General features: G+C 43.4%; 2 protein-coding genes across 4 annotated transcripts; both read right to left on the bottom strand.

Annotated features, from left to right (window-relative positions):
• Nucleotides 1–1798: 1798 nt before the first annotated feature.
• Nucleotides 1799–62141, bottom strand: ERCC6L (ERCC excision repair 6 like, spindle assembly checkpoint helicase). The gene is made up of 2 exons (XM_081080869.1): nt 62007–62141; nt 1799–5815 (listed from the first exon to the last, which is right to left on the bottom strand). The coding sequence occupies exons 1-2, from the start codon at nt 62072–62074 to the stop codon at nt 2137–2139; spliced, it is 3747 nt and encodes a 1248-aa protein (XP_080936995.1). The 5' UTR covers nt 62075–62141; the 3' UTR covers nt 1799–2136.
• A 13289-nt stretch (nt 62142–75430) lies between these two features.
• RPS4X (ribosomal protein S4 X-linked) lies at nt 75431–107658 on the bottom strand. Of its 3 annotated transcripts, none has more exons than XM_081080872.1 (8): nt 107603–107658; nt 106827–106904; nt 106213–106393; nt 105945–106042; nt 104565–104736; nt 103663–103820; nt 103097–103210; nt 75431–75449 (listed from the first exon to the last, which is right to left on the bottom strand). In XM_081080872.1, the coding sequence occupies exons 1-7, from the start codon at nt 107603–107605 to the stop codon at nt 103109–103111; spliced, it is 792 nt and encodes a 263-aa protein (XP_080936998.1). In that variant the 5' UTR covers nt 107606–107658; the 3' UTR covers nt 75431–75449; nt 103097–103108. The 3 variants fall into 3 exon arrangements, with proteins under 3 accessions (XP_080936998.1, XP_080936997.1, XP_080936996.1); XM_081080871.1 differs by lacking the exon at nt 75431–75449 and adding an exon at nt 102680–102912; XM_081080870.1 differs by lacking the exon at nt 75431–75449 and having other exon boundaries at nt 103046–103210; nt 107603–107657.
• Nucleotides 107659–121491: the final 13833 nt, after the last annotated feature.

The raw sequence follows: 121491 nt of genomic DNA on the forward strand, positions 1-121491 counted from the left end.
TAGGCCCGAGGCATCCCAAATTGGAGAGGGTGCAGGCTGGGCTGAGCGACACCACCACTCCCCCCCCCCCCCAGTGCACGAATTTTATGCACCAGGCCTCTAGTCTATAATAAAACCCTTTTCCTTCCCCTTCCCCCCAAAATGATGATGTCCTGACCTAAAAATCCATTTTTTCCCTTTTGCTAATACCCCTGCCCCTCCCTTCTTATAAAAATATTTTTTTTTGTACACCCCCTGAGTGCCCTACTTGCTGTATACGTACAATTTATAAGTAACTTTTATATATGTGTGTATGTGACATAAAAAATAAGTGTTCACCTAGCCGGTGTGGCTCACTGGTTGAGTGCCAACCTAAGAATGAGGAGGTCACGATTCAATTCCAGGTCAGGGCACATGCCCGGGTTGCAGGCTCAATCCTCAGTAGGGGATGTGCAGGAGGCAGCCAATCAATGATTCTCTCTCATCATTTATGTTTCTCTCTCTCTCTCCCTTCCTCACCGAAATCAATAAACGTATTTTTAAAAAAATAAGTGGTCTTCGTCCCTGGTTCCTGCCTGGAACACAGCTCCTAAACCCTTTGAATCTAGGTTATCTTTGGTATGCTAATGAGATGACTAGTGGCTGGGGGGCCCTAAATAGCTTCAGATATGGACTGGTTACTAAAAAGACCAAAACAAAATTAGAGGTTTGGATGTTGTAGCCCCTTCTCCTGGCCTCTGGGATGGGGAGAGGAGCTAGAGATTGAGTTACTCACCAATGGCCAATCATTTAAATAATCCTATGTAATGAAGCCTCCATAAAAAACCCTAAAGCTTAGGATTGGTGAACACATCAAAGTGCTGGGAGTGTGGCAGTGCCTGGAGGGCATGGACACTTCACTTACCCTTTCCAACCCCCATACCTTGCCCCATACATGTCTTCTGGAGTTGTATTCTTTATAAAAACAAGTAATAATAAGTAAAATGTTTTTCTGAGTTCTGTGAGCAAATTATTGAACCTAAAGGAGCAGTCATGGAAACCCTCAGTTTTTAGCCAAGTTGAACAGAAATGTGAATAACATGAAGACCCAATACTAGCAACATGCATCTGAAATGAGGGCAGTTTTATGGGAATGTGCCCTTAAACCTGTAGAGTCTGATCCTAATTCCAAGTAGTGTCAGAATTAAGTTGAATGGTAGGACACCCAATTGGTGTCTGCAGAGAATTGGAGAACTGCTTGGTGTGAAAATTCCTAAACATTCGGTGTCAGAAGTGTGACTATGATATACAGTATATTATATGGCTTTTCACTAGGTAACACACAGTTAAAAATCCATTTCACCCCTTACTATGTGATCTTGGGCAGGTCACAACCTCGCAGCATCTTAAGTTTCCTCAATTAAAAAATGGAAATGCCACCCTTGACCTCAAAGATTATGGTAGAGATTAAACAAGAAACCTATGAAGAGTACCCAATATACAGTAGGTACTTGATAAATTTGAGTTTTCCTGCCCCAGTGACCAAGTGCAGAGTATGCTACACTGCATTTGTTCCTGAGAAGGAACCAAACTTCTTTTCAGTACTAGTATATGTCAGAACACAGCTGGTGGTGAGGGAAGAATGATAAGTGGTTGGCAAAGTGACTCTAGGGTAGGGTACCAGTGACAAAGAAGCCTACTATAGTAAGCTGAGAGCATAAAATAGCAGATCTTAGGTTTGGGATACTAATGACAACCTCCTGCCTAAACTAAGGAGTTTGTATATGCATTTGCCAGAATCATAGCAGGGAAAGAAAGTGAATGGAAAACACTTGAGAAAAGTAACTTTAATAATCTTATCTGTATTGTGATACACAAAAGTGATCATTTTCAGAATAAAATTTAAAATGGCCAGAATAATTTCACAAAAATATTTCTAGAAATAATATAGTTCTATGAAGTTTATAGAGTATGCCTAAAAGAATACCAGAATATATGTACTGGGAGGGCAGGAGAAGGGGGTAAAGGCAGAATTTGTAAAAAAGCTAGAAACAAAAACTTGCCTTTTGAGATCTTTCTCACCTGAAGCCTGAATGTTCCATAATTCCAAAGAACCCAATCATAACATATTATCTCATATTTAGTTTTGCTTTAAAATACAATAAACAGGTTATATTCTCAAGTTGTATTAAGTTGCTTATATAAACTTAAAGTCATGAGCATGACTTCAGGATCTGCACTTTTTATGTCAAGTGCTTTAACTAAACAGTTTAAGGCCTCCTGTATTTTCCCACATTCTTTCAATTCTTTTCCACGCATTACAAGAGTCTCATAGTCATTCACAGCCTCCACTGCGTTATCTTGAGGAGAATCAACCAACTGTCCACTAGACAAAGGCCCAGGGTCACCAGGAGAGGTCTCCTGAGCTTCAGCACCAGACTTAGGTGTACTTAACCAACTGGACTTACTTTCTGAAGACAATGTCTCTCTGAAAGGTTCCTCTTCTGTACCCTCTGAGGCTTCACCACTGCTTTCATCGGCTCTTTCCTCCAGAGAATCTTCAGCTACCTTTGCTTCACTGCTGTATTCAAGTTTTTCCTCCATATCCTCCACATGGTCCAAAACCACATTAATAAGAGACCTCCTAGAAGCCAAGGATCTTCTAGAGTTTACAGACTTATTTATACTATCAGGTATTTTAGGTGAAAAGAACCTTCCAGGTGGACTGATGTCATTTTTGGGAGTTGAAGCATCAAACTGTTTTACAGATAAGAACTGAAAGGGAGATGTGCTGAATGGATTTGTGCTTGAAGTATCTTTAACAGTATCATGTTCATCTTCACCATCTGAAACGATCCTTCTAGTTTTACTTCTGACTCTCAAATTAACTACTACTTCTGACTCATCATCTTTCTCAGAAAGATCCATACTGAGACCTGTTTTGCTATGCACAAACTCTGCTCCAGAATTAGTTGCAGAGCCACACAAGCTATTTTCTTTCTCAACATGCTCCAAAGACTGACTGGAAGGATTTTGTCCATTGTCTGCAGAGTCTTCCAAGAAAAGATTGAAATCACACACATACTGTGGTGAAGATTCTAAAGGTTCCTCTTCTAACGTCGCCTCATTTGCATGAGCATCCAGCAGTGCACTGTGGGATGCTGACAAGACATCATCAGCTATTTTAATAACAGATCCATCTGATTCTGTATTTTTATTTTCATCTGTTATAGGATTAGTGGGCCAGGGATTACACTGGTGTAAAATCTCATCATCCTTTAGTTCATCTATATTTGGCCCATGATCAGCTCTGACAGATTTGCTAAGTAAATAATTAAAACTTTGCAGAGGGTTCTCTTGCAGTGCCTCCTGTGTAGTCCCCTCTTGTGGTGCCTCTTTTTGTAGAGCCATTCCCAATAAAGAGTCTGTCCAAATTTCTTCTACACTTCCACACCCCTTGGGTAACATAGCTATAAAGTCAGCATCAAATGTGCTTTCATGTGGGTGCCTACCATCTTGTACAATGGTAACGTTCGTCTTTACACTGGAAAGACAGTATTTCTCACTCTCTTCAGGCAGATCATCAATGATTACACTTGCCATTTGGGAACTGATTTCTTCTTCCTGGGTATAACGAGTAGTTAGAAAAGATGAGGGCTGAGGCTGTGGTTTATTCACTTCCGGGCATTTCTCCTTTGTTTGAGAAGGAAATACAGGTTCTCTCAGCCAGATCCTCTCATTTCTACTTCTTTGTCTTTCCATTAAGAGCTCTGTATTTTGAGACTCAGATTCAACAAGGAATTGAGCTTTCTGAACCCTTTGTTGAATATAGTGAGATTCTTCTATCACATCAAGCTCTTCTTTAACAGATAGATCATGTGTGTACATCAAATCATGGTCTGAGATTCCAGCTATCCCCAAAGTGTGCAGGTAGGCAATATGTTCATCTAGTTTCTTATCAGATCTCCTCTGAGCAGCATGCAAAGACTGAAGCTGCAACTGGGTTACAGAGTTCTGAAAATCCTCGATTGTGAAGAGCTCTCTTAATTCCTGTTTACTAAAGTATCGGAAAGGGTTCTTCTTATCACCAGTAGTTTGTCTTACTAATGACTCCTTGAAAACCTGTCTTCTGTATATTTTTTCCTCTACAGTTCCACAAGTGATTAACCTATAAACCACAACATTTTCTTTTTGTCCAATTCTGTGAACTCTATCCACAGCTTGAGCATCAGTTGCAGGATTCCAGCTAGGGTCATAAATGACCACTCTGGTTGCTGCAGTTAATGTTAAGCCAACACCACCTACTTGAGTGGTAAGCAGAAAGACAGAGTAATCTTTATTCTGCTGGAATAAGTTAATTCTTTTTTCTCGTTCCACAAGATGAGTAATTGTTCCATCGATTCGCAATATCTTAAAGTGCTTATTCTTTAGAAGGCGTTCAATGATGTTTAGAATTTGTCTTGACTGGGAAAACACCAGAGTCTGATGCCCCTCATCTCGCAGTCTGTTAAGAAGGTCCATTAGAAATATCATTTTTCCAGATTCTTTCATCAGTGTATCATCAGTTATTTGGTCAATATGAATATGGTCCATATCTGAGGAATCTTCCCCTTCATTTTCATCTTGAGCAGAAAATCTGACAGCCCCTAGATTCAGCAAATGACAAGCCCTTGCAGAGAGCAGCCTAGGATGATCACACAGCTTCTTTAAGACACCTAGCTCAGCCAAAGGTGAGCGTGTCTCCATTAACAACTCCTTGATATGATCTAGAGACACGAATTTCCTGTATATTTCTTCTTGTAAAGGTACAAGGCGTATCCAAATAATTAAATCATTTTTCCTGGAAAGGGAAGGCATTTCATAACTGGCATTAACATCTAGATTCTTTTCACTAAGTCTGACCTCTGAGTTGCTTGACTTTTTCTTCTGTACCTCTTCTTTAGTCCTCCTGAGAAAATAGGGTTTTATGATTGCCATTAGGTTTTCAGATATTTTCAGTCCCAAGGCTTTTTCCCCTGCAGTAGCATCCTTCTCTCTTGCTCTAGTAATAGGATTTTCATACTCTATTTTAAAAGTTTTTAATGTTCCTAGCAGGGACCCTTGACAAGCAAAATCAAACAGGGACCACAGTTCTTGCAAATTATTCTGGATTGGGGTCCCTGTGAGGAGAATGCGATTACTGGCAGGGACAGCACGAGCACATATTGCTGACTTAGTAGATGAAGATTTTATTTTATGTGCTTCATCAAGTATGACATAGTCCCACACAAACTCTTGGCCATTCAAGGTTGAAAGTTGCTGCCAATTATTTATTAACATTTGGTATGTAGTGATAATTACACCATTCCTTTGCTGAATCCGACTGAGGTTTCTGGCACGTTCATCCTTACTAGGACCATGAAAGGTTTTGACTCTCATTCCTGGAGTCCACTTGACAAATTCTTTTACCCATGTGCTAATAAGACTTGTTGGCATGATCAGCAGCACATGATTGACAAGTGAAGCATCAAACATACCAGAAAGGAAAGCAATGATTTGAACAGTCTTCCCTAATCCCATATCATCTGCCAAGATACCACCTTTTCTTCCATCCCTATATAGGCTATATAGGAAAGCTACACCTTCCTTCTGGTGCTCAAATAGTTGGTTGTGCAGTTCTCGATACAGCAGCAGGCCAGAGTTGCACACATCTGTGAATTCATCATCTCCATCTGCCAACTCCTCCAAGGCTTCCTGTAGTTTTTGGATTCTGCTCATCACTTTTTCATTGGGAAAAATGTCCTTTGCTAAATTGAAAAGTTTAAATGCTTCTTCCAGATCTCCATTCTTAGTTGCTTCTTTGGCCTCTTTCACATATCTATTTAAAAAATTAAAGATATATATTAACATTAGAAAGAAAGGAAACAGTTTGAACATTCAGTCTAAGAATAATTTAGAGTCCATTTTGGAATCGAAACTGCACTTGGGCTTTTAATATCCTCAATTCAGGATGGGAAAGATTAGCACAGAAGACGCCAATGAAAGCTGGCATTAGTTAAGATGCAAATATCCACCAGACACTGCCAGCAACACCTTCAGGCACTAGTTGTGGGAAATGTATGTGCAAAGGTTATTGGTTCCACAGTATTAAAAAAAATTTGCCACCCATAAGAAGTACGGAGTGATATTTTTTGTAAAATCAACCAACCAACCTATATTTTGGGAGCATGGAAAAATACATGGGCACTTCTCAGGCCTTATTTTTCTAGACCTCTATGATGCATTTGACACTAATGATCATTCCCCTCCTTAAACTTCCCTTCTGAGAGATTCCTTCTGGTTCACCCCCACAAGCACCACCAATCACTGGTCATTTCTTCTGTATCCTTGCGCTCTTATTCTTCCTCCAAGATGGTTCAGTCCTGGGCCCTCTTCTCACTCCTTTTACTTTCCTCAGGCTCTCCTAGAGCTTCCACTCCCACCTTTGTGCTCATGATTGCCCAATCACTCTCCAACCCAGGTCTTGCCCCCAAGCTCTAATCTAGATCCATATTCCAACTGTCTTCTGGACATCTCCACTTGAAAGTCACATAGGCACCTGAAATTCAATTAACCTCAAATTAAAATCATTATGTCCTCTCTAAAAACATGCTTCTTCATTTGTGTGATAGTAAATGATGCTACCTACTATCCACTTAGTTATACAAGCTAGAAATCTGAAAATCGTTCTTGACTCCAACCCAAATATAAATCATCCTTGACCTCTCCCCTCTTTTAACCTCCCTAGACAGACAGTCCCTAGTCCAATTAACTTTATTTCCCATATATAAATTGTGTATTTCTCTACGTCTCCATTACCACTACTGTTGTTTAAGTCAAAATTATCTCTGGCCTGGATAACTGCAGCTTCTTGCTATTGGTCTCCCTACATCCACTCTTGACTCCTCCAATACATTCTCAACATAGCATACAGTGATATTGTCTTAAAATATAAAAGAAATCATGTCACTCCTCTGATTAAAATTTTTCAGTGGTTTATGGTCACTTGCTTTCAAAAAGATGCCAAAACAATGCACAGAGGAAAGAACAGTCATTTAAACTGGATATCCATGCCCTGGCCAGTGTTTCACAATGGAAAGAGCAATAGCCCATGCACCAAAGGGTCATGGGTTCAATTCCCAGTCAAGAACAGGTACCTAGGTTGCAAGTTCAATAACTGGCCTGGTAGGGACACATGTGGAAGGCAACCAATCTATGTGTCTCTCTCACATTGATGTTTCTCTCTCCCTCCCTCCCTCTCTCCCATCCTCTTCCATCTTCCCTTCCACTCTAAGTATTAATGGAATATCCTACAGCAGTGGTCGGCAAACTGCAGTTCACGAGCCACATGCGGCTCTTTGGCCCCTTGAGTGTGGCTCTTCCACAAAATACCGACTTCTGCGCATGGGCCACGAAGTTTCAATCGCATTGTACATGCATGCCCACATGTGGTATTTTGTGGAAGAGCCACCCACACTCAAGGGGCCAAAGAGCCGCATGTGGCTCGCGAGCCGCAGTTTGCCAACCACTGTCCTAGAGTAAGGATTAACAACAAAAAGATAACAAAAATAAATGAACTTGATATCCGTGTGAAAACGAATGGAATAGGTCCCCTACCTCACACTATACAAATAATTAATTAGAAATGACTCAAAGACCTAAATATAAGAACTTAGCCTACAAAACTATTAGAAGAAAATACAGGCACAGAAAAGACAACCCACTGAATGGAAGAACATATTCACCGATACATCTGATAAGGGGTTAATATCCAAAATTTATAAAGAACTTATAAAACTCAATACCAAAAAAAACCAATTTAAAAAATGGGCAAAGAACCTTAGACACTTCTCCAAAGAGGACATACAGATGGCCAATGACATATGAAAAGATGCTGAGTCACTAATCATCAGAAAAATGCAAATTAAAACCACAATGAGATATCAACTCACACCACAATGAGATACCAACTCACACCTGTCAGAATAACTATCATAAACAAATCAATAAACAAGTGTTGGCCAGGATGTGGAGAAAAGGGAACCCTTGTGCACTGATGGTGGGAATGCAGATTGGTGTAGAAAGCAGTATGGAGTTACCTCAAAAAATTAAAAATGGCCCAGCGATGTGGCTCAGTGGTTGAGCGTTGACCCATGTACCAGAAGGTCGCCAGTTGGATTCCCCGTCCAGGCACAAGCCCAGGTTGTGGGTTCAATCCCCAGTAGGGGGTGTGCATGAGGCAGTTGATCGATGTTTCTGTCTCTCTCTCCCTCTCCCTTCCTCTGTCTAAAATCAATTAAAAAACATTAAATTTTTTTAAAATTAAAAATGGAACTGCCTTATGTCCCAGCAATTCCACTTCTGGGAATTTATCCAAAGAAACCTGAAACACTAATTATAAATAACATATGCACCCCTATGTTTATTTATTTATTTATTTATTTATAATATATTTTATTGATTTTTTTACAGAGAGTAAGGGAGAGGGATAGAGAGTTAGAAACATCGATGAGAGAGAAACATCGATCAGCTGCCTCCTGCACACTCCCCACTGGGGATGTGCCCACAACTAAGGTACATGCCCTTGACCGGAATCGAACCTGGGACCCTTGAGTCCGCAGGCTGACGCTGTATCTGCCGAGCCAAACAGGTTAGGGAACCCCTATGTTTATTGCAGCATTATTTACAACAGCCAAGATTTGGAAACAGCCCAAGTGTCCATCAGTAGATGAATGGATAAAACAGCTATGGCACATTTACATAATGGAATACTACTCAGCAGTAAAAAAAGAAGAAAATATTACCCTTTGAGACAGTATGGATGGACCTGGAGAACATTATGCTAAGTGAAATAAGCCAGTCAGAGAAAGATAAGAGCCATATGTTTTTATTCATATGTGGAATTTAATGATCAAACTGAACTACCAAGCAAAATAGAGACAACTTTATAAATAGAGAGCAGGCAGACAGCTCTGGTGGGGAGTTTTGGGGTGATGGTGGAGGATTGAGAAAAAAAAAAGAAGGCAGGGAAGGGAAAGGGAAGGGGAAGGGAGGGGAGGGGCGGGAAGGAAAAGGAAAAAATAAAGTGGGCTTAATTACATTAAAAACTTTTGTGCTTCAAAGGGTACCAACATGAAAGTAGAAAAACAGCTGGCCGGCGTGGCTCAGTGGTTGAGTGTCGACCTATGAACCAGGAGGAGGTCACGTTCAATTCCTAGTCAGAGCACATGCAGAAGTTGTAGGCTCGATCCCCACTGTGGGGCATGCAGGAGGCAGCTGATCAATGATTCTCTCTTACCACTGATGTTTCTATCTCTCTTCCTCTCTGAAACCAATAAAAATATATTTTAATTTAAAATATTTTTTAAAAAGAAAGTAAAAAAACAACCCAAGGAATGGGAGAGAATCGTATATCTGATAAAGGATTTGTACCTAGAATATATATAGAACTCTTACAACTCAATAATTAAAAAATAACCAATTAAAAATGAGCAAAGAATCTGAATAGACATTTCTCTAAAGAAGATATCCAGATGGCCAATAAATACACAAAAAGAAGCTCAACATCATTAGTCATCAGGTAAATGACACGATACCAAAACCACAATGAGATACCATGTCATACCCATTAGGATGCTATAATCAAAAAGTGAAGAAAAAAAAATACCAGGTGTGGAAAAATTGGAATTCTCATAACTTTGTTGGTGGGAATGTAAAAAGGTGCAGTTGCTTTAGAACTCAGCCTGTCAGTTCCTCAGTGGCTTCTTGTGGCCTACAGAATGAAGTTTAAGCTTATTAGCTTGGCATTCCAAACCCTTCCTGGTAGAGCCAGAAACTGCTGACCTCTCCTGTTACTTCCTGCTTCAAACATTTTATTTTAACCCTTTATGATCATCATGCTGCTTTGTGTTCGCTAAGCTTAGGCTCACAGCAACTTCCTCTTCCTGGAATGCAATCCTCTCCTTTCACCAAGCTAATCTCACTGAACTCATTCTTTAAGAGCAATTTCTCAATGTTCTGCAGAATCTCTTGGTGGAGTTGTTAAAAAAAAAAAACAGATTGCTGAGGAACCAAGATGGCGGCGTAAAGTAAAGACCTGTGCGTGCTGCCTCCCACAACAACATCAAGACTACCAACTATAAGACAAACAGCTATCATTCAGAACCATGGGAAAACTGGCCCAATGGACGCTCTACAGCTGGAAGGAAAGAAAGAAGAGCATTGAGACTGAGTAGGTTATACAGAGGCTCCAAAAATGGAGGTACGGAGTCGCACGCCAGGCAGGCTGCAACTGGATGCGCATTTTTTTTCAATCGGAAGGGGCTGCAGACTCTCGAGTCCACTGAACTTGTTTGGGGCAGGATTCTGAGGTCCCAGACCCTTACGGGGAGGGGCGGGATGGCCTTGCAACAGGCTGGAGAGCGAGAGTGGCTGTCTCGCGGAGCTGCTTGCCAGCAGAGAGGCAAGGAGTCGCGGAGACGCCACTGCCCCTTGCTCTGCCCTGGTGATTCCCAGGGACCCCGCCCTACTCAATTTACATCCCCACCCAAGCTGTGCCAGTGGCACAAAGGGAACCACCAGCGTTTTTTGCAGCCCAGCCCAGCAGACTGCAGATTACAACTCCTCGCATACTTAAGGGACACACTCAAGAAGTAGAATCAGGTTCGGAGGAAGCCGGAGCCGGACCCGGCTGGGCCGGCAATGTGGAACCGCTGTACCAGTAAATGCACAGGCAGGTCCACCAGATCCAGTCTCACATGGGACAATGGGAGACGGCAGATAGGCAGTCTGTGCACTTGGTAGGAAACGAAATCCAAGCAAGCATACCAGATATTCAGCCACCAGGAACGCCTGGAGATTTTGTCCAGCAAGGAGCTGCCAAACAAAGGACAGAATGCCAAATTTCGTGTTCCTGAGACGGCCCCCGTGAGGCCGGGACGGCCCGGTGAGGTTGCGTAGGCCCCGGTGAGGTTGAGACGGACCCAGTGAGGTTGAAACGGCCCCTGTGAAGCTGAGACGGCCCCTGTGAGGCTGAGACAGCCCCTGGGAATCCAAGAAAAATACCACATGATATCACTCATTTATGGATAATAAGGACCATTATAGACTGATGAACAAAAATGGATACAGAGGCAGAGCAGCATTGAGCAGACTGTCAAACTACAGTGGGAAGGCTGAGGGGGGGGGTAAGAAATCAACCGAAGGACTTGAATGCATGCATATAAAAATAACCAATGGACACAATACACTGGGGGGTGGGGGAGGCCGAGGGAATGTCAAGGGGGTGAAAAAAGGAGACATGTGTACTACTCTTTGTAATACTTTAAGAAATAAAAAAATTAAATAAAAATAATAAAAAAAAACAAATTGCTGAGCCCCAATATTTATTCTGTAGTGAAGCCCAAAAATTTATATTTAAGTTTCCCAGATGATGCTAATACTTGTGGTCAACAGATCATACTTTAAGAGCTGCTTTAAGATATATAACAGGCCACAGTGAGGTTCCTCTAAGACAGAAGTTGCCAACCGGTGTCCCGCAGACCACTGTTGGTCTGTGAGGTCCAAAAGTTTGGTGACCACTGGTTTAAGGAAACCTTTGGAGCTGCAGTCACCAACCGGTGGTCCGCAGACCACTGGTGGTCGGTGAGGTCCAAAAGGTTGATAACTGCTGCTCTAAGACACTTTCCTTCCCTACTCTATCCTCCAACTGGATTGGTTGTTCCACCTCAGTATTCCCCAGTGTTAATCTCTCTCAAAGCATTTAATGTATTGTATTAAAACAACCTAGCTATATATTACAAATGTATGAAACAACCTCACTGAAGGAAAGAAATGAAGCCTATAAGACTAAAAGCAAAGGAAATGACATAAGGATTGCACTCTGGTGGATGAAGTTGTTTCCCATGGGGGTATGGACTAACAATTTTGATACTGCAATGCATGTACACTAGCATTGAAGAACTAAGTAAATGGATGGCAGATAGTGGGAGCCAAATTTCTCACTGTTGGAGTAGATGTTTATAGATAAGCAGTATTATGTGAGAATGATTCATGTGGTAATGGATTGGTTGGAGACATTAGTACAAAACCATGTTTAACTCAGACACATATGGTTATACATTGAAATATTTACAGACATGTGTATACACATAGTTTAGTATACACACATATTTCCTTACTCTTTCAGCTGAGAAGGCCAAGAAGCAAGGAATCCCCCGTATCAATGAGCACACCTAACATCCAAATCTTGGTTTCTAATACCACTCTCCAATAAAAGGAACCAAGGCTCCTTGGGGAAATGACTGATTCTAGTACTGGGGCAGGAAATCCATATGATGAGCCTGGAATATCTTGTAGTATCAGAAAATGAGGAAGTGCTAAAAACAAAACAAAACAAAAAAAAACCAACCTCCTACAATTATGGGAGTATGTCGAACAGACACAGAAGTTAAATGAAAGAGCTCCCAATGGTCAAAGCGGAATTATAACTGAAAGTATGAAATATGTGAGTCCATAGCGATGTAAACGAGTGAATAAATATAGGAGAAGAGACAAATCTCCTTTGAAGAAGAATCCTATATAATAAAAGCCTAATATGCTAAGTGTCTGGTCATCCATTCAACCAATTAAAGTTTAATATGCTAATGATATGCTAAGTCTGCTCAACTTCTCACTATGATGTGTACCAACCACCAGGGGGTAGACAGTTGACCAGTCGATTAGTCGCTATGACGTGCACTGACCACCAGGGGGCAGATGCTCCGACCAGTAGGTTAGCTTGCTGCTGGGGTCTGGCCAATCAGGACCGAGCGGGATGAGCCAGACACACCCTGGAGCCCTCCTGTGGTCCCTCCCCGGCTGGCCAACCTCCCGTGTCTCTCCCTGGCCCCGATCGTACATTGGTGGGGTCCCTCAGCCTGGCCTGTGCCCTTTCACAATCCAGGACCCCTCAGGGGATGTCAGAGAGCCAGTTTCAGCCCAATCCTGGAGGCCAGGCCAAGGGACCCCACTGGTGCACAAATTCATGCACTGGGCCTCTAGTTTTAAATAATTTATGTAAATATTCTGCTCTCAAGGAGATAGAGCATAACTCCTACTCCTTAAATGTGGAGTGCACATAGCAACATTCTTCCAAAGAGCATAGTATACTATACAATGGTGCGATCCAGGGTCGGAGGGAGGGGGGACATTAAGGTGGAGAAATCTGGCAAACAGTAGCACAGCTACGTGATTATGGTCAACATCATGAGAGATAAGTCATGTTGACAGTACATACCCTTGATATGATTTAATGAGAAAAGTACTTTACTTCTGTGGTCTTCCTCCCACAGAATGTCTAACCAGTACTCCTCAAAACTGTCTAAGTTATCAAAAACAAGGAAAATCTAACAAATTGTCATAGACAAGAAGAAACTTAAGAGAAAGACGACTAAATGTAATGGTACCCAAGACAGGATGTCAGAACAGAAAAAGGACATTAGGTAAAAACTAGGGAAATCAAAATAAATTACAGATTTAGTTGATAATGATGTATCTGTGATGGTCCATGAACAGTAATGAATGTACCATGCTAATGTAAGATGTTAACAATAGGGGAAACTAGGTGTAGGGTCTATGGGGCGTCTCTGTACTATCTTTGCAATATTTCTGTAAATCTAAAAGTATTCTAAAATTAAAAGTTTATTTTAAAAGAAAAAAACATCTGTGTGAACTCCTTGAGAACAGGGATAGAAATCAGGTTTTAGGACCAGATACTTAGTAAAAGTCAACTGAATGAAAAGATGAAGGGGAAGAAAGAGGAAGAAAAGAGCCTACTGGTTATAAAACTCTGTAATCTGCCCTGGCCAGGTGGCTCAGTTGGTCAGAGTGTCATGTGGAGAGCTGATACAGCATTTAGAGAGGTTCAAGCCTCGGACTGATGAGAGGGCACCATCCTCTTGTGGCAAAGTTACATACAAGTCCCAGCTTGGAGGGCAAAGCCCTCCCAGCACAATTTTAGCCAAAGGCTATGGTTGTAAGCTTGACCTTATAGTCCAACCCTGTAAGTCCTAGGTAGCTGAGGGATGTGGGCTGGAAGAGGTGCAGCAAGTGCTGCTAAAACAAAGCTTGATAGAGTTCTCAGGTGCATGTAATTAAGTAGATTTGAAAGTCACAAGAACATTGTAAACATCTTGACCACTCCCTTGTTTTGCTTTGTGTGATCTGACTATAAAATAAAGACTTGGCTTACAGGCTGTGTCACTGTTTGCTCACCTAGGCATAGTGAGCCACTTGGCCCCAACTATATTCTCTTGTCTGTTTTCTTTAATCTTTCACCGCCTCTCCTCAAGTTCACCACTGGTCATGCTGGATGCACTTCAGTGTCATCCATATACCAAAAGGTTGTGGATTCGATTCTGGTCATGGCACATACAGGAGGCAGCTAACCAATAATTCTTTCTCACATCAATGTTTCTCTTTCTTTCCTTTCCTCTCTCTCTTAGAATCAATAGGAGGCATATCCTCAGGTGAGGATAAAAAACAAACTACTCTGTAATCCTATCCTGGCAGATCAGCTGCCCACCTCCCCTATTCTGGTGGACTTTAGAATTAAGCTACATTCTCTGTCATTCCAAACTTGAACATGAGGCCATAGCGGCAACAACTGTACTCCTCCACCTATGTGCCAGACCCTGAACCTATTCTCTGTTCTCCCTTTCCTCCTGGCCCTTCCCATCCCATCAACTGGATAACTAGTCATTTGCTTTGGTCTATGTTCCAGAGCTTGAAGGAGATATGTCATTTTAAAATTATTACTAGACTAGAGGCCCAGTGCACGAAATTCATGCAGGGGTGTGTGTGTGTGTGTGTGTGTGTGTGTGTGTGTGTGTGTCCTTCAGCCTGACCTGCACCCTCTCCAATCTGGGAGCCCTCAGGGGATGTCCTACTGATGGCTTAGGCCCGCTCCCTGTGGTTCTCTGCTCTCTGCAGGGCCTGCATACTCCACACCGCAGCGACTGCCAAGCAGGCCGTGCTGGGTGCTGCCTGCGGGCCGGGCTTGCCTGCTCCCCGGTCACCCTGGCGACGGCCAAGCAGGCCGTGCTGGGAGCTGCCTTCCTGGGAGCTGCCTGTGGGGCGCTTACCTGCTCCCGGGTCGCCATGGCGATGGCCAAGCAGGCCGTGCTGGGAGCTGCCTGTGGGCGTGTTTGCCTGCTCCCGGGTCACCGTGGAGATGGCCAAGCAGGCTGTGCAGTGCTGGGAGCTGCCTCCTTCCTGCTGTCAGTCTCCATGGAGGCAATGAGGTTAATTTACATACTCACTCCTGATTGGCTGGTGGGCATCGTGAAGGTATGGTCAATTTGCATCTTTCTCTTTTATTAGTGTAGATTCTTTCCAAGTTCCTGAACTGGTAACCTAAACTCCTGTGAAGCCTGAGCTTCTAACTCCAGCTAGGCCTCCATCCGAGAGAGTCAAGTACTGCCCCCGGAACCCTATCTCTGGGCCAGAGTTCCCATAATCATACACCAACATTTTAAATGGCAACTAGTACCAGCCTAAGACTCATATTGCTGGGTTCTACCTATTCTCTGAAACTTGCACATTTGTCAACCTTCTGCCTGAACAACAACCAGAGTTTACACCAGTGATGGCGAACTTTTTGAGCTCGGCGTTTTCAGCATTTTGAAAAAGCCTAACTTTGGTGCCATGTCACATATAGAAATTTTTTGATATTTGCAACCATAGTAAAACAAAGACTTACATTTTTGATATTTATTTAATATATTTAAATGCCATTTAACAAAGAAAAATCAACCAAAAAAATGAGTTTGCTTGTCACCTCTGACACGTTTGTCATAGGTTCACCATCACCGCTTTACACTATTCCTTGGACACCACCACTTTCTGGTTGGGTTGAAGCCCTGCTGTCAACCAAGTTGCCTCCCCAGTCCCTGGTCCACCTAGTTAAAAGGTCTAATACTGCATCTCAACTGTCCCCCTCCACCCTTATCTACTCCACCAATGAATTTGGACCTAGGACAGTATTATCCTATATGATAAAAGGCTAATATGCAAATCGACCAAACGGTGGAAAGACCAGTCACTATGATGTGCACTGACCATCAGGGGGCAGATGCTCAATGCAGGAGCTGCCCCCTGGTGGTCAGTGCGCTCCCACAGGGGGAGCACCGCTCAGCCAGAAGCTGGGCTCACTGCTGGTGAGTGCAGCGGCGGTGGCTGGAGCCTCTCCCACCTCCGCGGCAGCAGTAAGGACCACTCGGGACTAAGCCAACAGTTGGACAAATGTTGTGCACCAGGCCTCTAGTTTCCCTATAATGGAGCAAGGGAAAAATGAAGTCTGCTGTTTATAGCACTGCTGTGAATATCTGGTTATTTACAAGATTACGGTGCTTTTTGTAATACAGTTTGATTCAGGAAGTTGCTGTTTTCTATCCTGGCCACAAGGCACTAGGTCTCTGGTTGGGGTGCAGGGGCTGCTAATCTCAGTGTAGGTGAGTAGTTATTAATGTCCTTCCCACACTCAGTTCTCCCATCTTGATCCTACATTATCCGGGGCTTGGAAAGAAAACATGTCATTTTTACTACTAATGCAATAATGTGACAATGATGTGGAGAACTCAGCTAACACTTCATGGACTCAATTTTTTTCCCCCCAAAATTGCTCCCTTATTTTCCTTGAGCATGGCTGGGGAGAAGCCAGGACTGCTTAGGAACCAAGAGGACAAGGGGAGAATAACTAGCTAGGAAAAATAACCTCCTCCTCAAGCAAGAGAACAAGGAGAAAGACAATGCTAAAATATGGGGAAGAATGTCAGTTTTTATTTTCATTTACCAATTTAATAATTTTTTTAAAGGCACTTATATGTGAAACTCTAATATGTTAAATAACTATTCAGATGCAAAACTGTCAAGCCAAAAGAGAGATTTTTAATGCCACAGCAAGGGACAAAAGTATTTCCATTTAAATGAGTATACCTGAAATTACATGCCTAGAACATAGTTCCCTTAAACTAAAGGATCATTTTTAAGGACATATAGCAAGATTATATACAAACAACTCCTGGGGGAAGACACAACCACTAAACATGGGCTACAAGTCCTGTACCTACAAAGCTACCCTTTCATTGGCAGAACTGCCCACTTGCTAACTCCCTGGGTCCTAAACCTACTTAAAGGTTTTCGCCATAAGAAACCCTACCCAAGTGGCCATTTAAAACCATCTCTGCCCAAAAACTCTTTCTGTTGCGTGGATGCAAACATCTTCCTCAACCATAGCCAATGTCTCAGCAATCCCATCCCACCCCATCTATCACTCTTTGGAACTGGCTGATAACTTCAGAAGGCTTCTTTTTCCATAGAGGGACTGCCAGGATTAGATGCTGAAAAGCTTTCCTACCTTGAGAAACAAATTAGCCATACTATATCTATACCCCAAAATGCTAATGCCAGCAAAACAGTGTTTACAAATAAGCAGCTGAAAAGACACAAACTTAAATCTCAGAGAAAAGCATTAGGTTTTCCTCAATCTGGAGGGGCCCTCTGCAACATTCTCTGTGATGTTCTTATGGAATACTTCAGGATAGAGAACTAAATGTAAAGAAAGAGCCCAATCCAATAAAACTTTCCTTCACATGCCAAACAACAGAAAGTTGCTGTTTTCTATCCTGGCCACAAGGCACTAGGTCTCTGGTTGGGGTGCAGGGGCTGCTAATCTCGGTGCAGGTGAGTAGTTATTAATGTCCTTCCCACACTCAGTTCCCCCATCCTGATCCTCCTCTTTTATAAGGATCTCACTGACATATCTCTATATGGATACATCAAACACAATTAGTAAGTCTTTTGATTCTGAATCAGAATCAATAGAATGTGTGTGGCTGATAAAAAAAAATGCAGGTGATCTGAATGCCAGTACTGGAAAGGAACCCATCAAAAGCCCAGGTTATGGAAGAACTAGCTGGGGAAGATGGTAGCCTTTTGTCCTTACTTCCAGGGATGACGATTATCAAGTGAAAAACAATTTATTATAATCACTTATGAATAAAAACTTAAGTAGCAACTTCTAGGATAAACTAGAGAATATGGTTAAGATTCCAGTCCAACAGCAAGTACTACTGATTATTTTATAAGTAGCTTTTCTCAGCCTTGCCAAATTTGTGAGATGGATGTGGTTTTTTGTTTGTTTGTTTGTTTGTTTTTAATGCTTAAAGTAATACAAAGGGTATTACATATGTGTCCATTTCCCCCCCCCCCCGCCCTAGACAGTGCCCTAGCCTTCCCTATTCCCCAGTGTCTTATGTCCATTGGTTATGCTTATATGCATGCATACGAGTCCTTTGGTTGATCTCTTACCCCGCTACCTCCTGTCCCCCAAACCTCCCCGGCCTTCCCGCTGCAGTTTGACAATCTGTTTGAGGCAGCTCTGCCTCTGTATCTATTATTGTTCAAAAGTTTATAATGGTCTCTATTATCCATGAATGAGTGAGATCATGTGGTATTTTTCCTTCATTGACTGGCTTATTTCACTTAGGATAATGCTCTCCAGTTCCATCCATGCTGTTGCAAATGGTAAGAGTTCCTTCCTTTTTAGAGCAGCAAAGTATTCCATCGTGTAGATGTACCACAGCTTTCTAATCCATTCATCTACTGATGGGCACTTAGGCTGTTTCCAGATCTTAGCTATGGTGAATTGTGCTGCTATGAACATAGGGGTGCATATATCCTTTCTGATTGGTGTTTCTGGTTTCTTGGGATATATTCCTGTAAGTGGGATCACAGGGTCAAATGGGAGTTCCATTTTCAGTTTTTTGAGGAAACTCCATACTGTCTTCCATAGTGGCTGCACCAGTCTGCATTCCCACCAGCAGTGCACAAGTGTTCCTTTTTCTCCACATCCTCTCCAGCACCTGTCGTTTGTTGATTTGTTGATGATAGCCAGTCTGACAGGTGTGAGATGGTACCTCATTGTTGTTTTGATTTGCATCTCTCGGATGATTAGTGACTTTGAGCATGTTTTCATATGTCTCTTGGCTTTCTGAATGTCCTCTTTTGAAAGGTGTCTATTTAGGTCCTTTGCCCATTTTTTGATTGGATTGTTTATCTTCCTTTTGTTAAGTTGTATGAGTTCCCTATAAATTTTGGAGATTAGGCCCTTATCAGATATGACATTGGCAAATATGTTTTCCCACACAGTGGGTTTTCTCGTTGTTTTGTTGATGGTTTCTTTTGCTGTGCAGAAGCTTTTTATTTTGATGTAGTCCCATTTGTTCATTTTCTCTTTAGTTTCAAGTGCCCTAGGAGCTGTATCAGTGAAGAAACTGCTTCGGCATATGTCTGAGATTTTGTTGCCTTTGGATTCTTCTAGAATTTTTATAGTTTCCTGTCGTACATTTAAGTCCTTTATCCATTTTGAGTTTATTTCTGTGTATGGTGTAAGTAGCTGGTCTAGTTTCATTTTCTTGCATATATCTGTCCAATTTTCCCAACACCATTTATTGACGAGACTATCTTGGCTCCATTGTATGTTCTTGCCTCCTTTGTCAAATATTAATTGAGCATATTGGTTCGGGTCGATTTCTGGGCTCTCTATTCTATTCCATGGATCTATATGCCTGTTCTTGTGCCAATACTAGGCAGTTTTGAGAACAGTAGATTTGTAATACATCTTGATATCTGGTATTGAGATCCCACCTACTTTGTTCTTTTTCAGGATTGCTGCAGCTATTCGGGGTTGTTTTTTATTCCAGATGAATTTTTGGAGAGTTCGTTCTAGATCTATGAAGTATGCCGTTGGTATTTTAATGGGAAGTGCATTGAATTTATGGATTGCTTTGTGTAGTATGGACATTTTAATGATGTTGATTCTACCAATCCATGAACACGGTATGTTCTTCCATCTGTTTATGTCTTCCTCTATATCTTTTTTCAACGTCCTGTAGTTTTCTGAGTAGAGGTCTTTTACCTCTTTAGTTAAGTATATTCCTAGGTAGCTTAATTTTTTTGGTGCGAGGGTAAATGGGATTGTTTTCATAATCTCTCTTTCTGAAAGTTCACTATTGGTGTATAGAAATGCCTCAGATTTCTTGGGGTTAATTTTGTATCCTGCTACATTGCCAAATTCATGTATTAAGTCTAGTAGCTGTTTGATGGAGTCTCTAGGGTTTTGTATGTATAATATCATGTCGTCTGCAAATAAGGACAGTTTTACTTCCTCTTTTCCAATTTGGATGCCTTTTATTTCTTCTTCTTCTCTAATTGCAATGGCTAATACTTCCAGTACTATGTTGAACAGGAGTGGTGAGAGGGAGCATCCCTGTCTTGTTCCTGTTCTTAGGGGAAATGGTGTTAGTTTTTGTCCATTGAGTATGATGTTGGCTGTGGGCCTGTCATATATGGCTTTTATTATGTTGAGGTATGATCCTTCTACTCCCGCCTTACTGAGAGTTTTTATCAAAAATGGGTGTTGAATTTTGTCAAATGCTTTTTCTGCATCAATTGATATGACCATGTGGTTTTTTTCTTTCAATTTGTTTATGTGATGTATCACTTTTATTGATTTGCGGATATTGTACCATCCTTGCATTCCTGGGATAAATCCTCCTTGGTCATGGTGTATGATCTTTCTGATGTACTGCTGGATCCGATTTGCTAGGATTTTGTTGAGGATTTTGGCATCTATGTTCATGAGGGATATTGGCCTGTAATTCTCTTTCATTGTGTTGTCTTTACCTGGTTTTGGTATTAGGATGATGCTGGCTTCATAGAATGAGCTGGGAAGGGTTCCATCCTCTTGGATTTTTTTGTAGTAGTCTGAGGAGGATAGGTTTTAGTTCTTCCTTGAATGTTTGGTAAAACTCCCCTGTGAAGCCGTCTGTTCCTGGGCTTTTGTTTGCTGGAAGCTTTTTGATGACTGCTTCAATTTCTTCCAGAGTTATTGGCCTGTTGAGATTTTTAGATTCTTCCTGATTGAGTTTTGGAATGTTGTATTTTTCTAGGAATTTGTCCATTTCCTCCATGTTGTCTAGTTAGTTGGAGTAGAGCTGTCCATAGTATTTTTTAACAATCATTTGTATTTCTGTGGGGTCTGTTGTTATTTCGCCTCTATCATTTCTGATTTTGTTTATTTGGGTCCGCTCTCTTTGCTTCTTGGCGAGTCTAGCTAGAGGTTTGTCAATCTTGTTTATCCTTTCCAAGAACCAGCTCTTGGTTTCATTGATTTTCTGTATTGTTTTTTTGGTCTCTATGTCATTTATTTCTGCTCTAATCTTTATTATCTCCTTCCTTCTGCTCACTCAAAGCTTTTCTTGTTGCTCTCTTTCTTATTCCTTGAGTTGTAGAGTTAGATCTTTTACTACCATTTTTTCTTGTTTTTTGAGATAGGCCTGTAGAGCTATAAACTTCCCTCTCAGGAATGCTTTCATTGTGTCCCATAGGTTTTGGATTCTTGTGTTTTCATTGTCATTAGTTTCCAGGATGTTTTTAATTTCTTCTTTGATCTCATTGGTAACCTGATCAATATTTAATAGCATGCTATTCAGCTTCTAGGTGTTTGAGTATTTGGGGTTGTTTTTATTGTAGTTTATTTCTAATATTATGCCATCGTGGTCTGTGAAGATGCTTTTTATGATTTCAATCTTCTTGAATTTGGGGATACTTTGCTTGTGACCCAATATATGGTCTATTTTTGAGTATGACTTATGAGCACATGAGTAGAATGTATATTCCCTGGCTTTGGGGTGAAGTGTTCTGAAGATGACAGTTAAGTCCATCTGATCTAGTGAGTCTTTTAGGATTGCTGTATCTTTACTGATTGTTTGTCTAGAGGACTTATCCAGTGCAGTCAGTGGTGTATTAAAGTCCCCTACTATGATTTTATTGTTGTCGATCTCTCCTTTGATATCTTCCAGGAGTTTTTTTATGAATTTGGGTGCTCCTGCATTGGGTGCATATATGTTTACCAGGGTTATATCTTCTTGTTGTATTGATCCCTTTAGTATTATGAAGTGGCCTTCCTTATCTCTTGTTATGGCCTTCACTTTGAGGTCTATTTTGTCTGATATAAGTATTGCTACCCCAGCTTTCTTTTCCTTTCCATTTGCCTGAAAGATATTTTTCCATCCTTTCACTTTCAGTCTGTGTGAGTCCCTTCTAATGAGGTGGGTTTCTTGTAGACAGCAGATGTATGGGTCATGTTTTTTTTATCCATTCAGCCACTTGATGTCTTTTGGTTGGAGCATTTAGTCCGTTTACGTTTAAAGTTATTATTGAAAGGTACTTGTTTGTAGCCATTTCTTTTTTTGTATGGCTGTTTTCTTTCTGAGCTTTTTATTTGTTCTTTTTATACCAGACCCTTTAGCATTCCTTGCATTGCTGGCTTGGTCGTGATAAACTCCCTTAGCCTTTTTTTTTTTCTGTGAAGGTTCTTATTTCCCCTTCAAGTTTGAATGATAGCCTTGCTGGATAGAGTATTCTTGGATTCAGTCCTTTGCTTTGCATCACTTTGTAAATTTCCTTCCATTCTTTTCTGGCCTGATGTGTTTCTGTTGAGAAATCATTTGACAATCTAATGGGAGATCCCTTGTATGTAACTTTCCGTCTCTCTCTTGCAGCCTGTAAGATTCTCTCTTTGTCCTGAACATTGGCCATGGTAATTATGATGTGTCTTGGTGTGGGTCTTTTCGGGTTCACCTTGTTTGGGACTCTCTGGGCTTGTGTGACTTTTTTCTTCCCCACCTCAGGGAAGTTTTCTGATATTATTTCTTCAAATAGGTTTTCTAATCCTTTTTCATCTTTCTGTTGTTCTGGCACCCCTATTATTCGTATGTTGTTTTGTTTCATGTTGTCCCAAAGCTCCCTTAGGCTCTCCTCCTGTCTTTTAATTTTTTTCTCCAATTGCAGAACATTTTGGGTGTGTTTTGCTTCCTTGTCTTCTAATTCACTAATTTGGTTCTCCACTTCTCCTAGTCTACTGTTGATACTTTCAATGGTGTTTTTTATCGTAGCTATATCATTCTTCATTTCTTCTTGGGTCTTACTTAAGTTGTTGATTTTTTCATCTGTTTCTTCTAGTTTCTTCCATATGTTATTGATTTTTTCATCTGTTTCTCTTGCTTCTTACATAGGTGGTTGACTTTTTCATCTGTTTCTTGAGATAGATGTATAAGAATTTTTAAAAAGGCACCAAAAAAATCAAACAACTGGGGAGAAACCAAGATGGCGACATAGGTAAACACCAGAGTTTGCTGCCTCGCACAACAACTTCAAAAATACAACTAAAAGATGGAACAGACATCATCCAGAACCACAGGAAAGCTGGCTGAGTGGAAATTCTACAACTAGAAGGAAAGAGAAAAGCATACAGAGACTCAGAGGAGGCGCAGTGCGGAAGTAAAATACTAAGGTACAGAGGCACACGTGGAGCGGGTTGCTGGCTGAGGGCGCAGTTTTCTTTTGCAATCGGGAGGGCATCTCAGGCTATGAGCTCCAGTTCCGGGCAAGTCTTTGGGGACCCATACTTATACGGGAGAAGTGTGACTATCTGGCATCGGTCGGAACTCGAGGGCAGCTCTCTCTTGGAGGTGCTTGCAGCGATTAATGGAACATTGAGAAGCAGAGGCTCTGAGGGCAGGACTGAGAAGAGCCATAACTGCTAGCCCCTCCCTGTTGATCCCGTGAGACCCGCCCTGCCCAAGCCCTGCATGGAGGCTTTTGCTGGGTAGCCTCAGGCAAAGGCTAGATTAGCACCTCCCTAGAGAACCAGGAGTGAGTGTGCCCAGTGGTCAGAGTGGGACCATCCAGTTTGCACCTCTTCGGACACTGAAAGGACACACTCAGGGGGCAGACTCAGTGAGCACCAAAGCCCCATTAAAGCAAATCTTGCCCCGGAGGGGTGTCTCCTGCACAGTTCTCCCACTGCAGACACAGCTGATTCTCACACCCAATTGGCCTGGAGGTCAATTCCTCCCAGTGATACCTACAACAATCAAGGCTTAACTACTACAAGACTGTGCACAAAGACCACAAGGGGGTGCACCAAGAGTGTCCTCCTCAGGTAATTGGGGAGGCTGAACCACTGGGCCCTGGAGGACACTTAGCACAGAAAACCACTTTATCAACACAGAGAAGCATAAAAAATGTGGAGACAAAGAAACAGGACACAAATGACAGAAATGGAGGAAAGCAATCTACTGGATATAGAGTTCAAAACAATACTATTAAGGTTTTTGAAGAACTTTCTAGAAGCCGCTGATAAATTTAGTAAGACCCTTGAAAAGACTGGTGAGACCGCCGATAAATGTAGTGAGATTCTCAAGAAATCTAGTCAGACACTTGAGGTTATGATAAAGGACCAACTGGAAATTAAACATACACTGACTGAAATAGAGGATATTATACAGACTTCCAACAGCAGACTAGAGGATCACAAGAGTCAAGTCAAAGATTTGAAATATGAAGAAGCAAAAAACACCCAACCAGAAAAGCAAAATGAAAAAATAATCCAAAAATACGAAGATAGTGTAAGGAGCCTCTCTGACAGCTTCAAGCGTACCAACATCAGAATTATAGGTGTGCCAAAAGAAGAGAGAGAGCAAGATATTGAAAACCTATTTGAAGAAATAATAACAGGAAACCTCCCCTACCTGGTCAAAGAAATAGACTTACAAGTCCAGAAAGCGCAGAGAACCCCAAACAAAAGGAACCAAAAGAGGACCACACCAAGACACATCATAATTAAAATGCCAAGAGCAAAAGACACAAAGAGAGAATCCTAAAAGCAGCAAGAGAGAGAAAATCAGTTACCTACAAGGGAGTACCCATACGACTGTCAGCTGATTTCTCAACAGAAACTTTGCAGGCCAGAACGGAGTAGCAATAAATATTCAAAGTGATGAATGCCAAGAACCTACAACCAAGATTACGTTATCCAGCAAAGCTATCATTCAGAATTGAAGGTCAGATAAAGAGCTTCACAGATAAGGAAAAGCTAAAGGGGTTCATCAACACTAAACCAGTATTATATAAAATGCTGAAAGGTATTCTTTAAGAAGAGGAAGAAGAAGAAAAAGGTAAAGATACAAATTATGAACAACAGATACACATCTATCAACAAGTGAATCTAAAAATCAAGTGAATAAATAATCTGATGAACAGAATGAACTGGTGATTATAATAGAATCAGGGGCATAGAAAGGGAATGGACTGACTATTCTTAAGGGGAAAAGGTGTGGGGGGATGTGGGTAGAGACTGGACAAAAATTGTGCATCTATGGAGGAGGACAGTGGGTGGGGAGTGAGGGTAGAGGGTGGAGTGGGAACTGAGGGGAGGGGAGTTATGGGGGGAAAAAAGAGGAACAAATGTGATAATCTGAACAATAAAGATTTAATTTTAAAAAAAATCAAACAACTACACTGCTTTACTCTTAATATCCCAATACTGGAAACAGCCCAAGTGTCCAGCTTGGATTAACACTCTGTGGTATATTCATACAATCGGAGACTACTCAATAAGAGAAAAGAATGAACTATTAGATTAATTCATACATGAATTCATACAGGTATGAATCTCAAAAACTTGCTGAGCCAAAGCAGATAGGCATAAGAGTAGAAGCAGTGTGGTTTTCCTTACATGAAGTTCTGGAATAGGCAAGACTACTCTATGGTGGAAAACATCACAGCAGTGGTTGCTTCTGGAAAGTGGGAGTGGGGTTGCCTGGGAAGGGGCATAAGGGAACTTTCCGGGGAAATCATAATATTCTACATCTTGACAAGGGTTTCGGTTACATAGGTGGATACATTTATCAAAACTCACCAAATGTACACTTAAAATTTGTGCATTTCTTTGTATGTAGATTTTATTTCAAAAGAAAAAAAGCTGAACTATTAAAATCTAGTTAATGAGGCTATTATTGACTGGCGAAGATGGCTACCAGCAGGAAGGGAGGGAGGAAGAGATTGTGAGAGAGCGAGGGAGTGATAGAAGAGTGTGTGGATGTGTGTAGTGTGTGTGTGTGTATGTATGAGCTAGGGACAGTTAGATTCTGCAGGTCTCCCCAACCGGGCAGTCTTAGATGGCGGAGCCCCACTCCCAGCGTGGACCCTCCTGGGTGGCCAGCACTGGCACAGAGACCACGCCATCTTGAGAAACAGAGCTGCTTGAGACTAGGATCCTGGCCTCAGCACCACCCAGTCTGGTCTCAGACACAAATCAGGATCCTGCAGCCACTGGGGACAGAGACCTGCGACCATAGCTACAGACCCACAGACACCAAGAATCCAGACATCCCGGCAGCAGATTCCTGTGAGTAACAGGGCCCATTCCCCTCCCCACAGGTAGCGGGCAGAGCCATAATAACTGATAGACCTGCCCCTCCCATGGCGCACAGAGCCCTACCTGAATTTGAGCCTGAGAGCTTACAGACACTGGGAATCTGTTCCTTGCAAGGCAATTGGGCGACTAAACCCGAAGCTCATGCAAGGCGGCAGTGCCACCTGACTTTGATTCTGGGCAAGCGCTCACAGAAGTCCCCCAAGATGACCGGGACCCCAATTCTCCAGGTGGGAGGCATCACTAAGCATCAGTGACTTGACTCTGTTTCTTATCACATACTCCTGGGATCCCTGATTCGCATTCACACTAAGAGCCAGTGACTCCAATTCTGGGGGCATGTGCACACAGGGACCCTGAATCTCAACGAGAGGTTGAGATACTGGATTCTTGGGGAACAGTGACTCCTGGCACACGCTAGGGGGGTCTGACTTTCAACACACGTCAGGGGGGGGGTCTCTGTTTCAGTGCAGTGCAGGCGGGGTCCCTGATTCTAGGTGCACACACTAGGCCACACTGAGCACTGGTAACGCTGCCTCAGGCAAGCCTGGTTCCCACCAACCCACGACATTCACACATCTTAGTGTTGAAGCCTTCAGTGACACTAGGGTGGTGCGAAGCTCCCACTGCACACAGCCCGAGGCCCACGCAACTCGACGTTTGAACCTTCTGGTGATAGTCAAAATGGGGAGACAACACAATCCCCAGCGGAAATAAAATGAGGAGTGGCCAAGAAAGGAAATTAGTGAAATTGAAGGATGCAACATGACAGAAAAAGAATTCAGAGGAATGGTTGTACAATTCATTCACTGGATGGATGAAAAAATCAACAACCTATGCAAGAATCAGGAAGAAATGAAAAGTGATATAGCTACAATCAAAAACACCATAGAAGATTTCAACAGTAGATTAGACGAAGCAGAGGGCCGAATAAGCAAGTTAGCAGATAAGGTAGAGAAACAAGCTCAATCTGAACATCACCTGGAGAAAAAAATTAAAAAGCAGGAGGAGAGCCTAAGTGAGCATTGGGACAACATGAAACAAAGTAACATATGCATAATAGGGCTGCGAGGAGGACAAGAAGAGCAGCAAGGATTAGAAAATCCATTTGAAGAAATAATGACAGAAAACTTCCCAGATATAGGGAAGAAAAAAGTTACACCAAATACAGAGAGTCCCAAGCAAGATTAATCTCAAAAGACCCACACCAAGAAACGTCATAATAACAATGGCAAATCGTCATGGCAAAAAGAGAATCTTAAAGGCTGCAAGAGAGAGACAGAGAGTTACCTAAAAAGGATCCTCCATCAAATGATTTCAATTATCAAATGATTTCTCATCAGAAACACATTAAGCTCGAAGGGTATGGAAGGAGGTATACAAAGTGTTGCAAAACAAAGGACTGAATCCAAGCATACTCTATCCAGCAAGACTATCAATCAAAATTGAAGGGGAAATCAGGAGCTTCACCGAAAAAAAAGGCTAAGGGAGTTTATCACTACCAAGCCAGCAATGCAAGAAATGCTAAAGGGAATGCTGTAAAAAGGAGAAATAAAAAGGTAAGAAAGAACAAAAATAGAAATGACTACTAACAAGTACCTTTCAATGATAACTTTAAACGTAAACGGACTAAATGCTCCAATCAAAAGACATCGAGTGGCTGAATAGATAAAAAGACATGACACATGACACATATATATGCTGTCTACAAGAGATGGACCTCAGAACAAGGGACTGACACACACTGAAAGTGAAGGGATGGAAAAATATCTTTCAGGCAAATGGAAATAAAAAAAAAGCTGGAGTAGCAATACTTACATCTGACAAAATAGACCTCAAAGTGAAGGCCATAACAAGAGATAAGGAAGGCCACTTCATAATACTAAAGGGATTGAAACAACAAGAGGATATAACCCTGATAAACATATATGCACCCAATGCAGGAGCACCCAAATACATAAAAAATCTCCTGGAATCTATCTAAGGAGAGATCGACAACAATACAATCATAGTAGGGACTTAAACACAACACTGACATCACAGAATAAATCCTCTAGACAAAAAAAATCAGCAAAGAAACAGCAATCCTAAATGACTCACTAGATCAGATGGACTTAACTGACATCTTCAGAACATTTCATCCCCAAGCCACAGAATATACGTTCTTCTCAAGAGCACATGGGACATTTTCAAAAATAGACCACATACTGGGTCACAAGAAAAGTCTTCCCAAATTCAAGAAGATTGAAATCATACCAAGCATCTTCTCAGACCACAATGGCATAATATTAGAAATAAACTACAATAAAAAACAATCCAAAAGACTCAAACAATTGGAAGCTGAATAGCATGCTATTAAATATTGATTGGGTTACCAATGAGATCAAAGAAGAAATTTAAAAAATCCTAGAAACTAACCACAATAAAAACACAACAATCCAAAATGTAAGGGACACAATGAAAGCAGTCCTGAGAGGGAAGTTTATAGCTCTACAGGCCTATATCAAAAAATAAAAAAAAGGATAGTAAACGATCTAACTCTACAACTCAAAGAATTAGAGAGCAACAAGAAAAGCTTTGAGTGAGCAGAAGGAAGGAGATAATAAAGATTAGAGCAGAAATAAATGACATAGAGACCAAAAAAACAATACATAAAATCTATGAAACCAAGAGCTGGTTCTTTGAAAGGATAAATAAGATTGGTGAACCTCTAGCCAGGCTCACCAAGAAGCAAAGAGGGAGAACTCAAATAGACAAAATCAGAAATGAAAGAGGTGAAATAACAACAGACCCCACAGAAATTCAAAAGATTGTTAAAAAATACTATGAACAACTCTACTCCAACAAATTAGACAACCTGGAGGAAATGGACATATTCCTAGAAAAATACAACCTTCTAAAACTCAATCAGGAAGATACTAAAAATCTGAATAGGGCAAAAACTATGGAAGAAATTGTAGCACTCATCAAAAAGCTCCCAGCAAACAAAAGCCCAGGACCACACGGCTTCATAGGGGAGTTTTACCAAACATTCCAGGAAGAACTAAAACCTATCCTCCTCAGACTATTCCAAAAAAATTCAAGAGGAAGGAACACTTCCAAGCTCATTCTATGAAGCCAGCATTACCTTAATACCAAAACCAGATAAAGACAACACAATGAAAGAGAATTACAGGCAAATATCCCTCATGAACATAGAGGCCAAAATCCTCAACAAAATTCTAGCAAATCAGATCCAGCAGTACATCAGAAAGATCATACACCATGACCAAGTAGGATTTATCCTGAGGGTGCAAGGATGGTACAATATCCGAAAATCAATAAACGTGATACATCACATGAACAAATTGAGACATAAAAATCACAGTCATATCAATTGATGCAGAAAAAGCATTTGACAAAATCCAACACCCTTTCTTAATAAAAACTCTCAGCAAGGGGGGAATACAAGGATCATACCTCAACATAATAAAACCCATATATGACAAAACCACAGCCAACATCATACTCAATGGGCAAAAACTAAAACCATTTCCCTTAAGAACAGGAACAAGACAGGGATGCCAACTCTCACTACTCCTGTTCGACACAGTACTGGAAATACTAGCCATTGCGATCAGACAAGAAGAAGAAATATAAGGCATCCAAACTGGAAAAGAAGAACTAAAACTGTCCTTATTTGAAGATGGCATGATACTGTACATAGAAAGCCCTAAAGACTCCATCAAAAAACTAGACTTAATAAACAAATTCGTCAATGTATCAGGATACAAAATTAATGCTAAGAAACCCATGGCATTTCTTTACACCAATAGTAAACTTACAGAAAGAGAAACTAAAAAAGCAATCCCATTTACCATTGCATCAAAAATATTAAGATACCTAGGAATAAACTTAACTAAGGAGGTAAAAGATCTATACTCAGAAAACTACAGGACACTGAACAAAGAGATAGAGGAAGACCTAAACAGACGGAAGAACATACCGTGTTCATGGATTGGTAGAATCAGCATCATCAAAATGTCCATACTACCCAAGCAATCTATAGATTCAATGCACTCCCCATTAAAATACCAATGGCATATTTCAAAGATCTAGAACAAACTCTACAAAAATTCATCTGAAACAAAAAAAAGATGCCAAGTATCTGCAGCAATCCTGAGAAAGAAGAACAAAGTAGGTGGGATCTCCATACCAGATAGCAAGCTATATTACAAAGCCACTGTTCTTAAAACAGTTTGGTACTGGCACCAGAACAGACATATAGATCAATGGAATAGAATAGAGAACGCAGAAATCGACTGAAACCACTATGCCCAATTAGTATTCGACAAAGGAGGCAAGAGCATACAATGGAGTCAAGGAAGTCTCTTCAATAAATGGAGTTGGGAAAATTGGACAGATACATGCAAAAAAATAAAACTAGACCACCAACTTACACCATACACAAAAATAAACTCAAAATGGATAAAGGACTTAAACATAAGATGGGAAACCATAAAAATACTAGAGGAATCCACAGGCACTGAAATCGCAGACATATGCCAAAGGAATTTCTTCACTGATACTGCTCCTAGGGCATTGGAAACTAAAGAGAAAATAAACAAATGGGACTACATCAAAATAAAAAGCTTCTGCACAGCAAAAACAAAACAAAACAAAACAAAAAAATCAACAATCAACAAGAAAGCCCACTGCATGGGAGAACATATTTGCTGATGTTATCACTGATAAGGGTTTAATCCCAACATTTGGTGGGAACTCATACAACTTAACAAAAGGAAGATAAACAATCCAATCAAAAAATGGGCAATGAACCTAAATAGACAGTTTTCAAAAGAGGACATACAGAAGGCCGAAAGACATATGAAAACATGCTCAAAGTCACTAATTATACGAGAGATGCAAATCAAAACGACAATGCGGTATCATCTCACACCTGTCAGAATGGCTATCATCAACAAATCAACAAACAAGTGTTGGAGAGGATGTGGAGAAAAAGGAGCCCTTTGGCACTGCTGGTGGGAATGCAGACTGGTGCAGCCACTGTGGAGAACAGTATGGAGTTTCCTCAAAAAAACTAAAAATGGAGCTCCCATTTGACCCAGTGATCCCACTTCTAGGAATATATCCCAAGAAATTAGAAACACCAATCAGAAAGAATATATGCACCCCTATGTTCATAGCAGCACAATTTACAATAGCTAAGATTTGGAAACAGCCTAAGTGCCCATCAGCAGATGAGTGGATTAAAAAACTATGGTACATCTACACAATGGAATACTACGCTGCGGTAAAAAAGAAGAAATTCTTGGCATTTGTAACAGCAAGGATGGCACTAGAGAGCATTATACTAAGTGAAATAAGCCAGTCAGAGAAAGATAAATATCACATGATCTCAATCATTTGTGGAATACAGTGAACAACATAGCTTGATGAACAGGGACAGATCCAGAGACAGAGACGCATCGATCAGACTGTCAAACCTTAGAGGGAAGGGGAGGGTGGGGGTAAGGGAGAGAGACTAGCCAAAGGACTTGTATGCATGCATATAAGCCCAACCAACGGACACAGACAACAGGGGGATGGGAGCATGAGTTGGGGGGTGGGGGAGTTGTTTATGGGGGGATGAGGTCACATATGTAATACCTTAATCAATAAAGAAATTTTAAAAAATAAATTATAAAAAATAAAATCTAGTTAATGATATGTATGGTCAAGTGAGAGGAAGTATCCTGATGTCTGCAATTCACTTTGAAATATGTCCAAAAATAAGATGGATCACAATGGATGTAATAAAACAAGTACATCGAAATGTTAGTAACATATGTGGATGGTGGATTAAAAAAAAAAAAAAAAAAAAAAAGAGTAAAAGGCTGCTTTGCCCATAGATTGTTGCCTCCGTTTGGAGGCACAAATAACTGGGAATCATACTGCAATTGGGCTCCTTACCCAAGAACTCTAATGCAACTATTTTCAACAACAGCACCAATGTCCTTTGCCGGGAGCCAGTCCATCCTTGCTGTTTCAAGGGACCTGGCATATATGGCATACTGTTCTTAATATGTTTGTTCACCTTCTTGGCACTATGTGTTTTAACCAAGGTCACCTCTCTGAGAAAGGTTGTTTCCCCAGGTAGGGATTTTCCCCTGAAGTTAGGGAGGAAATAAAACCCCTCAGCTAAGTGCCAGGCGGGTAATTAATCACTTTAACTACGAACAATCATGCTTAAGCTACATAATCTTTACTCCCTGGAATGGAGATAAGAAACGCCCTAACCTCTGGAATAGAGATTGATAGGATTGGAATCAACTGGTATAAATACAGATGTAACAAGACAATAGACACACAGAACCTAGACACAGAACCTACACAGAACCTAGAGACAGAACTTCGCTGGAGAGAACATGGCAAAAGATCCTGGACATAAACTGGCCACAGAACCTAGAGACAGAACCTAGCTAGAGAACATGGCAAAAGATCCTGGACAGAAACTGGCCACAGAACCTAGCGAGAGAACCTGGCTGAAGAACCTAGAGACAGAACCTGGCTACAGAACCTGGATAGAACATGGCAAGAGAACCTGACTAGAACCTGGTGACTGAACCTGGCTGGAGAACCTAGCGAGGGAACATGGCTACAGAACCTGGCTGGAGATCCTAACCAGAACTTCGCTGGAGATCCTGAACAAAACTTGGCTGGAGATCCAGACCAGAACTTGTCTGGAGATCCTGGCTAGAGATCCTGGCTAGGCTGCTGATCAACTGAACACTGTCTCCGTTTCACTCCTTCTTCGCCGACTCCGTCTACACCTTTGGGAACCCCTGGACCAGCTGGGGTCCTTCATATAGCCAAATCCAATGGCCTCTTCTTCTATTATTATTTTTTTAAAAATATATTTTATTGATTTTCTTACAGAGAGGAAGGGAGAGGGATAGAGAGCTATAAACATTGATGAAAGAGAAACATCGATCAACTGCCTCCTGCAACCAAGGTACATGCCCTTGACCGTAATCGAACCTGGGACCCTTTAGTCCACAGGCCGACACTCTATCCACTGAGCCAAACCGGTTAGGGCCCAATGGCCTCTCCTTGGTGTTTATCTTCCTTGACCTTTCTGATGCATTAAAAACCACTGACCATCTTCCTCATAAAGTTTTTCCTCCTTAGGAACAGTGGTGCACAACACTCTCTTGGATTTCTTCCTACTTCTCTAACCATTCCTTCTCAGACTGCACCTTGAATTCCTCTCCCTCTGCCTATCCCCATATAAACGTTAGTATTTCTGAGGACCTTTCTGTTGTCATTGCCCTTCTGAATCTATGTACTTCCCCCCAGATTTTGTCGATGGTAGTGGCTTTGTACTAGGTTGAATAGCATTCCCCTGTGAATGTGACCTTATTGGAATTAGGGTCTTGGCAGATGTAATCAAGTTAAGACGAGTTAATACTGGATTAGGGTGGGCCCTAATCCAACATGACTGGTGTCCTAATAAGAGGTACAGTTGTATACAGAGAGCCAGAGTAGAGAATGGAAGACAGAGGCAGATATTAGAAAGATGCACCTACAAGCCAAGGAACTCCAAGGATGATTGCTGACACCACCAGAAGACCTAGGAGAGGCTTGAACAGATTCTCACAGTCTCCAAAGAGAAACTAATGCTGATAACAACCTTGATTCAGAGTTCTGGCCTCCAAACTAAAAGAATAAATTTATGGTGAGTGTGTGTGTGTGTGTGTGTGTGTGTGTGTGTGTGTTGAAATCTATAGAAAAGTTGCCATTTTAAATTGTACTGAAAATAGATTAATTACATCAATAATGTTGTAGCCCTAACCTGTTTGGTTCAGTGGATAGAGCGTTAGCCTGCGGACTGAGGGGTCCCGGATTCGATGCCGGTCAAGGGCATGTACCTTGGTTGCGAGCACATCCCCAGTAGGGGGTGTGGAGGAGGCAGCTGATCGATGTTTCTCTCTCATTGATGTTTCTGGCTCTCTACCCCTCTCCTTTCCTCTCTGTAAAAAATCAATAAAATATATTTTAAAAATAAATAAATAAAATAATGTTGTATAACCATCACTACCATTTCTAAAATGTTTTAATCACCCCAAACAGAAACTCTTCCCCATTCTTCTCTGCCCCCAGCCTCTGGTGACCTCTATCCTACTTTGTTTCTATGTTAATTTGCCTATTCTCAGGATCTTATACAAGTTGAATCATACAATATTCGTCCTTTTGTGTCTACCTTTTTTCACTTAGCATAATGTTTTCAAGGTTCATCCATATATTGCAGCATGTGTCACAACTGCACTCCTTTTTAAGTGTGAAAAATATTCCATTGCATTTAAGCACTTTTTTTTCGTTATTGATTAAGGTATTACATGTGTCCTTATCGCCCCATTGCACCCCTACCCCCCCCCCCCACTCATGCCCTCACCTCCGTTGTCTGTGTCCATTGGTTAGGCTTATATGAATGCATACAAGTCCTTTGGTTGATCTCTCACCCTCACCCCCACCCTCCCCTACTTTCACTCTGAGGTTTGACAGTCTGATTGATGCTTCTCTGTCTCTGGATCTGCTTTTGTTCATTAGTTTATGTTGTTCATTACATTCCATAAATGAGTGAGATCATATAGTATTTATCTTTCTCTGACTGGCTTATTTCGCTTAGCATAATGCTCTCCAGTTCCATCCACGCTGTTGCAAATGGTAAGAACTTCTTTTTTACCGCAGATTGTATTCCATTGTGTAGATTTACCAGTTTTCTAATCCACTCATCTGCTGATCGGCACTCAGGCTGTTTCAAAATCGTAGCTATTGTAAATTGTGCCGCTATGAGCATAGGGGTGCATATATGCTTTCTGATTGGTGTTTCTAGTTTCTTGGGATATATTCCTAGAAGTGAGATTACTGGGTCAAATGGGAGTTCCATTTTTAGTTTTTTGAGGAAACTCTATACTGTTTTCCCCAGTGGCTGCACCAGTCTGCATTTCAACCAGCAGTGCACGAGGGTTCCTTCACTCCTCATCCTTGCCATCACTTGGCGTTTGTTGATTTGTTGATGATAGCCATTCTGACAGGTGTGAGATGGTACCGCAATGTCATTTTGATTTGGATCTCTCGGATGATTAGTGACTTTGAGCGTTTTCATATGTCTCTTGGCCTTCCTTATGTCTTCTTTCGAAAAGTATCTAATCAGGTCCGTTGCCCATTTTTTGATTGGGTTGTTCATCTTCCTTTTGTTAAGGTGTATGAGTTCCCTGTAAATGTTGGAGATTAAACCCTTATCAGAAATAACATTGGCAAATATGTTCTCCCGCGCAGTGGGCTTCTTGTGGTTTTGTTGATGGTTTCTTTTGCTGTGCAAAGATTTTTTGTTGTTGTTGTAGTCCCAATTTTTTTTTTCCCTTTAGTTTCCATTGCCCTAGGAGCTGTATCTGTGAAGAAATTGCGTCAGCATATGTCTGAGATTTTGCTGCCTATGGATTCCTCTATTATTTTTATGATTTCCCATCTTATGTTTAAGTCCTTTATCCATTTTGAGTTTATTTTTGTGTATGGTGTAAGTTAGTGGTCTAGTTTCATTTTCTTGCATGTATCTGTCCAATTTTCCCAACTCCATTTATTGAAGAGACTGTCATGACTTCATTGTATGTTCTTGCCTCCTTTGTCAAATATTACTTGAGCATAGTGGTTTGGGTCGATTTCTGGGCTCTCTATTCTATTCCATTGATCTATATGTCTGTTCTTGTGCCAGTACCAGGCAGTTTTAAGAACAGTGGCTTTGTAATATAGCTTGATATCTGGTATTGAGATCCCACTTACTTTGTTCTTTTTTCTCAGGATTGCTGCAGATACTTGGCATCTTTTTTTTGTTCCAGATGAATTTTTGTAGAGTTTGTTCTAGATCTTTGAAATATGCCGTTGGTATTTTAATGGGGAGTGAATTGAATCTATAGATTGCTTTGGGTAGTACGGACATTTTAATAATGTTTTTTCTACCAATCCATTAGCACAGTATGTTCTTCCATCTGTTTATGTCTTCCTCTATCTCTTTTTTCAGTGTCCTGTAATTCTCCAAGTATAGGTCTTTTATCTCCTTAATTAAGTTTATTCCTAGGTATCTTAATTTTTTTGGTGCAATGGTAAATGAAATTGTTTTTTTTTTTAGTCTCTTTTTCTGTAAGTTCACTATTTTGTATAGAAATGCCATATATTTCTTGGTGTTAATTCTGTATCCTTCTACATTGCTGAATTCATTTATTGTCTAATAATTTTTTGATGGAGTCTCTAGGGTTTTTTAAGTATAATATCATGTCACCTGCAAATAAGGACAATTTTACTTCTTTTCCAATTTGGGTGCCTTTTATTTCTTCTTTTTGTCTGATCTCAATGGCTAGTACTTCCAGTACTATGTCAAACATGTGTTGTGAGAGTGGGCATCCCTGTCTTGTTCCTGTTCTTAGGGGAGATGGTTTTTAGTTTTTGCTCATTGAGTATGATGTTGGCTGTGGTTTTGTCATATATGGGTTTTATTATGTTGAGGTATGATCCTTGTATTCCCCCCTTGCTGAGAATTTTTATCAAGAAAGGGTGTTGGATTTTGTCAAATGCTTTTTCTGCATCAATTGATATGACTATGTGGTTTTTATCTCTCAATTTGTTTATGTGATGTATCACGTTTATTGATTTGCAGATATTGTACCATCTTTGCATCCCCGCGATAAATCCTACTTGGCCATGGTGTATGAGTAAGCACATTTTCTTTATCCATTTCTCTGCTAATGGACAGATGGATTGTTTCCACCTTTTGGATCTTACAAATAATGTTGCAATAAACACTGGTGCACAAGTATCTGTTTGGGTCCCTGTTTTCAATTCTTTTGTGTGTATACCTAAATTTGGAATTGCTGTGTCACATGATAATTCTGTATTTAACCTTTTGAGGAACTTCCATTTGTTTAAGGAGACTGTGGAGATGGATGTGGCAGAGGTAGAATTTTATCTGACACCTGAAAAATCCAAAGCCATTGTTTTATTGACCATTCTATCTTGCATCCATATCATATTTTTCCCAGGCTTACCATCAATGTCCAAAGATCTGCTTCCATACCTCCCACATACTAAACATATACATGTTCCAGCAATACTAAATTGATACACTGCTCTTAAAGAGGCCATGCTTCTCCTTGCTTCTGACCCTTTATACATAAAACTGTGTAGTATGCCATGTGCATCAGCTTCTTCCCCACTTAGTTAACTCTAACTCATCCTTTAAAAGTCAATAATGGGCCTTGGCCAGTGTGGCTCAGTTGTTAGGAGCATCGTGTCATACACAAAAAGGTGGCAGGTTCAATTCCAGTCAGGGCACGTGCCAGAGACAACTGGTTGATGTTTTTCTCTTTCTCCCTCCCTCTCTCTAAAAATCAATAAATTAAAAAATAAATAAATAAAAGTCAGAAAAGGGGGAAGATGGCGGCGATATAGGCAGACGCGTCCCAGGTCGTGTCCCGGAGCAAATGGAGTGAGCAGCTGAAACTAGTAACACCCACACCGAATTGGCAAAATTGCTCAGCTGGTGAGACGGTTTGCAGCCGGGAAAAGCAGAACTCCCCTGGAAAGGTAAAAAAACCAGGGATTTGGGCAGGAAAGTTCACCAGACCTCTGAGTCCAGAGAGTCGGAGGGAGACCGCGTGGCAGACAGCCGTGTTCCTTGGGACAGGCACAGCCCCTGACTGGGGAAAGGAGAACCGCGGGATTCCTGGCGCCGCCGGGGGAGTTGAGAGCTGGGTTCTGTGATCACAGATGACTGAGCCTAAAGGGGGCAGCCTGAACAGCTGACCAGACCATGCAGTCCCGGTAAGAGAAGAAGCTTACAGAAACCAAGCCTTCCCCGAATCCGCGGTGGGCGTTTGTTCGTTTGTTTTCACTGAATCCTGTTCATGGGACATTTCGGATACAGACACTCACCTGTGCTGAAGAGAGGGAGAGTGTGCGGAGGAGTGGAATCTGGGGAGAGACTGAGGAGAGAGGGGGAACCGGGAGAGGTGGCAGTGAATTGAGTGCTGAGACACCCCTGAGCCCAGGACTGGGGCAGCCATTCTCTCCAGAGAGACTCCTCCCCCCAGCCCCCAGGCAAGGAGCACAGCCACACCCAGATTCCACCCTGTAGGAGATCAAGGATTAAAATAACCTGATCAGTCCCTGGGAGTTAACAGGGTCTGGCCTATAGAGGGATTTTCAATCCCAGCAACAACATAGCACCGGTAACTAACTATTATGCAGCCAGCTCTGGGCAGTGAACTTTCACTGGACAGAGAGGCCCTATAGCCTCAGAGGCCAACCCCAGAACATTGCCACCCAGAGGCTGACCCACAAACTGACTCTTTGCTAAACACAAAATAAGGCAGTCTGGGAAACAAATGCGGCCTACTTTAAAATAAGGACTGTGGTTTACACACAGAGGAACAGTGTATCGCAGGGAAACTCAACACTCTCCTGAATACCTGGCAGGTCTAAGGCGAGCCACACTGAAGAATAGAAGAACCGAGGGAACTTCACTACAGCAATTTTTTTTTTTCACCTTTTAACTAAGAAACCAATTTTTTTCTTTTCTTTTTTTGTCTTTTTATTTCTTTTCTTTTTTTTTTATTCTTTTTCCATCACCTGATTTTACCCTTTTAATTACTACCTTCTTATTTTTAACCAGTATTATTACTGCTACCATTTTACCATTTTTTAAAGTGCCATTTTATTTTCTCTATATTTTATTCCGGGATTAGTGTTCTCCATTCTACTTTCATCGTTATATTATTGGTTGTTTCTAGTTTGCATTCATCTCCAGGGAGCTGTTGCTGGAATTTGTTGGGATTAATGGCTGTTCTACAGGAGTATTCTCCTCATATAAAAAGTCTCTTCCCCTCTTCCACTTCATTCTCCCTTTTCGCTCTTTTTTCTTTTCTTTTCTTTTCTCGCTTTTCTTTTTCCCCCTCCTTTTTCCCAATTTCATTTTTGCACTCCTTTTTTTTTGGTCCCTACTTTTCTTTTCTTTTTTCTCTTTTATCTTTTTCTCTTCCTTCTTCCTTGTCCCCTAATTCTCTTAATTCAGGTGGTCACCTTTATTTGGGGTTATTAATATCGTGAATATATTTGTGTATAGTGCCTGGTACGTGGTGCCTTGTTGTGTTGTATTTTGTGCCTTTAAATCAACGCAGCAGATCCAAGAAACAGCAGCCTCCTGAGCACCACACCCTCTGCTGAGGAACAGCAACTATACGTGAAACCTCGCCCCACCAGCCAGAAGAGCCACCACAGCTGTGAACAGCACCCACCAGAGGAGTTGCTGCCAACTGAAGAGCAGCTGCTACCACAACCGCCCGAAGAGCAACCACAGACCAAGGAGTCACTGCCACCAAGGAGCAACCACTGAACGACTCAACGTCTAGATATGTCAGTGAGATCAAACATGGGTAGACAAAGAAACCCCCAAAGGAAAGAGAAGGAGGACTCTCCAGAAAAGCAGCTAAGTAATACAGAGGCATGCAACATACCAGAAAAAGAATTCAGAATAAGGGTCCTAGAGTGCATAAACCGGATGGAGGAAAAAATCGACAACCTCTGCAAGAAGCAAGAAGAAACAGATGAAAAAATCGATAACATATGGAAGAAACTAGAAGAAACAGATGAAAAAATCAACAACTTAAGTAAAACCCAAGAAGAAATGAAGAGTGATATAGCTGCAATGAAAAACTCCATTGAAAGTATCAACAGTAGACTAGGAGAAATGGAGGACTGAATTAGTGAATTAGAAGACAAGGAAACAAAACACACCCAAAATGTACTGCAATTGGAGAAAAAAATTAAAAGACAGGAGGAGAGCCTAAGGGAGCTTTGGGACAACATGAAACGAAACAACATACGAATAATAGGGGTGCCAGAACAACAGAAAGATGAAAAAGGATTAGAAAACCTATTTGAAGAAATAATATCAGAAAACTTCCCTGAGGTGGGGAAGAAAAAAGTCACACAAGCCCAGAGAGTCCCAAACAAGGTGAACCCGAAAAGACCCACACCAAGACACATCATAATTACCATGGCCAATGTTCAGGACAAAGAGAGAATCTTACAGGCTGCAAGAGAGAGACGGAAAGTTACATACAAGGGATCTCCCATTAGATTGTCAAATGATTTCTCAACAGAAACACATCAGGCCAGAAAAGAATGGAAGGAAATTTACAAAGTGATGCAAAGCAAAGGACTGAATCCAAGAATACTCTATCCAGCAAGGCTATCATTCAAACTTGAAGGGGAAATAAGAACCTTCACAGAAAAAAAAAGGCTAAGGGAGTTGATCACCACCAAGCCAGCAATGCAAGGAATGCTAAAGGGATTGGCATAAAAAGAAGAAATAAAAAGCTCAGAAAGAAAGCAGCCATACAAAAAAAAAATGGCTACAAACAAGTACCTTTGAATAATAACTTTAAACGTAAACGGACTAAATGCTCCAAACAAAAGACATCGAGTGGCTGAATGGATAAAAAAAACATGACCCATACATCTGCTGTCTACAAGAAACCCACCTCATTAGAAGGGACTCACACAGACTGAAAGTGAAAGGATGGAAAAATATCTTTCAGGCAAATGGAAAGGAAAAGAAAGCTGGGGTAGCAATACTTATATCGGACAAAATAGACCTCAAAATGAAGGCCATAACAAGAGATAAGGAAGGCCACTTCATAATACTAAAGGGATCAATACAACAAGACGATATAACCCTGGTAAACATATATGCACCCAATGCAGGAGCACCCAAATTCATAAAAAAACTCCTGGAAGATATCAAAGGAGAGATCGACAACAACAAAATCATAGTAGGGGACTTTAATACACCACTGACAGCACTGGATAAGCTCTCTAGACAAACAATCAGCAAAGATACAGCAATCCTAAATGACTCACTAGATCAGATGGACTTAATAGACATCTTCAGAACACTCCACCCCAAAGCCAGGGAATATACATTCTACTCATGTGCTCATAAGTCATACTCAAAAATAGACCATATATTGGGTCACAAGCAAAGTATCCCCAAATTCAAGAAGACTGAAATCATAAAAAGCATCTTCGCAGAACACGATAGCATAATATTAGAAATAAACTACAATAAAAACAACCCAAACTCACTAGATCAGATGGACTTAATAGACATCTTCAGAACACTTCACCCCAAAGCCAGGGAATATACATTCTACTCAAATGCTCATAAGACATATTCAAAAATAGACCATATATTGGGTCACAAGCAAAGTATCCCCAAATTCAAGAAGACTGAAATCATAAAAAGCATCTTCGCAGACCACGATAGCATAATATTAGAAATAAACTACAATAAAAACAACCCAAAATACTCAAACACCTAGAAGCTGAATAGCATGCTATTGAATATTGATTGGGTTACCAATGAGATCAAAGAAGAAATTAAAAACATCCTGGAAACTAATGACAATAAAAACACAATAATCCAAAACCTATGGGACACAATGAAAGCAGTCCTGAGAGGGAAGTTTATAGCTCTACAGGCCTATCTCAAAAAACAAGAAAAAATGGTAGTAAATCAGCTAACTCTACAACTCAAAGAATAAGAAAGAGAGCAACAAGAAAACCCCAGAGTGAGAAGAAGGAAGGAGATAATAAAGATGAGAGCAGAAATAAATGACATAGAGACCAAAAAAACATTACATAAAATCAATGAAACCAAGAGCTGATTCTTTGAAAGGATAAACAAGATTGACAAACCTCTAGCCAGACTCACCAAGAAGCAAAGAGAGAGGACCCAAATAAACAAAGTCAGAACGATATAGGCGAAATAACAACAGACCCCACAGATATACAAATGATCGTTAAAAAATACTATGGACAGCTCTACTCCAACAAACTAGACAACCTGGAGGAAATGGACAAATTCCTAGAAAAATACAACATTCCAAAACTCAATCAGGAAGAATCTAAAAATCTCAACAGGCCAATAACTCTGGAAGAAATTGAAGCAGTCATCAAAAAGCTTCCAGCAAACAAAAGCTCAGGACCAGACGGCTTCACAGGGGAGTTTTACCAAACATTCCAGGAAGAACTAAAACCTATCCTCCTCAGACTACTACAAAAAATTCAAGAGGAAGGAACACTTCCAAGGTCATTCTATGAAGCCAGCATCACCCTAATACCAAAACCAGGTAAAGACAACACAATGAATGAGAATTACAGGCCAATATCCCTCATGAACATAGATGCCAAAATCCTAAACAAAATCTTAGCAAATCGGATCCAGCAGTACATCAGAAAGATCATACACCATGACCAAGTAGGATTTATCCCAGGAATGCAAGGATGGTACAATATCCGCAAATCAATAAAAGTGATACATCACATAAACAAATTGAAAGAAAAAAAACCACATGGTCATATCAATTGATGCAGAAAAAGCGTCTGAAAAAATTCAACACCAATTTTTGATAAAAACTCTCAGCAAGGTGGGAGTAGAAGGATCATACCTCAACATAATAAAAGCCATATATGACAGGCCCACAGCCAACATCATACTCAATGGACAAAAACTAACACCATTTCCCCTAAGAACAGGAACAAGACAAGGATGCCCCCTCTCACCACTCCTGGTCAACATAGTACTGGAAGTGTTAGCCATTGCAATTAGGCAAGAAGAAGAAATAAAAGACATCCAAATTGGAAAAGAGGAAGTAAAACTGTCCTTATTTGCAGACGACATGATATTATACATACAAAACCCTAGAGACTCCATCAAAAAGCTACTAGACTTAATACATGAATTTGGCAATGTAGCAGGATACAAAATTAACCCCAAGAAATCTGAGGCATTTCTATACACCAATAGTGAACTTTCAGAAAGAGAGATTATAAAAACAATCCCGTTTACCACTGCATCAAAATAATTAAGCTACCTAGGAATATACTTAACTAAAGAGGTAAAAGACCTCTACTCAGAAAACTACAGGACATTGAAAAAAGTTATAGAGGAAGACATAAACAGATGGAAGAACATACCGTGTTCATGGATTGGTAGAATCAACATCATTAAAATGTCCCTACTACCCAAAGCAATCTATAAATTCAACGCACTTCCTATTAAAATACCAATGGAATACTTCAGAGATCTAGAACGAACTCTCCAAAAATTCATCTGGAATAAAAAAGACCCCGAATAGCTGCAGCAATCCTGAAAAAGAACAAAGTAGGTGGGATCTCAATACCAGATATCAAGTTGTATTACAAAGCCACTGTTCTCAAAACTGCCTGGTACTGGCACAAGAATAGGCATATAGATCAATGGAATAGAATAGAAAGCCCAGAAATCGACCCGAACCAATATGCTCAATTAATATTTGACAAAGGAGGCAAGAACATACAATGGAGCCAAGATAGTCTCTTCAATAAATGGTGTTGGGAAAATTGGACAGATATATGCAAGAAAATGAAACTAGACCACCAACTTATACCATACACAAAAATAAACTCAAAATGGATAAAGGATTTAAATGTACGACAGGAAACCATAAAAATTCTAGAAGAATCCAAAGGCAACAAAATCTCAGACATATGCCGAAGCAATTTCTTCACTGATACAGCTTCTAGGGCACTTGAAACTAAAGAGAAAATGAACAAATGGGACTACATCAAAATAAAAAGCTTCTGCACAGCAAAAGAAACCATCAACAAAACAACGAGAAAACCCACTGTGTGGGAAAACATATTTGCCAATGTCATATCTGATAAGGGCCTAATCTCCAAAATTTATAGGGAACTCATACAACTTAACAAAAGGAAGATAAACAATCCAATCAAAAAATGGGCAAAGGACCTAAATAGACACCTTTCAAAAGAGGACATTCAGAAAGCCAAGAGACATATGAAAACATGCTCAAAGTCACTAATCATCCGAGAGATGCAAATCAAAACAACAATGAGGTACCATCTCACACCTGTCAGACTGGCTATCATCAACAAATCAACAAACGACAGGTGCTGGAGAGGATGTGGAGAAAAAGGAACACTTGTGCACTGCTGGTGGGAATGCAGACTGGTGCAGCCACTATGGAAGACAGTATGGAGTTTCCTTAAAAAACTGAAAATGGAACTCCCATTTGACCCTGTGATCCCACTTACAGGAATATATCCCAAGAAACCAGAAACACCAATCAGAAAGGATATATGCACCCCTATGTTCATAGCAGCACAATTCACCATAGCTAAGATCTGGAAACAGCCTAAGTGCCCATCAGTAGATGAATGGATTAGAAAACTGTGGTACATCTACACGATGGAATACTATGCTGCTCTAAAAAAGAAGGAACTCTTACCATTTGCAACGTCATGGATGGAACTGGAGAGCATTATCCTAAGTCAAATAAGCCAGTCAATGAAGGAAAAATACCACATGATCTCACTCATTCATGGATAATAGAGACCATTATTAACTTTTGAACAAAAATAGATACAGAGGCAGAGCTGCCTCAAACAGATTGTCAAACTGCAGCGGGAAGGCCGGGGAGGGTTGGGGGGCAGGAGGTAGGGGGGTAAGAGATCAACTAAAGGACTTGTATGCATTCATATAAGCATAACCAATGGACATTAGACACTGGGGGATAGGGGAGGCTAGGGAACTGTCTAGGGCAAGGGGATAAAATGGACACATATGTAATACCCTTTGTAATACTTTAAGCAATAAATAAAAAGAAAAAAAAAAGTCAGAAAAGGTACTATTTTTTCCAAGAAGTCATCCTCTGACAATTCCTCCCCTTCTCTCTCTCTCTCTCTCTCTCTCTCTCTCTCTCTCTCTCTCTCACACACACACACACACACACACACACACACACACCAAATCTCAGACTTCTGGATTAGGGATATATCCTCTGTATTTATATCTATCATATGATATTTTTCATTTGTCTTTCTTCCCCACCAGACTATAAGAACATGTGTCTTTTCTACCGCTGCATCCTCAGCAGCTAGCAGTGTAGACTGGTCCACAGGAGACATTTACTAAATGTTTGCTGAAGGCATCAAAGTGAGGTCAGGATACTCTAAAGTTAACAGAAAGAAAGCAACTTTCAGATACAATGGGCAATCTTTTGTCCTTCCAGAGGTTTGCAACCTTCCATCGAACTATTACAAGTTCTTCACTTACCGTACACAGACTATAACATGTGCAACTACCTAAGATCTGGTGTGCAAAATACTGCCTTGAACACAGCACATTAAGCCTGGCTTCTGTGGCTCAGTGGTTAAGCACTGATCCAGGAACCAAGAGATCACAGTTAGATTCCCAGGCAGGGTTTCAGGCTTGATCCCTAGAAGGGGGCGTGCAGGAGGCAGCCAATTGATGATGTTTCTCATCGATGTTTCTATATCTCTCTCTCCCTTTCTCTCTCTCTCTAAAAATCAATAAAAACATATTTTTAAAAGACAGCACATTAAGCAGAATTCATACGAGGTCACTTCAAACATTAATACAATTTAAGTGCTTTTATAAGCAGCCAAATTTAAAACAAATCCAAAAAACTGGGCATGTAGAGATCTCAATGGAAAAACTTAAGCTTAGCTATAAGATTCAGCAGAAGCTTAGATACTGAGTCATAACTACTCCTGAATTAGCTCTGATCAAGATAGCATGGAGGCACCAATGCCCAGTGATTCATATTCTCTCTTTCTCTCTCTCTCTCTCTCTCTCTCTCTCTCTCTCTCTCTCTCTCTCTCTCTCTCTCTCTCTCCATTCTCCTGTCATAATCACCCAATGTTTATAGGTCCTCCACTGGTGAAATTGTGACCACTGTGGTTGAAGGACATTAGACTAACCAGTTCATCAAACATGTATTAAGCACTTCCCATGTGTCAAACACTGTGCTAAAACACTGGAGATACAGCCCAGAGCAAAGCAAGTGTCTGCGTTCATGTAGCTTACAGTACCGGGGATTTATATTTATCAAAGAATCACATAAATAATTAATTACAAACTGTAATAACAGCTATGAAAGAAAAGTATACAGGGCTATTAGAGCATACAACAGGGAAACCCAGGAATGAAGCACAATGGGCCTCAAGCCTCATAGAATTCTATTTTAACTCCTCAGGTTTAGTACTTGCTGAATACACCCAAAGTATAGTGGTCACAAAGCAAAGACCTATAAGAACACAGCAAGTGACAGAACCAAGTGAAGCTGCTGTATGAAAAGCAACACTGAGACCCATATGTCCCATCTAAAGGGGGCAACCTGATAGTCATTCCTAGATGAAACCTGCAATACAGGAATAAGAGCCCAAGGTTACCATGATCTTCTGATGGTTGAAAAAAAGTAAGAAATTCTGATTTTTATGTGAATTCTCCTGATTTTTAGATGGTAACTAATGCACATGTTTTTAAAAAATACTGGGCAGGGCAAACAAAACTTATCAGTGAACCTGGGTCATGAGCTGCCAGTTTGTGACATCTGGTTTATCTCAGCTTAAAAAGGTACCACTGACTTTGCCTGGATCTCCCCTCCAAATGATTTCTTTAAAAAAAAAAAGTAGCTCTAAGACTCTCAGGATTGAAGCCTACACAAGGTTTGGTTCGGGGCTGAACACCATCCACTTGTAAGACCAATCATTTAACGTGGTGTAAGGCTTTCTGTAGTATGTAGTATTTATTACTGGCTTTGGAGTCCAGAGACAAGAACTATATGGATCACACCATATGGCCCCAAAGATATTCAAGGTTCTTAGTGCTCTTGCAGGTCCTTTATATCCTGTCACAAAGAGAATACAAGCCAGTAGGAAGATCAAGGCCTGTTTCAAAGTGGGTAAAGGCAGGCAGGGATCTGGTCCACCTCCTTTGTAACTTTGGTTAAACTAGGCAAACACTCTTCTGCCAGAATAAACAGGAAGACAGCATCCTCTTACATGTTAACAACATGCCCTCAGAAAGCAGCTGAACCTGCTGACTGGCCATTCTGGAAAAAAACCCCAGTTAATTAATAATTATGCCAAAACCAAACTTATCCTTTTTTCTGGCACAGATGTGCTTTGGCATCCAGATAGAGCAGCGGTCGCCAACCGGTGGTCCATGGACCACTGGTGGTCCGTAATGTCTGAAAGGTTGGCAACCGTTGGTTTAAGGAAACCTTTGGGGCAGTGGTTGCCAACTGGTGGTCCAGGGACCAATGCTGAGATAAAGCATACCAGGCAATGTCCTCAGCAGGTAAGTTTCATTATTTTGGGAACCATTTGGTGGCAAACATCCTGATTGGCTCTCTGAGATAAAGTCTAACTAAAAATGAAGAATTATCTAAGAACAATATTAACTTTTTAAAAACATTTTTATTGATTTCAGAGATGGGGGGGGGGGGAGAGAGAGAGAGAGAGAGAGAGAGAGAGAGAGAGAGAGAGAGAGAGAGAGAAACATCAATGATGAGAGAGAATCATTGATCAGCTGTCTTCTCACACCCCCACTGGGGATTGAGCCCGAAACCCGGGCACGTGCCGACCTGGAATTGAACCTCGACCTCCTGGGTTCATGGATCAATGCTCAACCACTGAACAACACTGGCTGGGTTGTTAATTTAATTATAAGCAAATTTTGGTTAAAAGCATTTTAAAATTAACAAGGTGTTAATTTTCACATATGACATATGAACTGGAAATTTTGTCTGTGAAATCCGAAGTTCATTAAGTCAAGGTCCTTGAGATCAAGGTTTTACTGCACTATGAAACTCAACTTCCAGGAAAAGACAGGCAAGCTGCATCAGTGTCTCTTCCTTACCTGGCTTTACAACAAAAAAGCATAGCCAGAGGATCACTCCGGAGGTATTTCATTAGGGGCAGTTCTCTCTTGGCCTAGTTGGATATTGGTCATACAGGTATCCCCTACTTTTCAGAAGTTCACTTTACACCCCATCCCCTTCATAAGAGCCTTGCAATAATACCTGCTTTCACCAACTGAAATAAATCTGAAGAGAATTTTCACTTTTACAAAGATAAAAAAGCAAAAATGTTCTGTCTTTGTTTTGCAGTGGGCCACTGTAGAGGCCTTGCACACTGTTAAGTAAAACATCACTGTGCAAACATTATTTCTACTTTATGTAAGCTATGTTAATTATCATATCATTCCTGATTTCATTATATGTTAGTGTTATTTTAGGTTTTAGTGTTATTTGGTACAATTTTGTAGGTTATTTTTTGGGTCTGGGAACAACCAAAACATTTTTTCCATATAAATAACTGTAATTGCTTCTTCATATTATGCCGTTTCATTTTCCGAAATGTTTCTATTGAGGAGCACTCTACTTTCAGGTAGCAGGGGAAACCTATTTTGGTAGAGACCCTACCTCTACAATGTCTTTGTGTTTTTTTGTGCCAAGAAGTCTAGTGGTGGTGTGGTTTCCCATGGGAGGATATTAATGGTTTATTTCAAGTAAGAATTTCATCTTGTGTACCTGATAAAATAGAAGTTTTGTTTTTAAGAACTTGTGTACCTCAAGTCTCTAAGCTGATGCTTTTAACTTTATTTTTTGTGTTTTTTTTTTTAAATAAGTCTTTATTGTTCAGATTATTATAGTTGTTACTCTTTTTTCTCCACATAGCTCCCCTCCACCAGGTTCCCACCCCACCCCATGCCCTTACCCCCACCCATTTTCCTCGTCCATAGGTGTTTTTTTGTCCAGTCTCTTCCCCGACCCCCCACATCCCTTTGCCACTGAGAATTGTCAGCCCACTCCCTTTCTATGCCCCTGATTCTATTATATTCACCAGTTTATTCTGTTCATCAGATTTTTATTCACTTGATTTTTAGATTCACTTGTTGATACGTATTTGTTGTCACTTTGTTATTCATAATTTTATCTTTACCTTTTTCTTCTTCTTCCTCTTAAAGAATACCCTTCAGCATTTCATATAATACTGATTTGGTGGTGATGAACTCCTTTAGCTTTTTCTTGTCTGTGAAGCTCTTTATCTCACCTTCAATTCTAAACGATAGCTTTGCTGGGTAGAGTCTTTGCTATTCATCACTTTGAATATTTCTTGCCACTCCCTTCTGGCCTGCATAGTTTCTGTTGAGAAATCAACTGACAGTCATACGGGTACTCCCTTGTAGGTAACTGAGTTTCTTTCTCTTGCTGCTTTTAAGATTCTCTCTTTGTCTTTTGCTCTTGGCATTTTAATTATGATGTGTCTTGGTTTGGTCCTCTTTGGATTCCTTTTGTTTGGGGTTCTCTGCGCTTCCTGGACTTGTACATCTATTTCTTTCACCAGGTAGGGGAAGTTTTCTGTCATTATTTCTTCAAATAGGTTTTCAATACCTTGCTCTCCCTATTCTTCTGGCACCCCCATAATTTGGATGTTGTTCACTTGAAGTTGTCCCAGAGGCTTCTTACACTATCTTCATATTTTTGGATTCTTTTTGCTTTTTGCTTTTCCGGTTGGGTGTTTTTTGCTTCTTTGTATTTCAAATCTTTGACTTGATTCTTGGGATCCTCTAGTCTGCTGTTGGATCTCTGTATATTATTCTTTATTTCAGTCAGTGTATGCTTAACTTCTAATTAGTCCTTTTTCATAACCTTGAGGGTCTCACTAAATTTCTCAGAGGTTTCTAGAAGATTCTTGAGTAACCTTATAACCGTGGTTTTGAACGCTATATCCAGTAGTTTGCTTTCCTCCATTTCTTTCATTTGTGACATGTTTCTTTGTCTCCACATTTTGACTGCTTCTCTGCGTGGACAGAGTGGCCTTGTGTGCTAGGTGTCCTATCGGGCCCAGTGGCTCAGCCTCCCCAGTCACCTGAGGTGGACGCTCTTGGTGCACCCCTTTTGGGCTGTGTGCACAGTCTTGTTGTAGTTAAGCCTTGATTGCTGCTGGTATCACTGGGAGAAATTGACTTCCAGACCAACTGGCTGTGAGGACCAGTTGTGTCTACAATGGGAGAACTGCTATGTTGGAAACACCCTTATGGGACAGGACTTCCTTCAGTGGGGCTTTGGTGCTCACTGAGTCTGTCCTCTAAGTGTGTCTCTTATGAATCTGCAGAGTTGTAATCTGGTGTGGTCTCACTCTGACCACTGAGTACACTGGCTCTTGAATATCCAAGGAAGTGCAAAGTCAGCCACTTCCTGAGGCCACCCGGCAGAGCTACAAAGAGATCTGCAGATTCCTTCTTTTTGCTTGGGGTTTGGAGGTGCCCAGATGAGGCACAGCTGTGAAGCAATGCAGGATGCTGACGAGCCTTAGGCCTTCTTTTGGAAGCTCTGGGGTTCTTTGACCCACCTGTAATTTGTTAGGTTTTAGATTGCAAAAGGCCAGGCCATTCATATACAAAAGCATCTGCGGGAGAAAATGGCAACCAGCAGGAAGCTAGGGAGGGAGAGAGTGTGAGAGAGCAAGGAAGTGATAGAGGAGTGTGTGGACGTGTGTGGTGTGTGTGTATGAGCTAGGGACAGTTAGATTCTGCAGGTCTTCTAAGGGGCTGCTAAACCGGGCAGTCTTAGGCGGCGGAGTCCCGCTCCCTGCGCAGACACTCCTGGGCGGCCAGCACAGGCACGGCGACCACGACATCTTGGGAAACAGAGCTGCTTGAGACTAGGATCCTGGCCTCAGCACCACCCAGTCTGATCTCAGACGCATACCAGGACCCTGCAGCCACTGGGGACAGAGACCTGTGACCACAGCTACAGACCTGTGGACACCAAAAGTTCAGAAATCCCCGTGGCAGATCCGTGAGTAACGGAGCCCATCCCCCCTTCCCGCAGGCTTGTGGGCAGCGCCAGAGTAACTAACTGATAGATCCACCCCTTGCCGGGGCCTCAGCGCTCCAGGAACTTTAGCCTGGAAGTGCGCGAGCACCTAGGAACTGATCCCGCGTAGGGCCGGGTTCAGGAGTCCTGGGCTGGGAGCAATCATGCAAACACCGGGAACTGGTCCTACGTGCACTGCCGGCTATGGAGCCCTGGGCTGGGAGCAATCGGGCGAACACCAGGATCTGGTCCTGCTCACACTGCCTGCCCCAGGATCCCTGGGCTGGGAGCAAATGCGCGAACCCCAGGAACTGATCCTACGCGCACTGCCAGCTTCGGAGCCCTGGGCTGGGAGCAATCGCGCAAACACCGGGATCTGGTCCTGCTCACACTGGCTGCTCCAGGAGCCCTGGGCTGGGAGCAAACACACGAACCCCAGGAACTGATCCTACACGCACTGCCGGCTTCGGAGCCCTGGGCTGGGAGCAATCGCGCGAACACCGCGAATTTGTCCCGCGTATCACAAGCCCAGGGACCCCAATTCTATGGGCAGGAGGCAGCACCAAGCACCAGTGACTTGACTGTGTATCTTATCACCTGCACCTGAGATCCTGATTCCCTGTGCATTCATACTAAGAGCCAGTGACTCCAATTCCTGGTGCAAGGGCACACAGGGAACCTGATTCTCAAGGCAAGGTCGCACGAAGCAACAGAGACTCTGATACTGGATTCTTGGGGAACTCTGACTCCTGGCGCACGCTAGGGGGCTCTGGTTTTCAACACGCTTCAGGGGGGTCTCTGTTTCAGCATGGTGCAGGCAGGGTCCCTGATTCTAAGGGCGCGTACAAGGCCACATTGAGCGCTGACAACACTGACTCTGAGCGAGCCTGGTTCCCACCAACCCACAACAACCACACATCTTAGTGTCAGAGCTCTTCAGTGACACTAGCGTGGCGGGAGGCTCCCACTGCACACGGCCCAGGCCCACACAACTCGACATTTCAACCATCGGGAGATAATCAGAATGAAGAGATGACACAACACCCAGAGGAAAGACAATGAGGAGTCGCCAAGAAAGGAAATTAATGAAGTTGAAGCATGCAACATGACAGAAAAAGAATTCAGAATAATGGTTGTACAATTCATTCACCGGATGGATGAGAAAATCAACAACCTATGCAAGAATCAGGAAGAAATGAAAAGTGATAGAGCTACAATCAAAAACACCATGGAAAGTTTCAACAGCAGACTAGAAGAAGCAGAGGACCGAATTAGTGAATTAGAAGATAAGGCAGAGAAACAAGCTCAATCTGAACAGCAACTGAAAAAAAAATTAAAAAGCAGGAGGAGAGCCTAAGGGAGCTTCGGGACTACATGAAACGAAGAAACATACGCATAATAGGGCTGCAAGAAGGACAAGAAGAGCAGCAAGGATTAGAAAATCTATTTGAAGAAATAATGTCAGAAAACTTCCCAGATATCGGGAAGAAAAAAGGTACACAAGTACAGAGAGTCCCAGGCAAGATGAACCCCAAAAGACCCACACCAAGACACGTCATAAGAACGATGGCAAATGTACAAGACAAAGAGAGAATCTTAAAGGCTGAAAGAGAGAAACAGAGTTCCCTACAAAGGATCTCCCATCAGATTATCAAATGATTTCTCAATAGAAACACATGAGACCAGAAAAGAATGGACAGAAATTTACATAGTGATGCAAAGGACTGAATCCAAGAATACTCTATCCAGCAAGGCTATCATTCAAAATTGAAGAGGAAATAAGAAGCTTCACAGACAAAAAAAGGCTAAGGGAGGTTATCACCAACAAGCCAGCAATTCAAGAAATGCTAAAGGGACTGGTGTAAAAAGAAGAACTAAAAAGCCCAGAAAGAAAACAGCCACACACACAAAAAAAAATAGAAATGGCTACAAACAAGAACCTTTCAATAATAACTTTAAACGTAAATGGACTAAATGGTCCAATCAAAAGACATCAAGTGGCTGAATGGATAAAAAGACATGACCCATATATTTGCTGTCTACAAGAGACCCACCTCATTAGAAGGGACTCACACAGACTGAAAGTGAAAGGATGGAAAAATATCTTTCAGGCAAATAGAAAGGAAAAGAAAGCTGGGGTAGCAATACTTATATGAGACAAAATAGACCTCAAAGTGAAGGCCATACCAAGAGATAAGGAAGGCCACTTCATAATACTAAAGGGATAAATACAACAAGAAGATATAACCCTGATAAACATATATGCACCCAATGCAGGAGCACCCACATACATAAGAAAACTCCTGGAAGATAGCAGGGGAGAGATCGACAACAATAAAATCATCGTAGGGGACTTTAATACACCACTGACAGCACTGGATAAATCCTCTAGACAAAAACTCAGCAAAGAAACAGCAATCCTAAATGACTCACTAGATCAGATGGACTTAACTGTCATCTTCAGAACACTTCACCCCAAATCCACAAAATATACATTCTTCTCAAGTGCTCATGGGACATCTTCAAAAATAGACCACATATTGGGTCACAAACAAAGTCTCCCCAAATTCAAGAAGATTGAAATCATAAAAAGCATCTTCTCAGACCAAAAGGCCATAATATTAGAAATAAACTACAATAAAAACAACTCAAACACTTGGAAGCTGAATAGCACGTTATTAAATATTGACTGGGTTACCAATGGGATCAAAGAAGAAATTAAAAACATCCTGGAAACTAATGACAATGAAAACACACAATCCAAAACCTTTGGGAAGCAATGAAAGCAGTCCTGAGAGGGAAGTTTATAGCTCTACAGGCCTATCTCTACAAACAGGAAAAAATGGTAGTAAATCATCTAAATCTACAGCTCAAAGAATTGGAAAGAGAGCAACAAGAAAAGCCCAGAGTGAGCAGAAGGAAGGAGATAATAAAGATTAGAGCAGAAATAAATGACATAGAGACCAAAAAAACAATACATAAAATCAATGAAACGAAGAGCTGGTTCTTTGAAAGGATAAACAGGATTGACAAACCTCTAGCCAGGCTCACCAAGAAGCAACGAGAAAGGACCCAAATCAACAAAATCAGAAATGATAGAGGCGAAATAACAACAAATCCCACAGAAATACAAATGATTGTTAAAAAATACTATGGACAACTCTACTGCAACAAACTAGACAACCTGGAGGAAATGGACATATTCCTAGAAAAATACAACATTCCAAAACTTAATCAGGAAGAATCTAAAAATCTCAATAGGCCAATAACTATGGAAGAAATTGAAGCAGTCATCAAAAAGCTTCCAGCAAACAAAAGCTCAGGACCAGACGGCTTCACAGGGGAGTTTTACCAAACATTCAAGGAAGAACTAAAACCTATCCTCCTCAGACTACGACAAAAAATCCAAGAGGAAGGAACACTTCCAAACTCATTCTATGAAGCCAGCATCACCCTAATACCAAAACCAGGTAAAGACAACAAAATGAAAGAGAATTACAGGCCAATATCCCTCATGAACATAGATGCCAAAATCCTCAACAAAATCTTAGCAAATGGGATCCAGCAGTACATCAGAAAGATCATACACCACGACCACGTAGGATTTATCCCAGGGATGCAAGGATGGTACAATATCCGCAAATCAATAACCGTGATACATCACGTAAACAAATTGAAAGAAAAAAACCACATGGTCATATCAATTGATGCAGAAAAAGCGTCTGACAAAATTCAACACCCATTTTTGATAAAAACTCTCAGCAAGGTGGGAATAGAAGGATCATACCTCAACATAATAAAAGCCGTATATGACAAACCCACAGCCAACATCATAATCAATGGACAAAAACTAAAACCATTTCCCCTAAGAACAGGAACAAGACAGGGATGCCCCCTCTCACCACTCCTGGTCAACATAGTACTGCAATTAGCCATTGCAATTAGATAAGAAGAAGAAATAAGAGGCATCAAAATTGGAAAAGAAGAAGTAAAACTGTCCTTATTTGCAGATGACATGATATTATACTTAAAAAACCCTAAAGACTCCATCAATAAACTATTAGACTTAATAAAAGAATTCGGCAATGTAGCAGGATACAAAATTAACGCCAAGAAATCTATGGCATTTCTATACACCAATAGTGAATGTGCAGAAAGAGAGACTAAAAAAGCAATCCCATTTACCATAGCACCAAAAACATTAAGCTACCTAGGAATAAACTTAACTAAAGAAGTAAAAGACCTCAACTCAGAAAACTACAAGGCGTTGAAAAAAGAGATAGAGGAAGACATAAAGACATGGAAGAACATACCATGTTCTTGGATTGGTAGAATCAACATCATTAAAATGTCCATACTGCACAAAGCAATCTATAAATTCAACGCACTTCCCATTAAAATACCAATGGCATATATCACAGACCTAGAACGAACTCTCCAAAAATTCATCTGGAATAAAAAACGACCCCGAATAGCTGCAACGATCCTGAGACAGAACAAAGTAGGTGGGATCTCAATACCAGATATCAAGCTGTATTACAAAGCCACTGTTCTCAAAACTGCCTGGTACTGGCACAAGAACAGACATATAGATCAATGGAATAGAATAGAGAGCCCAGAAATCAGCCCCAACCAATGTGCTCAATTAATATTCGACAAAGGAGACAAGAGCATACAATGGAGTCAAGACAGTCTCTTCAATAAATGGAGTTGGGAAAATTGGACAAATACATGCAAGAAAATGAAACTAGACCACCAACTTACACCATACACAAAAATAAACTCAAAATGGATAAAGGACTTAAATATACGACAGGAAACCATAAAAATACTAGAAGAATCCAAAGGCAACAAAATCTCAGACATATGCCGAAGCAATTTCTTCACTTATACAGCTCTTATGGCACTTGAAACTAAAGAGAAAATGAACAAATGGGACTACATCAAAATAAAAAGCTTCTGCACAGCAAAAGAAACCATCAACAAAACAACGAGAAAACCCACTACATGGGAGAACATATTTGCCAATGCTATCACTGATAAGGGTTTAACCTCCAACATTCACAGGGAACTCATACAACTCAACAAAAGGAAGATAAACAATCCAATCAAAAAATGGGCAAAGGACCTAAATAGACACCTTTCAAAAGAGGACATTCAGAAAGCCAAGAGACATATGAAAACATGCTCAAAGTCGCTAATCATCCGAGAGATGCAAATCAAAACAACAATGAGGTACCATCTCACACCTGTCAGACTGGCTATCATCAACAAATCAACAAACGACAGGTGCTGGAGAGGATGTGGAGAAAAAGGAACACTTGTGCACTGCTGGTGGGAATGCAGACTGGTGCAGCCACTATGGAAGACAGTATGGAGTTTCCTCAAAAAACTGAAAATGGAACTCCCATTTGACCCTGTGATCCCACTTCTAGGAATATATCCCAAGAAACCAGAAACATCAATCAGAAAGGATATATGCATCTCTATGTTCATAGCAGCACAATTCACCATAGCTAAGATCTGGAAACAGCCTAAGTGCCCATCAGTAGATGAATGGATTAGAAAACTGTGGTACATCTACACGATGGAATACTATGCTGCTCTAAAAAGGAAGGAACTCTTACCATTTGCAACAGCATGGATGGAACTGGAGAGCATTATCCTAAGTGAAATAAGCCAGTCAATGAAGGAAAAATACCACATGATCTCACTCATTCATGGATAATAGAGACCATTATAAACTTTTGAACAATAATAGAAACAGAAGCAGAGCTGCCTCAAACAGATTGTCAAACTGCAGCGGGAAGGCCAGGGAGGGTTGGGGGGCAGGAGGTAGGGGGGAAAGAGATCAACCAAAGGACTTGTATGCATGCATATAAGCATAACCAATGGACATAAGACACTGGGGGATAGGGGAGGCTAGGGGACTGTCTAGGGCGGGGGGGAAAAATGGACACATATGTAATACCCTTTGTAATACTTTAAGCAATAAAATAAAAAAATAAAATAAAAATAAAAAAGAAAATGAAATGCCATGATGCCTGAGAATTTAACTGAAAGTACATTAGAAGGAAAATGCAATTGAGGGCATGAGGAAGAATCAGCAGAATCTGAGAAGCAGCAACCAGTGAGGTAGGAAGAAAATCAGAAGAATGAGGGGTCCTAGAAGCCAAATGAATCAAGTGTTTCATGGAGAAATGATAAACTGTCAAATACTGCTGGTAGGTCAAGGTGGATGAGGATTAAAAATTGCCCATTATTTACTTATATGAAAGTGATTGGTGACCTTGACAAAAGCAGTCTGGATAAAGTAATAAGAGATGTGGGTGATAGGAAAACAGAGAAAAAGAGCAGATGGGTGACAGAAGAGAGAGTGGACAACAATCAAGTGGGTGACAGAGAGAGAGGATGACACAAACAGTGAGTGACAGAGAAAAAGGTGGGCAACATAGGAAAGAATGTGCGTGACAGAGATAGAGGATGGGTGACTGTGCCAGTCATCATTTATTGCCTCTCAGTTCCAAATTCACTCCTCAGTACCTGTTCTGTGATAATGGACAGAATTCCTTTAAGCATCTCTCCTTTACAGCCAGGACAATGTTAAGTTTTCCCAGTAGAGGGCGCCTGAGGGACACTGCAGGAGAAAGGAACTCTCCTGAAGTTGCCAGCTGCTGCAGCACAGTAGGTCAGCCACACACTAACAACATCCAGTCCCTCAATGACCTTGAAGCATCCACCTTGCCAAGAAATGATTTTCTTGCAGCCCTCTCTGAATGAAAACTAGTTCCCTCAGCGGCTCACCTATGCTCCAAGCCCCACCCCTTTCGCTTGTCTAAGCCAGTGGTCGGCAAACTCATTAGTCAACAGAGCCAAATATCAATAGTACAACGATTGACATTTCTTTTGAGAGTCAAAATTTTTTAAACTTAAACTATATAGGTAGGTACACTGTTATTCACTTAATTAGGGTACTCCTAAGGCTTAGGAAGAGCCACACTCAAGGGGCCAAAGAGCCGCAGTTTGCCGACCACGGCTCTCGGGTACCATAATAGAGTGTCCTTATTTCGTATAGCCCATTCAATTCATAGTTTAATAATTATTTATATTAAAATCCATGCTTTAACATACTGTATGACTTCTATTCTTGATTGGACCCAGAAAGATACAGTGACAGAGAAAAAAGGTAAGTGACAGAATGAGAGAGTGACAGAAAAAAGTAGGTGACAGGGAAATAGTGGATAACAGAGAGAATGGGTCATGGAGAAACAGAGCTAGAGAGTGGGTAATAGAGATCATGGGTGACAGAGAAAGGGAGAAGGGGTAATAGAGGTACAGAGTGGGGAGGATGACAGAGAAAAAGAAGGTGGGTTGACAGAAACAGTAAGTGTGAGCAGGTAGATGACAGTGTGGAACAGGTGGGTGACAGAAAGAGAGAGGGGTGAGCAACATAGAGAAGGGGGTAGTGGGTGACAGAGCAAGACAATGAGAGCGCGAGAATGAGTGCCAGAGAGAGACAATGGGTGACAGAGGTGGGTGACACAGAGGGAGAAATAATGGGTGACAGAAAGACAAAGAGACAGAAGCGGGGAGAAGAGAGAAAGAATGCCAGAAAATGAAGGGGCAAGGGTGAGGGGAGCAACAGAGAATGGAAGCATGGGTGTACAGAGAGCACAGACAGTGGGCATCAGAGTGAGAGGGTGGGTAATAGAGGAGCTACTGGGCTGGCATCACCAAGGGAGAGCAGGACTGACACAGAGAATGTGTGACAGTTATCATATGTGACTGAAAATGAAGGTGTGAAAAAAGAAAGGTGTGCAGAGAGTGTGTGACAGCAAGTTTCAAAGTTTTCTTTCATCTTTTAGGCAGGGGAGGAAGAGACAGGGAAGGAGAGGGACAGAAAAGGGAGGGAGAGGAGGAGGGAGAAATAGAGACAGAGAAATTGTGTGAGAATAGGATTATGCCAATGAGCAGAATTATGAGTAAGAAAGAAGGTAAAGAAGGCTGTGTGTGGGATTTGGGAGAGGATGGAAAACACTGAGAAAGATTAGGAGTAAAAGAAGAATTATAAGACTTGAGGAGTCATGAGAGATGGGATGTCTTGAGAGACAAGGAAACTGTGAAAGAAAGGTATGGATTGTGACAGCAGAAAATGACTGTGAGATAAGGGGGTGACTGTTGAGGGGAGTAGGAGAGAGACAATTTGAGAATGTTCTGAAGAAAGCACTTAGGAACAAGTGAGAAACAGGTGCCAGCTTGAGAGACAGTGTTAAGGAACCAGTGCACAGTGCAAGCTGAGAGGCCCACTTGCTTGCTCACAGAAAGGAGGGAAGGAAACTAAATACCTTAAGCCTCACCACCATTTTCCAGATGAGAAAATTGAGGGTCAGAAAAGTCAAGTGACTTGTTTGAGGTCTCCCCGCTAGCAGGTGACAAAGCCATAATGTGAAACCATATGACCCAACTGTAAAGCCAGCACTCACACTGGCTGGTTTTGCTCAGTGGTTAGCAAAAGTCCGCGGGCCTTAGGGTTGAGGGTTCGATTCCCCATCAAGAGTCAAGGGGACTACCTTGGTTGCTAGTTCCCCAGCCCCAGTAGGGGCACACGCGGGAGGGCAACCAATCTATGTGTCTCTTTCACACCCATGTTTTTCTCTCTCCTCCCCCTCCCCCCTCCCTTCCACTCCCTCTAGAAATCAATGGAAATAAATAAATAAATAAATAAAGCCATCACTCTACCACACCACACTGCCTCCCTCTGTTCCCAAGTCTTCCTTAAGGAAGTCATGTAACTTAGTCCAAAAATGTACTTTTACTCCTCTGTAAGGTCTTTTGGCTTTTAACAGCTTTAAAACATTGTTTTTCTGAAAAGGGAGACAGAACTGTTCACTGCCCCAATTTATTTCTTTGGACTACATCAAAATATAAAACTTCTTTAAAAAGTCCTCATAGACACAGACAACCGTGTGGTGATTACCAGAGGGAAAGCGGGGTGGGGTTGGTACCGGAATAAGGTAAAGCAGGGATAAATGGTGATGGAAGGAGACTTTGCTTGGGGTGGTGAACATATAATACAATATATAGATGATTAGCATAGAACTGTACACCTGAAACCTATATAATTTTATTAACCAATGTCATCCCAATAAGTTCAATAAAAAAGTATATTGAAAAAATTAAATTAAAATTAGACTAAATTTAAAAAAAATAAAACTGTACATCAAAGGACACAATCAACAGGATGAAACGGCAACCTACAAAATGGGAGAAAATATCTGCAAATTATATATCAGATAAGGGGTTAATATCCAGAATATATAAAGAACTACAACTCAACAACAACAACAAAAGCTACCCAACTAAAAAAGGACTTGAATAGACATTTCTCCAAAGAAAACATACAGATGACCAACAGGTATATGAAAAGATTCTCAACATCAGTAATCACTAGAGAAATGCAAATCAAAACCAGAATGAGATACTACTTCACTATCATTAAGATGGGTACTAACAAGAACAAAACAGAAAATAAGTGTTAGCTAGGATGTGGAGAAACTGGAACCCTTGTGCACTGTTGGTGGGAATGTAAAATGATGTAGCTACTCTAGAGGACAGTATGGCAATTCCCCAAGAAATTAAAAGTAGAACTGCTATACGATCCAGCAATCCCACCTTGGATATATATCCAAAAGAATGGAAAGTAGGATCTTGAAGAGATATTTGCAAACCCATGTTTACAGCAGCACTATCACAATAGTTAAGAGATGGAAGTAACCCAAGTGCCCATCAATAGATAAAGAAAATGTGAATAATGCAGACAATGGAATATTATTGCATGTTAAAAAGGAAGGAAATCCTGTCACACAACACTATATGGATCAGTGGTTCTCAACCTTCCTAATGCCGCGACCCTTTAATACAGTTCCTCATGTTGTGGTGACCCCCAATTTCATTGTTACAAATTGAACATAATTAAAGCATAGTGATTAATCACCAAAACAATATGTAATTATATATGTGTTTTCCGATGGTTGAGAACCGCTGACATGGATGAACCTTGAGGACATCATACTATGTAAAATAACCCAATCACAGAAAGACAAATACTGTATGATTCCTCTTATGTGAAGTCCCTAGAGGAATCAGATTCACAGAGACAGAAAGTAGAATGATGGTTGCCAGGAGCTGGAGAATGAGCAGCTGGTGTTTAATAAGTACAGAGTTTTAGTTTTACAAGATGAAAAGAGTTCCGGAGATGGATGTTGGTGATGGTTGAACAACAATTAATATATTTAATACCACTAAAGAATGGTTAAGACAAATTAGGTTAATACAAATTTTATGTTGTGTGTATTTTACCACAATTTAAAAATACTTTAAATGCTTACTCCCACATCACCAAGCCCTCTCCACCTTCAGCCATCTGCTGAATGTTTCCTCATTTTTCAACACAAATGTCTCTTCCTTTTATGAGGTCTTCCTAGGCTCACCGACCCTGTAGTTGGCCATTCCCTCCTTGAATGCCCATACTATGCCTTACACATTCTACCTCTTACAGCACTTATTAAACATTATAAATTTACCTATCCCTTTCCACTATTCGATTATAAGCAATTTGGGGAGGAGGCCAATATTTTAGGCCTGGGGCTTGGTAAGCTGAAAAGACTCAAGGAAAGCTGCTTGATCAATTGAAATTCTGGCTCTTAAGGAGTTCATAAAAGTGAGTCATTTGATTCTCAAAGGGGGCATTGGGGAGCTCCCGGGCTTTGGAAAGCTGAGCAAATTCCCGCGCCCTAATCGCAAAAGGCTCCGCCTCAGCAGTTTTAGGCCCCTGGGAGGGTCAGAGGGCCCTCCCCCCGACTCCTCACCCCCACTCCCGGCCAGAACCTGCGAGCTAGACCCGCCCAGCGGCCCAGACATACCTCAGGTAAAGAGCAGCCAGCTCTGGGCTTAAAGCCTCGGCGTCTACAAACCCTTGGGACGCCTCCATGACCGTCACTTTGGGTCCTAGTTATCTCCGCCAGGGATTGAATTTCTCGCGCTCCCGCCCTGCGCATGCGCTGTGCACGTGGAAGGGCGGGGCGAGGAGCAGGGCCAACCATTGGCCACCGAGCTGGTCAATCCCCCCAAGTTCCGGCATCAGCACCTGAGTCCAGCCCACAAAAGTCGCGCGCCTGCGCCTAGGCTTGCTGGAGCTAAGAGGCGGTGCCCCTCCCCCCCTCACCCCCGCCCCCCCCGGGGCAGCGCGGGGTGGGCGTGTCCTCTTTTTTTTCCTACCATTTTCAGTCCAATCCAAACCCTGCTGAGGCTAATCGTCTGTTTGCGTGTACGCGTGCGTGTGCTATCCTCGCGTAGACTGAATGAGGTGATGTCAGTCATAGCCACTAGAGACCTCCTCCCCAGCCTGCGACCCAAATATCATTCCTTCCACTGCCTGGCGCTGGAGCATGCTTTGAATTCAAACACCCAAGGAGGCATAATCCCATGAGTCACACTGAAGAAGGGTTTCAAGAACGGAGCCAAAGCCCTTATTTAAGAAATAAGTAATGCTGTCCTTATGGTCACCATTTCTTCAGAAGCTCCAACTGAGATGCATATTTTCAAAGGCAGAGCTTAGGGCTTCCAGAAACATGGTGATTGAGTTAATGGCTTGTTTTGGCGATGCAAATAGGTTATGAGACAACAAAAAATGCCCTTGCTCATAAACTGGTAAGAACATGGACAATGATTCCTCGAGGCACAATTAACATTCAGTATTTGAAAACTCACCTATTGGCCCAGTCATATGTCTACTATATGTCCAGGGAATTTTAGCTTTTTGTAAATTTCATAGACCATTAGGCGTTTGTTTATTTTTAAGGTTTTTTTCTTTCTTTCTTTCTTGTTTTGCTAATCCTCACCAGAGGATATTTTCCCATTGATTTTTAAAGAAATTGGGAGGGAAGGGGAGACACACACAGAGAGAACCATTGATGTGAGAGAGACATCGATTGGTTGCCTCCTGCACACACCCCTACCAGGACCCAGGTACAACCAAGGTATGTGCCTGTGATCAGAATCAAACCAGTTGCCGAAATCGGTTTGGCTCAGTGGATAGAGCGTTGGCCTGCGGACTGAAAGGTCCCGGGTTTGATTCTGGTCAAGGGCATGTACCTGGGTTGCAGGCACATCCCCAGTAGGAGATGTGCAGGAGGCAGCTGATCGATGTTTCTAACTCTCTATCTCTCTCCCTTCCTCTCTGTAAAAAATCAATAAAATATATTAAAAACAAACAAACAAAAAAAGTGACTCTTTAGTCCATGGGCCAATGCTCGATCCACTGAGTCAAACCGGCTTGAGCTTGTTAGGCATTTGCAAAGGATTTTAGAGAAGATGGTTTATATATTTAAACTCATCTAAAAAAGAGGGAATATGCGCATTGACCATCACACCATAATGGTCAAGATGGCTGCGCCCACAGCTGAGGCCAAGTTCCCGTAAGGAGCCTTAACGAGCAATCAGCAGGGACCTGAGGCTGCATGGCGCTGGGCCAGGGCAGGGGACCTGAGGCTGTGCCCCCTGCCAGATGGGGCTTGACAGGGAACCTCAGGCCATGCCCCCCGCCTGGCAGGGCTTGACAGGGGACCTGAGGCTGTGCCCCCCACCCTGATACTGGGCCAGGGTACCTGAGGCCACACCTTATGCCCCAGTGCTGGGCTGTGGGACCTGAGGCCATGACCCTCGCCCAGCGGGGCTTGACAAGGACCTCAGGGCGCACCCCCAGCCCAGAGGGGCTTGATGGGGGACCTCAGGCCATGCCCCCGCCCCAGCACTAGGCCAGGTGACCTGAGGCCACGCCTCCCAACCCAGCGGGGCTTGACAGTGGTGGGGCCAGCCAGGCCTGGATCTAGCCCAATGGGGGTGGGGCTGGCCAGGTCTGGGTCTTGCACAATTTCGAGGTGCATGAGGGTGGGCAGGGACTTGACTTTGGTTCCCGTGGTGCACCCCAGACTCTGACAGGAGGAAGATTTTCATATATATCTTACTAATTTTCTTTCATCTCTGACACTTCTATTATAGAGAAAGGGCAAATAGCAATATTAAAATATTTCCTCTAATTAATTCCCTTTTAATGTGCATGAATTTCCTGCACTGTGTCACTAGTATGTTCATATGGCTTTAGGCCCTCTCTCAAGAGGGCTTTTAATATACTACTACTACCCCCTTTTTCCGACATGAAAACTGAGGCTCAGAAAAAAAGGTGGCTTTGCCTAAGTTCCCAGAGCTGGGAAATGGCAGAGCCAGAATTAAATACCAGCTCTATGTGGACATAGGTCTGTGCTCCTTTACTGTAACCCGCTACCTAATGGAAAGAAAAGGGAAGTGATAGGAAATGAGATGGATGAGATCGTTGGAGACCAGTTTGGAAAGAGTTTGTTTACTCTGCTAAAGTGTTTGAATCAAGCCTACAATGGAGGCAAGACAGTCTCTTCAATAAATGGTGTTGGGAAAATTGAACAGATACATGTAAAAAATGAAACTAGGCCACCAACTTACACCATGCACAAGAATAAACTCAAAATGGATAAAAGACCTAAATGTAAATCAGGAAACCATAAAAATCCTAGAAGAAACCATAGGCAGCTAAATCTCAGACATCTCGCATAGCAATATGTTTATAGATACATCTTCTATGGCAAAGGAAACTAAGAAGAAAATAAACAAATGGGACTACATCAAAATAAAAAAAACTTCTGCACTAAAAGAAACCATCAACAAAACGAAAAGGGAGCCCACTGTGTGGGAGAATATATTTGGCAATGATACATCTGATAAAGGGTTAATATCCAAAATATATAAGGAACTTATGCAACTTAACAAAAGGAAGACAATCTGATTTAAAAATGGGCAAAGGACCTAATTATACACTTCTCCAAAGTGGGCATACAGATGGCCAAGAGACATATGAAACAATGCTCAGGGGGAGAACCAAGATGGCGGCATAGGTTAACGCCGGAGTTTGCTGCCTTGAACAACTACTTCAAAAGTGAAACTAAAAGATGGAATGGACATCACCCAGAACCACAGGAACGCTGGCTGAGTGGAAGTCCTACAACGAGGAGGAAAGAGAAACGCATACGGACACTCAGAGGAGGCGCAGTGCTGAAGTCAAATTCTGAGGTGCGGAGTGTGCGGAGCGGGCTGGCGGCGGAGGGCGCGGTTGGCGTTTTCAATCGGGAGGGAGTCACAGACTCTGAGCTCCAGATCCCGGCGAGTCTTTAGGGACCCAGACTCAAACGGGAGAAGCGGGACTGTCTGGATTTGGTCAGAGCAAGTGCAGCTTTCTCTCCGAGGTTTGCAGCGGTTGCTGGGACTCAGAGAGGCAGAGCCCCTGGGGACAGGACTGAGAGCCACCATAACTGCTCTCTCCAGCCCATCCTGTTGATCCTGTGCGACCTGCCCCGCCCAAGCCCTGCACAGAGGCATTTGCCGGATAGCCTCAGGCAAAGGCTAGATTAGCACCTCCCTAGAGGACAGAAGTTCTCTCACTGCAGACACAGCTGATTCTCACAGCCACTTGGCCTGGAGGTCAAACCCTCCCTGGTATTAGCTACAACAATCAAGGCTTAACTACAAGACTGCGCACAAAGACCACTAGGGGGTGCACCAAGGAAGCATAACAAAATGCGGAGACAAAGAAACAGGACAAAATTGTCAATGGAAGATATAGAGTTCAGAACCACACTTTTAAGGTCTCTCAAGAACTGTTTAGAAGCCGCTGATAAACTTAATGAGATCTACAAGAAAACTAATGAGACCCTCGATGTTATGATGGGGAACCAACTAGAAATTAAGCATACACGGACTGAAATAACGAATATTATACTGACTCCCGACAGCAGACCAGAGGAGCGCAAGAATCAAGTCAATGATTTCAAATGCGAGGAAGCAAAAAACACCCAAGCAGAGGGGCGGAATGAAAAAAGAATCCAAAAATGCGAGGATAGCGTAAGGAGCCTCTGGGACAGCTTCAAGTGTACCAACACCAGAATTATAGGGGTGCCAGAAGATGAGAGAGAGCAAGATATTGAAAACCTATTTGAAGAAATAATGACAGAAAACTTCCCCCACCTGGTGAAAGAAATGGACTTACAGGTCCAAGAAGCTCAGAGAACCCCAAACAAAAGGAATCCAAAGAAGACCACACCAAGACACATCATAATTAAAATGCCAAGAGCAAAAGATAAAGAGAGAATCTTAAAAGCAGCAAGAGCAAAAAAGTCAGTTACCTACAAGGGAATACCCATACGACTGTCAGCTGATTTCTCAACAGAAACCATGCAGGCCAGAAGGGAGTGGCAAGAAATATTCAAAGTGATGAATACCAAGAACCTACATCCAAGATTACTTTATCCAGCAAAGCTATCATTCAGAATTGAAGGTCAGATAAAGAGCTTCACAGATAAGGAAAAGCTAAAGGAGTTCATCACCACCAAACCAGGATTATATGAAATGCTGAAAGGTATCCTTTAAGAAGAGGAAGAGGAAGAAAAAGGTAAAGATACAAATTACAAACAACAAATATGCATCTATCAACAAGTGAATCTAAGAATCAAGTGAATAAATAATCTGATGAACAGAATGAACTGGTGATTATAATAGAATCAGGGACATAGAAAGGGAATGGACTGACTATTCTTGTGTGGGGGGGAAAGGGGTGTGGGAGATGCGGGAAGAGACTGGACAAAAATCGTGCACCTATGGATGAGGACAGTGGGTGGGGAGTGAGGGCGGAGGGTGGGGCAGGAACTGAGAGGAGGGGACTTATGGGGGGAAAAAAGAGGAACAAATGTAATAATCTGAACAATAAAGATTTAATTAAAAAAAACAATGCTCAAAGTCACTGATCATTAGAGAGATGCAAATTAAAACGACAATGTGGTATCACTTCACACCTGTCAGCATGGCTACTATTAACAAATCAAGAAATGACACGTGCGAGGGAGGATGTGAAGGGGAACCCTAGTTCACTACTGGAGGGAATGCAGACTGGTGCAGCCATTATGGACAACAGTATGGAGTTTCCTCAAAAAAAGTAAATATGGAACTGCCATTTGACACAGGGATCCCACTTCTGGAAATATATCCTAAGAGACCTGAAACACCAATCAAAAAGAATGTATGCACCCCTATGTTCATAGCAGCACAATTTACAATAGCTAAGATCTGAATACAGCCCAAGTGCCCATCAGTAGATGAATGGATAAGAAAGCTGTGGTGCATTTATACCATGGAATACTATGCAGCAGTAAAGAAGAAGAAGCTCTTACCATTTCAGACAGCATGGAGGGACCTGGAGAGTATCGTGCTAAGTGAAATAACTCAGTTCAGAGAAAGTCAAGTATCGCATGATCTCACTCACATGTGAAATTAACAAAATAAACTGGTGAACGGAGTGGATCCAGAGACATGGAAGCATGGACCAGAGTGAGGAATCTCAGAGGGAAGGCGGGTGAGGGTGGATGGGTAGGAGGTAATCAACCAAAGATCTTGTATGCATATATGCATAACCCATGGACACAGACAGTGGGGTGGTGAGGGCCTGGGGTGGGGGAGGGCTGTAGGGGGCCGATGGGGGAAAAAGGGGACATATGTAATACTTTCAACAACAAAGATTTTTAAAAATAAAGTGTTTGAATCACTTCTTTTCTGGAGGCAATTTTGGACTGCCGTAGGTCAAGAGTGCAGGTGCCCTGGGTACCCAAAGGATGAGTGAGGTGAGAAGGGATGGTGGGGAGAATTCCACGGAAAGGAAAAGAGAGATGGGAGCACAATAATCTTTATCGTAAGTCTGAGGAAGGCCATCTCTAGTTGTGCTTTTAGCTCAGTGTCTGCCATCATCACTTATATCCTTGGAACTGTTGAGAACTCAAGATGAAGCAAAACAGAACCCCAATTGCTCTCTTAGGCAGCTGCCCTTCTGTGGTCTGTGGAGAAAAGCTAAAAGGAATTCTCTCGGGAATTCCTGCTTTCCTACTGGCAGTGATCCCCAAAGGCCCTAATCAGTGGGAAGAAAAGACCAACCCTTGGCTTGCCTGCCCTTAGGTTATTGGATTTTTCTCAGGTGCCATTTTCACACGGCCACAGTACTCCCCTCTTCTTTAAATCCACTAAATCCTCCAGCTCTCTTTCCCTCCACCTCAGTCCTTAAGTAGCTGCCCTTTTCGGTACATTCTGGTGTCCCAGCTCCCACCCCAGGGTGCCAATGACCCAGAAAAATCACCACCTAGTCCTCCTTTGTAAATGGTCACACACATTCACAGACCCAAAATAAGAGAAAAGTTGGGGAGGATTTAGAGTAGGTAAATGGGGGAAATAAAAGAGAATCAAAATAATAGTTACTACTATATCCCATTTATGTTGTCAATCCCTGTATAAAGCACTTTTTCTTATAGTAACTCTCCTGGCTGTTCCTCATTTCACATCTACCCTGAAGTGAGGACTCTCATTCCCCCAGCTTTTCTCAAGGGAATGGGGTTTTAAAAGCCTTCCCTAATTATTGTTAATTTTTAAGTGTTTTAATGGTATTGTTGTATTTTTTAAAGTCCTTATCTGCTAGACATACATAATGGAGTATTTTCAGATAAAATGATATGACACCTGAGATTCACATTAAAATACTCCAGTAGGAAGAAAAATGAGAGAGGAGCAGATGAACATAGTTTGGCAAAATATTGATAATTGTTGAAGCTTGTTACAGAGGTTCATTATCCTGGACTCTCTACTTCTCTGCATGTTTAAAAATTTCCATTATAATTTAAAAAAACAACAACACCTTTTCTATCTGTTCTGCAAATTACACTGAGTCACCCACTCACAGACCAGAAATAAGATAATGAGGTCTGAAAAAAAAAAAGATAATGAGGTCTGGTGGGAGAGTTCAGAATGGGTAAGTGGAGGGATGGATGAGGCAAAATAAGAACAATAGGTATTACTAATATAGCACTTGAATGCCAGGCTTTGTTCTACACACTTTATAGATATTAAATCTTTTAATCCTCACAACAACCTTGTTAGGCAGTATATACTACTATTATCCTCCCTTTAAAGATAAGGAAACTGAGGCACAGAAAGATTGAATAAATTGCACAAATTTACACAGCTTGTGAGTCATAAAGCTGGAGTCCAAACCCAGGCAGTCTGGATTTGACTTTTTGCTCCTAAATACTATGCTAGTTAGATATATAAAGCAGCTGATAGATGAAGGAGGGATTCACTTATCCATTTACTTTTTCATTTATTTAATAAATACGTGTTGAGCTTTACAAGATGGTCAGGCAAGGATCTGGATGCTGTGATACAGTGGTGAGCAAAACAGACAGGTCTTTGCTATCAAGGAGTTTATGGTGGGGAGAGAGTTCATGTGAAACAATAATCCCACAACATGTGAAAAATTGCAAACCATGATGAGGGCTCACAAAGAAAACTCCAGGGAGTTCTGAGAACATATGATGAAGTACCTGACACAGTCTGGCAGGCCTGGGAAAGGTTTCTCTGAGGAAGTAACATATGAGCTGAGGGCTGAAGGATAAGGAGGAGTTAACTAAACAAAAAAGGGAAGGGAAGAACATTTCAGACAGAGGGAAGAGCATGACCAAAGGCCCCGAGGTAGAAGAGAACTTGATGCATGTGAAGAACTGAAAAGGCTAAGGTAGTTGGAGTAAAGCCTAGAAAGCTAGAGTTGGAAGTTTTTTGGAGTCCAATCAATGTCACAAGTGAGAGAACTGCCACTGGGAAAGAAGGAAGTGACTGGCCCAAGGTGACACTCTGAATCAGTGGCAGAAACAGGACTTAAACCCAGCTCAGTGCTCTTATCATCACAGACCATTGCTTTCCTGTATATGAGGAGGAAGGCCAACTGGTGTCAGTAAAATGTTACTCCGGGAGAATGAGATATGGAGAGAGTGTTTTTGGAGATAGGTATAAATAACCAAATTAAGTCTTCATGGGCAAGGCAATCAAGAGTGGGTTTAGGCCTTAGCCGGTTGCTCAGTGGTTAGAACGTCAGCCCAAGGCTCATGGGTTTGATTCCACTCAAGGGCATGTACCTAAATTGCAAGCTCAATCCCCAGCTCCAGTCAGGGCACGTGAGGGAGGCAACCAATTGATATGTATCTCTCACATCGATGTTTCTCTCTCTGTCACTCTCCCCCTCCCTTCCACTTTCTCTCAAAAAAAAAAAAAATCAATGGAAAAAAATCCCTGCGTGAGAATTAACAACAACAAAAAAGAGTGAGTTTGGGGCAAAAAACAAAAGAAAGTGATTTGGAAATAGGAAAACTTTAATTTGCTTCCCAGTACCTAATTAGTCTTTTATCTCTCTATTTCTAGCTAGAGTTCTAAAGTGGGTGAAGTGTTGGGGAAAAGAGGAAAAGGGGACTGGAATGAGGTCTTAATCCCCTCCTTTGGGCCGAGAAGGGTCTACCCCAAGGGAAGCAGGACATAGGGGTGCTCTCTCAAGCTCTGCACCCAGCCTTGAGTCATCTTCAGCTCTGCCAGCAGGGGGAGTTGGAAACCAAATTTCCTAAGAATGGCAGCTGGCCTGGCATCTGCCATTCTTTTTTTTTTTTTTAATATTTTTTTTTATTGATTAAGATATTACATATGTGTACCCTCTACCCCCCCCCCCCCCGCTCATCCCCTCACCCCCCCCCCCCTGTTGTCCGTGTCCATTGGTTAGGCCTATATGCTTGCATATAAGTCCTTTGGTTGATCCTTCCCCCTTGCCCCCACCCTCCCCTACTTTCCCTCCAAGGCCCAACAGTCCAATCAAAGCCTCTCCGTCTCTGGATCAGTCCTTGTTCATCAGTTTATGTTGTTCATTATAATCCACAAGTAAGTGAGATCTTGTGGTATTTATCCGCTCTCCAGTTCCATCGATGCTGTGGCAAATGGTAAGAGTTCCTTTTTCTTCTTCCTCTTCTTAAAGAATACCTTTCAGCATTTCATATAATGCTGGTTTGGTGGTGATGAACTCCTTTAGCTTTTTCTTATCCGTGAAGCTCTTTATCTGACCTTCCATTCTGAATGATAGCTTTGCTGGATAAAGTAATCTTGGTTGCAGGTTCTTGCTATTCATCTCTTTGAATATTTCTTGCCACTCTCTTCTGGCCTGCATGGTTTCTGTTGAGAAATCAGCTGACAGCCGTATGGGTATCTGCCATTCTTATTGGAAACTAGTCAAGTCAGCCCAAGATGCCGTGGAAATTACAGGAACTGGGAGGGAAAAGGGAGCCAAGAGTTAGGACTATCTGCAGGGCCTTTGCACTAAATTGCAAAGTCTTTGATAACTGCCTTCTAAAACTGCCTCCCAGGGCTTAGGCTGAAGCAAGAACAAAATTTTTTAAAATATATTTTTATTGATTTCTGAGAGGAAGGGAGAGGGAGAGAGAGATAGAAAGATCAAAAATGAGAAAATGAGAGAGAATCATTGATTGGCTGCCTCCCGCATGCCCAGCACTGGGGATCAAGCCCTCAACCAGGGCATGTGCCCTTGACTGAATCGAACCTGGGACCCTTCAGTCCACAGGCCGATGCTCTATCCACTGAGCCAAACCGACTAGAACCCAAAGCTTTTTTTTTTTGACAGGACAGTGCTGCTGCACAAAACATAGCATTCTCCACTCCTCATCACTTCCAAAACTTCACAATTCTATCTCTAGCCTCATTCTCTCTCCTGAGTTTCAGACCTAGATGACCAACCGGCTACAGGACATGTCTTACTGGAAGCTCTCACCATGGCACTGAATTCATTTCCCACTCTCCCCTAGATCTGTTCCCTCAATATTCCCCATCTCACGAATAGCACTACCAATCCGTCAATTGTTCAAGTCAGACACTCAGAGGCATCTTTTCAATCCACCAGTAAGTCCTGTTGACTCAACCTCCAAAATACATCCCAAACCCAAACACTTCTTTCTGTCCCCACCGCTACCTTTCTGGTCAACATCAATATCATCTCTCCCCTGGCCTACTGCAATAGCCTCTTGACTTTCTTCCTATGTTTATTTGTGCCTGCTCCCCACTGTCTCTGCACCCAGAAATCAAAGTGATCTTTGAAAAACACAAAAATGATCATGTCATGGCCCTGTCTAAACCCTTCAAAGCTTCCTCCTTTCCCTCAAAATCAAGTCTTGACTCCTTGCCATGGCATACGAGGCCTTCCTGATCTAGTCCCTGACTGCTTCTTCCACCTTATGTTTCACTTCTTTACTGCTCCTACACACACACACACACACACACACACACACACACACACACACACCACTCTTCTCAAAGGGAACCATTTTCTTACTCAGATCTTGCCTCCAGGCCCTCTCACATGCTGTTTCCACTGCCTGGATTTTATTCCCTTCCTTTTTGTCTCACTATCCCTCCTATTGACTCCCCCTGCACCCCTCCACCCAGCTCTCAGCTCTGGTCCCTCTTGTTCTAGGGTCCTTCCATGATTCTTCCCAACAGTGTCCTCTGTGACACAATGTGACATACTTTGCTTTTATCCTTGGACTTAGTCCATAGAATGTGGCTTCCTGATAACCTCTCTGACTCCCCCATGATCATGTGAACTCTGTGAAGGACAGATGTCTTTTTCACAGTTACAGATTCACAGAACTTAGCTTAGTACCTACACATAGGAGTTGATAAGTAAATATTTGTTGGATGGATGGATGGATTTGTCAGTGTACTAATCTCTAAAAGGGAGCAATGGTCAACATGTTGGAGAGCTAGAATGAGGCCGGCCCTGGGTAGGATTGATATATCCAAAACACTAATGGGGACCAGAAACCAGGAAAGGGGAGTATACCCATCCCAGTCACTCCTCTTGCCAGCATTCCCCCTGTCTCCCTCTTGAACCTGCCCTCAAGACAGACCTGGAAATAGCTTAGAGAAATCTGAGTTACACTCAGGAATGTGGCATTCCTTTTCTATTCCCTACTCACATCTTGTGCTAGGACAAAACCACCCATGCTTGGCTGGGAAATGGATGGGATCCAGCCAGTGCCTAGTGTTGGTGGATTCTCCAGATGCCCTATACCCATTTGTTCCCCAGGTCAAGGACATTTCTGGGAGCTTCCCATGAATTCCCCCTCAGCTTCCTCATCCTCCTCCTGGAGCAGCAGAGAAACCCTTCCTTTACTGCATGGGCGCCTCTCCACCAGATGGAGTCAAGGCTCTTCTCCGGTGCCTGCCCAGGAGGACACTCCCAGGGAGCACCTAATCTTAACCTTTGTGGTCCTCTTCCCTTCCTCTTTGGCACTAAAAGAGACAGACAGTAAAAACTATGAGCTCTTAAAGAGGGGAGTGAGGGTTACATTTTTCTACAGCCCTTCAAAGGCCTTGACTCCCTGCCCAGATCTGAGTCAGGAACTGTATGTCCCAAAGAATTGGCTTCCAAGTCATCTTCTCTGAGCTTAAAGACCCTAGGTGCCCTCTTGGGATGCTCTGTTCAAATTAGCCAAGAAGGGCAGGTGAGGATGACACAGCAGGAGGGACATTGGCCAATATAGGCTTCAGAAGGTACGGAGGAAAGGGGCAGATAAATAACACCAGAGCATATTGAGGGCAAGGTAAATCCCCAAGCATAGGGCTCAGCTGCACTGCTCCCAGAGCCAAAACTTCACAGCTCCCATTTCAAGGGAACTAATGGCTTGTGAACACTTACCTTATGCCATGCACTTCCTCCACAAGTGAGAAGTTACTGTTCTCCTTTACCAGTCACAGGAACCAAGACTCAGAGAGAGGTTAAGTGTGTTATGCAATGTCATGTAGCAAATACACAGCAAATTCCAAGAGATCAGGACCAGGCTGTCAATTCCAAGCCTCATCTGAATGGTTGCTGAGGCTGCTAGAAAATGATTCTTCTTTTCAGTGAGCATGTAGGCAGCCTGAGGACAATGGCAGGGAGGAGAAACAGAAAATCACACTCCTATACCTAGGACATAGCTTGCTCCATACAGGAGAAACATATCTTTGTCCCTTTGATACAACCATCTCCAGGTGGTGGGAATGGGTCAGACAATAAGAGCCGTTTCAACTCTGGCAGGTGTTTCTCAGTGGTTAGAGGGTCGGCTCACACACCAAAAGGTCGCAGATTTGATTCCTGGTGAAGGGCATGTATCTGGGTTGCAGGTTCGCTCCTCACTTTCCCTCACCCCCACCCCACCCCCACCCCCCATCGGGGCATGTGCATGAGGCAACCATCAATGTGTCTCTCTCACATTGATGTTTCTCTCTCCACTCCCTTCCATTCTCTCTGAAAAGCAATGGGAAAAATAGCCTCAGGTGAGGATTAACAACAACAACAAAAAGATCAAGTTTCAGACATGGAAAATTTTACAGTGGAGACAAGAATAGAATTATCTATGGTCTCACATCAGAGGATAAGAGAACATTTCAGATTAATGGAACTGTCCAAAGCCAGACAGATCCAGCCCTCACTCCTAAAATCCCTCCAGCCATGGATATTCATGTGGATTGAAGAGCCAACCCTCAGGCACAGTTGCCAGGGGGGCAGATTTGGGGACACATAAAAGTAAAGAGCTTCTAGGACTGATCTTTAGTGAGCCAGGGGTTCATGTTAGAATCACTGGGGATCTTTTAAACAATAGTTATATTTACAATACATGTTTTTCATAGAGGACTAGCATCCAGAATATACAAAGAGCCCCGACAAATCAATAATAAAATAACAACCAAAAAATATGGGCAAAAGACTGGAACAGGCACTTTATGAGAGAGGATATGTGAATGAGATAAATACATGAAAAGATAATTAACATAATTAGTCATAAGGGAAATGCAATTTAAAACCCCGAGGAGATATTGTAACCAGACAAACAATGGGTCCGTGCTGCCTGTCAGTACTTGAGCCAGTGAAGCAGAGACAGGGTTGAATCATATTCTATGAGCGTTTATTCCAGTACTCCTGGCAGTATGGGAGAGCAGCAGGTCAGCCACAGAAATATTCTCTGCAGCTCACCATATGCCAGTTGCTTATATAGCAAAAGCACAAAGGAAAAGTAGGCAAAAGGGCAGTTTACAGATATGCAAAAGAACTAGGGGCCTTCAAAGGGCTTAGTGATATGCAAGGGTTGGCATTACATGGGAAAATAGCCAAAGATAGTGCCAGATGGACAATTAACAGGTAAGCAGGCTGGAGCTCCACAAAGGCCTGCAGGTATGCCAAAAGGGCTGGGGATCTTCAAAGGTCTGGTGATTCTGGTTTCTGCAGCAAAGTTGTTCATCTTTCCATGATAACAGGCAGCTCCAAATAGGGAGGAAGGGCTGCATCTCCAGGTCAGCTCCAGCCAGGGTAGAAGTACCTTCTTTAATCAGAATAAAACAATCATGGCTAACAGAGCATGATTAATATTTCTTACAATACTAGCTGGTTCCCCAAATTCTATTGCTGCCCCTTTTCAATACCACTATGTATCCATGAGAACTGCTACAATTAAAAAAACAGATAGCTCACCCTAGCCAGTTTTCTCAGTGGTTAGAGCAGGGGTCCTCAAACTACAGCCCTCGGGCCACATGCAAATACAAATATTGTATGTGTTCCCGTTTTGTTTTTTTACTTCAAAATAAGATATGTGCAGTGTGCATACGAATTTGTTCATAGTTTTTTTTTAAACTATAGTCCGGCCCTCCCACAGTCTGAGGGACAGTGAACTGGCCCCCTGTTTAAAAAGTTTGAGGACCCCTGGGTTAGAGCATCGGCCTGTGGACTGAAGGGTCCTGGTTTGATTCAGGTCAAGGGCATGTACCTTGGTTGCAGGCTCCATTCTGGTCGGGGCACATGTGGGAGGCAGCCAATTGATGTGTCTCTCTCACATCAATGTTTCTCTCTCTCTGTCTCTCCCCCTCCCTCACACTCTCTCTAAAAATCAATGGGAAAAATGCCCTTAGGTGAGGATTAACAAAATAATAATAATAATAAGCTATATATAAAAGGCTAATATGCAAAGTGTCCCCTCTGGAATTCAACCGGGAGATTGAGAGTTCGATCACTCACTATAATGCACACTAACCACCAGGGGGTGGCATGGAATGAAGGAAGGCCCCAGCCAGCAGCCAGGGAAGGAAGGCCCTGGCTGGCAGCAGGAAGTCCCCTATCAGCCCTAATAGCTGGCCAGGCCTAGGGAACCTACCTGTGTATGAATTTCATGCACTGGGTCTCTAGTAATACTAATAATCCTATCTAATAAAAGAGAAACATGCAAATTGGTGTCACTCCGCTACCCTTCCCATTGGCTAATCAGGGTGATATGCAAATTAACTGCCAGCCAAGATGGCGGCCGGCAACCAGCGAACATGAGGCTTGATTGCTTCAGTGATGGAGGACTCCAACGTTCCCCGCCTGCTCCTGCCGGCCTCTGAGCTTGCAGTTTGAAACATTGTTACAAATATAGAAGCTAAACAAAACCCCAGAAACCTGCTTTCAGCCAGCCGGGATCTCAGAGCTGGAGTTGAAACAGTGTTTTGATTATAGAACCCAAACAAACCAGATACCTGCTTTCAGCAGCCGAGGCCTAAGAGCTGGAAACAAGCATCAGAGCTAAAGCTGGCCCAGAATAAAAAAAAAGAAGAAGAAAAGGAGCGGTTGGGAGCTTCAGTCACCCGCCAGCCTGAAAACAGCCCTCAGCCCCTGACCCAGACTGGCCAGGCACCCCAGTGGGGACCCCCACCCTGAAGGGTGTGTGACCAGCTGCAAACAGCCATCATCCCCTCATCTAGGCTGGCCAGACACTCCAGTGGGGACCCCCACCCTGATCCAGGACACCCTTCAGTGCAAACCAGCTGGCCCCCACCCGTGCACCAGGCCTCTATCCTATATAGTAAAAGGGTAATATGCCTCTCAGCACCGGGATCAGCGGAGCCGCGAGGCCTCCCCGCACCGGGATCAGCATGACAGGGGGCAGCGCCCAAACCCCCTGATCACCCTGTGGCTCTGTGTGTGACAGGGGGCGGGGCCACAACCTCCCTATTGGTCCTGCTCCATTCGTGACAAGGGAAGGTGCCCCAACCCCCTGATCAGCCCTGCTCTGTGCCTGATAGGGGGGAGCTCCCCAACCCCTTGATCGCCCTGCAGCTCTGTGTGTGATAGGGTGCGGCGCCCCAACCCCCCCCCCCCACGGGCCCTGCTCTGTGTGTGACGGGGTAGAGCTATAACCTCCCCATCGGCCCTGCCCTGAGTGTGACAGTGGCGGCACCCCAACCCCCTGATCGGCCCTGCTCTGTGGGTGATAGAGGGTGGCGCCCCAACTGCCCCCCACGGGCCCTTCTCTGTGTGTGATGGGGTAGAGCCATAACCTCCCCAACGGCTCTGCCCTGAGTGTGACGAGGTGTGGCACCCCAACCCCCTGATCCGCCCTGCTCTGTGAGTGACAGTGGGGAGCTCCCCAACCCCCTGATCGGCCCTGCTCTGTGCGTGACAGGGGGTGGCACTCCAACCTCCCCATGGACCCTGACTTGAGTGTGACAGGGGGCGGTGCCCCAACCCCCCAATTGGCCCTACCCTGAGTGTGACTGAGGGTGGCATTGCAACCTCCCGATCTGCCCTGCTCTGTGCATGACAGGGGGCGGCACCCCAACTCCCTAATCAGCCCTGCCATGAGCCCAACCAGGGGCTGCACCTAGGGATTGGGCCTGCCCTCTGCCACCCGGGAGCAGGCCTAAGCCAGCAGGGCATTATCTCCCGAGGGGTCCCAGACTGCGAGAGGGCACAGGCCGGGCTGAGGGACCCCCCCTCCCCCCAGAGTGCACAAATTTTTGTGCACCGGGCCTCTAGTGATAAAATAAAAAGACAGATAGCCCTGGCCAGGTAGCTCAGTTGGTTAGAGTATTGGCCCAGTACACGAAGGTTGTGGGTTTGATTCCTGGTCAAGGTACATACAAGAATTAAGTAATGAATTTGTAAATAAGTGGAACTACATATAGATGTTTCTCTCTCTCTCCCTCTATTTTTAAAATCAATCAAATTTTTTTAAAAAAAGACAGACAATACAAAGTATTAGCAAGTATGTGAGACAACTGTAAACCTCATATTTTGCTGGTGGGGGTGCAAATTTGTGTAAGAACTTTGTAAAACTCTGTTTCAAATAAGTTCAACATAAATCCAGTAATTCCATCACAAGAGAAACGAGTGCATGTGCCCACACAAAGACTGGGATCAACTCAGGATGTGTAAATGGCTAAACAAACTTTGGTATATCCATACAAGGAATATTGCCCAGCAACAAAAGGAATGAACTACTGATCAGTGCAACAATTCGGATGAATCTCAAAGGCATTATGCTACGTGAAAGGAGCCAATCTCAATACGTTACATACTGCTTAATTCCATTTATATACATTTGAAGAACAATCAAAATGAATCTAAAATAGAATCCAGAATGTTGGCTGCCTTTGGCAGGAGTGGGGCATTGCTTGGGGTGGTGGAAATGGTCTATGTTTTGTTTTGTGTGTGTTTTTTAAGATAGTGTTATTTTATTTTTAATATGTTTTTATTGATTTTTTTAGAGAGAGAGAGAGGAAGGGAGAGGGAGAGAAAGAGAGGAAAATTGATGAGAGAAAGAAGCATTGATCAGCTGTCTCCTGCACATCCCCTACTGGTGATTGAGCTGGAAACTCTGGGCATATGCCCTGACTGGAACTGAACCGTTGACCTCTCAGTGCATGAGCAACACTGGCCAGGGCAGTCTATGTTTATATTGGGGCAGTGGTTACACAGGTATCAACAATTATCGCAATTCCTTGAAGTATGCACTTAAGACTATGGATTTTACAGTATGTAAATTATACCTAAATTTTAAATTTTATGCCCAGGACACACCCCTAACTAATTAAATCAAAATCTCTAGAGGTGAAGCTTGGGCAAGGACATTTTAAAAAATCTTCCCAAGTGGGGACTCTTTCCCCCTCCCCATGTGGGAGTCTGTGCTATGAGATGCTTTCCCCTTCCCCAGGTGGGAGTCTGTACTTGTTCTTCAATAAAATTTCCACCTTTGCTATAAAAAAATAAAATAAAATAAAAAATCTTCCCAGGTTACACTAATGTGCTTCCAGTCTGGAAACACCTGATTAATATTACCATCACCTTTCCCTACCAACAGAGCCTCTCAGCCTCCTTTGTCACCCAGACTTTTCAACGGTGCTCATTGGCAAAAGTTCCTCCCACCATCAGCAGCAGAGGTAGAGAGATGGGAACAGAGGTGAGTGAAGGTAAGCACTTACCAATATATCTCTAAGGATGTTTTATATTAAAACATAAAGACATAATTTTACACTTCAAAATAGTCAAAATCATGAATTTAATGTAATGTGAATTTCATCTCAATTTTTAAAAATTCAAGAGTTTTCTCAGTTGTAGGGGCTGCGTATATTTCAATGTTAAGAGTGCACTTTATTTGACCAGTCCCCCTATTATAGATATTTCCGACTGTTATTACATTGTGGCAATAACTATCCTGGTGCATGCATTTTTTTGTGTGAATATGTGTGAGTATATTTGTAGGATAATTTCACAAAAATGAAATTGTTGGGTCAAAGTGTATGTGTCTTTTTCATTTTCATAGAAACTGCTAAATTGTCATCTATAAGGGATGAGGGAACTTACATTCCCTTCAACAATATGTGAGGGTACGCCTGTTTCCCCACCTTTGTCAACAATGTTTTTCAACCTTTTGATTTTCACTCTTCTGATTATTAAAACATGGAACCTTGTAGTTTTCTTTACTGAGCTTCACTGAGACAGGTCAAGAGCATTCATGGAGAGCAAGGGGTAGTTTTGGAGGCAGAAAGGGAGGCAGTTATCTCCCCATGTTTCTGTTTTGGCCTAGTGACTTGGCCCCATCTAAATCTCATCCTGTTAATTTCACCTCAACCTCATTGGCTTTCTTTCTCTTCTTGGAACAACCAAGCCCATTTCTACCACAGGGTCTTTACATTTGCTATTCCCTGTGCCAGCAACACTGTCCCCTAAAATCTTAGCATGGCTCGCTCCTTCTTATTGTTCATATCTCAGCAATCTCTCCTGCGAGGTATTTCCTGCCCCATCTTCTTTTAAAAAATATATATTTTATTGATTTCAGAAAGGAAGGGCGAGGGAGAGAAACATCAATGATAAATGAGAACCATTGATCAACTGCTTCCTGCACGTGGCACACAGGGGTCGAGCCCACAATCCAGGCATATGGAACCATGATTTCCTGGTCCATAGATCAATGTTCAACCACTGAGCCACGCCTGGCCAGATCTGACCCATCTTTTTTAAGGTAGCTACCCCACCTCCCTCATCCTATTTATCTCCTTTAGAGCCCTTACTACTGATGAGGAAAATAAGATATTTTGGTGGTGGTGGTGGGGGGGGGGGTTAAGGAGACCAGCAGCCTGACTCTGTATTTAGTTAATTAGTATCCCTAAGGCACATTCCTGTTAGCCTCTAGCCTCTAGTCCAGGGGTGGGCAAACTTTTTGACTCGAGGGCCACAATGGGTTCTTAAACTGGACTGGAGGGCCGGAACAAAAGCATGGATGGAGTGTTTGTGTGAACTAATATAAATTCAAAGTAAACATCTACACTAATAAAAGAGAAAAATGGTAATTGGCGTACAGCGATACCTTTTTCATTGTCTAATCAGGGCTATATGCAAATTAACTGCCAACTAAGATTGGCAGTTAACTGCCAACAAGATGGCGGCTAATTTGCATATGTAGGCACAATGCAGGGAGGCGAAAGGGAAAGCAGGAAGAAGCCCCCTGCCACTGACAGTGATCTGAAACCCAGGGGGGAGCTAAGAGCTGGGGGGCAGGGCAAAGGCGGCCCTGGGGCCGCCTTTGCCCTGCCCCCAGCCACGATAGGAGAATCAGGCGCCTTTTCCGCACTGGCCAGTGATAGCAGGAAGTAGGGGTGGAGCCAGCGATGGGAGCTGGGCACGGTCGAAGCTGGCAGTCCCAGGAGCTAGGGGTCCCTTGCCTGGGCCTAAAGCGAAGCCCACGATCGCAGCGCCCCCCGCTGCCACTGCAGGTCCCCGCTGCCCGGGCCGGACGCCTCAGCCAGAGGCGTTAGGCCTGGGCAGGGGCGGAGCCTGCAACTGCGGGGAGCTGGGGGTCCCCTGCCCAGGCCTGACACCTCTGCCGGAGGCCTCAGGCCTGGTCAAGGGGCCGATCCGGTGATTGGTGATCAGAGGGTGATGAGGGTCAACTCCTCTGGCCGAGGCATCAGGCCTGGGTGGGGGGCGGAGCTGGGGATTGGGGGGATATGATGGTCCCCTTGCCCAGGACTGAAGCCTGGGTCAGAGGCGTCAGGCTTGGGCGGGGGGTGGAGCAAGCGATCAGAGGGAGATGGGGGTCCCCTGCCCAGGCATGATTCCTGGGCCAGAGGCCTCAGGCCTGGGCGGGGGCCAGAGCCAGTGATCGGGGGGAGATGGGGGTCCCCTGTCCAAGCCTGACACCTCTGGCGGAGGCGTCAGGCCTGGGCAAGGGGCCGATCAGGCGATCGGAGGGTGATGGGGGTCAACGCCTGAGGGCTCCCAGTATGTGAGAGGGGGCAGGCTGGGCTGAAGGACACTCTCCCCCCCCACACACACACCCAGTGCACGAATTTCGTGCACCGGGCCCCTAGTCATTACATAAAAGGGTACGGTCTTTTTTTTTTTTTAGTTTTATTCATTTCAAACGGGCCGGATCCGGCCTGCGGGCCATCGTTTGCCCATGGCTGCGCTGGTTACTGCCCCTTTCTCACTTATCTGGTCTTGCAAGACCTGTTTACCTAAATACTCACATTTTACAGAGGCCATAAACCATGAAGAGTACACAACCCCCAGAGGGGGTTATCAGCGCTGGTGCCAGGCCAGGCCAGGCCTTTAGGAATGGTCTCATGGCCCCCATCCCAACACACGGGGCTTTTTGTAAAGTCCGCGAAAGGTCTGGAAGTTTGACCCTTATTTGGGGGACAAAGAAACCAAAGGGTATAAAGAGACAGCTTCCTTCATATTGGCTTGCTCAGGATTTGGAAACAGGTTCCCCTGAGTCACGGTACTAGTACATCTGGAAATAAATGGGTTTTTCCTGTATCTCTGAGTACTCCTGTGTGTGTGTTTTCCGGTCGCCTGGTAAATTCTGTAACACTACAATTTACAAGTGTCTCCTTTCTCTGGTTACTTCAATATTGTCTGTTCCTCCTCTAGAACATTAGCTCTATGTCTGTGATGCCAATACCCCTGGCACATATGTGTTCAAAAAAATATTTGGAATGGCCCTAGCTGGTTTGGCTTAGTGGATAACGCATCAGCTTGCAGACTAAAGGGTCCTGGGTTCAATTCCTGGCACACGCCTGGGTTGCAGGTTTGATCTCCAGTATGGGGTGTGCAGGAAGCAGCCAACAATGATTTTCTCTCATCATTGATGTTTCTCCCTCCCTCTCTCCCTTCCTCTCTGAAATCAATAAAAATATAAAAAAAATATTTGGAATAAATGCATAGTTCCTAGTGCAGGGGTGGGAAACCCCTGGCATGCATGCCAAACATGGCACGCCAGTAACTTTTGCTGGCACGCAAAACCCTTTCTTATAATCTTCCATTTACAATTTTTGTGAACATTTGAATGACTTAAATATTAAATTACAAGGAACTGGCAAGACACTTGATGTTATGTTTGATTACATAAAGGCTTTTGAAAAGAAACTGGAAGTCTTTAAGAGGGATGTGGATGGTGAGAGATTTAGATATTTCCCAAACCTCAAGAGGCACATCAAAGACCTCCCAAAAGATGACAGAACAGACTGTCAAAGCCTTCAAAAGCTGTTTCTAAACATCATCAAGTCAACTATTGAGCAGTTCTTCTCAAGATTTGTGAAATTCAGAGAACTGGAAGAGACAGCAAAATTCATGAGGTTTCCAGACAGCATGAAACTGGAGGAACTAAACGTACAAATGTTTTCATGGATAGACATGGCTGACTTTGAAATGCAGTTGATTGAATTTCAGAGTAGCCCCATTTGGAAGCAGAAATTTATTGACCTTAGAGTTGACTTGGAAAATATTGAAAAAAAGCGATTAGAGACAGGAGTCCCAGAGAGAATTGTCGAAAACAAACTATTGAGGACTTGGAATGCCATTCCAGAAAATTTTTTCTGTTTAAAAAACTTTGCAACAGCGTTACTCTCCATGTTTTCATCCACATATGCTTGTGAATCTTTGTTCTCAGTGATGAATTTTGTTAAGTCTCATAATAGGAGTAGCCTGACAGATGAAAGTAGTAGCTCGTGCATATCTCTGAAGGTCACGAAATATAAACCTGATGTAAAATGTCATCAGTGATGCAGCAGCAAAAGTCCCACTGATAATATCAAACGGAGTCATAAAGTTTTCTGTTGGACTATCAGTGTACCTGTATACATTAAAAAATAAATGTAGGAGGAGAAACTAAGATGGCGGCATAGATAAACACCGGGAAATTGCCGCCTCCCACAACAATTGAAAAATACCGCAAAGGACAGAGCAGACATCATCCAGAACAACAGGAAGGCTGGCTGAGTGTAAATTCTACAACTAGAAGGAAAGAAAAGCATGCTGAGAGCCAGAGGAGCTGCGGAGGTGAAGTGCAGAGGTACGGCGGCTCGTGCGCACGCGGAAAGGGGGTGGCACCTGAGGACGTGGCTGTCTTTTTGAATCACAAGCTCCAGACTGCTCTGAACTCCGGTTCCGGCAAGTCTCTGGGGACCCAGGACTCATATGGGGAGAAGCTGGTCTGTCAGGCAGCGGGCGAACTTGAGGGCGGCTTTCCCTCAGAGGTGCTTGCAGCCGTTACCGGGACACTGAGACCGCGACTCCGGGTGGAGAATCAGCCATAGCTGCTTGCTCCGCCCTTTGATTCCCTGAGACCCCGCCCCACCCAGGCTGCGGCAGAGGCTTTTGCATGTGAATGTACCTAACTGCAGCTGAGCCAGGCAGACCCGGAACTTCCAAGAGAAGGCACAAGGCCCCGCAGCGGCTTGCATTGCTTCACAGCTGAGCCTCTTCGTGGCTCCTGCTGTGTGGCCTCAGTCAGGGGCTGAATTAGCACCTCCTTAGATCCAGGAGCCACTGTACCCGGTGGTCAGAGGGGGACCATCCAGATTGCAACTCCTCAGATCCATAAGGGACACACTCAGGGAGCAGACTCAGTGAGCACCAAAGCCCCACTGAAGCAAGTCTTGCCCCAGAAGGGTGTCTTCAGCACAGAAGTTCTCCCACTGCAGACACAGCTGATTCTCACAGCCAATTGGCCTGGAGTCAATTCCTCCCAGTGATCCTACAACAACCAAGGCACCAAGAGTGCACCAAGAGTGTCCACCCCAGGTAACTGGGGAGGCTGAGCCACTGGGCCCTACAGGACACCTGGTGTGCAGGGCCACTCTATCAACACAGGGAAGCAGCCAAAATGCGGAGACAAAGAAACAGGTCACAAATGGCAGAAATGGAGGAAAGCAAACGACTGGATATAGAGTTCAAGGCCACGTTTATAAGGTTTTTCAAGAATTTTATGGAAACCGCCGATAAATTTAATGAATCCCTCAATAAGTATAGTGAGACAATGGAGGACATGAAAAAGGACCAACTAGAAATTAAGCATACACTGACTGAAATAAAGAATAATATACAGAGATCCAACAGCAGACAAGAGGATCCCAAGAATCAAGTCAAAGATTTGAAATACAAAGAAACAAAAAATACCCAACCGAAAAAGAAAAAAGAAAAGAGATTCCAAAAATATGAAGATAGTGTAAGGAACCTCTGGGACAACTTCAAGCGTACCAACATCAGAATTATAGGGGTACCAGAAGGAGAGAGAGGGCAAGATATTGAAAACCTTTTTGAAGAAATAATGACAGAAAACTTCCCCTACCTGGTGAAAGAAATGGACTTACAAGTCCAGGAAGCGCAGAGAACCCCAAACAAAAGGAATCCAAAGAGGACCACACCAAGACACATCATAATTAAAATGCCAAGAGCAAAAGATAAAGAGAGAATCTTAAAACCAGCAAGAGAAAGACAGTCACTTACCTACAAGGGAGTACCCATATGACTGTCAGCTGATTTCTCAACAGAAACCATGCAGGCCAGAAGAGAGTGGCAAGAAATATTCAAAGTGATGAATAGCAAGAACCTGCAACCAAGATTACTTTATCCAGCAAAGCTATCATTCAGAATAGAAGGTCAGATAAAGAGCTTCACGGATAAGAAAAAGCTAAAGGAGTTCATCACCACCAAACCAGCATTATATGAAATGCTGAAAGGTATTCTTTAAGAAGAGGAAGAAGAAAAAGGAACTCTTACCATTTGCCACAGCATGGATGGAACTGGAGAGCGGATAAATACCACAGGATCTCACTCATTTGTGGAATATAATGAACAACATAAACTGATGAACAAGGACTGATCCAGAGACAGAGAGGCATTGATTGGACTGTCGGGCCTTGGAGGGAAGGTAGGGGAGGGTGGGGGTAAGGGGGAAAGATCAACCAAAGGGCTTATATGCAAGCATATAGGCCTAACCAATGGACACGGACAACGGGGGGGTGAGGGCATGAGGGGGGGGGGTAGAGGGTAATGTGGGGACAAGGACACATATGTAATATCTTAATCAATAAAAATATATTAAAAAATAAAAAAAATAAAAAATAAATAAATGTATTTTTCATCATCATATACTGTGTTTTTGTCGCTCGAATAAATTTTATTATTTCTTCAACGTTCTTCACATACGTACACCTTAAGAGATATCAAGTAGGTGTAACATGTTCTCATAAAATTAGGGTTGGCAGGCAGAAGAATTTTGAGTCAGAGATTTTGCTGGTTTTGGCACGCACTCACAAAAATTTGCCCACCCCTGTCCTAGTGCTTTCTTGTTTTCAAATCAGAAACTCAGATTTAGAAAGGGAGGAGGTAGTTGGAAAAGGAAGGGCTGCTTTTCAACTCCTTGAAGAGATCAAAACTGATTTTAAGGAGTTGAGGTCTATGTCCATCCAAATAATTCACAAAAAAGTCTTATCTATTCACTAACTAAAGCTCTCCTTGGAAACACAGAGAACATCTTTGAATTATCACGTGTCATTGCAGGCAATAAGACGGCCTTTCTTTTTCAATATTCTCTGCCTCAAATTTGTCACTAATTCCAGCTGGCCTCCTCCCAGTCAATCTGAATTACCGAAAAGCAGAGTGAATACAATTTAATCAGTAGCTCGGCCCCCACAGGATGAGCCGGCAGTGTCTCTGTGGGCTTCATCGCTAAAAGGTGTACAGGGGCCATGCTATTTGCACCGAATAAAAGAGCACCAGCAGGAACCTCACTCCTGTGACAGGGGAATCTGGCAGGCACTGGCTCAGGGCGCAAGACAGGCAGGGGGAGCCACAGAAAGGCGGGAGAATTGGGAAAGAAGACAACATGCGAAAAAGAATGGTCATATTGCTGATAGCCAGCCCTCGGTTTACAGTTTTACTAACTGTTCAGGCCATTATCTCAATTTCTGCTGGACAACAGCCTGCGTGCGAATTATTATTCCCTGTTGCCAACGGGGAACCCCAGGCTCAGAGAGGTGGCGGCGGCGAAAGCAGCGGCTCCCTGCTGCGCGTGCCCTTACCTGGCCCGCCTTCTCGGTGCTGTGCACACCCGCTCCCCACGCCTGATCTCCATCAGGGAGCACTGCGGCGCCAGGCTGTTGCTATGGCATTTCTGGAGTGTCACAAGTGCTCTGGAAGCATACACATCGACCTGCGTGAGACATAGCCCTGTGCAAAACAACTTCCAATTTACTCGCAATAATTACCACCTCCAGATAACTGCCTGTACTCAGGAAGGCCTGGGCGGGGGAAGGGAGGAAAAGGATAAGGAAGGAAGGGAGGTGGGCACACCGGGCTGACAGCCCCGGCCTAGACTGGGATTTCAGGGAGAGGTGGGTGAAAGCAGAGAGGTGATCTTCCTGAACCAGGTACTGAGGAGGCCTCTGCCCTGTGTGTTTTTGGAAACTAGAATGTTCTTCTGAATGGATCATAGCAAGGCAATTCATTCTAGATGTAGTGGGCATGTTTGCTGGTGGACACTTGGCCTGGCACTGGGGATGCAAAGGTCAGTTCCTGTGGTGGAGAGGCTTACAGACTCCTTCCTGGGAGACAAAAAACCTCACAAAAATAAAAAAAATAACCAAGACACCCAAGCAAGGTACAATTATAAGGGCCATCATTCACTCAACATATATTTATTAAGTACCCACTATATGCCAGGCATTGTGTTGAGGATACAGCAGTGAACAAAAAAGACAAAAATCTCAGCCCTCATGAAGTTTATGTTGGAGTGGAAGGAAACAACAAATTTTTTAAAGTAACAAAAGTACACTATTAATTGGTGTATTTTTTCTGGGTTCTCCAGAGAAACAGAGCCAACAGTATGTGTGTATACACCTGAAGAGATTTACTATAAGAATTGGCTCACGCAGTTTTGGAATCTAATTGCAAGATGTGCAGTGGGCAAGCTGGAGACCAAGGAGGTATCCAGGTGTCCTTTGCTTTTTAAAAGTTCACGTTACACCACTTTGTTTTTAGGAAAGGCCTGCATCATTGCCCTTTTATGGTAACTAAAGGAAATCCAAAGAGGATTTTAGCTTTTGTGAAAAAAGGTGAAAATAGTGTTTAGTATTTGTTTTGTTTGTAGTTGTGTTATGCCCAGATTTCAAGATCCCCAAGGAAACCACACCAGGGAACCAGCCAGTCCGATGCAAAAGCAGAGGGTCCTTTATTGAGCTAGCTAACTCGACTCCGCCTCCTGGCCAACGCAGCGACGGGAAGCAGAGTGCCCCCACCGTGGGAAAAACAGGGTTTTAATAGGGGGTGGAGTGAGGGGAGGGGAGCTGACTCTGGGCCCTGCCGATTGGCCAGGCGCCAGTCGGGTCTTCTTACACAGGATGTGGTCATCTCTATGGCGCGCACGTCCCTTGATTGTCATTGGTTAGTTTAAAGAAATCTCGGGCGTGGCCAGCAGGGGCCTGGGCTTCCGGGAAGAAGGTACTCTCCTGAGCACATGGCGGCTGCCCCAACATGGAGGGTAGGGGGCAAGATGGAGGGCATAGCCCTCGCCCTTTCAGTTGTAGAGGCAGTATGCATCCTGAGCAGGAGAGTGGCCCTGCCAGGCTCTTCCCCTGGAACTACACTCATCCTCTCAGCACCAAGCCATGGAGCTTTGAGCTGTGTCTGTGAGCATCTGTGCTTCCCTCATTTTATTTTCTGCATTTGTTAGCAAGATGTGTCCTAAGATAATTGCTCCTTCACTTTTATGCTCTTTTGACTTATGAAAGGTTTCATAGGAACTCTCTACTTTCAGATAGCAGGGGAAACCTGTATATAGTTCCAGTCCAAGTGCAAAGGCCCGAGACCCAGGAGAGCTGTTGGTGTAAATTACAGTCTGAGTCGAAGGCAGGAGACTGATGTCCCAGCTCCAAGACAGACAGAGAGAAAAATCTCCTTCTTATTCAACCTTTTTTTTAAAATCCTTACCCAAGGATATTTTTCCATTGATTTTTAGAGAGAGTGGAAAGGAGGAGGAGAGACAGACAGAAACACTGATGTGTGAGAGAGACCTTGATTGGTTGCCTCCCAAATGAGCCCTACCAGGGCATCAACTTGCAATTGGTATATGCCTTTGACTGGAGGCATGAACCTGAGACCCGTCAGTCCTCGGGCTGAAACTCTACCCACTGAGCAAACTGTCTAGGACAGGGGTGGGCAAACTTTTTGACTTGAGGGCCAAAATGGGTTCTTAAACTGGACCGGAGGGCCGAAACAAAAGCATGGATGAAGTGTTTGTGTGAACTAATATAAATTCAAAGTAAACATCATTACATAAAAGGGTACGGTCTTTTTTTTTTTTTTTTAGTTTTATTCATTTCAAATGGGCCGGATCCGGCCTGCGGGCCGTAGTTTGCCCACGGCTGGTCTAGGACCTTACTAAACTTTTTATTGTGTTCAGTTCTTCAATAGATTGGGTGAGGCCCACCCACATTGAGGAGAGAATCTGCTTTTCTCAATCTGTGGATTCAAATGTTAATCTCACCCAGAAACACCACTCATGCCCTCACCCCCACTATGGCACAGAAATTCCCAGTATAGCTAGGGGTTACTGAGCTCTGTGCTGTGTGAAGTCTCTCAATAAACATCTGTTTTGGCCACTGGCCAGGACAACCCCCCTCTCTGTAACTATACACACACTGATTGTGAACATATGGCCCCCAATGTGGTGGGGCTTTCCAAAAGACCTCCAGTCATCTTTGCCTTTTGGCCTGAATTGCCCTGGCCTGGGGCCTGCCACCAGGGCCCCCTTGCCCAAAATCATGAATTGGCTTACATGAGACCAATCAGCTCTTGTCAAGGACACCCCTCCCCCTGAACCACGAATACCAACCCCCCACCTCATGGGAGGCTTTGACAGCAGGCTGCCTGGGTTTCCATCCAGCCCCATCCCTATTGTGTTTTTTACTTCTCTGAGCCTTACTTTCCATCTCCACAAAGAATATAATGACACCTTCATCACAGGCTTGATGAGAGGCTCAAATGGAATTATCTGAGACTATGACTCAGAAGTTCTAAGAGCTGAAAAGATGTGAATTCTACCTTGACCTCTGCCCCCCTCCATACGCAATGCTATCATTAGGTGACTCAGAGGAAAACTTATACCAAACTGTAAAAAGGGGAAGAAAGTCTGACCAAGTTTGGATTTTTCCTGTGATGGCTCCTTTGGTAAAATTCTTGGAACTACCAACTATCATATTCTTTTCCCAGAAAGTTTTGTTGTTGTTCCAGCTTTCTGAATGCCCTAAGCATTTAAAAAAATACGTTTTTATTGGTTTCAATTTCAGAGAGAAAGGGAGAGGGAGTGAGAGATAGAAACATCAATGATGAGAGAAAACCATTGATCACCTGCCTCCTGCATGCCCCCTCCTCCCCCCCAACCACTAGGGATCAAGCCTGAAACCCAGGCATGTGCATAACTGGCTCATGGGTAGATGCTCAACTACTGAGCAACATCAGCCGGGCATGCCATAAGCATTTTTATTGAACAATCTGGCTCTGGAGAATATGGATTTGGAAACTGTAATAAGTCAGCCACATTTCCATTGGCCAGAATCAGCTAACACTCAATAGAGTTTTCTACCTGCCAGGGAATGTTCTAATTCATTTTACCCTTGCAACAAACCCGGTGAGGTTGGTACAACTATTGTCCCCTTTTTACAGATGGGAAAGCTGAGAATTGGGAGGGAAGGTGAATTGATTTGCCTAATGTTGAACAGCTAGTGAATGTTGGTGGAGATTTTGAACACAGACAGTCTTGCTGCAAAGGCCATATGCTTAATCACTGTGCTATACTGTCTCTTGTCACACATGTGAGAGACTTGTATCCCAAGGAGGGACTGGAAGCATTAGAGAGTGGGATTAACTTTAAGTAGCCTTTCCCATGGCTAGAGACCCAGCCCCAGGCCCTCATCCTCACTGCAAAATACACTAGTGCTCAAACTGGCAGTGGTGCCTGTTTGGGAAGGCACCTGTATATGAGAGGTTTGAACTAAATACCTTCCAAAGGTCCTCTCAATTCAAGGAGTTGAAGTGTCAGCTCTGTATCGGGTTTGCCAGCTGTCTGCTCCCATAGGAGGAAGAAGACCCTTTGCAGTGCCTAGCAAACCTTTTTCACCTTGTTCTCTCTCAAACAGAGGTGTGCACCTGCCCGTGCCTTTTTCACTAGGCACATCTGGGAGACCTTATTCTTCTACAGCTGGAATCAGCTTCTTTATTCTGATGATGGCCCAGACTTCCTCTTAGAGCTCTAGAAACATCTCTTCAGCTATCTCCCAGAGCTCTTCTCTGTAGTGTCTCTCATGGATCTCGGACTCCACCTGCATTGTGAATTCAATGGATGTCCGAAACTCTTTCTCCTTCCATGTTCCTCTTCTCGAGGAATGACTCTGCCATTTATCCATCTGCTTAAGCCAGAATCCCAGGAGTTATCCTTAAGTTTTCCTTGCCCTCACTCTCACATCCCATCAGGCACCAGGGCCTGTAAATGTGACCTCCTACGTATCTCATGAATCCACTCTTTGTACCTCTACCACTCCCTTTCTAGTTTAAGCCACCACCATCTGAGAGATGAAATAAAAAGCAAACGCCTTCCCCTGCCCACTCTGCCTCTTTCTCCCCTTTCTAGTTCATCCTCCACCCCACAGCCAGGGTGAGTTTTTTTAAAGCAAATATAGGTGTCTCTTCCCTGCCCAAAACTCTTCAATGACTCTATTTCTCTTAGAATTAAGTCTAAATTCCTATTTACATCTGATGAGGTGTGGTGCTTGCTATTAGGCAAGCCATTTTCCAGGATGGGTTCTGGAGTCTATATCAAACCTTGATCCTGATGCCAGATGGGCCACCAATGTGACTTTTGCTATACTCCTTAACCTCTCTAACCTGCAAATTCCTTTCATTTGTAAAGTAGGTTTGTTGTGAGGCTGAGAGGAGATAGTGCATGTAATGTTCTGCAAGGAAGCAGTTGAATCATTCACTTCAAGTTAGACCTTATGATTATAAAGGTATTGGTACCAGCCACAGAAATTATTATTTATTTAATCAACTGATGAATCATTGTGAATAATATTATGTATCTTGTTATGTTGTATTGTATATTATTATTATATTAATTTGGATTTTATGGTTATCACTCCAGCCTCACCTCTCACAACCCTCCCCATCTGTCTTCTCTAGACTTTCATTACCACACACTCAAGCCCCCACCCCAGCTGTCTTACTCTCTGTCCCTGAAAAGTTTTTCTCTCCCTATCCTCTGATTTCTCTAGCCCCTTTTTGTATTGCTAAGTCCCTTTCATTATGGGCTCAGGCATCAATTCCTCTGGAAAGCCTTTCAAACCCTCCCCCAGATCACTGTAGATGTCTCTTCTACAGGCTCCCAGAGCACCCTGTGCTTCCTTTCTAGAGCTTCTATCACACCACATTTGTAATTATTTACTTGTCAGACTTGTGGATCAGGCCATCATCATGGCAAGGAACTCTGTCTTATTCATCACTTTATTCCCAGCTTTTAGCACTATTGGACCCATAGTAGTTGGCCAATAAATGTTTGCTGAATGAACAAGAGACTAACCTGGCACCAATCCTCTCTACCAATCCCCCACCCCCTGAGCCAAAACTCTTCAAAGCTAAAAGCTGCTGAGCACAGAATCAGACTGAACCAAAGCCAGAAGGTTGACCACCTGGTCACTGCAAGAACTTTCTGTCATTGCCTTAGAGATATTTCTGTCTTTGGTTTCACAACCCCCTCACTCTGTGTGGGCTTAGTGAAGGTGTGTGCATTGGGGGTGGGAGGGAAAGGCATATTGATTCACTTGCCTGAATTTCATTTTTGTCTTCTGTAAAGTGCCGAATAAGGCCCACTTGGTGGAGTCACCTTGGAGAGTCACTGAGGTGGCACATGGAGATGCTTTGTAAACTGCAAAGGTCTGCATGTCACACCTGATGATGGTCAAACACAGAAATTGTGTTGCTCTTTGGCTCAACTCCTTCCAAGACCCCATATAGACAAGGGCCCTCCTGCTTATACAGCATTATCTCTAGCAACCTGGTTACAATTGATTGACATTATCGCTTTCTTGATATTTGGCAGATTCCTAGCCTGTGGCAATATGCTGGTCACCATAGAGACCTGAGAAGCACCCTTGTGCATTGGTACCACATTTACAAACCAACATTTAAAGTGGATTATTTTTCAGATGGCTGATCTCATCATTCAATGTTGATTTTATTAGTTCCAATTTCAGAAGGTGACATTTTCTGACCTTGTCCCATTAAGCAAAAGCAAAAACTATAGTTTTTTTGGGGGGGAGGGGGAGTGAAAAAGTACAAGATGTGCTTGGGGAATGGTGAGGAAAGAAGACATATGGAGAGGAGATTTTGTAAGGGAACTACAGGATATACCTCTTATTTATTCATTTACTCACTTGTTTAGCATCCGCAATGTGCCAGTAACTGGGCTAGCTACTGGGCATATAGTGGCGAGCAAGATTAGCCTCATGGACCTCATACTCTTTTGGGGAAGACAGACAATTAAATAGACAATTTTAATACAGTGCATAAAAATCTATGATGGGAAAACAGGGAAATGGAGTGCTATGGGCCCCTAACCTTCCCAGAGGTTTCTCAAAGAAAGCAACATCTCAGCTGAGACATAAAGGATGAGTGAGAGTCAGCTAGAAAATGTAGGGGAGGGGTCGAGCAGGGGATGGAGTGGAAAAAAAGTTCCTGGAAGAAAATAGTATCCAAAGAGTATGAAGAGAGGTGGGAACAGGGTAAATATGAGGACCTAAAAGAAAATCAGAGACTATAGAAACAGAAGCACTGTGGGAGAGAAAGGGACTGGAAAATGATGAACTCTATTTGGGAAATGCTGAATTTGACATGTCTGGGGACCATCCAAGAGATGTCCAGGTGACTATGTGGGTCTGACATCCCAGAAAGAAGTCCTGGCAAATAGAGACCTGGAGTTGGGAGCTGCTGTGTTGTCCTTCTATTGAGAGGATGGCTTAGCACCAGACTGGGGAGAACTTGCAGGATAGCAGAGGAATTTCGACCTGATTCTACAGACAGTGCATTTGAACAAGACATTTTGGAGACATGACACAATTTGAGTTGGGTTTTAGGGGGTTGGGCTGCAGTGTGTAGAGGGGAGACTTGGGTGGGAGCATGCTGGAACTGGCTTATACCAGCTCATGGGAACCAATTGTTAACTTTTCAGGAATATTCTCAGCCACTTGTTCAAATCAGCCATAATGAAATATGTAAGCTATTAAATATTTAAATTATTTAAAAAATAACAATAGACTTAAAATTAAGGAAATTATATTAAATACAAAGGTAATAAGTAAATACTAAAAACTCATCGCTCCCTAATTATTTTACTACTAGAGGCCGGGTGCACAAAAATTTGTGCACTTGGGGGGGAGGGGGGGGTCCCTCAGCCCGGCCTGTGCCCTCTCACAGTCTGGGACCCCTCGGGAGATCATGCCCTGCTGGCTTAGGCCTGCTCTCGGGTGGCAGAGGGCAGGCCCAATCCCTAGGTGCAGCCCCTGGTTGGGCTCAAAGCAGGGCTGATTGGGGAGTTGGGGCGCCGTCCCCTGTCAGCACAGAGCAGAGCGGATCAAGATGTTGTGATGCCACCCTCAGTCACGCTCAGGGTAGGGCCGATTGGGGGGTTGGGGCGCCGCCTCCTGTCATGTACAGAGCAGGGCGGATTGGGAGGTTGCAATGTCATGCTCAGGGTAGGGCCGATTGGGGGGTTGGGGCACCGCCCCCTGTCACACTCAAGGCAGGGTCAATGGGGAGGTTGCGGTGCCACCCCCTGTCATGCACAGAGCAGGGCCAATCAGGGGGTTGGGGCGCTGCCCCCTGTCATGCACAGAGCAGGGCCCATCAGGGGAGTTGAGGAGCTCCCCCCGTCATGCACAGAGCAGGGCCGATCAGGGGGTTGAGGAGCTCCCCCCTGTCAATCACAGAGTAGGGCCAATAGGGGAGTTGGGGCACCGCCTCCTGTCACACTCAGGGCAGGGCAGATCAGGGGGTTGGGGCGCCGCCCTCTATCACCCAGAGAGCAGGGCCGATCAGGGGTTGTGGCGCTGCCACTGACACACTCAGGGCAGGGCCGATGAGGAGGTTATGGCTCTACCCCGTCACACACAGAGCAGGGTCCGTGGGGGGTAGGGGGGTTGGTGTGCTGCACCCTGTCACACACAGAGCTGGGCCGATGAGGGGGTTGAGGCACCGCACGCTGTCACACACAGAGCCACAGGGCGATCAGTGGGTTGGGGAGCTCCCCCCTATCAGGCACAGAGCAGGGCCGATCAGGGGGTTGGGGCGCCTTCCCCTGTCACGAACAGAGCAGGGTGGATAGGGAGGTTTTGGCCCCGCCCCCTGTCACACACAGAGCCACAGGGTGATCAGGGGGTTTGGGCGCTGCCCCCTGTCACGCTGATCCCGGTGCCGGGAGGCCTCACGGCTCTGCTGATCCCAGTGCTGGGAGGCCTCGTGGCTCTGCTGATCCCGGTGCTGGGAGGCATATTACCCGTTTACTATATAGGATAGAGGCCTGGTGCATGGCTGGGGCTGGCTGGTTTGCCCTGAAGGGTGTCCTGTATCAGGGTGAGGGTCCCCACTGGGGTGCCTGGCCAGCCTGAGTGAGGGGATGATGGTTGTTTGCAGCTGGTCACACACCCTTCAGCGTGGGGGTCCCCACTGGGGTGCCTGGCCAGTCTGGGTGAGGGGCTGAGGGCTGTTTTCAGGCCGACTGAAGCTCCCAACTGCTCCTTGTTTTCTTTTTTTCTTTTATTCTGGGCCAGCTTTAGCTCTGGCTCCAGCTCTGAGGCCTCTGCTGCTGAAAGAAGGTATCTGGTTTGTTTGGGTTCTATAATCGAAACAATGTATAACTCCAGCTCTGAGATCCCGGGCTCACTGAAAGCAGGTTTCTGGGGTTTTATTTAGCTTCTATATTTGTTACAATGTTTCTTAAACTGCAAGCTCAGAGGCCGGCAGTGGCAGGCGGGGAACATTGGAGTCCTCCGTCACTGAAGCAAGCAAGCCTCATGTTAGTTTCAAGCTGCCTGGCTGCCGGCCACCATCTTGGCTGGCAGTTAATTTGCATATCTCGCTGATTAGCCAATGGGAAGGGTAGCGGTCATACGCTAATTACCATGTTTCTTTTTTATTAGATGGGACTAGAGGCCCAGTGCACAAAAATTTGTGCACTCGGGTGGGCGGGCAGGGTCCCTCAGCCCGGCCTGTGCCTTCTCGCAGTCTGGGACCCCTCGGGAGATAACGACCTGCTGGCTTAGGCCTGCTCCCGGGTGGCAGAGGGCAGGCCTAATCCCTAGGTGCAGCCCCTGGTTGGGCTCAGAGCAGTGCCGACTGGGGAGTTGGGGCGCCACCCCCTGCTGCCCCCTGTCATGCACAGAGCAGGGCGGATTGGGAGGTTGCGATGCCACCCTCAGTCATGCTCAGGGTAGGACCGACTGGGGGGCTGGGGCACTGCCCCCTGTCACACTCAAGGCAGGGTCGATGGGGAGGTTGTGGCGCCACCCCCTGTCCCGCACAGAGCAGGGCCCATCAGGGGGATTGGGGCTCTGTACCCTGTCATGCACAGAGCAGGGCCAATCAGGGGGTTGGGGAGCTGCCCCCTGTCACGCACAGAGCAGGGCCCATCAGGGGGTTGGGGCTTTGTACCCTGTCATGCACAGAGCAGGGCCAATCATGGGGTTGGGGCGCTGCCCCCTGTCACGCACAGAGCAGGGCCCATCCGGGGGTTGGGGCGCCACCCTCTATCACCCACAGAGCAGGGTCGATCAGGGGGTTGGGGCGCTGCCACTCTCACACTCAGGGCAGGGCCAATGGGGAGGTAATGGCTCTACCCCGTCACACACAGAGCAGGGCCCGTGGGGGGCGGGGGGTTGGGGCGCCGCAACCTGTCACACACAGAGCTGCAGGGCAATCAGAGTGTTGGGGAGCTCACCCCTATTGGGCTCAGAGCAGGGCTGATCAGGGGGTTGGGGTGCCTTCTCCTGTCATGAACAGAGCAGGGTGGATCGGGAGGTTGTGGCCTCGCCCCCTGTCACACACAGAGCCGCAGGGCGCTCAGGGGGTTTGGGCGCTGCCCCATCACGCTGATCCCGGTGCTGGGAGGCCTCGTGGCTCCGCTGATCCCAGTGCTGGGAGGCATATTACCCTTTTACTATATAGGGTAGAGGCCTGGTGCACGGGTGGGGGCCGGCTGGTTTGCCCTGAAAGGTGTCCTGGATCAGGGTAGGGGTCCCCACTGGGGTGCCTGGCCAGCCTGGGTGAGGGGATGATGGCTGTGTGCAGCTGGTCACACACCCTTCAGGATGGGGGTCCCCACTGGGGTGCCTGGCCAGCCTGGGTGAGGGGATGATGGCTGTTTGCAGTTGGTCACACACCCTTCAGGGTGGGGTCCCCACTGGGGTGCCTGGCCAGTCTGGGTGAGGGGCTGAGGGCTATTTTTAGGCTGGCGGGTGACTGAAGCTCCCAACCACTCCTTTTTTTCTTTTTTTTTATTCTGGGCCAGCTTTAGCTTTGAGGCTTGGCTCCAGCTCTTAGGCCTCCGCTGCTGAAAGTAGGTTTCTGGCCTTTGATTACAATGTTGCGATCCTGCTGGCTGAAGCCCTGCAACTAAAGCAGGTTTCTGGGGTTTTGTTTAGCTTCTATATTTGTTACATAGTTGCTTAGAGTTGCAGCTCAGAGGCCTGCAGCGGCCGGCGGGGAATGTTGGAGTCCTCCATCACTGAAGCAAGCAAGCCTCATGTTCACTTTAAGCTGCCTGGCTGCCGGCCGCCATCTTGGCTGGCAGTTAATTTGCATATTGCCCTGATTAGCCCGTGGGAAGGGTAGCGGTCGTATGCTAATTACCATGTTTCTCTTTTATTAGATAGGATTAGCTATGAGCATGAAATTATTTAGACCTATTGCATCTGGGTGGTAGAAATGCTATATAATGGTGTGCTCTTCCCAGCTCCCGGTTTAGTGACATCATGGCATAGCTTGCAGTGGGCCATGGAAATTTGTAAACACTACAGATCAGCACTTGATGGTTTTGTCTATTGTCTAGAATTAAGGAAGTGATGGAGAAAATGTTCTTAGAAGTGTCTTACAACCGTTACAGTGTGAGTAGTACAAAAAATTAAGGAAATATTCTTTTAGTATTAAAAAACTATTATCCAACTCAGCAAAACAATTGCTCAAATCATTGACAAACAAGTGAAGTTCTAAATACAGCCTTGTTTCACTTTTGCCCTATTTGTTAATGCAAACAAAAATATCAATGAACATTCTTGTCAGAACCACATAACCATAGGATATAAGAAGTTGGCAAAAATCAATAAAAGCATTCTGTGACAATCAATTGGCTATATGGAATTCACAGTAAAGAGTATTGCCTAGTTTATTATTATATATAAGTTGTGTTATATATCCTTTATATCAGAATTTATACTAAACCTATACAGACACACACACACACACATTTTTCCCAAGGAGCTAGTTGTTAACCATTTATCAGCACATCACTGATTACACATGTTCACTACTACTAGAAAAGCTAAGAAAAATACATGAGCATATCCCTAGAAAGGCCCCAGGAATAAACTGAAAAGCTGTTGACTCTTGGGAAGTTTCTTCTTTCTGTTATTATTATTATTATTATTATTATTATTATTGTTATTATTATTAGGCTGTTGGTTGTCTCCTGGGAACATTCTTTGTTCTTCTTATTTATTGTTCAAACAGTACAACATTCTCAAAAGTCAGAATGGTAGAGAAGATCAGCCCATTAACTTCTGCCTGTGCAGAGCAAAACTTTTCATTCTCTCTTTGGGCTTTAGGATTGACCTTCGGATCTGGAGAATTTTCCAGGCCCAACAACCTGAGGCAGATGAATAGATTACCCTGATTCAGGATGGAAAAGTCATAGTGAAAAGAAAGCATCTTTCCTGAGATCTAGTTTATACCCAAGGTAACATGGAAATTAACTCCTTAGGTGGAGCCTCTGAAAGCTAGCACTTGCCATCTCTTGGCACCAGGCAACTCAAGGTCATGCCTGCAACTTACTTTCAAAGGGTTCAGAAAAATAGGTGTGTGTGTGTGTTCATGTCTACACAGAGAAATAAAGCCATTATGGAATCTAGCTGATGTCTATATAGGTATTCATCATTCTACTCTTTTGACTTTTCTGTATATTTGAAAATGTTCATACTATAAGCTACATGTCTTACAAAAGGAGTCAGTGCAAGGAGCTTAGACAGGAGAGTACCTCTCATGTTCAAGAAACAGCAGGAGGCCAGTGTGGCTGGAACAGATTGAACTGGGGTAGAGTAGTAATAGATTAGGTCAGAGGCCAGATTGTGGGGGCCTCATAGGGCCTCGTGATCACTGTGGGTTTTAGTCTGAGTGAGACAGGAGCCATCAGGAGCTCTACGCAGTGACTAGACCTGACTTACACACTTTAAACAGGATGCATCTGGCTGTTAGGTTGAGACTGTATGGGGGCAAGGATGAAAGCCAGATCAGCCAGTGGCGAATATTCTAATCCAGCAATTTTCAACCGGTGTGCCACAATAATTTTTAAAACATGCAACACCTGACTATTTAGTCAGGGGCACTGATCTCTTTTCCCTTAGATCGGTGGTTCTCAACCTTGGCTGCACATTAGAATCACCTGGGAATCTTTTTAAAATCCTGATTTCTGGGCCTCATCCTCCGGAAATTCTTTTTCTTTGTTACTAATGTTGTGGCCTCACCCCATAACAAAGAAACAGAATTTTCAGAGGATGAGGCCCAGAACTCAAGATTTTAAAAAGATTCCCAGGTGATTCTAATGTGCCGCCAAGGTTGAGAACCACTGCTTTAGATTGTCAAATAAGAATATGACAACAGCCAACATAACCATGGCTGCCGGTATGAATGCTGTCTTGAACTATATAGTTCCATCTTATTGGTCACATCACATAATTAGGTTGTGTCTGACTGGTTAATTCTTGGTACCAGAAATCCTTATATTCCAGTATAGGCACCTGATTTTTAAAGAAAATGTTTTTATTGATTTCAGAAAGAGGAAGATATAAACATCAATGATGAGAATCATCTATCAGCTGCCTCCTGTTGGGGATCGAGCCTGACCAGGAATCCAAATGATCTCCTGGTTCATAGGTCAATGCTCAACCATTGAGCCACCCCAGCCGGGCTGGGCACCTGATTTTTAAAAGAGTAAAAACGGTAGGTAATTAATCTTTTTTGTAAATCAATCAAAGTTACACCCCTTTTTTGGGTTAGATCAGCAAAAAATATACATTTTTAGTGTACCACAGAATTTTAATTAGTTTGTGTGCTACAAGATGAAAAAGACTTAAAATTGCTACTCTATTCTACAATATAGACAAGAGTTGTTTGGCAGCTCAGACCAAGGTGGTAGCCCATGCAGGCAATAAGTGGTCCAAATTTATTTGGGAGGAAGGTCAGACAGCATACTATTTGCTTCTTTTAGAAGTTTATTATGAAAAATATCAAACACATATAGAACCCCATTGTACCCATTACCCATTTTTAACATTATCAGTACATGGACAATTTTGTTTCACTGATCTTCATCACCCACTAGATCAGTGGTTCTCAACCTTCCTAATGCCGTAACCCTTTAATACAGTTCCTTATGTTGTGGTGACCCCCAACCATAAAATTATTTTTGTTGCTACTTCATAACTGTAATTTTGCTACTGTAAACAATATGTAATTATATATGTGTTTTCCAATGGTCTTAGGTGACCCCTGTGAAAGGGTCGTTCGACCCCCAAAGGGGTCACGACCCACAGGTTAAGAACCGCTGCACTAGATTATCTTAAAAGCAAATTCCAGATTGCTTCTCATTTCTTCTGCAAATCTTTCAGTATGTATCTCTGAAAGATGACTGATTACACAGAAAATTAATAATTTCTAAATACCACCAAATATGGATTCTACATATATTTTGAAGGTAAAGCCAAGAGGATTTCCTAATAAAGGTATATTTGGAGCATGATAAAAGGAAACAAGTCAAGGACATGTCCAGTGTTTGGCCTGCGTAACTGGTAAAATGGAATTTGCCATGACAGATGATTGGATAGATTGGCATTGATCAGGGAGCAGTGGGATGGATATCACTTTCTGTGGTTTAGCAACGAGAACACAGGATTTGGATATTAAAAAATCAAGATGGGCCCTGTGGTTGGATGGCTCAGCTGACTGGAGAGTTCTTCCATACATCTGAAAAGGTTGTAGATTCCATCCCTGATCCAGGTGCATACGAGAGGCAAGCAATTGATATTTCTATTTCTCTCTCTTCCTCTAAAAATCAATGAAAACATTTCCTTGGATGAGAATTAAAATAAAAAAAAATCAAGATGTCAGTTGTGAACTATGAAGTACAGAAGTCCTAGATGTTTGTATTCTTGTTCTTTCAAAGTTGTGTTGCCCGGATGGGAACATGAGGCCGCCCTACCAAGTTCTGCTTGTTTCATTTTGGGACGTCTGCCTCCTTGCTGAGATGATCCGTAACGTCTGTTAAGACTTCATGAATCAAATTGGAAGCCTTGAAAAGCCCTACAAAGAGCTATTTTATTTGGAAACTTGTAGCTCATTCCAATGATACAGGCCACTTTGGCTGAGTCTGTTGACATGATCTGGTGTTAGAATGTCAACTATTCCCACACTGGGGTTAGTTGCTAATAAACAATTTGTGCGGCTTAAAAAAATTAAAACAAATTTAAAATGTCTTAAAAAAATTATGGTGATGTGAGGAAACTGCAGCTGAACACACTAGTTCCCATTATGTAAGATGGCCGGCCTATCAGTATTCAGGAAAAAACCGCACTTGTGGAACCAAGTTGGAAGCCTCATTCCCATTTGCTTTGGTTCCTTAGCCGAGACTTAGAACCTATAAAGTGCAGCCAAGGTGGGTGCAAGAGAACCCACCAACATTCAGGGACCCTAGTACTTGGACTTTTCAGCCTCACTTGCCCATTCCTCAAGGGGGCACCAATTTACTTCTAACCGTGAAACTCACAATGGCCTGAAGGCGTAAGATTCCACTCTCTGCTTCTACTTAAGCGGAGGTCCTGAGGCCCCTGCCAGTGGTGATTTGGAGTTTGCAATTTGTCAAACAGGAAGAGTCCTGTGTGGCCAAATCTGGGCTTGAGACTCCTGGATATGCCTCCTTTAGATGACTGATTTGGATGATGTTCAGTTATTCCAGACCAGTATTCTGCCACTCTTGACTCAGGCAGGGGCCAAGCCAGTTCCTCAGCAGGCCTCTTCTCTGAACCACAGGCCGGGGAACCAGGGATGACCATTAGACACTCCCAGTTACATATAGTGATTTGGCACAGACGCATCATGCATGCCTCAGATGGAGAAATATGTCCAAGTTTTTCAACCCCAAACCTGTCACGGTGGGATGATTTAGGACAGCGGTTCTCAACCTGTGGGTTGCGACCCCTTTGGGGGTCGAACGACCCTTTCACAGGGGTCCCCTAAGACCATCCTGCATATCAGATATTTACATTACGATTCATAACAGTAGCAACATTACAGTTATGAAGTAGCAACGAAAGTAATTTTATGGTTGGGTCACAACATGAGGAACTAACTTAAAGGGCCAGAAGGTTGAGAACCACTGATTTAGGAAGCCTACATAGATTGTAGCAAATAATGACATTAAATGAATGTGAAGGTTGGGAAGCCTGGCTATGGGAGACAAAGGTGCTTTTGGTTTTTGCAAGACATGCTTTATAGTGTAATGGGAATAATTGCTGGTTGAGAAGGCTAACAGCAAAAGGCAAAATAATTTTTGGAGAAGACCCAGGGCTTGAGATGAACAGGTATAGGACCTGGCACCTTACAGCAGGGGCACTTTTGGGGTTTGGCAGTCAAGTCCCACCTGACATTACAGGGTCAAGAAAGCAGGAACAAGTTTATTTTCCACACACTTTCTGTTTTGCAGAGACCTGAGGTTGGAGTTGAGGACAGCAGTGGCAGGAAGACCAGAGATAAAGGAAGGCACTGATTTTCTTTTAATGTCAAGAAGACTTAACAGGGTAGACAAGGTCTTGGCCAAGTCAAGGGCTGCTATTCCTTCTTTGTCAGGTGTGTTCTCCTTCCCATCACCACCCAAGCCCAGCCTGTAACAGACACAGGAAGGTAAATAGAATGTCTGAAAAATTCCATCTGCTTTACATGTTATAAAGTAGAATAGCAGGAAACTAAATTAAAAAAATAAAGAACCCAACCCTTTCATACCAAAAAGGCAATTAATCATGCTGTATTATCTTTAATTAAGTAGAAAGACTTTTCCAATCATGTCACCTAGAGCTCATTTCAGCCACTGCTCTGTTTGGCCGCCAGTCTCTTGTCTCTCTCTTCAGCAATGGTGAGGCGGATACCCTTTCCACGGGGTAAGGAAATCCATGGTTTGTTTCCCTGAAGGAGAAAACAAGAATCAAAACCTGCTATACACCAACTCCATTAGCAGTTCAGCACATTTATCATGTCATTTAAACGAACAGAAGCCTGCGTGTGAAAGCATTTAGCAACAGCCAAGAAGTCTTCAGACACTTGGATGCTGGTTTTTCAGAAACATTCACTACTTGGAGCCATTCCCCTAAACCTGCTGCCCATATATGTAAATGCAAAAACTACAAGGCTGATGATCACCATTGGCACTTTTTACCAACCAAGGTGATCAGCCTTCCCGCTGCTTCTGCAACACTAAAAAAGCACAGGTCTGCCCAGCCCCACTCTATGTGAGCCCTATCCCAGAAGAAGCTTCACACTAGGTTATGCACAGCCAGTCCGTCAGGAGCTGCAATCCCAGCAGTACCTGCATTTACAGGTTTTCCTTAGACTGGAGAAAAGGGAAACCCAAGACTTACTTTGCCAATTACAAAAATGTTGGAGAGCCGGGTGGCAAAACTGTTGCCATTGGCATCTTTCACATGAACTACGTCAAAAGAACCAGGATGCCTCTCCCTGTTGGTGATTATGCCAATTCTTCCCAGGTTAGCACCGCCGGTCACCATGCACAAGTTACCTAGGCAAGAAGGAATAATCTGCTATTACAACTGAGTGTATTACATGACAGACAGGTGTAAGTTCATTAATCCCCTCTCTCATTCAAATTTACTCCTGTGGATCTGTTACCCAAGCCAGGCCTGTTAAGATTTCTCCCATCCCTCCTACACACCTAACAAATGTGAACTCTACTGCACCCACCTTGCCAGGTCCAAACTATGTCTTGCCTAGACTATGCTGTTCTTCCAAGGCACAATGACAGCATTAACAAGAGCTCTTGTTACAAAGAGGCTGGCTTGCTTTTTCACCAGACTTACCTGCCCACCCCTCAAGCTGTTTCCACGGATAGGGGAATTTGAGACATCTAGAACAGGGCTGAGAATATGCTATGCCAGACTTCACCTCAGCCATCCAGAATATTCTGAGCATTTGGGCCTTAGAGTAGCTACACTCTCCAGTTTCCCTTACTACAACAAAGGACATCTAGCTTCTGTTGCTAACTAGGTGCATGGGAATCACCTGGAAGATTCAAACGAAAACTCTGTACCTAGGCCCTGTGCAAGTGATGACTGATGAAATGTAATTAATAAAAAAATTTTAAAAAAGGGGTGGGGGGAGAGAAAAGCAAAGAACAGCTCCTGCAGGGAAGATGGCACAGAAGGGATAAATGGTGATGGAAAAAATAAAACAAAACAAAAAACCTAAACAGCTCTTATAGCTGGGCTTTCAAGAGAATGCCCAGGTAGTGTAGAGGCTTGCTTACCAGTGTCAAACTTGATGAAATCAGTAATTTTGCCTGTCTCCAAATCAATCTGAATGGTGTCGTTCACCTTGATGAGGGGATCAGGGTAGCGGATGGTGCGAGCATCATGGGTTACCAGATGAGGGATTCCTTTTGTGCCCACAAAGATCTTCCTCACTTTGCACAACTTGTACTAGAAACACACAAAGGTTAGCTTCATTTAGTCTAGTGCACATGCACTATGCTCCACAGTGGACAAAAAGGTTCTTTCAAAGCCACAAACTGCCAGGTTGAAAATGCAATTAGCAAGCCAAAGGCATCAGCTCTACATAGGAAGTGCTGGTTTCCTGAACGACAGCAGAATGGGTCCTTGACTTTTCTTGCCACCCTCCACAAATTTATCTTGTACATTGCCCCCCTCTCTAGGCTAATGTCACAGTGGGATTTTCCTTGTAGCAGCACATCACCCCATGTTAAAATCCAAGGCACGAAGGCACCATAAATCCTAATTCCTCCATGGAGTGGGCTGATCACCCTCCTTTCCCCAGGCTGTTGAAGCCTCATGGAGCCCCTGAATTCTTCCCTCGCCATTCCTAAAAAGTGCCTCTTAGTGGCTCCCTGTGCATCACAACTGAGTGTCTCAAGAACTGCAATTGCATTAGAAGTTAATCCAATCAACAAATACCTCACAAAATGTTTCAGCTTTGGATTTATCATTCCCTGACATTTTAAACTAAATCAAATCACCCCAATGTCATGAACATACCCTCCAGCCTGCCAATAACAAGGCAGCTAAGGAAGTTAGGAGTTGAATCACACACATCAACCTTCATTTACAGCCAATAATTCAAGAAACCATAAACCTTTGTGTAAACCATCACAACAAATTTCATAAAACAACCAATGTCTATAATCTTTTTTCAAGCTATCTCAAAATAGTGCCCAAGGATTTCCAGTCTCCTCCATTAACACCTTTCCCCTTCCAGAGTAATGGAGATATGACAAAGGGCCAACTGGATTGGACTAGATATTGGTTTTCTAGTCCTTTATCCTTAGAGGACCCTTATTTTAGGTAGTCATAAATCCTTGCCTTTAAAAAAGACAACCAGGAAGTCACAGTTCAACTGGAATTTATCTCTGTTGTAAAAAAAAAAAAATCTGTTAACTTAAAATGGGGGTCAGTTATTAGACATCCAGCAACAGACTGCTATACAGCTATTAGAAATGCTTTTAAAAACACAACAGGAAATTGCATATATGATAGAATTTAACCAAATTGTTAACTGGACATTTCCAGATACAAGGTTTTAAGTAATCTTAATTTACCTATCTCACCCCAATAGACCAGCCCATGTACCTAAGTAATTTTACTGAATGAAAACCCAGTCTGCTTGCACTCACCTTGGCCTCCTCAGGAGTAATACGATGAACTGCAAAGCGGCCCTTAGTGTCATAGATCAGGCGGAAGTTCTCTCCAGTCTTGTCAATGCTGATGACATCTGATATCAAACAGTAACTAAGGTTACTATAGTGACCCCACTATCCCATGTTGCATAACTATACCACAATAAGAAAAAATGAAATGCTTCCCATTTAAAACAACATGGATTCCTAAGGCTAATGATGAGAGCTACTTAATGTTTTAAGGAGCCAAGTACTAACCACTTACCCATAAAACCAGCAGGGTAGGTTATATCGGTTCGGACCTTGCCATCAATCTTAATAAACCGCTGCATGCAGATCTTCTTTACTTCATCTCCTGTTAGAGCATACTTAAGTCTGTTCCTTAAGAAAATGATGAGAGGGAGACATTCTCTCAGCTTGTGGGGACCGGTAGATGGCCGAGGAGCCTGTGAAATGATTTTAAAAAACACCCTCTCAAGCTATTGTTGGGATTCACACAAATCCACCTTCCAAATCCTGAGATCCATTACCTAGACACCAGACTGTCCATCAACCCCCCTCCAATTTAGGTCAACAAGAGGTATTTAAAGCTTACACTATTCCATACCTTAAAATTTTACAATATTTCCCCCCCTTCAAAGGACCAGGCCTGTTAAGTACATGTGAGTCCTGAGTCCATGTAAGTGTACTATGTGGTATGTGGAATAAATGAGGTACAGAAATCTTATGGGAGGCACTGCAAGAAACATTATGAATACAGCAATCAAGGATGTCTGACATAAAGGAACGTAATAGTATAAAATGTGTCCCTTAAATTATGTCAATTGTATCTCAGTAAAACTGTCCCTTGAAACACAATTACAATATAATGATACTTACAAACACACCAGTCAGTTTATCCAGCATCCAATGCTTTGGAGCTGCTACACGCTTCAGATGCTTCTTGGGACCACGAGCCTGAGGAAGAGTTTTGTAAGTATTTTCATGTTACTGCTTAAAAGTGTGTCTGCTTCTCTAAGCTTTTACTTTTTCTAGGACACTATACTGGTGAAACGGACAGGGGTTGAACTTCTTGGCACACAGCCAGCCGGCAACAGAAATGTGGACCAGGACCCAATCTGTGCTTCTACTTGTTGATCAAATATAAGTTTTCCCAACACGAGCGTCTGGTGGCGATGAATCTGACCTCAGCACAACCACGTGCCAACAGCTGCTTCCCTTCACCCCAAAGCCAAAAGCCAACACTGGCTTTCACTTTAAAATGCGGAAGCCTATTGAATGCTGTGTACAGATGCTTACTGGCCTCAGTTCGCAAAGTAAGGCCGTGTCAAAAAGACAATGACGAAGAAAATCCTTTTCTGCCAGTTGCAGCTGCTGCCCACCAGCCCTGGCCCTCCAGGTCCCGGCCTGATTAGAAAGCCGCTCTTCCCAGCGGGGGAAGTATGCGTGGCCCGCCAGAGACCAAGGCCTTCCCGTCAGAGCCACCTATCACCTCCTCCCTCGCTCTCCAGCCCGCCTGGGCCAACCCTGCAGGCCAAACCCCGTTTGCCTCCGCCCGGGCACTCCCTGAGGGGGCCCCAAAACTCCGGACAGTCCTGGCCCTGGGAGGATGGAGGCTGATGGTATCCCAAGAGCTCGCAAAAAAGTTGTCTTACCATGGCTGCGCTAGGCAAAGAAAGAGGACCGCCTCTTTCCGGTGCACCAAGAAAAAAGGGTCGGAGGCTGCGCGCGCCGACCTTGGATGCTCCGCCCACCCTGGATGCTCCGCCCACCCCACTCTTTCAAGGGGAGCAGGAACTATCTTGCCACCTGCTGGTGGGAGGTCATAGATCTGGAGCTTGGGAAGGGCCGCTGAAAAAGGGCGTTTCCAAAAAGCAATCTCCTCCCTCCCTTTCCCTCCCTTCCTCCTCCTCTGAGGCACCTGATTCTGTGTTAGGTGCTAGAAATGCCAAGATGAGCTAGGCCAGTGGTTCTCAACCTTCTGGCCCTTTAAATACAGTTCCTCATGTTGTGACCCAACCATAAAATTATTTTCGTTGCTACTTCATAACTGTAATGTTGCTACTGTTATGAATCGTAATGTAAATATCTGATATGCAGGATGGTCTTAGGCCACCCCTATGAAAGGGTCGTGACCCACTGCCAAAGGAGTCGAGACACATAGGTTGAGAACCGCTGAGCTAGCAAACTTCCTGCCTTCTAGTAGAATGCAAAGCGAGGCTACTTTAAGGTCCACATACACATGATTGTACAAGCAATAGAATGCATTTTAATTAATATTTAATATTATTTCTTTTTTAAATAATATTTTTATTGATTTCAGAGAGGAAGGGAGAGGGAGAGGGAGAGAGAGATGGAAGCATCAATGATGAGAGAGAATCATTGATCAGCTGCCTTTATCACGCCCCACACTGGGGATCGAGTCTGAAACCTGGGCATGTGCCCTGACAGGGAATCGAACCATGACCTGGTCATAGGTTGATCCTCAATCAGTGAGCCACGCCAGCAGGGCTAATATTATTTCTTAAACATATTTGGTCTGCCTCTTCTTCCCAGTTCTCTAGACCAGCCGGTCTGCCCATACTATAAGTTTGGAAGAATCAACATTTTATTCAATCTCTCTTGCTTCTCTGCAGATTGCCGAGAGGGTGAAAGGGTAGGAACTCTCTTTGAACCTTGGTGTCCTGCCCCTGCTTCCTATACAACACACTTGGCACTTATAAAATCTCAGGGAAGAGAGGGGACATTAGAGACCATCCGGTTATTTAACTAAAACTCAGTCTATCATGTGATTTCTCTACTTTGAAACTCCCTTGGCCCTCCTTCCTGGACTCCTCAGGTACTTCCCTCTGCCAGTCATCTGCTGCCTGGACATCCATTGCTCCTTTCACCCATTCCAAACTTCAAAGCTTAAGCCAATCCAAACAATTACTGCTCTGAAAAAGCTTTCTAGCTTCCTGCCTGTGGACCTGATGATTCCTCACCTTGGAATGGCTGTGGACAACTCAACCCCCTTCCTGGGCTCCTAATCTCTTCAGCCTTGGAGGTAAACACAGTTCTAGTCCCTCTGGCTCTGTGAGGCCCCAGGCCCCTAGGCAGGGTCAATCCTACATTCTTCTGCCCCAGAACCCTTGGTTCAAATTCCATGACAGCATTTGGCGTATTGGGCTGTAATGACTGATTTCCTTGTCTGTCCTCCACTCGATTGTGAGTAACTCTATGACAGAACCTACCCTAATTCATCTGAGCAGGTCCTTTGCTACCTAACAGAGAGCTTGGCATTGTGTCCAGCACTTGGTAAATACTTGTTAAATGAATAAATTGAGCCGAAACCGGTTTGGCTCAGTGGATAGAGCGTCGGCCTGCGGACTGAAAAGGTCCCAGGTTCGATTCTGGTCAAGGGCATGTACCTGGGTTGCGGGCATATCCCCAGTAGGAGATGTGCAGGAGGCAGCTGATCGATGTTTCTCTCTCATCGATGTTCCTAACTCTCTATCTCTCTCCCTTCCTCTCTGTAAAAAATCAATAAAATATATATTTTTTAAAAAATGAATAAATTGAGTTAACATTCAACTCATTGTGCCAGGCCTTCTAGCCTGTTCCTGAACTCCTCCCACCATGGGGACAAGCTCCTAACTCAGGAGGTTCTGTTTTATATGTTGCTGTCTCTGCCTTCCACTCTACCCTTCAGTAGTCTGCAGAGAAGCAAGAAAGAGAAATATTGTTAGCATTTCTCAACCAGACAGTATTAACTAAGAGGGCAAGGACTCTTTGTCTAGAACCAGGTCCATAGTCAAGCATACTATAAATGATTATTCAAAGGAACAGATAATTGATTGGAGCTGAAGATTAGTGAGAGAGTGGAGATGGTGAGACAATGGAAGGTGAATTCTGAAGTTTTCAGTCTTGAGGGCACTGGGAAGATGGTGGTACTGCTAACAGAAGTGATGAGAGTTGATTTGGGAGTGAGGAATAACCACAGGACTTCCAGCTAGACAGGATAAGAGAAATGGCTGCTCAGAGCTGCAGATATTACTTAATCAATATCACACAGCCAATTAAGAATGGGGGTTGGGTGGGGGGTTGGTTTCTTTGTCTCCCAGGTCAGTGGTTTGTGTTTGTACCACAGCTTATCAAAGGACTTGATGAAATCAAAGCACCCATTTCAGTATATTTTTCCTCTGTCAGCTTGCATTTAAGCACAAATGACATTTTAACAACAATAAATGGAATCTGGAAAGAGCTAAGAAAATCACAAACAGTACTTCCCCAAACACCTTAAACACATCATCTGTATTCATTTGGTCCTATTCTTATTCTGATCAGTTTGTGTGTGTACATACTTTTACATAATTTTAATCCTAGCGTACAGACCATGTTCTATTCTACTTTTATTACATTACAAATACTTTCTAAGTTGCTACATAAGCTTCAGAATTAGTATTTCAACAGCTGCATCACATTCCATTAAATGGATGTCCCATCCTATCTAATAAAAGAGAAACATGCAAATTGGTGTCACTCCGCTACCCTTCCCATTGGCTAATCAGGGTGATATGCAAATTAACTGCTAGCCAAGATGGCGGCCAGCAGCCAGGCAGCTTGAAGTGATCATGAGGCTTGCTTGCTTCAGTGACGGAGGACTCCAACGTTCCCCGCCTGCCGCTGCTGGCCTCTGAGCTTGCAGTTTGAAACACTGTTACAAATATAGAAGCTAAACAAAACCCTAGAAACCTGCTTTCAGCCAGCCGGGGTCTCAGAGCTGGAGTTGAAACAGTGTTTCGATTATAGAACCCAAACAAACCAGATACCTGCTTTCAGCAGCCGAGGCCTAAGAGCTGGAGCCAAGCATCAGAGCTAAAGCTGGCCCAGAATAAAAAACAGAAAAAAAGAAAAAAAGGAGCGGTTGGGAGCTTCAGTCACCCGCCAGCCTGAAAACAGCCCTCAGCCCCTGACCCAGACTGACCAGGCACCCCAGTGGGGACCCCCACGTTGAAGGGGGTATGACCAGCTGCAAACAGCCATCATCCCCTCATCCATGCTGGCCAGGCATCCCAGTGGGGACCCCCACCCTGATCCAGGACACCCTTCAGTGCAAACCAGCTGGCCCCCACCCGTGCACCAGGCCTCTATCCTATATAGTAAAAGGGTAATATGCCTCCCAGCACCAGGATCAGCGGAGCAGCGAGGCCTCCCAGCACTGAGATCAGCGTGACAGGGGGGAGCACCCAAACCCCCTGATCGCTCTGTGTGTGACAGGGGGCAGGGCCACAACCTGCCTATCCACCCTGCTCTTTTCATGACAGGGGAAGGCACCCCAACCCCCTGATCAGCCCTGCTCTGTGCCTGATACGGGGGAGCTCCCCAACGCCCTGATTGGCCCTGCTCTGTCTGTGACAGGGTGCGGCACACCAACCCCCCCTCTCCCGCCCCCACCCACTCACACACATGGGCCCTGCTCTGTGTGTGATGGGGTAGAGACATAACCTCCCCATCAGCCCTGCCCTGAGTGTGACAGGGTGCTGTGCCCCAACCCCCTGATCTGCCCTGCTCTGTGTGTGACAGGGGGCGGTGCCCCAACTCCCCTATCGGTCCTACTCTGTGAGTGACAGGGGGGAGCTCCTCAACCCCCTGATCGGCCATGCTCTGTGACAGGGGGTGGCGCCGTATCCTCCCCATTGACCCTGCCTTGAGTGTGACAGGGGGCGGTGCCCCAACCCCCCAATCGGCCCTACCCTGAACGTGACTGAGAGTGGCATCGCAACCTCCCGATCCGCCCTGCTCTGTGCATGACAGGGGCCGGCGCCCCAACTCCCCAATCAGCCCTGCTCTGAGCCCGACCAGGGGTTGCACCTAGGGATTGGGCCTGCCCTCTGCCACCCGGGAGCAGGCCTAAGCCAGCAGGTCGTTATCTCCCGAGGGGTCCCAGACTGCAAGAGGGCATTGGGCCTCTAGTCCTAGCTAATAAAAGAGAAACATGGTAATTAGCCATAACTTCGCTACCCTTCCCATTGGCTAATCAGGGAGATATGCAAATTAACTGCCAACCAAGATGGCGGCTGGCAACCAGGCAGCTGAAGCGAACATGAACATGAGGCTTGCTTACTCCAGTGAGGGCGGAAGTCAACAGTCCCCGCCCGCCACAGCTCAGCTCTGAGCTCCGGATGAAACAATGTTGCAATTATAGAACCTAAACAAACTCCAGAAACCTGCTTTCAGCCAGCGCGGCCTCAGAGCTTAGAGTGGCCAGTGATGGCAACAGAGTTTCAATTATAGAGTCTAAACAAACCCAGGTACCTGCTGTAGCCAGCAATGGCCTCAGAGCTGGAGCCTGCTCTCAGCTCCAGTGACAGCTATAGAAGATAAATTAATCCTAGAATAAAAAAAGAAAAGAAAAAAGGAGAGGCTGGGAGCTTCAGTCGCCCACCAGCCTGAAAATAGCCCTCAGCCCTTCACCCAGACTGGCCAGGCACCCCAGTGGGGACCCCCACCCTGAAGGGGGTGTAACCAGCTGCAAACAGCCATCATCCCCTCATCCAGGCTGGCCAGGCACCCAAGTGGGACCCACACCCTGATCCGGGACACCCTTCAGGGCAAACCAGCTGGCCCCCACCCGTGCACCAGGCTTCTATCCTATATAGTAAAAGGGTAATATGGAAACTGACCCTAACAGCAGAAGGACTGGGAATGACTGATCACTATGACACACACTGACCACCAGGGGCAGACGCTCAATGCAGGAGCTGCCCCCTGGTGGTCAGTGTGCTCCCACAGGGGCAGCTTTGCTCAGCCACAAGCCAGGCTGAAGGCTGCCAGTACAGCAGTGATGGTAGGAGCCTCTCCCGCCTCCTCAGCAGCACTAAGGATGTCAGACTGCAGCTTAGGCCTGCTCCCCACTGGCAAGTGGATATCCCCTGAGGGCTCCCGGGCTGCCAGAGTGATGTCGGACTGCCAGCTTAGGCCCAATTCCCCAGGGAGAGGGCCTAAACCGGCAGGTGGTCATCACCCAAGGGGTCCCAGACTGTGAGAGGGCACAGGCCAAGCTGAGGGACCCCCCCAAGTGAACAAATTTTTGTGCACCGGGCCTTTAGTCCTATATAATAAAAGCTTAATATGCTAAGTGTCCGGTCCACCAGTCGGCCTTTCAACCAATCAAAGTGTAATATGCTAATGATATGCTAAGGCCACTCAACTGCTTGCTATGACGTGCACTGATCACCAGGGGGCAGATACTCTGATCGGTAGGTTAGCTTGCTGCTGGGGTCCAGCCAATCGGGACTGAGTGAGATGGGCTGGACATGTCCTGGAGCCCTCCTGCAGTCCCTCCCTGGCTGGCCAACCTCCCACTCCCTCCCCGGCCCCAATTGTGCACTGGTGAGGTCCCTCAGCCTGGCCCGTGCCCTCTAGCAATCTGGGACCCCTCAGGGGATGTCAGAGAGCTGGTTTCGGCCTGATGTCTAATTCGCACACCAGTCCTCTAGTAATTAATAAAAGTTCTCTATCGTTGAACACTTAGTTTTTTGCACTTTTTCTTTATTATGAATGTTGCTACAGTGAAGTTTCCTTCAGATGACTTTCCCTTCTGTCACATGATTTCTTGAGAATAAATTCATTCCTTCACCCAACCTACTCTGTGTTGAGCTCTGTAGAGATGATTAAGATCTAGTTCCTCTTCTCAAGGAATTCACATTATAATGGGAAAGGCAAGCTGGGAGGAGGGGGTAGAAGGCCAGGAGAAGCTCATTGGAAAAAACATGGTGGTGAGGAAGTTTGGAACACAGAGGGCTGCTAAATTTTAAGACCCTTGGACTTGAACATGTAGGTAGACAATGGGGAGCCATTGAAAGATTTTAAGGACAAGATCAGCTTTGTGCTTTAGAAAGATAACTCTGACTGATCCTTGTAGATGGTTTGAAGGAAGTGTGAGTGGCTTGGACGAGATGGGTCAGGGCTATTTAAGCAATACAAGCAAGAAACAGAAGGGTGAAACCCAGGTCTGTGACTGTGGGGTCCGGAGGAGAGGGCAGATTCAAAAGACATTGCAGATGGAGTATTGCCAGGATCTGACTGGAAGTGATGGATGTGCAGGGGTGAAGGACACATAGGTAATTAGGATGATTCCTGAGTTTCTGGCTTGATGACTCAGTGGTACACTCACTGGGAACAAGGAGGGGGCCTGTCTGGTGTGAGATATGGGGTTGAGAAATGGGAATAGCCTACTGGAGATGTCTTATAGATACAGGTCTGAACTCAGGTGCATGATCTGAGCTAGAGACTCACACTGGGGAGAACTAGTGCATCTGTGTCTAATCCATAGGAGTGGTTGGCAGTAACTGTTAGAAAGGGCACACTATGTTGAGTCTGAACACTTTGATAGCAACAAGAGTGTATTGCCAAAAACCTTTCTCAGAGAATCCTTGCAAATTTACTATACTCGTCCCAGTCTGGTAACTGCTTCTCTTTAACTTGTATTATGTTGTTTTAATTTGTACTTTAAGAAATCACTAGTGAGGTTGAACATTTTGCCATATGTTTGTTTAGTTCGATTTCCTTTTGTGTGAAGTATCTCTGTCCATTTATCTTTGAGGGACATGTTTTCTGATTGACTTGCATGACTGCTTTGTAGAAGTTCATTGTTTGTCATACTTGAAGAAGATATTTTTACCAATTGGTTATTTTTCTTTTGGTTATATTTTTCTATGTACAAAGTTTCAAATTTTTATATAGCCAAATCTGTAATTTCCTGTCAACTCAGAGCTTAGAACTACCATCAGTTTAAAGATCGCTAAATATTAAACTCTATTTACTAACATTTAACTCTTTATCAACGTTGGGTTGATAAAGATAAATAGAATAGATAGGTAGACAGAAAAAAATTATTTTTTGTAGAGAACGGCTATAGGTTTAAGCCTCTGACTGACCTGTTGGCAAAGCCACAAACAGGTCCCAGCTTAGAGGGCACAGTCCCCTTAGCATAATTAGGCTTGACCTTATGACTCCCTAGATCTTATCTGGGAAGCTAATGGGCTGTGGGAGATGTAGCAAGTGCTGCCAAAGCAAGTGAAACTCACAAGAACATTGTAACTATGGTGACCACTACCTTGTTTACCTCTGGCTATAAAATAAAGGCTCAGTTTGCTGTCTGGGTCTCTCTATGTGGCCTCAGCCAGGCACAGGAGATCCACCTAGACCCAGCTTATTCTCTTTGTCTGTCTTTTCTACATCCTTCGCTGCTCCTCCCAGGCTTGGCCAAACCCTTGGCTGAGCTGGCCTGGCACAATTTTTCCTTAAATGGCTAACTGATTTGAATGATATTTTCTTTCACTGTTGTTTTGTAAGAACTGCTTTAGCACATGATAAATGAAATCATATAGGACATAGTTCTATTTCTGTAAGTGTGGGCATTGGAGGTGGAATCTATGGTGAATAGAGGACTGAGACGTACATCCCCAGCATCTTATCCTGGGTTACCAGAGAGAAGGTAATGGTTCATGGTCGTAAGTCATACCATGGCAGTCCAAGCTCCTCACACCCTATCTAAGGAGTAGCCCTTCATGCCTCATATTCCCCGATCAACTTATTGTCAGCAATCAATGAACCAGCATAGTCTAATCTCCCATTTCTCACATAGTTGGGAGACAGTGAGGCAAAATGGAAAGAGCACAATTTGAGCCTGTCTCTATGTGCCCTTGAGCAAGTGGCTTCACCTCCCTGAACCACAGATTACTCATCTGTAAAATAGGGATAACAATATTTACTCCTCTGTTTGTTGTAAGGATCAGAGGTGATGTATGAAATGCATAAAACATAGTAGTGACTCAATAAAAATCAATAGATTAGTGCTCTAATTCCCTCTTGGTCTCTCTGACTACTCCCTCCTTATTTTTTAAAAAGCGTTATTGAAGAATAATTGATATACAATATATGGCACATATTTGAAGCACACAGTTTGACTAATTATGATGTTTGTACACACCCAACAAAACCATCACCACAGCTAAGATAATGAACATGTCCTTCATTTCCAAAAGTTTCCTCATGTCCCTTTATAATTCCTTACTCCAGCTCCTTCACCTACATTCCAGGCAACCACTGATCTGCCTTCTGTGGCTGTCGATTCATTTGCATTTTCTAGAATTTTAAATAATGGAAATTTTATAGTATTTTTACTCATTTTTGTCTATCATCTTTCACTGAGCATAATTGTTTGAGATTCATCCATGTTGTTGCATGTATCAATTGCTTATTCTTTCTATTGCTGAGTAGTACTTCATGGTATGGATCTACTACAATTAATTTATCCATTCCCCTGTGGGTAGTCATTTGGGCTGCTTCCAGTTTAAGCGATTACAGATAAAGCTGCTATGAACATTTCTATACAAGTCTTCTTATGGACAAATGTTTTCATTTCTCTTGGCAAATACCTATGAGCGGAATTACTCGGTCACATGGTAAATGTATGTTTAACTTTTTAAAATATTGTCAAACTGTTTTCCAAAGTGGTTGTATTATTTTACGTTCCCATTAACAGTGTACAAGTGTTGTAGTTGTTCCACATCCTTGCCAGCACATGCTGAGGTCAGCCTTTAATTTTTTTTATTTTGGTAAAATATATATAACATCCCTGGCTGGTTTAGCTCAGAGGATAGAGCATTGGCCTGCGGACTGAAGGGTCCCAGGTTCTATTACAGTCAAGGGCACATGCCTGGGTTGTGGGCTCAATCCCCAGTAGGAGGTATGCAGGAGGCAGCCAATCAATGATTCTCTCTCATCATTGATGTTTTTATCACTCTTTCCCTCTCCCTTCCTCTCTAAAATCAATAAAAACACATATATATAACATAAAATTTACCAGTTTGACAATTTTTATTTTATTTTATTATTTTTTAGTTTGACAATTTTTAAATGTACAACTAAGTGACATTAAGTCCATTCACAATTTTGTGTAACATCAGCACTATTTATTTCCAGTACTTTTTAATCTTTCCAAACAGAAACCTATTAGATAATAGCTCATAATTTCCCTTCTGCCCCCAGCCTTTGGTAACCTCTATTCTACTTTCTGTCTCTATGAGAATTTGCCTATTCTATTCTGTATAAGTGAAACCAGACAATATTTGTCCTTTTGTATCTAGCTTATTTCACTTTAATATAATGTTTTCTAGGTTCATCCATGTTGTAGCACATTTCAGATTCTTACTCTTTTTTAAATTGCAATAACATTCCATTGCATAAATACAGCACAATTTATCTATTCCCCTGTTGAAAAACACTTGGGTGTTTCCACCTTCTAGCTATTTTGAATACTGCTGCAGTGAACACTGGTGTACAAGTATCTGTCGGAATCCCTTCTTTCATTTCTTTTCTTAAAAAAATGTAATATATATATATATATATATATATATATATATATAAAATATATATATATCTTTAATTTCAGAGAGAGGAAGGGTGAGGGAGAGAGAGATAGAAACATCAATGATGAGTGAGAATCATTGATTGGCTGCCTCCTCCACGCTCCCTACTGGGGATCAAGCCTGCAACCCAGGAATGTGCCTTTTACCGGACTCGAACCTGGGACCCTTCAGTCCACAGGCTGATGCTATACACTGAGCCAAACCAGCTAGGGCCCTCCTTTCATTTCTTTTGGGTCTCCTAGTATACCTAGAAGTAGAATTGCTGGATCATATGGCAATTCTATGCTTAGCTTTTTGAGGAACTGCTAAATTGTTTTCTATAGTTGGCTACACTGTTTTACACTCTGACTAGCAATGTTCCAAAATTCTCCACCTCTTCAGCAACACTTGTTATGTCTCATTGGAAAAAAAAAAATAACAGCCATCTTGATGGATGAGAAGTGGTATCTCACTGTGGTTTTCATTTGCATTTTTCTACTGATTAGTGATGTAGAGTCTCTTTTCGTGTGCTTATTGGCCATTTGTATGTTTTCTTTTCCTTTTTTTTAAATTAAATCTTTATTGTTCAGATTATTACATTTGTTCCCTTCTTCCCCCCCATAGCTCCCCTCGACCCGGTTCCGCTCCCACCCTCCGCCCTCATCCCCCACCACTGTCCTCATTCATAGGTGCACGATTTTTGTCCAGTCTCTTCCCACATCCCCCACACCCCTTTCCCCCCCGAGAATAGTCAGTCCACTCCCTTTCTATACCCCTGATTCTATTATAATCACCAGTTTATTCTGATTATCAGATTATTTATTCACTTGATTTTTAGATTCACTTGTTGATGGATGTGTATTTGTTGTTCTTAATTTGTTTATTTTATTTTGTTTTTTTTTAATGCAGTATATGTTTTTATTTTCTATTTTGTGTCCTGGAACCCAGATTATCATGTGAACTTTGAAAATCTAAATTACTTAAAAACTCTTTCCTGGAAAAATTGATTCTATGTTTTTTTTAATTAATTACATCTTTATTGTTCAGATTATTACATTTGTTCCTCTTTTTTCCCCCCAAAACTCCCCTCCACCCAGTTCCCACTCCACCCTCCTCCCACCCTCCCCACCCACTGTCCTCACCCATAGGTGTACGATTTTTGTACAGTCTCTTCCTGCATCTCCCTCACCCCATTCCCCCCAAGAATAGCCAGTCCATCCCCTTTCTATGCCCCTGATTCTATTATAATCACCAGTTCATTCTGTTCATCAGATTATTCACTTGATTTTCAGATTCACTTGTTGATAGATGTGTATTTGTTGTTCATAATTTGTATCTTTACTATTTTCTTCCTCTTCCTCTTCTTAAAGGATACCTTTCAGCATTTCATATAATACTGGTTTGGTGGTGATGAGCTCCTTTAGCTTTTTCTTATCTGTGAAGCTCTTTATCCAACCTTCAATTCTGAATGATAGCTTTGCTGGATAAAGTAATCTTGGTTGTAGGTTCTTGCTATTCATCATTTTGAATATTTCTTGCCACTCCCTTCTGGCCTGCAAAATTTCTGTTGAGAAATCAGCTGACAGTCGTATGGGTACTCCCTTGTAGGTAATTGACTGTCTTTCTCTTGCTGCATTTAGGATTCTCTCGTTGTCTTTTGCTCCTGGCATTTTAATTATGATGTGTCTTGATGTGGTCCTCTTTGGATTCCTTTTGTTTGGGGTTCTCTGCGTTTCCTGGACTTGTAAGTCTATTTCTTTCACCAGGTATGGGAAGTTTTCTGTCATTATTTCTTCAAATAGGTTTTCAATATCTTGCTCTCTCTCTTCTTCTGGCACCCCTATAATTCGGATGTTGGTATGCTTGAAGCTGTCCCAGAGGCTCCTTACACTATCTTCATATTTTTGGATTCTTTTTTCATTTTGCTTTTCTGGTCGGGTGTTTTTTGCTTCTTCATATTTCATATCTTTGACTTGATTCTTGCGATCTTCTGGTCTGCTATTGGGAGTCTGTATAATATTTTTTATTTCAGTTAGTGTATGCTTAATTTCTAGTTGGTCCTTTATCATAACATTGAGGGTCTCACTAGATTTCTTGATGGTCTCATTAAGTTTATCTGCGGTTTCTAGAAAATTCTTGAAAAACCTTAAAAGTGTGGTTTTGAACTCTATATCCAGTAGTTTGCTTTCCTCCATTTCTGTCATTTATGACCTGTTTCTTTGTCTCCACATTTTTTTTATGTTTCGCTGTGTCGATAGAGAGGCTTTGTGTGCTAAGTGTCCTTTATTGCCCAGTGGCTCAGCCTCCCCAGTTACCTGAGGTGGACACTCTTGGTGCACCCCTTTGTGGGCTTTGTGAACAGTCTTGTTGTAGTTAAGCCTTGATTGTCATAGGTAACACTGGGAGGAATTGACCTCCAGGCCAATTGGCTGTGAAAATCAGCTGTGTCTATGGTGGGAGAACTTCTGTGCTGGAGACACCCTTCTGGGGCAAGACTTGCTTCAGTGGGGCTTTGGTGCTCACTGAGTCTGCCCCCTGAGTGTGTCCCTTATGGATCTGAGGGGTTGTAATCTGGATGGTCCCACTCTGACCACTGGGTACACTGGCTCTTGGATCTAAGGAGGTGCTAATCTAGCCTCTGCCTGAGGCTACCCAGCAGAAGCCAGCTGTAAAGCAATGCAAGTTGCCCTGGGGCCTTGGGGCAGCTGCAGTTTGTTAAGTAATTTTCAGATTACAAAGGCCTGGGCCTTTCATATGCAAAAGCCTCCATGCTTGGGTGGGGCGGGGTCTCAGGGGATCAACAGGGCGGGCGGAGCGAGCAGTATGGCTGCTCTCAGTCCTGCCCTCAGAGGCCCCAGCAATCACTGTGAGCGCCTCCCAGAGAAAGCTGCCCTCGAGTTCCGACTGATGCCATACAGTCCAGTTTCTCCCCGTATGAGTCTGGTTCCCCGGAGACTCACCCGGAACTGGAGCTCAGAGCTTGAGACTCCCTCCTGATTGAAAAAGACAATCATTTCCTCAGCCACCAGCCCTCTCCTTATGCACCTCTGCACCTTTGTATTTTACTTCCACACCACACCTCCTCTGAGTCTCGGTATGCTTTTCTCTTTCCTTCTAGTTATAGAATTTCCACTCAGCCAGCCTTCCTGTGGTTCTGGATGATGTCCATTCCGTCTTTTAGTTGTATTTTTGAAGTGGTTGTGCGAGGCAGCAATTTCAGGTGTTTTCCTATGCCGCCATCTTGGTTTCTCCCAAGGTCAGTGTTTTTAATAATGGCCATTCTAATAGATTGTAGTAGTATATCATTGTGGTTTTATTTTGCATTTCCCTGATAACTAAAGATGCTCACCATCTTTTTATGTGCTTTTTTGCTATCCATATATCTTCTTTGGTGAAATATCTGGTCAAATGTTTTGCCCATTTTTAAAAATTGGGCTGTTTATTTTTTTATTATTGCATTTAAGAGTTCTTTATATATTCTGGATGCAATTCCTTTATTAGATATGTGATATGCAAATAGTTTTATCCAAGTCTGTGGTTTGTCTTTTAATTTTTTTAACAGCATGCATATTTTAGAAAGCAGTACTTAATTATGATGTAGTCCAATTTATCACATTTTTTTCTTGTATGTATTGTGCTTTTGCTATTGTAGTTAAAAAAAATATTGCCTAACCTAAGGTCACAAAGATTTTTCTCCTATGATTTCCTCTAGAAATGTAATAGTTTTAGGTTTTACATTTAGGTCAATGATCCATTTTGTGTTCACTTTTGTAGATGAGAAAGATATGGATAGAGTTTCAATTTACTGCTTATGGATATCCAGTTGTTTCAGAACCATTTATTGAAATGATAATGGCCACTTCTGGCTAATTTTTCATTAAACTTAAAAATAACTTTTTACTCACATAAGTTACAGATGCATACACTCTCCCTGTAAAATATAAAATAATTTTGACCATTTTTACACCCAATCATGCTTCCCCCCTATACTCCTCACCAGGCAACAACTCTAACAACATCAATTTGAGCTGTATCCTTCCAGATTTTTTTCTAGTTATAGAAACATATAATGTAATGCTTTGTTGTGTTTATAAGACCATCCTTTATGTATCATTATTAATCTGGGTTTTTGGTATATAACAACATCT

Source organism: Myotis nattereri, assembly GCF_964212035.1.
Source record: "Myotis nattereri genome assembly, chromosome: X".
Classification (NCBI taxonomy): Eukaryota; Metazoa; Chordata; class Mammalia; order Chiroptera; family Vespertilionidae; genus Myotis; species Myotis nattereri.

What these genes read in the sequence shown, in the direction of transcription:
- ERCC6L (XM_081080869.1), bottom strand. Translation starts at nt 62,074, where the DNA reads ATGGAGGCGTCCCAAGGGTTTGTAGACGCCGAGGCTTTAAGCCCAGAG. An exon ending in CTGGCTGCTCTTTACCTGAG is followed by an intron (nt 5,816 to 62,006) that starts GTATGTCTGGGC and finishes TTTTTTAAATAG; the next exon opens with ATATGTGAAAGAGGCCAAAG.
- RPS4X (XM_081080872.1), bottom strand. An exon ending in ATAAACTGACTGGTGTGTTT is followed by an intron (nt 106,394 to 106,826) that starts GTAAGTATCATT and finishes ATCATTTCACAG; the next exon opens with GCTCCTCGGCCATCTACCGG. An exon ending in TTTCATCAAGTTTGACACTG is followed by an intron (nt 103,821 to 104,564) that starts GTAAGCAAGCCT and finishes CTTCTTGCCTAG; the next exon opens with GTAACTTGTGCATGGTGACC.